Source organism: Rhamphochromis longiceps, linkage group LG16, assembly GCF_057381845.1.
Source record: "Rhamphochromis longiceps isolate RC_006_pf linkage group LG16, R_longiceps_female_GT1.1, whole genome shotgun sequence".
NCBI lineage: Eukaryota > Metazoa > Chordata > Actinopteri > Cichliformes > Cichlidae > Rhamphochromis > Rhamphochromis longiceps.
In genome coordinates this window covers 34,757,704-34,877,280 of record NC_140572.1, presented here as the reverse complement: position 1 = coordinate 34,877,280, position 119,577 = coordinate 34,757,704, and the positions used below count along the sequence as shown (strand labels likewise).

General features: G+C 39.9%; 2 protein-coding genes across 3 annotated transcripts; both read right to left on the bottom strand.

Moving 5' to 3' along the window:
* Positions 1–8,313: 8,313 nt before the first annotated feature.
* On the bottom strand, positions 8,314–37,711 carry calcrla (calcitonin receptor-like a). The gene is made up of 13 exons (XM_085384365.1): positions 37,558–37,711; positions 21,725–21,833; positions 21,043–21,196; positions 20,796–20,906; positions 19,915–20,027; positions 19,381–19,472; positions 19,149–19,275; positions 18,839–18,992; positions 18,691–18,751; positions 18,480–18,546; positions 17,260–17,478; positions 16,601–16,642; positions 8,314–12,384 (listed from the first exon to the last, which is right to left on the bottom strand). The coding sequence occupies exons 2-13, from the start codon at positions 21,797–21,799 to the stop codon at positions 12,163–12,165; spliced, it is 1,437 nt and encodes a 478-aa protein (XP_085240491.1). The 5' UTR covers positions 21,800–21,833; positions 37,558–37,711; the 3' UTR covers positions 8,314–12,162.
* A 1,750-nt stretch (positions 37,712–39,461) lies between these two features.
* Positions 39,462–85,851, bottom strand: tfpia (tissue factor pathway inhibitor a). 2 transcript variants are annotated; one of them, XM_085384405.1, is made up of 7 exons: positions 85,736–85,851; positions 63,966–64,169; positions 48,490–48,666; positions 45,981–46,034; positions 45,186–45,260; positions 41,871–42,038; positions 39,462–41,474 (listed from the first exon to the last, which is right to left on the bottom strand). In XM_085384405.1, exons 1-7 carry the CDS (start codon positions 85,812–85,814, stop codon positions 41,386–41,388), a joined length of 846 nt encoding a protein of 281 aa, XP_085240531.1. In that variant the 5' UTR covers positions 85,815–85,851; the 3' UTR covers positions 39,462–41,385. The 2 variants fall into 2 exon arrangements, with proteins under 2 accessions (XP_085240531.1, XP_085240532.1); XM_085384406.1 differs by lacking the exon at positions 45,186–45,260.
* Positions 85,852–119,577: the final 33,726 nt, after the last annotated feature.

Here is a 119,577-nt window from a genome sequence, read left to right as displayed (position 1 = left end):
TGGTTTCCTTGGTGTGTTTTCTCCCCACCAAACATCACTCAACATAAGTTTGTTGGAGAAACGTAATTATCTTCATGTCTACAAGATAAGAAAATATATGTCCTAAAAGGCAATGTTTTTTTTCTCCTGCACAATTGTCGGAAGACTTGTGGGCTCTCTGTAGTGACCAGCCTGTACAGACATTTCCTCGTGTGATAGAAGAGCTACCATTCTGCAGTCTGTCTTGTTAGCAGATTTCCCGAACAATCGGCTCCACAAACAAGCCACCTCTTCCCCTTTTCTCAGCTTAATTGAGAGGAACTGTGTAAATTGTTGAACATTCCAGCATGGCTTGGTAAATGACTTTGCCTTGACAAAACTTTGTTTTGTCTTCACACAAGAGCAACAAACTACCTGATTGTTAAATAAATACCATTATCACAGATATTTAATTTTTGTGCATTACCACATTAACGTCTGCTAATTTCTACATTTCAGGTATTTGGCTGGTATTTTTGATGAAAAGACATTTGACACAATATAAAACGGGGGGTGCAGATTTGGCATGATGTGGGGAAGCTGACAACAGGGAAAAAACAAGGTCTGCTGAGCATAGAAGGAGAGCAAAGTTAAAACTAGAAATCATTAATCAGTAAGAGAAGATGGCCTTGACATCGCTAACAGAAAGTTCAACAGAGCAATGCAGAGTGGAGTGAGTTGCAGGACTGGGTAATATATACTGCAGCTTGTCGAGTGTTTTATTGAGATCAAGTGTGCCAGCCAAGGAACTGAAACAGGGAGGTGGAAACAATGGAGAAAGAGGGAGAAAAAAGTCTTTGTGCTTACACATTCCTATAATTTAGAATTGTGCGCTTGCTAAATTGCAGCTTTGTGCAGCACGAGACCATGGTTCACATGTCACTGGTGCTTTTTGCATTTTGGATTTCGCTCTCACTTGCTGGATACCTTTTACTGACTTCATTAGGTTTAGGAAAAGATCTTGGGTTAGGTTAAACCCCTATACTTTAGCTCTCTTCCAAAGCAAATGAAGACTTAGGAGTTCCAACTCATCGGGGCAGAGAGACACCTTCAGTACACCTTGAGCAGCTTTAACAGAATGACACTCTGGAAATGAGAATGAGCTGGTGGGACTATGATAAGTCGGAAGATTTAAAGAAAATCCATCTTATTGATACATCACATTTGAATGCAATAGGCCACCTAACCAACAAGTGTGGCTGTGTTTAACAGTATTTATTCGTATTTAACACAACTTCTAACCTTTAACAATAATTTGCATATCACCAGTTTAAGATCTTGAATTATTTCAGTTTGTAAATGTGATCTTGTTTTTGCATCAAACAAACAAAAGAGATCTGCAGAAGATCTTCCACCGGAGGACCAACTGGAACAAGTCCCAATGGTGTTAGTGTCAGCTGGACTGCTGATCTGTTCTGGGTTCCATGCGACAGATTTAGCAAGGAGTTAAATCCATAAACCTCGGGTGTCAAATCCAAGGGCAGAGGAAGTGTGATCATTACAGTACACTCTGAGTGTATTTTTGTTGCTATGGGCACAAATGCAAAACTGGCATGAACTGCAAATCTGCAAAGCGTGCATTTTTTCAGGACTGAATTGAAGACAGAATTACAGTACTTTTGAGTATGGATGTTTGGTAATATATGCATACAGAACTGCATTCGTTCATGACGAAAATATTCTGTAACACACGCCAACAATGCTCACATAGAAAGACACACGGCTCTAATTTCCCACATGCAAAAACTGTCACAGCTTATCCTTCCATTCTCACTTTCTGCAGTGTCCATGCCACTGTTATGATACACCTGTCATTACGCTTCCCATCGTCAGCTGCCAAGCGTCTTTCTGGCTGATGTGCATTAGGACTTCCTGGAAGCTCTACACGCTGGATTTAGACTCACAGACAGAGCATCAGCTAATATGGCTGAAAGCTGCTGACAGAAACTTCTCTTAAACAAAAAGTGTGTACGCTGAGTTGAACACGCTTATCCACAAATAATCGAGATACTTTCTGTTTTTGGGTCAAATTAGCCTCTGACATTTCTATGTAGTTGCAACACAATATTTTGTCTGCAACGGTACAAGTTTGAATAAAACCGCATGCATACAATACAATAATACAGTATGCTCTGCTGGTACTTTATATTAATTTTTTTAGTATATTATTTGTTAAGCTCTAGCTCTGCTGTTTCATCCCATCACTGTACTGTAGTACTATAGTATTTCTTTGTTTGTTTCTTGTGCTTCTGATACTTTAATTTGTGCAAGTTCATTGCCAGTTTTCACCTCAACTTAATTTGAATTTAATATGAATGAAACAGCAACAATTTTTTGAATGTTGAAACCTGAAATAGCTGACTCTAAAGATAAACCAATAGATGTGTGGTGGCACCAACTATTATACAATATAGTTATTTCTCAGTTGATATTTAACTCCTCTCACAAACTCTAACTCACTGACATTAATTATGTCTCTCAAACATTTCCTCCCCTTATACCGTCACAATGTCACGGTGTCCTTGCACACCAAAGTACCCCCTTTGAGTGTTTCCCAAGGAATGTGGAGGCTTGATGAACCCCTCATGTCACATGGCCAGAGAGAGAAGCGACCCCAAGATTCTCAGATATCTGCACCTGTCTATACCGTGAAGCAAAGTAGCCCCAACATGTACGCTGCAGGATATAAAGAGAAGCCTGGGGAGATAATCACAGCACAAGGGAGGAGTGCATGAAGGAAGGGGGTGGGGGGTCAGACAGAGTCAGGCTCAATTTCCTGGTATATTATAGTGCTAAAGTAATAAGTCAGATTTCCCAGATAGTGTCCTATTAAAACCAATTTGACTAGCCACAGGAGGATAAACTCATTTATTAAATACAGTAGGATGAATATTTCCCAACGTGAACTTAAAATGAACCGCAGACTGACTTATCGTTTGAAGCACTAGACAGAATATTTGATCACAATAGCTTTAAGCTAATGTAGCATGCCCATGCCATCATAATAAAATGCTAGAATGCTAAAATGCTGTCAAACACAATACTCACCCTGCCTACCATCTCAGTTTTGCACAAGTGTCTAATAGGAAACAAGTCTACCTGAACCCTGTTTAATGCAAATCTATTCACATTTTAGTCTTCAACAAAGTGACCAATCACCCACACGACTAACATGGCTAAAAGAAATGGTTTAGAATGAATTAGCAAGAATGTAAAGCAGCTAAAATTAGCATGTTGGCATGTTACTGAACTGCTCAATCCAGGAGTCCGAAGTGCAGCTAAGCCTTTAATTGCCTCACTCAGACCATCCTTGAGGCATATTAATTGCTACACTGATGAAATGAAGGTCAAAGATTGACAAACCGAGTAACTGTTTTAAATGCTGCTACTGTACTGATGAACATTTCAGTCTTTATATAGGAAACGGTCTCTTGGGGTTAAAAACTCCATGCATTTATTCCATCATATATCTAAAGGCACGAGTTTCCCATGATTGCTAAAAATATATGGTCACATCATCTGTTTCAATGTGTATTATCTAACCCCATGTCAGACATAAAACGTTCAGATTTGGCTATATGGGATCCCTGTGAAAGCCCCAGAGGGAAGCTGAAGAAAAGGATGTTTAGGCTGTGTCTCTGATCCTCCTTCCCAGGATAAGTGAGTCAAATGACTCCTCCTATAGAGGAATGCATGAATATACGGATGCATGGAAAATTACAAAAGCGATGGATGGATTAAAGGTGAAGCCACAAAACAAAACTAATACAGTTTGTCTTTATTTCTCTTCTTTATTTTTATCTGCATTCCTAAAAGAGTAAATCAAACGAAAGTGTTCTTATTAAAAAATTGTCCTTTCTTTGACATTGATGAATCTCCCTGCATCTCCGTATAAATATTTGAGGAACAATGCAGATCGTGTTGATATATGGTAGGTGTGGGAGTTATCCGTGCTTCTATGACACAGACTCACCCTACACTCAGCCTACATTCTTTAAAATCTCGCCTGTGTGACCTGCAAATATTAAATTGTGAGTTCCCCCTAACGTAAACAAACTTCTTTGGCCTCTTTCCAGTGTCTCTTCTGCTGTGTGTATATACAGCAGCTATCAGTATCAGTCAGGGTAAATGTTTCCATTAAGCCAAAGACCTCCTGTTGTTCCCATTTCCTCTGCTGTCATGAAGGGGTGCATGTTGGGGGGCGATTAGATAGTGACGAGCGCACACATCGGCGCCCCTCCACATCCTTTGCAGTTTTGTCAGTGATGTGCAGTTTCGGGGTGTGGACTGTATTGTTGTGGTGAAATGAATGAAGAGGGTAACTGGTTTTCCTTAATGGGAAGCTCATGTTGTTGCCATTCTTGCTATGCAAAGCCGAAGTACATTTTGGTGTAATGAGGCAACGGCTGTTTCAAAATGAAATTCTCACTCATTTTATGGTTTCAGTTCAGTTTAAACCAAAAGCGTGACAGTGTCATTTTGGTGCAGCGGTGACAGTTATGTATGATGTTGGTGCTGAGTAGGTAGCATATGGTGGATCTTTCAGCTAGCAAAAGCTGTCTTGTGAAAAGAAAGGTTATTGGAGCAGCAACCGGCAAAAGTTGCCAAGAACACCAATAATGTCTAGTTTTTTTAATGTAAAGGAGCAGTAAGAGCACATCTAATTTAAAAACAACCCTTTGCTAACAACATCATTTGTTGTTCAGCTATATCCTATTGAGCTTGTTACAGACTGAATCTGGACTATTTACATTCATCCACTGATTTCAGAATTTACTCCATTTAACAGCCATTCATTTCATTCAGTAAACTTAAACTGAAAGCGAGCCTTTATTGTGGCTGATGACAGGTCTCAACACAAAGCAGAAACACCGTGACTAAACTGAACCTAAACTAAACTGGGAAACAGATACTGATAAACTAAGGAGACTCAGAAAACCATGACGATGATTGTACAGACTGGCCGTGAGGACATGGAGGGTAGGAACACAGACGACATGACACAGACCGTATGAAACACAGAGACTAAATACACATGAGGGATGATCAGGGGAAGTGGCCACACATGGGAGCACAGCTGACACACACGAACCTAACGACAGGACGGGAGAAGTGAAACTGAATAAAATGACATTGAATACAGACTTTCAAAGTAAAACAGGAAACATGGAGATTAGACATGACATGAACTAAACATAACCACGCAGACATGACGCATGAACCAGGGAGACTTAGTACAGGGGGAGATGACATAAACAACTAAGGAACAAAGGACTAAACAGCAATCTCAAAATAAACTAGATGAGCTAAACTAGGGCACAAATTAATACAAAAGATACATAAAACTCAAACACTGGGTCACTCGACCCAGGACCATGACAGTGCAATAACAAGTTTGTACCTACAAACTTCTTGACATCTGTTACGTGTGCTCAGTGGGAACCTTCTCTCATCTGTGAAGTAAATGAGGTGCCAGCAGTGGACCTGCCAGTTTTAATGTTCTCTGGGAAAAGCAAATCACGCTGCACTGTGCTGAGCTTTGAACACAGGTCCCAAGGAAGGACCTCATGTCACCCTGATGGAGGCTGATTCTGACAGTTTGTTCTGAAACACAAAGGAACAGATGCAAGTCCTGTTTGCCGGGTTGATGCTCATCCGTGGCCCTGGTTTATCTCCTCTACAGCATGTATAGATGTATCATTTTAGAGGAACTGGAGTACCAGTGCTATCTCAATGGGCTGCAGGTACCATCTCATGCTAGTATTTGTCTCATACATTAGTAGAAAGTAAAAATAGGAAACAATTAGTCAGGATAAGGAGTGAGCAGGCTACCGACTGCAAATCCATTTCTTTTGATCTTGTCGTTTCCTCTCCAGTGGACAGACATGTTGGTACCTGTTTCTTTTGCACCAAAGGATGTCAAATTGATTCACAATGACTAGTGCTGCCTAACTGGACAGCTTGACATCCCCTGAAGTTTAACAGACTTGTTCCCTAATTTTATTTTTGTTATTTATGCTTTGAGCCATTTATATGAAATATAGCTCATTTGGGCGAAGGTGCAGAAGAAAGTACACAATGTCAAAAAGAAAATAAAAAAAAACACAACTCCCTGTTGTGCACTGTGTGGAGTGTACAGCTGTACCACAGCTTTTGAGGCTAAGTGCAGGTGACAGGAACCTAAAGCAGTCTCTCCCCCTTTTTTCAGCCAGTAGTGTACATAGTTACTTATTCAGGTCACGTAAGAGGGATACAAGCCAGAAGCAGCAAAGAAAAAGACATGCAATGTCTGCTGACATATAACTACAGGAATTGTGTTTCTTAACAATTCTTCACCACTGAGGGAAAATTATATTTTTAAAACTTTTGCCCAGTTGGCATGTTGTGGCTTTGAGCGAACCTGTCTTGCCACATGTTGAGCCAGATAAGGGTCATAAAAAATTCCATATGTCAGCTTGGGCTGTTGTAAGCAGTGGGGCAGTAAATGTGTGGTGCCGGGAGTCTTAATTGGACAAAGCAGGATGCATACTGTAGAAGGCTGGATTTTCTTTACCTTTATAGTGTTTTACAGTTTTGTACTCATTTGAGTAGACAACTTTGTTTAGCAGAATTTAATGCTTAAAAGTATAGTGTGCTGCTAAAGTGCACACTCTCAGTAGCATCAATATAATCTCTCATAGTCTCATAAATAATATTATACCGCTAAATATTCCATTAAGACCTTGCTTATTTGAAATATTTATGAACATTATACCAAGAACAGCATTAGTAGCATTAGGGTTGTATTCAGTGTTAAGCCCTACATTGTCTCGATTTGCATGAACATTAATTCCAAATTAAAGAGTAAATTCACTGAGACGTGGTTTGTCAATGGAGCTTATACACATAAAAACATGCTAAGGTTATGGATGGCTGATGTTTGTAATACATAATCAAGGTAAATATCTGTTAAAAAACTCATATTTTCATATTTTAAAGTATGTATTGCTCAGTTTTCCTAGTCAGTGTTTAAACAGATCAGAGCAACCCATGCTACTGTCATTATACTGATGGTACCGCAGCTTCCAGCTGGATTGACCATCAGCCAGCAGCCATGGACCAAAATCTGTGAGGAAACCTACGCTTAGTTCAGTCGGTGCCATGAAGAATTAAGACAGTTCTAAATGCATAAGACATGACAGGTTATAGATTTGTGAAAAACGTATCAAACTATCAAAGTGCGGGACCATGAATCATTTTTCACTCTATAAAATTCAACTTGTCTGTGCAATGTTAATAAAAAAAAAATATTATTGTACCTCATGGTCTTTCTGTACTTTGCAACACTTTCAAATTTTGTGCACTTAGTCACCTGTTAATATGTTGCTCATAAACTAGGTTAAATTAAGTAATTTGTATTAATATGGTGTTAGTCATAATCTCCCATTATCACATGATTTTTTTAATAGACTCTTCAGAAATTACCCAACGCTTAAGGGATTCGGGAACGGAACAACATAAAAAAAAATGAAGCTTGTTTGTTCGCTTTTACGGTTTCAGTGGGGACTCTTTGGCAACATAGCAGATGTTTCTCATTACAACAGCCCCCACTACAGAGTCCCAGACGTGTCAAACCAACTACACAATTCAGTTACACTGTGTTCTTTTGGGATGTTTCACTTCAACACAAAACTCATAAATCAAGTATATAGTAGATGGGACAAGTGAGAATGATATGAAATGTTACACCGAAGTATTAAATTGAATAGATTTGCTTGAATGGCTGTAGAATGATGCAGGCGAGAGTTTGCAACCTGAACAGGACTTTTTATGGACATTGTACTGCAGTTTGATGCAGGTCTTTAGCTTGGGTATCTTTTGCTAATCATACAGTCAAATTAAGGAAACTGGTGGTTAGAGACTGTGGCACAACCATAATTATTGTTACTGTTGCCTTTGAGAGACAGTGACTAGTCTACAACCACTTGCAGTCAGTTGCTATCTTTGAAGCAACCTCAGTGCATAAAGTCAGTCTGCTTAGTTTGTCATATCTGTTGCCATCTCACAGAAATTCACTGTTTACATTCAGAGTCCAGCCAGAACCTCAACGATTTTAAACAGAAGTTCAGAAATTCCTCCACAAATTCTGATGCAGTTGCTGCAGGACAGCAATTTAACTATTGCAAAGACATTGCATTGTATACTAATATAGTATATTGTGTATCTACATACTGTATTAGTATGTAGATACACACAAGATAGCGACATTGTCTAATTCAGTGAAATAATAAAAAAAGAGACATTGTACGTAAATATATGTGTATATACGTTCTTCACATCCAGAGAATAAAACAAAACCATTTACATTCAAACAGCAGTGTGAAGTCAATGTGTCAAGACTACCAAAGTTAGATACAGTACAGTATAAACAAAACCTACAGACATAGTCCTCAATACTTTTGTCATACTTTACAACATTTTACCAAGTGTCATCGGGGACATCACAAATCCTTTGGAGAGTCATATGAAAACATTTCACACATAAATACACAACTTAAATGATACACAAGATTTACTACATTTACCAAAAGCCTATGGCGTTTCCACAAATCTGAAATTACTTTCATCAATGATTATGAGGCATTACTACACAATAAATGACTATTTATGGATACTTTATAGCTTTCCCATTGTACATGAATCACGTGCTGCAAAGCAGTACAGCGTCAACCATACATGCAGATTGTATTGTTTATGTTTAAATGAAGAAACTGTCCTGCAGATATGATATGATAAAACTACAAACTGTATGTTGGATATTAAAGCCTGATCTCACATAGAATCAATACAGAATGAAAACTGAGAACATATGACGCAAACTGATTGGTTTTGCCTCAAACATTAACCACTTACTAATAATGTTTCTTAAAAATATGCCAATTCATTGTTTAGTGTAGAAATAAGTGCTTTAAGTCACAGCTGTATTAAAGACTGACAATGGAAACATACAACAGTTATCATACATAAATGAATAGCCAGCAATGTAAATGTATTGACCTTTTCATTGCTGGTTATTTCAGATATCCATGAGATTTTTCACAAATGAATCTTATGAAAGAGTTACTACCATTAAAAAAAATAAAACACAGACAGTGGTTGAATGCTTTCATGAGTATACTGTACTCATTTATACTGTATATATAAATCATGCATACGCACACTCACACTTGTCCCCTTTGCAGAAATGTTAGATTTATAAAATATTTACATTGACTGATAGTGACGTGTGTTCCCAGCATTATGGAAAATGTGTTAAAATGATTTACAGTGAAGAGAAAAAAGACAAATAAAAAAAAGAAACAAAAGTTCAAAGAAGGTTCTGTGATGTGAATGAGAACACACATTTCTCAGTAAATGCTTTCAAACTGTTTTATCAGTACACATTTTTACAATTTTTAGTGTTTTGTGGTGTAAAATGTGACAAGTTTATCATGTACACTTCTTAATAAGGCTGTGTGCAGACTAGCATTAGCACTGTGCTAAAGCAGAGGGCTCTTTCCAAAAAATAAAATCATATACCTTAACCCTTAATGTCTTCTTTATACCTCACTCTCGGGGAATAAAATACTTTTAGCCTTTAAATAAATTCCAAAAAGAAGAGTAAATTGTGCGTTTTCATCCCTGGTCACAAAATATTGACATTCTATCAGATGTCACTGGCGTCCCATACAGAAATAATAGTAGTAAATAGTAAAACTACCAGGCATAGGAAGGGACCAAGTTTTAAATTCATAACCCTGCATGTATAAAAAATGCTCTAAACCAGTGTGGTTAAATACAACACCAAGAGCTCCTCTACAAGTGTCAATATGTGATGATTTGGGGACAAGAGACCCCTTAAACTAGGTGTGTTGTAGTACCACAAGCTTGTAAGGATTGGAGACTCCAGAGGCTTTGACAAAACATCAGTATTTCATCCCTGGGAATAAGAGTAGGCTAAATTAATGCATGCATTTTTATCCACTAATCACTATAAAGATTTGGTTCACTGAGGTAAGAAGGGTTTTGCCCCAGGTAGGATTCATATCAAAGTAACTGAGAAAGCACCAGTCAGACCTAAAACAAACAGGCAGTGGAAGTTTTGGAGATTTGTATAATTTGCTCATGCATGAAAATAAGGAACGCTATTCCTTGACACTTCACACAGATCTAATGCTTCTCCTCTTTTGCCATTTTTAGTGTCTTCAGTGTAGCAGGACAGGTTAGTGGACATTAATGTTGCTTGCTTCATTTTGCATCACGATTTTGCCTGCTTCTATTGCACTTTCCATTTTTTATGTGCAAACTGATTATAAGATCACTAAACTCAAACGTTCATACTGGCCTTAAGATATTGTTTCGTAGCATGACTATCCTGTAAAAAGACGGGGACAAAATGCAAAAGTAATCCCACCTATATCAGGATTTAGCGGCCTGAAGTTTCTTACAAATCGGTAAGCTTTTTAGTACAGATAGTACACTTGCTAACATTAAGATACAGATTCAGTTTAGGTAGAAAAGAATAATGTGTACTGGCTTCAAAGAAGATGGAAGTGAATCTACCGTAATTTCTAACGGTTGCACTATAAAGAAACAGAAACATGGCTTTGTTCATTACACAAGAGGAATTAAATCTTTCTCCTCTTTCATGCGAACATTAATAATTGTGGTCTTCTTCAATTTGATTTAATTTTCTTCCTACTACGGTACTGGAAAAAGCAGCACGTCATCCAATTAACTTCCTGTATTCTGTCTGAAAACTGAGTACTGTTGACATCTTAATTATTTTTAAATGCTTTATGAGGGGTAAGGATAAAGACAGCAGTAAAAGTAAATGTGATGTGTGCTTAAAGGAGCCAAGTCTTTAAATAAATGCTGCATTTCATTTGCCTTGGAAGTTGCACATCAGAGTGGGGTGTGATGTCACTCCTGAGCCGGGTGCGTCCTAGCGGCGTTCTGCTCCTTCGCAAGGTAGAGCCATTCACGCATGACTAGCAATATAGCGCTTTGCTTATTTTATAAGCTGGAAAACACCACTGCTGCATGTTCACACACAAAACGTGGTCAATGCTCTGAATATGGCTTATTCAGCAATATAAGCTTTACAGATTACATGCACTGCTATACTGGATTGTAAAATCGTTGTTGGTGGGAATTCTCCAACCTTCCGAATTGGAAGTCAGATTTGAGGGGGGTGTTCCAGTTAAAAAACAAAAAACAAACTTTTGGTTGGGAAAATTCCAAGTTCAAATGAAACACACCATTGGCTGTCAACATTCAAATGTGGCTTCTCTTTGATAATATTCTGTAAACATTGCAACCATGTGGCCTAACTGATGCACACGTTAGTAAGGATCACTTGAGCAGGTGCAAACATCTTGACTAGAAATGAAGAGCGTGAGCTAGTGGTGCGAACCAAAATCGCCTGCATGAACTGCACACACAGGAACAAACACTGAAACAAAGAAAAGTTTTCTGTGCTGCTGGCAAGTTATATCAGTATTTAATTTTGAAAATAAAAAAAACAAACATGTAACATATAAACCTTTCATAAATACTGTATGATATTTAATCCATTTTCATTTAATAAACAAGAATATGTTGATAAATTAAGTTTAACATGTGAAAGATACAGATATGTTTAATACTTCAATATGCACATGTTAGACGTCCTATCTGATTCATTATTGATAATGAAAAAAATAAATGAGGCAGGCAAGATTTCTTGGTTTGGCACTAACTGTGTCAAAAGAATTTACAGTGTAACCAAAGGCCTTTTGTGCACAACATGAACCCGGGAGGATAATCAAGCAGTCAGTAATTATTGATTTAAAAATGATTTAGTCAGGCTGAAAGATCTGAAAGCATCGTAGTCCAAGTAAAGCAGTTCAGATGCAAATTGTAGACAAAGCACAGCGCAGGAGTAGCTGTATCAAGCTCACCGTACAGTACAGTTAAAGGACCTGTGTTGGTGTGGATAAGAAGTCATAATTTCCTTCAGATGCATGACAGCCCGGATGGACAATCCTTTTTCCCCCTCACTCGTTTTCCTCTATGTATCTATGGGAAGTGGCCAGTTTTTAAGGGTGATGGTGGGATGGACAGAGTCTGAGAGCACTGTTTGTGTCAGGCGAAGGGGCTGTCTGACTTGAGTATGGAGGCATCTGAGTCGTGGCAGCCTTTGCCGTTCATGTGTTCCGAGTGACCGTCGATGCTGTAGCAGCCCTGTACCTCAGTGATGGAGGAAGCTGTGTAGGAAGCTGAGCGCAGGGCATCCGAGTGGTTTCCTATGCTGCTGCCAAACTGGATATGATACTGGTTCCAGTGCCGCCTCAGAACAGCTTGGACCTGACCAGAGGGATCATATATCAGATATTAGCTGACAGGAAAGCTTTCAAAGGTGATATAAAGCCTGAGAGTTCAAGTGATAAGCCCAAAGTAATTTTGCATAAGATGGCAGAACAAAATACAAAAATAAATATTTAGATGTTTTTGGGGTTTTTTGCTTCGGTTTTTGGTTTATTTTTTGGCACCAGCTTCTCCATGCACATCCGTGAAAAGTCTAGGGTGACTTTCTGACAATTACACTTTTGTAAAATCTTAGCACAACATTGGTAAACAACAGTTAACAGAATTCTTTTACCCTTCAAGGGCCGGTATCCTGAAACATTTACAGCAGTGTCCCTGCTGCAACACACCTGAATAAAATTTGTAGGTCATTAGCAAGACTTGACTGTTTGCCAAGGTGGCAACCCCCAACCCTACTCAAGTATATTTTAATAAAAGTGTAAGTTTAAAAAAATAATAATTCTAAAACTACTTTTATTGCACAGTGTTCATTCACTCTTAAGCTGCTGTAACACAAATCAGATGGCTGAATTGCCACATCAGCCTATAGTCAAGTTCTATAGAGGTAAGGAACTACTAAATTTTATTCAGGTGTGTTGCAGCACGGACACGTGTAAAGATGTCAGGACACCGGACCTCGAGGACTGGCATTCAACAGCTGTGCTTTAGACAGAGCCAAAGTTAAGGTGAAGTTTTTGTCTTAATGTTTATATAGGCTAAAAGCTTTCTAGCTCCAATTGTGTAAGCATGAAACAACTGATTATCACATAGTCAGTGAAATAGTTTACTCAAAGACAATTAATTGATAAAGCGGTATAAGAAATTCATTGATGAATTTCTTAAATATGAAGATGATGATTGTATATTATCCGAAACTTGAAAAGTTGAAGCAGTGGTAGAAATAAAAATTGGTAAGCATTTTCACATTTTCTGATACTCGGGAAAGAAAATAGGAAAATATTCCCCTGCGAAGGACTGCATTTCTTCTTTTATCTGTGCTGATATGAAACCTTTAAAATGACTCATAGACATGATAACACCACTAAACAATGGACGTTGGATAGACGTTCAGATAATGTCTATATTGGGTCCATTGGTCCATGACCGATTCTGGACATCTATTCTGGATGTCCAAACAAGGTCCACAGTTTTGGCATCTAACCATGACCCAGCCTGGACGTTAATATGATGTTCAACATTTGAACTTTAGACTGGGTAATATTTTTGGAGGTCATGTGGATGTCTATGATAGGTGCAGGAAATTTACATGATTAATAAATTTATTATTTTTTTTATTTACAAATATCAAAATTGTTGTTATCAACATGATACATATAAATATATGGATTACTTGATTACATGATTTATTGTCTCTCTTTTTTTTTGTTTTGCTTGTTATTTTTAAAGTTCCAGTTTTGCTTTAACTGTTTTATTTATTTTAATTAATTGATTATTTTAATTAACTTATTTGTTTGTACTATAAATAATCCATACATGGAAGTCATACGGACATCAACACAAGTATAATGGATGTAGACAAAAGACGTCGCTTGTTGTTACAAAACAACCCCTTCAGCGGACCAAAATTATACGTCCAAAAATGACTTCTAAAAGACGTCACTTTGCGCAGTGGGATATGCCTCTTATCACCTTAATCTATGAGAGAAAGCACATCTGTTTATTTCCCACATTTTAAATGTGATCTTAAAATTACTTCATCCTTTGGGATGTGATAGTCTCAGGAGCATTGTTGGTAAGCAACCAAGAAACAGCAGAGACATGGCTAGCCTAGCTTAAAGCTAGAAGTACCAAGTAACACAAGGGCTTTAGATGCTTTAGTTTTTGCTGGACGAACAACGGCAGGGCATCATGGAAATTTTTTTGCACAACTGTAATAAATTTGAGGGCAATTTGAGAGTCTACCTAACTCTAAAATAGTGTGCTGTTATGCTAACCACAGCATAATATTGATGTCTTCATTTTTTGGATGGTAATTCACTACTTGAGACTATTTGAACAACGTTTCTAGTAGACAATGGCAGATGCAGTAAGCATGTACTGAGGTTGGGGTTTGGCCAAGGCCTTAGGGACTTGGGCGAGGCAGATCTCAGTGCACTAATGAGAGGTGAAAGAATTGAAAAAGAGGGAGGAAGAGAGGGTACGAAAAGGAGAACAAACAGCTTGTGGGTTAGTAGGGCACATATATACACAGAGAACCAGGGGAGGGGTGCTTCTGTTTTCTAGTTCTTCATTAGATTCTTGTGACACAGAGACACTTTATTAGGGACATCAATTCAACTGTTATTTTGTAAAAATGCCTTATTAGTCAAACATATGGCAGCAACAGCATGTAGGCATTCAGACTGACAATCTGCTGAAGGGTCATGATTGTTGGTGCCAGACGGGCTGCAACCTACACAACCATCTCTAGAGTTTACAGAGAATGGTCCAAAAAGAGAAAATATTGACTGAGCAGGTGTTCTCTTGGAGAAAAGGCCTTGTTGATTTCAGATGTCAGAGGACAATGACCAGACTGCTTTCAGCTGATGGCAACAGTCACTCAAATAGCCATTCATTACAGCTAAGGGATGCAGTAGAGTATCTCTAAACGCAAATACTCCGAAACTTGAGGCAGATGGAGTGCAGCAGCACACGACCAGTTTTGGTAGCTAAGAACAGGAAACTGACTATGTTTCACACAGGCTCACAAAAATCAGACAATGGAAGATTGAAAAAGATTGAATAGCATCAATTTCTGCTGCAGCATTCGGATGGTAAGGTCAGAAATTGGTGTAAACAACATGAAAGCATGCAAACAATTCAGGCTGGTGGTGGTGGTCTGAGATATGGAGTGAGATATGCTTTCTTGTCACATTTTGGGCCCCTTGGTGCTAATTTTACAGCCAGACTGTTGTTGCTGATTATCCCCATCCCTCTATTGCCACAGTGTACCGCCTCCTAATGCCTGCTTCTAGCAAAGTAAACATGAGTTCACTGTACTGAAATGGCCTCCACATTGACCAAATCTATGTCTAACAGAGCACCTCTCGGATGTGGCAGGACATGTCACATCATGGATGTGCAGCAACAAGTCTGCAGCAGCTGTGTGATGGTTCCAGCACACTGGTGTATCTATTTCATGAATAGTTGAGGCACTCCTGAAAGCAAAACCTGGAACATGCATGATCCATTTCTTCACATAGCATTGTTTATCTTTCACTGTAAATTCTCTCTGAAGCTCTCTTTGAGAAAAACGTGTTTTGATTAAAGTGTCGTTCTATTGTGCCTTACTGAGTCAGTGTTTCTGAGTACAGAAATAACAATGCCACTTTTTCTTTGAGCGTATAATGAGCACAGGGTTAGGACACACTATGACAGTAAAATCACAAGATAAATATCAAAGGGAAGTTACTTAGTGGATCTTGTAAGCCATTCACTTCAAGTCAAGTTCTCTGCAGACCAATTGCCTGCAAAATTGACAGTAATCAGCATGTAGCTCATGGCTGCTTGCTAGCAGCATAATTTTCAGTCTGTGGAGAGCAATGCTGGAGAAGTAGTCAGACTTTTGTCTTTACCTAACAGCTGTAAGCACAAGCTGATTTTATTTTAAAATGTTTATTGAAAAATTGCTTCTCTGCTGTAATTGACCTTCCTTTAATCTACTGTAAGCTCCATTTTTTAGGTATAACCACAGGGAAAGCAAGTAGAAACAATGCATTTGCAAGGATCCAGAATCATAGGTGTTGATTTATTTTTACCATTTATTACTAAATGCCCAAAGATGATGTCAGCTACTTTAGTAATTCGCTGACCTGGACTGAAGTTTCTTGGGTTGTAGAAAATGAAAGGTAACATTCCTAAACTTTTGCATCACCAGCATTTTCTTTTTTTTTGGTCTGACAAAAAAGTAAGACCTTTGAACAAAGGTGTACTTTGGACAGCCCATTCCAAGAGTTTTTAATTTAACATGCTAGATTATTCTCTAGGGTATCTTTGCTGTAATTTCATTCAGTGTAATCAAGCTGGTAGCCTGAAATGTTATGACTACATATTAGTTTCCCCAACATTGGAAGAGTAGCACCAGGGCAATGACCCTGTCAACGCATGACCCTTCTCAACCATGAGGTCAGCACAAGTGTGGGATAGGGTGTGTACACGTGTTGAAATATCTAAAAAAAAAAAAAAAGAATAATAAAAGGGCATAACCCTGTCTTACTTCTCCATTGAAAAAGCAGAAGATGGTGGCCACAAGCAGACCCTGGAATGAAAAAAAAAAAACACATTAAAAGAGAGATGACATACAGCTTACTAATTGGTCTCAGGAAAGTCATTTGTAGACAACATCTTAGGGTCTAAAGTGCTGTGAAGCAGGGAAACTTAAGAGGTCAAAGTGAATACATTTTGAAAGCTGATTCAGGCTGTTACTCAAGACATTTTCCCTGCACTGCGCACACTGGGACAGCTCAAGATGATCAGATAACGCTTCATCAACATCCAACGGATTTCAGTCTCTTTCAACTCAAATAATTTGTGCCTTACTTCCTGCTGTTCTTGCCTGGGCTAGACAAACAAAGTCTTTTCTCTGGCTAATGAGAATGTTTGACCCTTGTTAAAAGCTAGAAAACAATGAGGTTAATGTCCATTTAACAAATGATTTTATTAAAATACATGTCTCAAGCACCGAAGGAGACAAAGCAATCAATTTTCATAATAAAATAAATATGCATGATAGAATGACAACAGAACTACACAAACAGAACAGTTAAAGACTGCCGTAGATGCCACAGGCAGTCGGCTTTCTATGCTTTATATGAATGTGTAGAAATGACGAGAATCCCCTCAAACCTTCACACTGATTAATAACCGCTGTCTCACCTGGTAATGCATGAGTATGTGCATGATGTAGTCATATATTTCCGAAGAGACCCGTCCCTCTGGCTTGTAGGGAAGCAGGACGTACTGAATTCCAAGCAGAGGGACCAGGATGAGCGTGGCTCTCACGGCTTTCATGTACAGACTTGATTCTGCTTGATGGGTCACCTTCAGTTTGGTGATGAGAACTCGCACGATGTTGAGTAGAAAGAACAAATTAACCTAAAGGGGGAAGTCATATATAAATCAGCATTACAGTCTAGTATTTTGATAGGATGTGAAAACAAGCAATGCCTCAAGTATAAGAGCATAAAGAGCAGTATGGCAATTTCTTATAAGAGGTGAAAATCTTTATTGGTGACATGCTTGTTAGACACTGTTTACTTGCTGTAGGTTATACTTTTTTGTCCTCCTCTTGAGGAGTTTCCTCAGATTTTTTTAAGGGCACAATGCACATCATGCCGATTCCTCTGAAAATAGTCTGGTACAAGGACTGGACTGAAAATGTTGAAAGACGTTCAGCCCGGAGAACTATTGCTTAAGACCACTTCTAAAATATTACAAGTACTTCTAGTTCATTGGAAGCAAATGATAAAGAAATCAAAACTTTTGCACAGTACTGTATTTGAATTATTAAGAGACTACAAAGCTTCTTTTAGGCATCATTTCTTTAAACACGTCAATCCTAACAAGACAAGTGTTAATAAAAAAATCAAAGAGGAATGTTTGCTTTTTCTAATAAGCCGAGAAAGTCTTCAGTTCCGTTACTGCAGTATTATAAGACACCGAGTCTACTTCTGATACACGGTAAAGTTAGGAAACCTACACATAACATTTTAAAGGATGTTGGAGGCTGAACATTTAGTACAGACTGTCCTAAGGGACCAGCGTTCTCTGAAGCATGCTCCAATGTGCTGATTAGGTGAATTCCTAGAAAACAACATAAGCTTGGGGACCAGTGGGTGGATTCTCAAAGGGGAAGATGCATTGATTTCACAAGACAAACACACTTATGCATGTTCTGAGACTGTCCTGCTCACAGGACCCCCCACAGAGTCCACTCAGAGGAGGACAAAAGCAGCTTATTGTACTCTTTGCGCAACAAACAGTGTGGCAAGAGAAACATGAAACAAATCAGCTGGTTTATTCTAGTAAATAGATATATAGTGAATTACTTGTTGAAACTGATTGGAGTTAGGAAAGAAAAGAAGTAGTATTCTTACCAAAAGAGCAGCACAGATGGGGCCGTGGATGATGTAGAGCAGTGATGTTTTTGAGCTAATCCAGCAGCTGCAGAGGAGAGCAGTACAAAAAAGGTTTACACAACAGTAACGTTGCATCACATAACAGCAAATCTATCACAGCAATCTGTGGGTTTCCTTAAAAAAATATTATACAGGAGAACTTCTTGCACAAGCATTGGCGTTAACTCACTTGTCGTTGTAGTAGTAGCTCCGAGCGACGGCATGTATGGTGGCTGGGATAAGAGGAAAGCCTGCAAAACAAAGTGAGCAAGTTAGGTAAAGAAAGACCCTTCAGTTAGAAAAATGTAGTGATTAGCTGACTGATATCCTCTTCTTACCCCATCCTAGGAGATAGTACCACATCAGATGCTGCTTCTCAGCAAACACTGCCACCACGATGAGAGTGTGCAAATATATCCCCTCACACAGCATCCAGAAGTAATTACAGCCAAACAGGTACAGGTGAATAAACTGGGACACTTTACAGCTTGTCTGAGGAAGGAAAAGACATAATAAATGTGGATTTATAGCAAGTGATTTATGTTTAATATTAAACTAGAATGACCGGTGTAATGGTGCACATTAAACTAATAGAGACATTTGTGAGGCTACAGTCAAGTGAATCAATACAAATAATAAGAAACTGACTGGATTCCTCTGCACGAGCTCCTGGTTGTTGGCCACTGCAGTCAGCAAAATGATGGTGATCACAGAGTTCAGAACAAAAGAGAAGAAGAGGTTCTTATGAAGGGTGATCCTTTGACAGCTCAAACTCCTGGAAAAACAGAAAACTGAAGTTATGCCACAACGCTTTTATGTTATGCACAGACTGAGAAGCATCCGTCTATGGAAGTCGCGCATATAAAAGAAGTTGACTCACTTGAAATGGAAAAAAATTGCTAGGGAGATGAGGAGGGAAGTCAGAGACAGCCCATGTCCTATGAGGGCAAGGTAGAAAAGGTTCATTGCAGTCTGAAAAGAAACAACAGATGGAAATTAGGTTATCAGGCTGTAATCTCATTATCTTTCTCCAAATGGCTACTTGACTAAGCATCAACATACATCTCAGCATTTGCACTGAAAGGCTCTTGAAAATGTTCCATTTGTCTTTTAATATTTATAATTTCAAGCTGATGGGTTTTTTTATGAACCAGTTACAGGAAATTATAGTACAGTGCAATTATAATATAGTTTCTCCTTGTGTCCAAAAAAAAAAAAGGGGGGGGGGGGGGGAAATTGGGCCAAAGCAGAACAAATTCCAGCCTGTATTTGGTCACCAAGCAGACATGCTGTGGTGTTCAGAGCATGCAGAGCCCCTCACAACCACATCACATGGCCATCAAAGCCATACTTTTCCTATTGTTGATTATCTAACATTTAAACTCAGTCCTACCTACTGCCATTTTCAACCTACCATTCTGCCTTCTACAGTGTGCTCATTGCAGCGGGTGTAGTTGGTCCATGTCCTGTTGCTCTCCGGATGCAGAAACCATTGACCACTGTCAGTGCAAATCTTTGTGACCATCTCTGCAGAACAAAAAGTGGTAAATAATTTAAATGTATTATTCTGATTTTTCCAGTAGAAGGTAGAGGCAGATGAAAAAGAAAAACACCATTATGGATGGAGCTAATGAAAACGTCAATTAGAAGAATGAAATCTAATTATAAGCCTGCACATCCTGTTGACGGTTGCGGTTGACTGAATGTGGTTAAGAAGTCCCCGGACGCTTAAATCAAATTTACTGTAATAAACAGTGATGTATTTACACCACTCCATACACGCATAAGTTAATAATCACACACACAAAAACCCTGCCTCATTAACAGAAGGAGCTGAAGTCAGTGATTTAATACACATTTAATACACTAAAAATTACAAATCCTGTGTTAATACTGAGAACAGAGCTTTTCTGCTTCATGGCCATTTGCTGTAATTGGTATTTACATTCAGTGTGTGAGCATAGTGTGAGGTATAGTCTTTGCTTTTTTCACTTAGAAAGATTCAAGCTAAAAGGTGAAGCAAATTTATACATGAAGAACAGTCATTAATCATGAAGAGCTCCCCTCAGCCTGCGAAATCTGTTACATAATACCTTTTGTGGTTCTGGAGAGCTTTAACCTTGGTGATATAATAAGTGTTATCTTGGTTTGGGCTTTTGTTTTTTTACTAAAGGCCTTCAAAGTTATGAATGAGGACCTGAAAGCCACAACAAGGAATAATCATCAGAGTAAGTTGTCATCTGTAAATCTGCAGGTGGATGAAGAAAATTGGCTGCTAGAAGCTGCAGATCTCACCTGATGGATCAAAATCCTGGAAGTAGTCCGGGCAGTGCTGCTCGGATGTAACTCCTGCTTTGGTGTCATCCCAGCAAAGCCAGCCATCCCACGTGCGATTGCACACAGGTTCTAAAAACACAGACATCATTTTAAGAGCTTTTTTGCTCTTCACATTTGGAACATTGCAAACTAAGAATTGAAGAATAGATTTATAGAATTTTGAAAGTAGGGTTCTCTTAACCAATTTCAATCAAGACAGCTTTACCTTGTCTGCTGTGGGTATTTTCTTTCATTAACTTTTGATAGCACTCAAACTGGGCTGTGACTATCTTGTTCCTGGTGACCGTAATGTCATTGTAGACACTGGTTGAAGCCTGCTGCTGGGTTTCATTGATCGCCAGACTTGCCTTCACCATAAACTACAAGACAGGTGAGAAAAAATAGAAATCCACTCATTTTTTTAAGCTTTACAAAGTAGAATGAGAGATATGTTATGGTACAGTGCAACAGAAACCAAGTAAAAGAAACAAGTGTATAAATTCTCGCTCAGTGAGAGGGTACAAAAAGTACTGTTGGTTATGTTTAAAATGAGTAAAGATGTCTCTGAGCCATCTTTGGTTATGTACTTGCGAACCCTCTGGTGATGCATTAGTCTAAAACAGTCAACACATACTACCAAATGCAGGAAAAGGGAGTCATACTTAGTGATTCATTAAAGTCAGTTGCGCTGCATGGAAACTATGACATCTATGCCTTAGTATTGGTGCACAGATGTGTCCAAACACCAACCTGAAGCTGCATTTTTTGTCCTTTAAAGGATAACATCAAACATAAACAGCCTAGCAGTACATAACTCTCTGAGGTAGAATTAAAGGTGGTTGCTGTATTTATGAAATTTAGATCAGTAAGAACTAAACTGTGTCTTGTGTGCATTTTGGCTGACCTACCGCTGCTGGATTACACAGCAGTATAAGCGCTACCATCCAAATCTGTCCAAAGCCATCCAACTTCCTGTCAGCCATTTCAGAGCTGGACGATGATTTACAAACTGCAGACCTGCAATGGAAAGCAAATAATTAAACATTAACATTAGATAATCATTAAAATGTAATAAAATGTCCTCATAAAAAAGGCCCTTCTTATATATAAGATGACACTGGAATGACACTGAATAGTCTAAGTGGATAAGAGTGAGTTGACCTTTGCTAAATGTTCATTAAGTTTCTGTTTTTCCAGTTCAGGACATCAGCTGAGTTAGAAAATTTACTGAATCATTAAATACAACAAATTTATTCTGTGACCAAAAGAAACTTTGTAACAAGAACTTGGCCGAATCAGTTTGTTTTAATACCGAGGATTAACTACAGCAAAGCACTGTACAGTATGTTCTCCCAATAAACAGCAATATAACGTGCCCTCACTCTCCATGTTAGGTCAGCTTGGAATTAAAGGCTCCTGTGATGTAGCTTTTTGGCATAGTATTCAAGGGAACGCACAGCTGAAAAAATAAGCAGCTGTAATCAACCCAACAAAGCCGTATCAATCAAAGGAAGTGGTAAAAGTCTTGTAAGCACAGTACAGGCTTAAAATCTCCTGTTCCTACTTCCGCGTGTGTTTTGTAAGCCAAACTTCTTTTGGTTTGCAGTCCATCATAAATTCTGACAGCACTTATAAATCTGTTAGTGGGTGCAAGTTGCACCTCATCAAAGCAGAATCCCATAAGGTTGTTTGCAGCAAAGCTGCTGGCCACTGGGATTTCATGACAAGGCTGTGGAATAGCAGATGAGAGAAAATTCAAATAGAAGCATATCCCTCAGGTTCTACAGATTTGCTTTGCAAAACAGTGGGTTTACTAATGCTCGGGTAGCTTTAGATAGTTTAAGCGGCTTATGTTTGACTTGGAGTTAAACGTCTAAAACCTGTGATGCAAATGTACAAATATATCACAGCATGAGGAAGAAATGCTGTACTGGCACCAAGATAACCTGAGATAAGTTGTTACCATTGCTAACAATTCAAATCAATAGGTTCTTGTGGCAGTGAGGCTTTCGGTGGGTAACAAGCTTGAGAATGGGAGACAGAGAGAGAACCTGATCCCCAGGATAATGATATGGCATGCAGGAATAGGTTAGTGAAATTTAATAACATCCTTCATACCCTAAAGGAACTAAGTCACCTGTAGGTCACTTTTATTTGCAACATCTGAAGTCTGATTAAGTTTGCTGAAATGTTATGAAGCTGCAGACCAACCGGTGCTCTTCTCTTTAACCAGCAAACAAATCCACAATATCCCAAGCAGTAAAGCTCAGCTCCAGATAACTGGGACGATGTTGCTATTTGCATCTAGTGATGTAGTTAGAGGACCATCTCAACCATCACTGCATATATTACAGATGAATGTTTTTAACTTTCTGTGATCAATCGCATGCAGAACAGTCAGGCCTATGTTTAAACTTTTATTGTAGAACATGACATAATCATACCCCGCCTACCCCATTCTCCCTCCAAAGTTGCTTGTCTGCACTTTACATTCTCAAAAGTATCAGAAACAGGTGTGCAGGGTCGCTTTATGTGAACCAGAGCAGTGTTTCCCACAGACTCACATTCCGTTTGTGGGACACACCTATAATGAGTTGTAGACTAATTCCATTTATAAGTTTCTCTTTTGGAAACATTTTAATTACCAATTATACACTCAGCAATATAATCAGCTGCCTTTCCTGTGAGCATCGCATCTGGATGAAGAGCTGCTTAGTTCACTGCTTAGTTACTTGAACCTTACAGTCACAGAAAGAAGAAGAAGAAGAAAAGTGGGGGGAGCAGCACAGACATCAGTCAGTACATTAGAGAGAGATTTGACCCATTTCATTCTCACAACTCTATCTGCAGCTCAGTCACAGAAGATGCTGATGCAGCGTCTCCTCAAGTCTGCTCACATTTAAAAGGAGGCAGAAGAGGGGTTTACTGAAAGTGTTTAACTCTTTGCAACCAATTTCACTCGAGTGACAGTCCAACTTCCAGCAACCTCTCACCAACCAGTTGTGGAATAGTCACTAGTGGGCAGCAGTTTCCAGGGTCTTTGACGGGTCTTTAGACCTGTGTGAATAAGGCTTTAGCAATTGATTCCACGGCGACTGCCAGCAACAACTTTTGGTCAAGTAATATTTATTTTTCTCTTGTAACTGGTAATTATGGTACCAGGTGGTTGCTAATCAGTCTCTGGGCCTGTGTTACTGAGTCTTTAGAAGAATGCCAAACTAGTTTCAATTCAGTTTTCTTTACATAGCATGAAATCACAACAACAGTGGCTTCAAGGCACTTTGCATTGTAAGGTAAAGACCCTACAATAATAAAGAGAAAACGCAACAATCAGACAAATCCATATGAGTAAGTGCTTTGGCGACAGTGGGAAGGAAAAACTCCATTTTAACAGGAGGAAACCTCTAGCAGAACCAGGCTCAGGGAGGTGACTGAAGCAGAAATACTCAATCATGGGAATTCCCCAGCAGCCTACACCTATTGCAGCGTAACTAAGGGAGGACTCGTGGTCACCTGATCCAGCCTTAACCATATGCTTTACCAAAAAGAAAGTTTTAAGCCTAATCTTAAAAGTAGAGATAGTGTCGGTCTCCTGAATCCAAACTAGAAACTGGTTCCACAGAAGTAGGGCCTGAAAACCGAAGGCTCTGCCTCCCATTCTACTTTTAAATACTCTAGGAACAACAACAAGTAAGCCTGCAGTGTGAGAGCAAAGAGCTGTAATGGGGTGATATGGTTCTAGAAGATCATTAAGATCCATACGATACAATGGCTTATCAATACAATAAAAAAGATACAAATTCTCAGCTGTGATGATGTGTGAATAGAATAGTCCCCCTGGGATCCCCCTGCTTTCATATTGATATTTCACTGGCCAGTACACTACACCCATCAATCAGTATTCCAGAGAGAAAACTGACCCTGTTTATTCTCATAGTGGTTTTCACATTTGCCTAACAAGCAAAAGAGCCTTACTTCAATGCTGGAGGTAGACACAAATCCCTTTGGGGTTGGCTCAGAAAGGGCATCCCAGTGCAAAAACACTGCCAAATCAAACATGCAGGCAAGCCCGCAGTGGCGATACCCTTCTGAATAAGGAGCAGGTGAAAGTAGCTTTTATTCCCACACAGGTCCCCACACTGCTCAGTCACCAAAGGGACTGGCTGGCTCAGTGCTCCTCAAGTCTGCTCAGAGTTAAAACAGCATTAAGCTGAGACAGAGGAGGGACTTACTGAAAGTGGGATTGTAAAACATTATGGTGATGTGCAAATTAGAAACAGCCAGGAAAAGATCAGCTGCTCTGTCACGCTCGCACACAGTCAAACACACAGAAATGCACAAACACACACAGACACACAGCCCTACTCTGTCAAGAACCCCAGCTGTTTCTTGGCAAGTTTTTTTTTAATATAAATACAGTGATACAGAGGATGCATCATTTCAGACAACCTGTGCGTGTGTGTGTGAGTGTGTGTGTGCACGCATGTGTGCGTGCATGTACGTTATTGTTTTAAACTGATAATATTGTACCATTTAACTAACAGTACATGTGGTGACTTTCCCGCATGTCACGGTGGAAATTTCACATTTAATATTCACTCTCAAGCCATAACACATAACAAATACCTTTTTATCAGAAGTAGTCTTAAACAAGCTATGACAAGACTTCATAGAAATCTCAGTGATGTCAGAAACTATGCTTACTTGTTGAAATGATTCTGAGAGAGAAAATGTTAATTATGTGTGCTCCAACACAACTAATAAATAAGCAATTGTGAGAAATATGCAACAATGCTACTGAACTTCTGCAGTAAACAGAAAACAGAGCATGATCCACCAGCAGTGCCACATACTGTGTGATCAGAACAGCTGTTCTGTGTAAGCCTACGTGCAGCTCTCACTGTGCTCCCATCACAGCCTGCTTTGTGGACATCATTTCACCTTCAGCTGGTTCAATCCTGTGTGGGGGTTTCTGGAGCAACTTTGGACAGCGGAAATTTTTATTATTGCATTTCCAAATAAAATTAATAAATTCATGACTAGGACAAAAACAAGTGCATTATGCTGCTAACACAACTTTGTGTGTGTTACACAGTGTTCTGTGTAAAATATGTAATACATTATGCACACAGCATGCAATTAATTAGAGTGAACGTGATGTCTTTGATATGCTGTTTAGCAACGGTGGTGATTCTTAAAGCAGAGCCAAAAAAAAAGCCAGGAATTGAATGGAATCCATGAAGTGATATTGATAATGGAATTGGAACCACTATTTTCTTATTAATTCCCATCCCTAATTCTGTGCTTATACACACAGTTTTACACAGACACAAAATAAGCTCTTGGTTAATTAAACAACCCGATCCATTTAACTGTGTACTTAACTACAGAGCCTTGCAGCTAAAACTGTTATTATACTACTAGTATAATAATACCAGTAGTGTCCCTGCTGTTAGCTACAGAGAAAAAAAGGATCCCTCTGATTATCTGCCACGTCTGTCACATAATCCTCTTGATGACTCTCTGTTACATAATCCTTGTGGTTTGTCTGTGTTTACATTCATGTACTTAACTTTTACTATGTCTCTATGTCCTATTAATGCTGCTATTATGGAGGTAATGAGAGCTCAACAGCTGTAGCAGCGGGCTGGCGTTATCGTGACACAGTCCAGGACAGCACTCAGACTTCCCACAAGTCTTTTTAAAGAAAGAATTGTTTTTAGAGTTCTTAAGAAAATGAAAACTTCTCGCTTTTACTTCATCCTAAGACTGAATACTTTTTTTGTTTTCCATATTCGTGTAGATACAAACAAAATGGAAAATTTTGGACATTTGATTTGCAACTATTTCGCAAACTTCATAAACATGTTTCGGCTAATTGCAGCTCAAAACCAGGAGAGCAGCCTCCACAGAGGCACAGCACTTGATTATTGATCTGTTTGGGTCAACTTTATCCAACAGCAGACCAGTGCAAACTGTAGGTGGTCCACTATTATCTGTAGTACCTCAGAGTGTTTCACTGAAGTGGTTAGTCATGTACACTTTACACAAGAGATGACATCACCTACTACATCTGCAAGCAGAAAGTTACCCAGAAAAAACAGCCTATGTATAACATCTGCCGTCTTCTCACCCAGTGCCAGAGCCCAGCCTGCACTTATCAACTCCCACTGTCCCTGCAGAGATGTTATGCTGCACTGTAAACATCCTTTTGTACTCACAGGATGTTTGGCGCCCTGCACACCAAGTTCCATCAAGTTCGGCTCAGTGGCATTCGGAGAACCTTTAGGCTGGTAAAGGCCAGTAACTGCATTACCGTCTCAATCTATAGCATGGATATGGGATTAAACGGAGCGGGAAGCAGGTACTGGGAGCCGATTAAACCTCTGCTTGCAAAAGATGCCGCCAAGATTTATTCCTGTTCTGTCTACGGCAAATTTGATTAAAAAAAAGACGCAATTATGAAACAATTCTTCTTCAAACAATATTTGCACTAGTAGCTGACCATATTTTAAACAATAGTAAGTGAATCAGAGAAAAGAATAATCCATCACAAAAATATTATGTAAAGTGATCAGTTTTACTCTCTGCTGAAAGATGAGCAAAGAAGTGCAAAATGAAAAGATAAATGATGATAATGATGCTGTGCTGTTACACTGCAATGTTTGCAAAACACTGTTATCGGCCTTTGAGAGCTTCGCACAAATCTGGTCACTGGGGTATAGAGGTCTTGAGTGTCCTATGCTTGCTCTGTAAACAAGAGATGAGACAAGATAAACAGCAGAGTTGTGCCTTCTGGAACTAATTCCATATCAGTCATGCCATCATTTACCATGTCAGTACACACAGAGTCAGGGAAGATTTGGTGTGTGGACACACGTTTCAAGCACAGATTCAGTAGTCAATAGCCTATAGTACCAAACGGCCTGGTCGTTTGGTACCATGCCACAAGCTCGGGTGTGAAATGTATGGTTTGCAGGGTTTCTATCATCATTTTTTTTAGCGTTTTTATCATTAACTCGGTTTCCCTGGGTCTTTTCCCGTGTGTTTTTTGAATTTGAAATTCAGTGCACGGCTTTTGTTTAAAAACATGAAGGACTCTCTATTTAAGACCTGAAAACAGGTTGTAGCAAGTACAGAAATAAAAATGATTCTTTTGGTGAGAGCAAACCACTCTCTCTCTAGACACTCATTATCATAGTCTGTATTACAGCAGCACATGTCCTTGGTCTGTGCCTTCATAAGCCAGCGTACACATTTGTTGAGAAAATGAGTACTTCAAGTGCAGTACATCATTCCAAACGAACAACTAGCATACAATTACATACAATAAGAATTACTCATTATGACTGACAATTACTTATAACCCTTCTTTTATCATGTTTGTGCACACTTTGCAGCCACAATCTTCATTTCCTCCGACACAAAATGGATTATTTAAACAGAGCCGTTCTGACAAGGAAGACTTAATGTGTTCAAGGAGTAATGGAAGCGTTCCTACCTGCTTGGTTTTACACCGTTTTACTGCATTATCGCAGGCTGATTATTATTTTAGAGGACAGAGGAGGGTCTGTGAAAGAGGAAATGCTAAGAAAGGAAAAATCTGCATGCCTTTAAATGATGCTGACCACGAATATACGGGAAACAAGAGTGACAAACCCAAAAAACACGAGGATGTGAGAACACGGTTCCTCTGAGAGCTTCCCTTCTGATTAACAGGGCCAAATTTAGCTGTTGGATGTTTTCCACAGGATCAGCTGTACGTGTAGCTTTTATCCATGTGAGTGAACATGCCTGAATAGGAGTTCAGCCTTACAGCAACTGATCTTACCAAGCCTGGGACATGAGAGCAGACTTCCCAGTTGCCAGGGGCATCACCAGATGTCTGGAAAAACAACAGCATTCCCACACTAATGTGAAGGAGGAGTCCTCTTTGTTGCATGAAAAGACTGCTGCAAATCTCCTTCCACCCACCCCGACTAAAGCAATGCAATATTCTTTGCATTAACAGGGCAGGAGGGGGGCTGTGTTCTTGTGGTTTTGAAATAGACAGCAACTCAGATACCAAAACATTCATGTCATTTCATTCATACCCTCACAAGCATGCCAGTGTCCTTAAGGCAAGCACGTGGATCTATTTATGATGGCGGTGTTGAAAAGAGTGAATTCTAAAACTCATCTCCACAACTAAGGAAGGACAGGCTTATGGTTGGATGATGCCAGATGTTGTACAGCAATTAGGGAAGTGTGAAGACTCCGAGCCTGCATAGGGAAATGCATGTGCAACTAAACATCTTGGGGAATTATGACTGTTCAAGGAATTTGAAAGTATGTGTCCTTCTGTTATACCACTATCACTTTGGGGGAGACTATGGCATTGTTATGTTTTTGACAGCAACAGCTGAGCCGGGAACTGTAGGAAAGCATTTACGGGAATGTCATATAGCAAATGGTCTGAGGTCAGGGATTAAACCATGAACTTGCTGCTCAGTGCATCTGGGCCCATGTGTTATGCATCCCAACCATTCTGTTATTGCCACATATAGATACACCTAGTACTTCTGCAGTTTTGCAGAGCAGTAGGGCGATCGTGGCTGAAGAGTTGGGAGTTCGCCTTGTAATCGGAAGGTTGCCGGTTCGAGCCCCGGCTTGGACAGTCTTGGTCATTGTGTCCTTGGGCAAGACACTTCACCCGTTGCCTACTGGTGGTGGTCAGAGGGCCCGGTGGCACCAGTGTCCGGCAGCCTTGCCTCTGTCAGTGCGCCCCAGGGTTGCTGTGGCTACAATGTAGCTACCATCACCAGTGTGTGAATGGGTGGATGACTGGATATGTAAAGCGCTTTGGGGTCTTTAAGGACTAGTAAAGTGCTTTAATAATACGGGCCATTTGCCATTTTACTCTTGGCTACGTTCAGAGGATTACAGGATTTTTCTGTCAGACTTGGATGTTTGCAGTTTTTCGGATGAGCATAGGTGAATCTTTATGAAGTATTGTTTAGTGTTGGTGTTTCTTTGTCTGCTAGGGGAGGTGAAACTAGTTGAAAATACATTCTTGGCATGTGACATAACCTTTAGTGGTGATGATAAAGTTTATGTTAGAAATATTAATAGTCACACAAAGAATACACACAAACATCACAAAAACGCACTTAAACGAAAAGAAAAGTAAAAGGTTACGTGTGACATTTTTTTTTCTGAATGTCAAGTATGTGTTGGCTTTAAAAGAGTCCTGCAAGCAGAGTTTTGAGGCATAGTTCTAATTATGCCAAGTATTCAGTGCCTGTGTGCAGCAGCTGAGCTTTTCCCCTTTGTTCCTACCCTGTAATCAGCTCCTGTCACCCCAAATTTATTGTTGTAACTATGCTAATAAACTATCAAACTGTATAAATGACTTAAAAAAAACTTATGAGTGGGCCAATTACATCAGTAAAATGCTGCTTATGTGCCAGTGATTCAGTATGAATTGAATATTTCAAACACAGGTGAAGGTTTTCTGAAAATTGATTCATTGTATTTTCAAACCTTTTAAATCACAAAGTGACTTAACAACTGAGAAAGCAGGAGTCAACACAGAGGATTCAATTCAATTCACAGCAACTGCCACCTCAAGGACATTTTATCATTAGTTACAGACCTAAAATATTAAACCAAAGCATTCAAGAACCAGGTTAATGTCACAGCACACCACTGTGACCCCTGTGTGACCCTCTCAGGTGTTGCCTGGGTTTAATTGCTGATTGGCTACTCCTGATGAAGTGTGGTGTATGGAGGGCTGAGGCTTTATGCTCACTGGGCTGTAAGTGTTTTAGCCAAGCCTATCAAGTAATTTGAAACAAAAAGGAATGTTTCTTAAAACTCTGATATCAGTCTCCACATCATGTTGTGGGTTTTGAGCCGGGTCGCAACTCATGTAGACAGCACAGCAATACTCTGCAGTACTTTCACACAGTAGCCTTCTTTGAACCCTTTAAAAATACAGCTGAGTACTGTACTACAACTACTACTTAGAACTATTAAATGTTTTCTGTGTGGACAACATAAAATACTAGATTTTTTTTTTTTTTTTTAAAAACACAGATGAGACATGGCCTAACCCGTTAGTGATCTTTGGAGTTACGCTCTAGGGAGGTTACTGATAGGTGATGAAAGAAAAGGGGGAAAAAAAATGGTGACCGTCTTGCTCTGGAGGACCTTTTGCTAGTGTGGTTTGGATCTGCTTGTCCTTTTGAGGTGAGCATCACTGTGTATCATCTTTAGATGACATATGTGGTCTCATTGAGGATGACGTTTGCCCCATCCATAGAATCAGCAGTATTAATACATCAAATGAAATGTTTCTTTCTGAAAAAAATGATGTCCCATCACTTCAACAGAGTTCCAGAAACCTAAAGACTCAAATCCAAGGACTGCCCAATCTATTCTGGCAACACAGTTTTCTTTATTTGCTCAAATAGCAGTATCTTTTAGCCATGTTACATTGTAGCGGTTTTAACCTGTCCCCTGTCTTCACTAAGCTAATCTAACCATCTACATATATTTCTTACAGTTCTACTAATCCTTCTAATCCAGTTCTGCCTACAAAAACAATCACATTTCTTTCCAAAACTCTGAGATTTAAAAAAGAAATGATGAACACGATGCAGCATGCCAACAGACAAGCGTTGAATTGCTGAAGAGATAATACTGGATTTTACTCAAAATGTGAAACTGAATTCGTTTCATTAGCGTGTCCTCATTAATCTTGACAACAACAAAAAATAACAAACACCAAGGCTGTCTTCAGTTACCTTTGCATACTAAAGGTCTTAGCATAGGAAAAGAATCCTGTTCCAGAGGCCACTGGTCTGCGCAAAGGAAAAAATAGTACAAATACCTAGATAAAAATACTCTGGTTAAAAATAAATCAGGCTCTGTCTTGCACTGCATCCATATAGCTGCTCTTGCAGTTGCGATGTAAATGTTTTGAAGTAGCTATACAACCACATGGATAACCTCCTGAGCATGCCCAGTGTGTAACCTGGTGCATACAGCACAGGCTGGTGGGAATGTGTGGTTAATTTCACCCGTTCTCTCCACTGCATAGAGCCACATTTTTACAGGTCACTCGACTTTCTTTGTAAAGTGCTTTAAATGCACTGACAGCTTGACAGATTTATACAATAGCTTAAACTTCCTCAGCAGAATTGTTCCCGCATTTCTGGGTGACATTTCTACATCCTGCTGCTTTTCACCAAATTTATTTCCATAACTGTTTGTTTAGGGGATTCTTGGTCATTAAAATGGCAACCAGCAGAGGATTTTCAGGCCAAACACTGCCTTTGAATCAGTGTTTATGTGTTCTCCCAGTTTCTTTCTTTCTTTCTTTCTTCATTTCTGTGGATTTTATCAATGAAGCCTCCACTCACTTATTGGCTGTTTTTCTTTGTACTGTTGAAATATTATAAACCCAGAAAAATGTCCTTTGGGATCTCTCTCCAAGCGAGTCAAGCACCATTCTTTAATCCCCCCTGTGTTCGATTTCATTTACATAGATCCAACCATTTCCAAAGCTTCATATCACACTCTTATTCTCCATTAAGAAAATGAATTCTTGAATTCCAGAGGGAGCACATAACACCCCCCCCCCCCCCCCCACACACACACACACACACACACACATACACACCACACACACACACTGAATGCAGAAAAGCAGTAAGGTTGTTCTGTGATGCATTATTTAATCTCTGGCTGAAAACCTCTTTTAGCATTTAACAACAGTCAACAGTGAGCACAGGCTGCTCAGGGACCTGTATGAGTGGTTCCCTGTGGGTAGTGCCACGACAAAAATAACACTGGAGCTCAAAATTAACAGCCCAAAGGAAGCCAAGGAATATCCTCTGTATGCTTGCTGTGGGCCCTAGACTTGACCTCTGAAAGTGCTATTCACGTCACTACTAAGCGGTTCAAGTTTCTCTGCGTGCCTTGTGTTTGTGTAACGAAAACATTTTAACAGCTTAGCCCACACATGAGAGCTTCAATAAATATATTTGTTTTTGTGGAGAATATCTGAATAACGGTCATTTACAGTTAGTTTTACATGACATTGTCCCTTATTGCTGTCACAAAGGGTGCAAAGTTATTTTAAATTTATAACGGACCGCTTGTTATCAGTAAAAAAAAAAAAACTTTTACCTGTAAAAAGATTGAGAAAATTAAGTGTTAATCGGAGAAAATAAGACAAACTATTCAAACCACAAAAAATTAACAAGTAAAAGAATTATTGCATGCTACAAGAGGTTGAAGGCAGACAGTGTTTGTTTGGTAAGGCTGAGGAGTAACTAGCATGCAAACCTCCCCAGTAGATGTCTGCTTAGTCACTAGAGAGGTCAGCAAGATAAGGATCCAGAGCAAGACAAGATCCTGTCTGTAAGCTGGACAGTAAAGCAGCATTAGCAGGAAATCTAGTGCATTATACGGTCTGTGGCTCTGTCTGGCTTCAACGCTACGCAGAGCATCAGTCTCATGCATGTCTGATGGTTACATGGATACTGTGTCACTAGTAGTATTGGGTGTAACTTTTTACAAAATAAAATGTTAAGAGTTCTCAGATTACCTTTTTGTTCTAATGTTAATGACAAAAATATACAGTTAAAATGTTACAGCACTTCCTTTCATTGCCACAAAAAAGAAAGCTCAGACACATTTGCAATATTTGGGGCAGTTTTACGGTTGTCAGTGCACATGCTAAGGCTTTTATAAGGTATTTTCCTGTCCTGGGGTGTTAATAATTGCATGTGAGCTGCTAAGAGGCTCTATAATACATTTTGAATCCTAGCTCCATAACAAGGAGGAGAGTCATGTCAGTACTACACCTCCAAATCTAGCTTTGAGATTGGCTAGTCAGTATATTTAGACCATAGGCTGCAAAGGTCTTGAGCCAACCATTGCTCCAGATCACTTAAAAAAATACAACAGTCTGACTCTTTGGAAACAAAATATTTAAAAATGAGAGGTGGCTCAAGACTTTTGTAGAGAATTGTCTTGCAGACCATTTTAACATCCGTAATCTTGTAATGTAATGAATTTTAAATATTACCCTTAGTTGCTTCTAGTCATCCTTCCTGCTAATCTTTCCTAGTGGCCACTCATGGTATTGCAATGCACAAATAATCCCTTACAGCAAACAGAGCTTTTTCCCAGTGGCTATAGTTCCCTATATGTTTAACCAAAGCAACGTTATGATATTGACCATTACACAGACTACAGACAATAACATATTGTGTTTTTCAATGGGGAAACAAGCAATTTGAGACTTTTATTAACCTTGAAAACCAATTAACTACAATAAAATGGAGAGATTTTTGGCACAGCTTACGGCAGCCTGGGCTTGAAAGTAATAATAGTCGTATTTTCACGCTAGAGTAAGTTAGCTAATTGGAAATCCAACAGAAATGGCTGCTGCAGACATTTGCTCAGAGCTGCAGAAAACGCAGGGTGGAAGAGGAATGTGAAGCAGTGTTAAGTGGTTGGAAACAAGCTCTCTCAAACAAGAAATCTCTGCACTTAATGTACCAGATTATTTATTAATGATCTTCCATCAAAGCCCCAAGAATTTATTATGAGTTTATATGGCGAAAAAAACAAACAAAATTGCTCTATACTCATCTGCTAGTACTCCAGGTTCACCTTTGGAAGACAAACATGCAGCTCTTCCCAGGGACCATTTCCTCTATTGTGTATGCCAGAAGCCCCCTCCCACACACTAAATTAAGAAGCTTGTATCACTCAGTTTGTTTAGCTCACACAAACATGGAAGACCCTTAGAAACCATGCAGCCTTTTCCTTCTATCCTTCGCAGAGCGCTGCAGTTCAAAATGCCAATCACTACACAGCAACAAAGCCGTCCTGAAGCTGCTCCCGACGACATTAGGCTGCGACACGTCCCATCAGGCACCTCAATTTAAACTGGAGATGAGAAATACATTTACCCATCATAATGTATGAGTGGAAAAATTACCTCAAAAGGTTTCATATCCCTGAAACTGAATCCAGAAGCTGAGGGGAGTGCTGCATATGTACATCACTGTGCTTTTGTGTAATACGATAGCTTCAGTCTTGAGTGAGCAGGGAAGAAAATATATAATATATAAAAGAGGTGGAGACTCAGTTTGAAACATGATAGGAAATCAATTTAAATACATCTGACAGACAGTGAAAGGTGCTGCAAGAAACCTGTGGTCATGAAGGTTTTTATAGAGGTCTGAGAGGTCTGCAGTGTCCCCAACAGGATGAGGAAGTAAACAGAGGAATCGATCAGGAGCTGTGTCCTGGTGATTTATGAGGGGTGACGCTTTACGAGAAACATCATTACGCTTGTGACTGTGAATCGGATGGCCTTTGCACTCACCAGAGAAGGTCACCTGGAGTTTACAGGATAAATTCTTCACAAAAAGCTCCAGTTTCAACACACGTATTATCACTACAAAAAAGCCACACGAGAGCTTCTTCTAAGGCCTGAAGAAATTTATTTTTCACGGTTCTCCATATGAATCGGCTACACTGCAAATGAGCTGCCACTAGCACAGCTTTCTAAATGCCATGGCTGTAGGAGAAGCTCTGCTATATCATGAAGACTGCAAAGGTTTGGGGAGCTTTGCTGCCAAGATCTTTGTCTCACCCACATTTAATAGTTGCTTTCTAGACGTGGGCAGTAAACACTCAGCATGGGTTAAATGTGATGAGCTGCACGACACTCCCATTGCACAATCGGCTCATGAATTTGGTGTAGGCCTGAGCCGCTGGAAGATGTCAGAGCGAAATGGCCTCAAAGACTCATCAGACAGCCCTGCCAACTGGCAGCTTCGATACGTTCACTGTCCAAAGTGTCTTGACGGCCGACATGCATGGGCAGGAAAGCAGATCCACTGTTTTACTAGGCTTACTTTCTGGCATTTCTCAACGTTATTTTACCTTTCCCATACTTAAGAATAAACATGTGCATATAATGTAAACTTGACCATTTAACATTTAACTAGGTGTGACATTCAGGGTGGAGCACTGCAGTAATGGGCTGTTTTTGTTTTTGAGGTGTGCGTGACAAATCTGAACATCTGTGAGATCATCACAGAGACAGCAAAGCAGAAATTAACTAGTGCTGCTATATTTCTGCTTAATATTTCTCTGATTTTTCTTGAAAACTGTTAAATAATGTTAATATACTTTCGTTAAAGTGATTTCTGACATGCAACTAGTAAAAGAAGCTCCTTCAAAGTTGCTGGTTTTGTACAAAATAATCCAAAGTTAAAGCACTTTTTAGTCATTTTTAATTAGAAATGTCTGTTTCTGTTGTTTATGTTAGCCCTTTTATGAAATATTAATCAGTGTTCATCTTGAAATGAGATCTAAAAATGTGTTTATTCCAAGAAGAAGAAGTTAACTTTGGGCCAAACATGTGCTTTGAAACGAATTTTTCTGCATCTTAAACTTATCACATTTTAAATGATCTGAAGTGACCAAAGCAACTTACTTAATATTTAAATGAATTCTTTTAGTTTTCCAAACATCCTCTTTCATTGGTCGTGGAGAGTTCAAATACTTAAGGCATGAGTTGAAATTGCACGTTTAAAAGCAGAGCAGCAAATAAAAGCGGCACATAAAATCTTTTGGCTCAACCTTTTGAATGAATTCAACTGCTGATATTTCCCAATCACCATAACAAAAGTGCTAAATTAGGCTAAACAACATTTAATAAACACAAGAAGTCATCTGAGAATACTCCACCTCGACATTGCAAAACCCACGGAGTTCAAACATATCTAGAAACTCATCTGTTAAAAACCCAGTCAGCTTCAGATTGGGAGTTACCTCTGCTCTGTCACCTCCCTTGTAATGACTCGAATGCATCTTTCCTCAGCAGAATATAGTCCGCCAATTGTGGCCATCGTCATCACATCCTCCTCCTACACACCACCATCATCACAACCATCATTCATCATCATCATGATCCCTTTCACTGTCCAGCCCACAAACTTCCAACATGTCCAAATCTGCCCCTTATGTAACCATGCAGATGATTTAGCAACCAGTGGCCGTCGCTTACATCAAAGCCTCGGTGCTGAATGGAGCTGATTCTTTTTCTTATTCCGTTTAATTAATGTAAAAAATCTAAACAAACGCCTGACTGCGTCTCATCCCTTCCTATGAGGTATCAGTCATTAGTAGGTGTATAGATTACATGTAAAATCTAAATTGACCATGCATGCATCTTAAAATGTAACCTCTGAATTCATTTACCAACAGTGTTATCATTTCTGCGCGTGTGAAAAGATCCTAAAACCACCTGAAAACGGGACAGGGGTGAGTGCGAATGTCTCATTAGACGGAACTAATATATAAATTTGATACAAATAATCACGCACAACGCGCTTTGTTGGTCTAACGGTGTCCAAAGCGCACAAACAAAGCCGTTTCTTTATTTTCTTCCTACACCTCGACATTTCTTGCATTCAGCTCCTGACAGAGGGACAATGCGGCTCAAGCGGATGCTCATCGTTCAGAGTGGGCTCAGCCATTCTATAAGTGCATGTTCCCCGGCTCCCTCAGTGCACATACAGTTGAAATGCCCTGGATAAAGCAACAGAATGCCCTGTCAACTCTGCGCTAATTGCATTCGACGTGACTGCGGCTCAAATTGCCTACAAAACATGGAAGAGACACAGCGCGTAGACCGCAATTCACACTTCACTGTAGCACGTCCTACCACAGAGTAAAATCCACCCGGAGCGCAGAGGCAGGAACCGCAATAAACTCTCAGAGCAGTCCCCCAAAGCGTCTTTTCCTCCTCGGCTTCAGCGCAGACAACTGGACACGGTGGACCTCCGGCGCTCAATGAGCGCAGCTCAGACGGCTGTCAGGTTGACGTTGGAAGGCAACCCACTACTTCCTGTTACATCACACTGTAGGCTACAGCTGAGGACCTGCGATCTGTGGCGAGCTCGGCACAGTGCAGGATGATGTGCCCCTTTCACTCCTACACGCTAATGCAGGCGTGTATCCACAGTTTGTGTTATCAAAGAGTGTTTTTGCTCACGGGCACTTCACCGGGGAAACTGTTTTGTGCATTCTGAGTGATCTTTTCGTTCCAAGCCTGCAGAAACAATGAAATGGATCATTTTAAACACGGGGACATTTAAAGCATACGTCTAAGCCTCCATTTTTGTTAATTTTCTTCCTTTATGGCTGGGTTAAGACATCGGCTTATATTTTATTTTACTTCTACCCGTGATCTATAATTGTGCATCTAGCCTACCACGCATTCATACATTTCTTATAAATGGATTCTTCGTTATTTGGTGGATGGGTCATTACTGATCACACACAGGTAAAAGCACTTTTTGTAGCTTTTGAATCCCTTTTGCTTCTCTGACCTTCTCTGTTTCAAACCAGCTGCAGTTTCAAACCAAACTGCTGCTATGAAAGTACTGGATGCTTTCTAAAGCCATAAACATATATGCACCGATAAAATGAGTCTACTGCCAGGGGAATGTGTTTTCTTGACAGGCCACATATATACATCGACACTTTCTAGTAAAGTAAGATACAGACAAACATTATTCCACTGTGGGATCTGACATATGATGAGGATTTATTGTATTATAAGCTAGAAATACAGGTAAAAACATAATCTCATTAGCATTTACTTATAGATGTGTTTCTGTAGGAGGCTGCATTTTCTGTAAACTATAAGGAATTGCTCTGTGAGATTATGATTTGAACACGGTGTCAAAGTGGATTTACACACTCAGAATTCAGTTGATATTGAGTGATTTCAGCCACAACGAGGGTTACCGCCAGCTGGTAAAGCACACAAACAGAGGCGTAACAGACTGAAGGAAATATCTGAACCCTTGATCCTGCAATGATGGGATGTTGTGTCTCTGTTATGCTGTTGGACTCACTTAGCTAGCATGATTTGGATCCACTTTTCATTTTAGAGGAAAAAGACTTACAAAGTTCTTGCACCACTCTTATATTTCTATTGTAGATGAGAGCGATATATTCCAGCAGCTTACCAGCTAACTATTAAACGATGATTGTGTATGGGTTCAAGAGTGTTTCTTCACTCAAAACAGGAGAAAGTTCCATCCTATAAAACTAGAACTATATCAGGTGATACGTCTCAGTGGGTTTGTCAGTATAGAGAATGTCTTTCACATGAGATGCATTGATTTGACATTCTGAAATTATTGTCTTGTGCAGCTTTATGAAAGCATTTTCTACAGACTTGAATAAAAATAGCGTAATAAAGTAATCAATAACAAAACAGAGATCAAGTCTTGAAAATTACCCAGATTCCACTGAAAATATGCAGGCTGTGGATTCTGCACTAGCCTACAACAGAGGTAACCTAGAAGGATGCTTAAAAAAATTCACCCCCACCCTGCACAACAATAACGGACTGTTGTGCAGGGTGTAAATTGTCAGCTTTATGTTGTTATAAAGCTGATAGTTCAGTTGACAATTCTTGCAACTCTACACGATTTCTGTTGTCTTATTTAGAGTTCTGAAGGCCATTTTGCTATTCTTTGTTTTCCAGTGTAAAACTCTGGACTTGTCACTCAAACTAAAAGAGATGGAAAGAGAGTAAATAAACACGAAACACAATAGGATTGTTGAAATGTATTATATAAACTTTCAGTCCCATCCATTACAGCCATGTACAGTAAACAGCACTGTTCGTCTGCTGCTCACAAACGTCTTTCTTTACACAACACTGCCCCCTTCTGGCTTTTCTTACCAACAACATTCCAAAGCTTGAAAACATTGATTTAAAGTCATAAAAAAAATCAACAACAAACAACAATACAGTCATTATCCTGTTCACAATGATTTACAGCTGTGATGGTTTCTTGATTGTGGAGTTGCTTAAAAAAAATTCAATTCTGGACGAAGAATTGTGCACAACTTTAATGCTGCCGTTCACACTGAAGAGAAACTATGCCAATACCACAGTAGAATAGCATCAGCTGCTGTACATACACAGTAAATATGCATTAGATGTATTCCCATTAAGGCTATAGTGAGAAGTTTATATCGAAACGATAATATCTGATCGTAAAAATAGAAAGACATAAAATATGTATACATATAATAACTGCAGTGCAAAGCATTAGTGCCCAGAGCATAAACATCAGCCAAACAAATGTTTTTTGTCAATAAGCGATAGAAACAATGCGAATAACAAGTTTAATTCATTAAAAATCAAATTTATGTAATTAAAAAATCATTTTTACACAAGATCTGTTATCCCAAGCCAAGTGTGCTACAGAAGAATATGAGATGCTGCCTGACGTACAACGACACCAACAGAGAGCACCGTCCTCAGCAGCACGGTGTAGCAATTATTTCAAAGTCTGCTTGTACGATGTTATATTTTTTTCCATAAATTCTGATGTAAATCGAAAACACGACTATCCTGCTGCGATATCAAAGCTCATCTGTCTCTGTATGTCACTCAGGCTGTTGCTAAGGTCATAAATTTTAATGTTTTGTAATGAAAGGCAGAAATATTATTCTTTGATACTATGCTTGCCCTTTTCTGAGCAAGTTATTATTGAAAAGACATAAAGACATGATCATCATGTATACGCTATAGCTGTTCAGTATATGTTTCATTCATGTATGGCAGCTCTTTATTAAAGGTCATGGCAGCAGCAGTGTGAGCGGCAAAGGGACGCACACAGACAAGCAAACAGGACAAGGCTCTTTATGATATTTCTCAGTGGCTAACTCTGTTTGTTTTTATGAAGCTTTTTTCTTTTCAAAAAATAAATCCTCTGAAATGTCTGCCCTCATTTGTTTCTTTTCAGGGTCCAATCATTATTCTTCACCTTCATCTAGGACGAAAGGACGTCATCCCTCTTTGGTGTCACTTTTAGCTTCATTTGTCACACTTTTTCCTTCAAAAAGTGACCCCCCCCCCCTTATTTCAAAATGTGTTTCATTTCAGTAAGAAAGAGCCAATCTGTGACATTCCTCTTGTTGATATCCTTGCTTCTCCATCTCCAGCTTCTCCTCTAGTTCCATTACAACATATTGTAATCTACTCCTGCTCCTCCCCATGTCCACCAGTGTGGGTTGTCCTTGAGCTTGATCCAAATTCTCTATCAGCGTCATCATCATCTGCTTATTCTCCTCTACCGCCACCAGTATCTAGACCACAGGGGGATCCCGCAGTCTTTTCTTCTAACGATCTCAGTTAATGAACATCATTTAGATGCAGATTCTAAACAATGACTCCAAACTGCACAGTGCAGCACAGCATTACTTTCATGTGTCTGACCAAAAATAAAATTAACAGAGTTTTTAAATGACATAAAGCTCAAATTATTCCTGAGATGAATAAACATGTTTCAACAAGTCAAGAAAATCATATTGCTATAAACACAGAGGCAGACCAATGATGTCAAGGGGTTGTGGCAGACTTGGCTGCAGAGCAGAAAAAAAAACATGCATAAAGCTAAAAAAAAAAAAAAAGCCCAAACAAAACATATATTGGCATAAATACAGCTGACAGCAGAGTAGAATCTCACGCAGAGTCGAGTGTTCTTCTTGAGTAATTAAGAATGTTGTGTAAGTTTTTCCTCCTTACTCGGATCATCATCCTCTTCCCATGACCTGCAACATAAACCACAAAATGTCTTCATATTAGATTTTTAAAATGGAATAATTAAAGACAACAAATGAAAAAGAAATTAACTGAATGAGCATGCCATGGTACGCCAAACTTTGGAACTGATCAGTTCCAGATTGTCCTGTCTTCCTTGGGTCATCCTGGGTCTTAACCTGGTTTTGCTTGAGGTTTCTTCCTGTTAAAGGGGAGGTTTTCCTTCCCACTGTCACCAAGTACTTGCTCATAGGAGGATGTTTGATTGTTGGGGGTTTTCTTTGTATTATTGTAGGTTTATTACCAACATAAGTGCCTTCAGGTGACTGCTGTTGTGATTTGGCAGTATATAAATCAACTAAACTGAACAGAATTGGATTAAAGTGAATCTCTTAAAATAATCCTACCCTTTCTGATGCATTTGTGGAAGCAGTGTCTCCGGGTTATGAAGTTGTTTTCATTCCCTCCACAGCCGCTGTAGGAAAATGACTGGCATCGCTTTTTTTCTGGAATGTATGCATATCTGCTCTCTGAACCACTACATGTCCCCTTGTCCACAGGTCTGAAGCACAGCTCTGAAAGAGTGAAGTCTGTTAATCACAAGAAACAGCAAACAGCCAACTTTATTTCATTTCATCCTTAAAATGTTACATAATTCTTTGATTAAATTAGATCTATGTTAGTTTTATTAGAGAGCTAAGACATAAGCTGAAGATACCACAAGCCTGAAGGTGAGGAAGATGAATGATTCCTGTTTGTGTACTGTTGCATTAGGCTTCATCCACCTGAAACTGATTTTGACCGGCATATTCAGGCTGAGTCTTGGAGTAACAGATTCTGAGAGTGGAAGTTGCTGTGTAAGCCATCCTCTTTGTTTTTTTCTGTAGTTTTCTGCTGGGTGAGAGTAGGGCCATATTCCATATTCTGACTGGAGACCCATGAGCAATGACTCTTTTTCACTACTGATGCACACTTATTTTCACTGACAAACAGTGACCTTAACAGTTCAGCATTTATCTCAGTATTTAACTTGCTAGGCTCAGCTAAGGTCACCAAAAATAATGTCACACTGCAGAGAAATCCAGGATCAACAACAAAAAGTGATTTTGTTCAGGGTGAAACTACATCGCAAATGAACAAAGCCCAAAATCTGAAATTAAACCGCAGAAGCACAAGAGAGCACAGGAGGGCTTGCAGGAAACAATGACAAAAGACGATAGGACAATATATACACAGGGGCAGGACTATTTATACACACACAGGTGGGGAACAAGGCATAGGTGACACAGTTAACACAGGTGAGAATCCAGGGTCAGGTAAGACAAAAATTAAAATGATCTCAGCGTACAATATTAATAATAATAATAATAATAATATTAATAATAACCTTTAAACCTCAAAGACCTATCCTAAACACAGAGATGAGACTCACATTATGCATGAAGATGGATATAGGAGAACACTACAGGACAAAGGAATAAACAGAAAGACAAGATAGAGGATAAGAATGGCCTGGAATTGCTTACACCGAGAGAATTAAACACACGAAAAAGCAATAATTCTATACAATAAATAATAATAATCAGAGCTAATACTCAAAAATGACTCATTTGATAAAGAAATCAGCCTAACAATAAGAACTTCTGACACTGGGTCTGAAACCCAAACTCAGATATACTGGCTAGGAATTCAAACCCCTAAATCACCACAAAGCCTCAGTCTTTTAGGCAAACAGTTAATATATAAGAATTATTCCACCACTGTGTTAAACTTCCAAACATAATATAGTATGACAAGTTCTCACACATAAATAGATCATGTTGGTAGAACCAGGTCAGGGCATTGTTCATATTGTCCTTTCTCACATGTAGGACACAAAAGATGCTCCTGGGAGTGTGCAAAACACAGCACAAATGACACCCCCGCACTGCCTATGAATCCGTTATCTGCAACAATATGTCCAGATGGGCACAAACACACATCACACAGACTTTGTATTCTGGAGCTGGCAGATTAAAGCTCATTTAAGCTCCCATCAGACCGACTTTTGAGTTCTCATACACAGCTGTGAGGTGCGCAAAGTGTTGTTTCATGCCAGTCATGCCACTGTTTGCATTGCAAATTCTCTTTGATAAAAATAATTAATTAGATAATTCAGTGAGTTCTACAGCTGCTTTTTATAAACATGCTTTGCTGGAAAAACTGTGGTCTTCTGTTACTTGTCATGTCCCGTGTTACAAAAACAGAGAAACTATAACTAGTCACAGCACATAACTGGGTGCAGGCAACCTGGAAAATATATAAAGGGTTTTCATGATGCTATTGTGTTTTATTTTATTTAGCTAAATTTCAAGTTTATATTCCCTTTTTTATTATTGTTATTGATGAGATGATTTTAATGACTTTCTGGGCGGAGGAGCTGCCCAGAACTGTTTCATGCCTGAAAAAGTCTGAGATCCACAGAGCCAAAGTGTGTGCTTCACTGAGCAGCCACAAGATGTCAGTCTTTGATTTGATTTCTTTGATTTCAACATGGCAACATCTGCTTGGCAGACAGACGTCAGCATGCACACCACGTTCTCTCATGCTCATTTCTGGCTTTTGTAACTTTGAGAGTCAAACTCGGTTCATCGTAGTAGTGAACTGTGACATCAAATATCACCAAAACCTATTTTCTAAATCTGTCTTTTAAAGACCTGATTAATGAATTGAAATCAACATTCATACCAACTTTACTTCTCAGAGACACTTTATTACATCAACGAGTTCTTTGGGTTTTTTGTTTTGTTTTTTTTAATCAAAGAATTACCCTCAAAAAGAAAAAGATTGATTCCATGGTGGAACTACAGAGGCTAACTTATCCTGAATCTCTTCTACTCAATATTTTTGACAACAGTGAAATTGAATTCTTAGAATTATAACTCTTTGAATGAGTTGAGGGCGATGGGAGACGAGCCAGGGTCTCCCAGTTCTTTCCTGCAAGCTGTACAAAACAGCCTTGCAACAGGACAGCTGTGATTTATGCTCCCACACTGCGAATACACCGAAAATTAGTGAGTGGGAAAGTAACAAACGAGTTGTGGGAAGAGGACACTGATGCACTCCGTTTCTGCCCTTTGCTTTTCACAACAAAAGCAATTCTGCAAGCTGTCTACCATCTATGCATCACTGCACCTTGACAATTTCTTTTCTTCTTTTTATAACAAAAAAGTTTTTGGCAGCACAAACTGCTCTAGTTAATAAATGGCTTGGAATTGCTTACTTTCAGGTCTGAGCATATTTCAGAATTTAACAATGACTGAGGACAAGATGAGTGATTTAATCATGCCTTGTGACCATTAATCTATCCCACATGTCTAATACTCTGTGTAATAAATGAAAACTACGTGTACTGCTTCTAGCTTTGTGCTTCATTGTCTGACTGTATCTTAGTCGCAGAGCTTTTCAGTTTTCTCACTGATCAAGTTTACTTCATCAATCAGCTACACAGCCGGCTGATTTTATTGATATCACATTCTTGACTCGTGTTACTTGGCTTTATGAGACTAACATTGAGTGAAATCCTGGCTGTTCTCAGAAATGTAGCCTCTGTGTTTATGGAGTTATGAAGAATAGTAACCTAACAACCAATTTGCATGAATAAAATCAAATTAGCCTTAATTCTAAATGCTACATCCAAGATTTCTCATTGAGTTCTCCTTGAAAATGTGGAATTTTCTTACCGTTTGTCTCTGGATTTGTGTCATTCCCTTGCACCAACGGTGCATTTGCAATTTGTTCCCCTGCAATTTGTTCCCCTGAAATGCAACAATATGGGAAGCCATCAATCAGTCAGTGAATAAATTTGCTTCCTTTGTCAGACTCAGTTGTGATCATTAATGCAAATTTTGCACCTGTGCATAAAACAGAGAATTGCGACAGGAAAGTGATTACATAAAGACTGGAATTAGCTTACTTGCGTCTTTATGAAATTAAAAAATTGGTACTCTAAAGCTTTAATTAACTAATGACATGCATATGTAACTACTTATTACTAAATAGCAATTTGTCCATCTGTGCAGTATTTACTGATTTTTGGACATGTTTCCTTCTGCTTCCAGTCATGCCAACATAGGCTGAATGCCTCCATCAATCGCCCATCTCATTCTGGTTTTTACTGTTTTCTTTTTTTTTTTTTTATCCCAGTTGCAAGGGGAATGATGCCATCAGTAATAATTATATTTATCAGTTACTTAAGACACAGAATATTACAGAGAAAGGCAATGTTGAGATGGTTTGAATATATGCGCAGGTGGGAGATAGTGGATATACTGAAGTTGCCAGGCAGGAGGAGAAGAGGAAGACCACAAAGAGGATTCAAGGATGTGGTAAAGGAGGACATGCAGAAGGCTGGTGTGGCAGAGGAGGATGCTAGGGATAGGGTGAGATGGAGGAAGATGACCTGATGTGATGACACTAAAAGGGAACTGGTGAAAGAAGAAGAAGATAGGCAGAGTGCAGTGTACAGTCATCGTTACCAGTCTCGATGATTGGCTGAACATCGTCTTTTCTTGGAGAAGGAGATTCTGGTGCTGTGGTAGGGTTCACCATATTGACACGGACAAAAGAGAAAAGCAACATCTGAGAACATGTGTCTCGACTGCCATCCACAGAACATCAGTCCTGCTGTATTTATCTCGAAAAGTTGATTCTGTTCATCTGGACATGATGTTTCTCCTCCTGAAAACGCTACATCCAGATGAACAGAATCAACCTTTGGGGATTTTTTTTACCTGGATGTTTGAGCATCAAGACCTACTATAGTTGGAACAAATTTAATTACACTGAACAAAAATATAAACGCAACACTTTTGTTTTTGCTCCCATTCCCCATGGGATGGACGTAGAGACCTAAAATTCATTCCAGATACACAATATAACCATCCCTCCCAAACAGTGGTCACAAATCAGTCCAAATGTGTGGTAGTGGGCACATCTGCTATATTGAGATAATCCATCCCACCTCACAGGTGTGCCACATCAGGATGCTGATCTGACATCATGAGTAGTGCACAGGTGTACCTCAGACTGCCCACAACAAAAGGCCACCCTGGAATGTGCAGTTTTGACTCACAGCAAAATGCCACAGATGCCACAAGCAATGAGGGAGCGTGCAATTGGCATGCTGACAGCAGGAATGTCAACCAGATCTGTCGCCCGTGCATTGAATGTTCATTTCTCAACCATAAGCCGTCTCCACAGGCGTTTCAGAGAATATGGCAGCACATCCAACCGGCCTCACAACCACAGACCTCGTGTAACCACACCAGCCCAGGACCTCCACATCCAGCAGGTTCACCTCCAAGATCGTCTGAGACCAGCCACCCAGACAGCTGCTGGAACAATTGGTTTGCACAACCAAACAATTTCTGCACAGACTGTCAGAAACCGTCTCAGGGACGCTCAACTGCATGCCCGTCGTCCTCATCGGGGTCTTGACCTGACTCCAGCTCGTCGCCGTAACAGACTTGTGTGGGCAAATGCTCACATTCGATGGCGTCTGGCACGTTGGAGAGGTGTGCGCTTCACGGATGAATCATGGTTCACATTGTTCAGGGCAGATGGCAGCTGAGAATGTCCCAGTTCTTGCATGGCCAGCATACTCACCGGACATGTCACCCATTGAGCATGTTCGGGATGTGCTTGACCGGCGTATACGACAGCGTGTACCAGTTCCCACGAATATCCAACAACCTCGCACAGCCATTGAAGTGGAGTGGACCAACATTCCACAGGCCACAATTGACAGACTCCATGCGACGATGTGTTGCACTGCATGAGGCAAATGGTGGTCACACCAGATACTGACCGGTTCTGGGTCCCCAGACCCCCAATAGTGCAAAAAACTGCACATTCCAGGGTGGCCTTTTGTTGTGGGCAGTCTGAGGTACACCTGTGCACTACTCATGATGTCAGATCAGCATCCTGATGTGGCACACCTGTGAGGTGGGATGGATTATCTCAATATAGCAGATGTGCCCACTACCACACATTTGGACTGATTTGTGACCACTGTTTGGGAGGGATGGTTATATTGTGTATCTGGAATGAATTTTACGTCTCTACGTCCATCCCATGGGGAATGGGAGCAAAAACAAAAGTGTTGCGTTTATATTTTTGTTCAGTGTATATCCCCCTGATCAATCATAATTAAAGCACGTTTAATTACATTAGCATCAGCTGGGAAAAGGTGTTGTTTTGCAAACATTTTGTCTATAAATGAAACTAAACATTCGTCTGTGTGGAATTAAAATCGATTCTCTCTACAACATGGTCTTTTGGCAGAACTGGTCACAGCCGAGCGACTTGCTCGTTATTTTCCTCAAAATTTCAATATTTAAACGACTTATGCCTAAAGTCTGGTATAATTGAGTATGCTTTGGTCACTTTAAAACCATTTAAATGCTAAATCAAGGTGGAATGTGATTTCACGGTCAGCTAAAAGTCATCACAAAGTTAATTTTCAGAGGTAGAATTATTTTGATTATGTCACCTCACTGAAATGGGTTTTCTGTTGATGCACAGCAACTGGCCATGTTTCCAATAAAAGAAAGCTATTGTGTGTAAAATATACACAAAATCCAAATGATCTACAAGTTATTCAAACCATGTGTTTAATCAAAATCAGTACAAAGACAACATATAACATGCTTAAAATAACGTGCTGATATACAATTTGATGCCAGCGGAACCTTTCAAAAGAAAATGATTGATAAAGTAAGCAAAGAAAATAAAGGATTCTCCACTCTGTGAGGGAGAAAAAATAATGTTTCTTTACATGCAATTTTACAGATTCTAACATTATGAAAAGATTAGAGAACTCTCTGTATACAGAGGATAAAGACCATTAAGCTGTAATGAAAGGCTGTGATCTTTGGGTCCTCATGTAGGACTTCATCAAAAGCAGATATGACTATGGAAGAAATCAGAGAACGCTTCAAAACAACAGTCAGTGAACTGCATTAGTGAATGCAAGTGCATCCCTACCTGGATTTAGACACTTTGCCTGACACTCAGCCATGGTCCTGAAATTGTTGGCATTGCCAAAACATCCTCCATAATAGAACTGCTTGCACTCCTGACTCGAGCTGTCAAAGAAGAAGCGTGACACGAGCCCTCGACAGGGACCGGGAGCCTGGGGTAAATGACATGGGTTCTTCTTATCTAAGAAAGTAAAAGAGGGAAGAGTTACAATAAATTCTCTTGAAACGTGTAATTATTAATTTGCTGCTAAATAGTAATAATAATAGCATATGACTTTAATATGTCGTATGATAGGGTGAGGCAAGGTGTCACAGAGGTTTCACCCAAACCCTCTGGTGTAACGACATACACCTTTTTTCACACCTTGGATCATGTGACAGCACACATGATTAATAGTAGGTCAGCAACCGCCTCTTGACGGACAAACCCCACTAGGGTTTAAATACGTGAGACACCTTTTTTTTCCAAGCTCTTAAAAATGGTTTTGGACATTTCAGTTCATTTTCTGAGTCATGAAAGTCCATAGTTTTGTTCCATATTTGACTCCTATCTGAAATATAAAATGCATGACAATGAAACTTCATTCGTTCATTCTTCATTAAAGAAAGTCCCAAAGAAGAGCCAAACTGTGTTCAGTATTCCACAACATATAGAGCCACCATCACTTTGTTTGGTAGGATCAATGGTACTTCACTTTCTTTCATTTTTATTCAGAACATAAAGCTTCAATGACTCTGAAATTGATTTCCTTAAAAAAAAAAAAAAAAAAAAAAAAAAAAAAGCCAACTGAAACTAAAAAGAAACACAATTAACTTTGCTGCTTCAGTTGGGTTTTCATTTGCTATGAATGTAGTTTAACTGAGTGGCAAATTATTTTCAAAAGTATGCAATACCATCCGATAAAGCCAGTGATGGCTTTTTCCTTATATGCGTACGAAGCAATGCCTTGAGCAGAAAGGTTCAGTGCTATCCAATTAAACATGTCTTTATGAGAATTGCCAAACAGAAAAAAGGAGCAGGAACAACACCAAAGACACAGGGAGGGAAGATAAACCTATTCAAAACAGTACGTGGTACAAGGTGCAGTAAATTGACTGCATGCCATGAAGCACTTTGCAATCACCGGGCAGTCTGTCCCACTTTTTGCCTCCCCAGTGGTACAGTGACATTTCTTCTCCAGTCAAGTTTCAGATACAATCCAACAGAAGGCAAAGAGTCAACATTTCCAGCAAGAACTTCCTTATGTTCCCTTGTCCCTGGTGACCCACATTCCCTCCTCCTGCCAAGGCTCTGCTTTCTTTTCTATCATATCTTTTCTACTTCTTACTTCAGCTCTACCCTTCTCCACTTTTTGTTGCGTATAATATCCCCCTCGAGTGTCGGAGTACTGAGCCCAGGGTCTTACACCTCTGAGCTACAGTTAGATGCTCATCTAAATTCTGAATCTGCTCCGGTGTGTCTTTTTTTACTCACAGTATCTCAGATTTGTTTTATGCTTTATGCCTTTAACTGAAAGCTTATTACTCGGTAATCCAGCTAAGGATGCTTATGCATGCACTCAGCAGTCACCATGTCTTTAATCTGAAATTCCCAACATCTGCAGTATGGACCACTGCAGAGATGGGAGGATGTGGGAACCCTGCTGATTAACTGAATGAGCCGTCACAAAACTTCAAATCATTACAAGCAACAGACTAAAGCTTGATTTCAGTCTGCAATCCAATCATGGCTATACTATGAAATGCACTGCTTGCATTAGACAGGCATTGTCAACTAATACAGGTGCAACTCGACAAGCTGTCAATATACTGATCAGCGTGGCTCTTCACAGAGTAGAACATGTGCCTCTAAGCCCCCTCAGTCATTCAGTCCATGACACACAGTGTGTGTGTGTGATTCACTTATCAAAATACTTCTGCAATTACATCAAATTGTAATGGGATCCTCTAAATGCCTGTCGTGGTGCAAAAGCATAATCATCAAAGTGTAATCATTATCTTTATCCTCACATCTAAAATGACACTTGTGGTGCATTTTATTCAATGAATATTTATTCCAAAGATTGTTAAGGCAGTGAAAGAAATTAAGTAAACATCTTAAGCCTCACATCAGTGGATTGATAAGTGCAAACATCTGCTGTCATCAAACCCACAAATTATTGTTTTACATTCTAGTGGAGATCTCACAGTCTCCAAAAACATACTTAATATGCCAGACTAATTTTCTGAGTAAATTATGCACAAAACAGTCAAATGTGTTCATTACATGGACCGGTGAAGACACTGTTTGAATGGTACTTTAGTCACACACTAGGATGTTCAGATCAGATTTTGTGTTCGTGTTACTTGAATAACAACACGACAACCTGGAGAAGGATTTTAATAGGTTAGAATATGTGAAAAGCAAACTATATTATATTGTTATTAACTTTAAAAAAACCCTGTGCAAAGCTTATCCAAAAGCAGAAATGTAACTGCACTGTCTAAAGAATGGACAAAAAAATGACATGTTTCAGCAAAAGATTGTAAACAAATTTGATCGTGGCACTTTCATTTCAGTTAGTAAACCTCAATTACAAAAACAAGTCAATCCAATCTCTAAGAATTTACATCAAACTGTTTTTCCAGTACGTTTGGTGCAATCTGGGAACCATCAGCCTGCCTGCTTCCTGTGAGTCTAGTAGATAACCAGGCAAGATTTTATCCATGTATGCAGAGACATGTTTGTTTGTTTTAATAATGAAGTTGCAATGATGAACTGCATCAAGGTGGTCTGAGTGGATGGTGGTCACTCAGCTCACAATACCAATCTATGGTTCAGGTTAGGCAACGAAAACACTTTGGAGACTGAAGAAGTCTCTTAGACGAGAAACGTTTTTCCCACGCTACGTCCAGATGAACAGAATCAACTTTGGCTAAGGTTACGAACGGACTGTGGTTTTAAACAAAAGTAAATAACACTTTGTTTCTCAAGTAACGTGAGCATTGTTTGTTTCTCCTCTGGTCTTTCCCTGACCTTAACCAAGCACCCTGATGACCAATCCATAAAGTTATCAGCAGTTATATCGGTGGAAGCACGCCATGTCATCAGCACACTACTGATCCATTAGTATTCAGCTGTATGCTTATAAATGTTTACTTCAAGTGATATTTTAGCTGCGTGGAAACATAATTGCACAGATAAAGTAAAACACACAGTCTGAGCTTAAAAACTTCAGCACTCTTTGAAATAGCTCATCAACAGTTAAATGGACAGACTGAACCATCACTGGTTTCCATCAAGACTGCGACAATTAGCCGCCCAGAGAGTGTGATTTACTGGCTAACAAGCCAAGAAAACACAAAATCAATCACTCTTGTTCGAAGCCAAATGAGAATTCTGCTGGGACTTCTGACCTGTGCGTAAATAAATGCTGCTACCTGTCTAAAGTCACTGTGGTCAAGCATCTGAGGACTAATATGGTTGCCAAGTGATATCTTAAAGCCGCACACTGTCTGTTCGGTTTATCTGTTAAGTCTTTGAATAATCACTCTCCACTGAAGGCTGACTGTGATTAAAAAGCTATCATTGTAACATCTAAATACATTTCATGAGGTGACTTTGACTTAAAAGCTTGGGCAAAGAGTTGTGCCAAAGGGCCAGGCTTGCGTACTCACCAGAGCAAAGCGGCGATGAATAATTCAAATGCACAATTCTCTATTAAAGCCGTGAAGGTGGCAGAGATGATTTGTGTTTTGAGAATTATCGGTCAGCTTTTTATTTTTATTTTTTTTCTCAAATACTGGGTATGAATCATACAGAGCATCCCATCATTCAGCAAAGCACACTTTAATATTTAAGATAGCCGTGAAAGATTCTGAGGGCTGAGCTGGATTACGTGTGGAGAAAAAAAGAAAAACATGTATGTTTTCATATTTTGCCTAAATGTTATCTGCAGAACGAGGAGACAGATGAGATTTTGGAACAATGTACAATGACTCTTTTGATGGGACGAGCTGAATATTTAGACTACCTTTCAGATCAGCCCATCGCTTCTTTATCTCTTCGCTTGCTCATTTACTTTCTTTCTGCTTCTTCCTTCATATTTTTTTTGTCAGTACACGTCACCGTATTTTGAAAGGTCTTTATTGTGCTTACACATTCTCAGTGAAGCCTCATGTGGAAAGAAAAGACAGCTGATCTGTAATGGAAGAGTAAATAAAGAAAAATAAACAAACTCAGGGTGGAAAAATAATTGAAGCCTGTGAATTCCAGTTGATAATGACAGACACAGATCTCAACAGCAACTTTTTCATTTAATATATATTGCGATATGCTGCTGATTAAATTGTCATTATGCTATTTTTGTGATTGAAAAGTAATAAATAAATGCAGCTTCCAGCCTATAAGCACTGATAAAGGTCAGCACTTGCAGGCTGAGCTGCGAGGAGAAGAAAATTATATGAGTGTCTGTCTTATCTCAGCAGAAAAAAAGAATGTCAAAAAACTCAATAATTGGAAGGCCCGAATTACTTTCTAAAATTGCACATGCCTGTTAGTTAAGCAAGAATGCAACTAATTATTATTGAAAACATTTTCTTTTCATTAGCAATTCATCTGCCAGTGACTCAGGCCGACCGACTCAGTGAACAGTGGAAAGGCTCATAACAGTTTCCCATAAGACTAAATGGATGGATTTCAGTGGGGAATTTCCCTCACCAACTGTAAGGCTGCTTCAATATATTAATTCACTGGTATAAAGAAATTAAATAAGAAGCTCTAACTAGAAATTGTTTGGCATTTTTGCTTACTGCATATGTTTTATTTTCCTTAACTCCACATTGAAGCTTCTAATTGAAACATACGAAACCCAAATTAGATGGGAACTAATCACAGTCATGCTCATCGTTGTGGTTACTGGTTCATTGGAAACCCTTCAGATTAGGGAAAACAAAAGACTACTTGTAGAGGTACAGAATCAGGGCAGCTGATGTAACTCTAATACATGAAACTGATATTACATACATCTATTGGGCCACCTAATTGGATGTGCTTTTGCATTTATGCTCCCACAACCTCACCTGTAGTCAGCCTGGAATCCAGAGCCACACCACTGTGCCAGCCTCTCTCTTCACATGGCGCTGTTGCCTCCTGTGAGATTCCTGACACCCCTCCCCCACCCATCACCTTCACTCAATACCAGGTTGAGATGCAAATGAGGAGACTTCACTCGGGCAAGTCTGCTGGACCAGACGGAGTGAGTCCCCTCGTCCTCAAGACCTGTGCCCCCCAGCTGTGTGGAGTCTTTCATAAACTGTTTATGCTGAGTCTGAGTCTGCAGAGGGTCCCAGTGATGTGGAAGACATCACGCCTCGTCCCTGTACCAAAGACGCCACGTCCCAGTGGCCCCCAGGATTACAGGCCCGTGGCACTGACCTCCCACATCATGAAGACCCTGGAAAGGCTCATCCTGGACCAGCTGCGACCCATAGTAAGACCACACCTAGATCCCCTTCAGTTCGCTTATCAGCCTCGTCTCGGAACTGAGGACGCCATCATCTACCTGCTCAATCGTGTCTACACCCATCTGGACCAGCCGGCGAGCACTGTGAGGGTCATGTTTTTTGACTTTTCCAGTGCTTTCAACACCATCAGGCCGACCCTCCTGGGTGATAAGTTAGCAGCAATGCAGGTGGATGCTTCTCTGGTGTCCTGGATTGTTGATTACCTGACAGGAAGACCACAATATGTACGTCTCCCACAGTGTGTGTCTGACAAGGTGATCAGCAACACAGGGGCACCACAGGGGACTGTCCTCTCCCCCTTCCTCTTCACCCTCTACACCACAGACTTCAGCCACTGCACAGAGACCTGCCATCTTCAGAAGTTTTCTGATGACTCTGCGGTGGTTGGATGCATCAGCAGGGATGATGAGACAGAGTACCGGGCTGTGGTCGACTCCTTTGTCACGTGGTGTGAGCAGAATCATCTGCAGCTCAACATGGCAAAAACCAAGGAACTGATCGTGGACTTCAGGAAGACCAGGAAACACTTGACCCCTGTTTCAATCCAGGGGGTCAGTGTTGACATTGTGGAGGACTATAAATACCTTGGAGTACACATTGACAATAAACTGGACTGGGCTAAAAACACCACAGCACTTTACAGGAAGGGCCAGAGTCGTCTCTATTTTTTGAGGCGACTGAGGTCCTTCAACATCTGCCAGAAAACGCTCAGGATTTTCTATGAGTCTGTTGTGGCCAGTGCGATCCTCTATGCTGTTGCATGCTGGGGGAGCAGGCTGAGGGTCGCAGATGCCAACAGACTTAATAAACTGATCCGTAAGGCCAGCAATGTTGTGGGGATGGAGCTGGACTCCCTCAAGGTGGTGTCGGAGAGGCGGATGCTGTCCAAGATAAAGACAATGTTGGATAACACCTCCCACCCACTCCATGACATGTTGGTCAGTCACAGGAGCTCGTTCAGTGAGAGACTGAGATTACCGAAAAGCACCACTGAACGACACAGGAAATCATTCCTGCCTGTGGCCATCTCCCTGTACAACGCATCCACTTAACACACTGTTTACTGCTACAACTACACATGTTTCTTTTACAGCTATTTAATATATATATTATATATATATATATATTAGTGCTATTCTTAGTTAGCGTATTGTCTGTCTTGTCTTAATGTTGGTTTATAATGGAGCACTGTAACAAAAAATAATTTCCCCCAGGGATCAATAAAGTATCCTGATTCTGATTTAAAGTATTGCAAATATTGCCTAATATGTGCTCTAAATAGCTTTCTGCTGCTCTTAAATGTAACATCTGACACAAAATTACATAAACTATAACTGAATTCCAAATTATCCACAGCCTCAGGTACAGTACAGATGAGGTGGTATAAAAATCCTTTAAGAAAATGCTGTTACTAAACGAACTAAACCTTTAACCTGTCAAACATCATTATGTCACAGCCCAAATAACACACCTCTGTACCACTGTGTCCAGCAGCAGTGAGAGGGCAAATCTGGAAATTACAACATTGCCTTTGCTAATTTTCATCTAGCATAATAATGTCACAACATATTTGTAAAACATTAATAAAAACAATACATTTCTATGATTTTGAGATTTCATACATAAACACCGCTGGAGTATGAGGAATAAACAAATCAACAAAAATGATGGATTTCGGGGGTAAGATTATTTACTGGTTTACTTAACCACCTCCAAAACATAATTCAGTCCCCAAATAGTCACTGCAAAACAATGTAAAAACAGCTTACCCTTGTAGAATGATGTTGTTTAGTACACAGGCCTTTTCCACACCCTTAACAAATTTGACATTTCAAAGACCTCCAGCAATATAATACCGTTTGTGTAGTTACAGGTTTGCTGCTATCTCTTTTTTCACTTTGGTGTATAAAAAGCTGTGCTCACACGCTGAATGTAAGGGGTAAGTACAAATAAGCACATCAGTGACAGAGAAACCCTTGTTTGTCTCCCTGACCTCTGCGGGCTTAGCTATAAAAGGCAAAGCAAACTAAAAGAAGAGTTTTGGACCTGGTGATTTTTTGGGGTAAGCCACAATGTTCCTCACATCGGTTTCTGACCTTTACAAGAAGATTCTCAACAAGCTGTCTATGTCTTTGTCATCTGGTGTAACGAAGTTTAGAAGGGACAGGTGGCATAAATCAAATCAGAGTGTGCAGACTTTTTGCCGTGTGCAGTGTTTGTGAGAAATAAAGAGTTGCTGATTTGACAGGCCTGTTGCACAGAATGAGTCAAAACACAGAGGAAGACATTGGATCTTAAAGATCTGATTCCTGAGATTTAGTGATGACATTTTCAAGGTTTCATTGTGAAAAAGTCTAGCTTTGTATTCCTGTTGGCAAAACCATACAGAGTTGCTGAGTGAAGGATTTAATGTGTTCCATCATACAAACAAACATATCCTGTAAAAGGCCAACTGGATAGTGGAGAGCACACTAACAGGTAGTGCTAATGAAATTTTGATGCTAATTTAGGTTAATTTCAAATTAATTTACAAACCCATCAGACTGAATAACACAAATGTGATATTCGTTTTACTAATGTGGACCTGAAAGCAACTTAATTATGTTATGAATGTCTGTGAAGGTTCTCAGTCATCCAGGTCATCGTAGTCAAAGGAGCTTGCAAAGAAAAGCGTCTGGACTTCTTTAAGTTGCTTGAAGACGTTTCACCTCTCATCCGAGAAGCTTCTTCAGTTCTAAGGTCAAATGGTGGAGAGTCCCAGATATAAACCTAGTGGGAGTATCCCCCCACAGAGGGACAAAAGGACCCCCTGATGATCCTCTAATCGTCTGAGCCAAGGTGGAAAACTGGGCGTGGGTCCCAATCAGCCAGAGTTTCGGGTGTGTTCATTGTGAAACCTGGCCCCACCTTATCATGCGAATTCCTGAGATCAGATGGCCCAGGATGTGAGTGGGCGTTAAGGCGTCTGGGGAGGGAACTCAAAACTGGATTATAGATGGCAGAGAGTTGGTGTCGTAAACCACCGCCTCTGTTCAAAGATGGTCGCTCACAGTGGACATAGATGGCTTCTTTCACTCCTCTTTCAAACCATCTGTCCTCTCTGTCCAAAATGTGAACATTGGCATCCTCGAAAGAGTGTCCTTTATCCTTAAGATGCAGATGGACTGCTGAGTCTTGTCCTGTGGAGGTGGCTCTTCTGTGTTGTGCCATGCGCTTGTGAAGTGGCTGTTTGGTCTCTCCAATGTAGAGGTCTGGGCATTCCTCGCTGCACTGTACAGCATACACCACATTGTTAAGTTTGTGTTTTGGCGTTTTGTCTTTCAGGTCTTCAAGCAACTTAAAGAAGTCCAGACGCTTTTCTTTGCAAGCTCCTTTGACTATGTTATGAATGGCTTGAGTTGTTTAAAGCAATCTTACCTATACAGTATGTGAAAGAAATACGTAAGTGAAAAGTATTGAGTTAACATAGTTACCAAGTTAAAGCTCTTGAATGATACATGCACCAGATTCCTTTATATTTGTGTGTGTAAGCATTTAAAGCCTGCTGTGAATCAACACAAATGAAACAGGAACTTGTTGGCTTATTTCCTTTCATTGTAGTTTCGACTTTGAGTTTAAACCAAAGTCATCACCCAGCGCTGGAAAAAAGGATACACTCCTGAAAGTGCGATTCAATTTAGATAAAAGCCACCACTACACGCTGTCCCTTGCTTGTAGTGCGCTCTAACATGTTTTTATTTGTTCAACCAAAAACCAATAAAGGCCGTCCTGGAAGTGCCCTTTAAATGCCATCATACAGATAAGTTACATTTATAGCTGCATTTAATGCAGTGATATTTTCTTTATAACCAAAAGGCTGCAAGTTTCAAACTTGTGTGAGACTTTAGACACAGACCAGTTATCCTGTGGCCTCACGCAATAGTGTGGATCAAATGGAGGCATTTCCTGTATGTAACAATGGTTGGAGGATGCAAATCCATTCATGATCCTCTTGTTTGACTGCATTAAGCATCCCATAACATGCTAAAAGTAAAGGTTTCTTACTGTGAGAGAAACATATTCCACGTTGATCAGACATGCTTCAGTATTAGAAGTGTATTATTTATATGCTATACATTCTGCACGCAGCTCCAGAACCGAGACAAAACTGCTCCTCACCCATTCCCAAATTTGCTTTTGTCGACTTCAAGTGTTTTTCACAACACATACTTCAGATTTCACCTGAAGTGCTTCTGGAGTGAGGCGCTGCGGCACAACCTGACTGTGGATAAATTGAACTTCCAATTGTGAACGGGTCTAATTATCGCGGCTTTGATTGCTTTTCAAGTGCGACAGTTTTATGATATATTACCCTCGTCCCACTTAACAAAAGCTAAGTGCAGTGCAATGAGTGGCAGGATGTATTGCTGTGCTGTCAAGGCTGCACTTAGCAGGTGTCACGGTGCTTTCACCGTCACCAATTGATTTGGGAGGATACAGCATGGATCAATGAAGGGGTCCTGTCACTCCTTTTATTTAGTCCATCTTTACTCATAGTTACACACACACACACACACACACACACACACACACACACACACACACACACACACACACACACACACTCAGAGTGGCCTTTCTACCTTTACTTTTAGTACACTCAGGATTTAGTTCTGAGCTTTTTTTGTATGTGCGTGTGTGTATATCCGTTAAGCCCAGTCACGCCACACTACAGAAAAACAGCTACCGCATAACGTGTTTGAACTTGCGTCTTGCAGCGTGGAGGTTAAGCGAAGTTTAGCAATAATGAAGATTATAAAATTTTCCATCTCATCAAGAAAAAAGGGAGTTGAAAAAAAGCAACTCATCTCGACTTGTCTGTTTTGCAATCTGACAGTTGGCGCACAATAGCAGGTGTGCTTTATGGCAACACTGATTGCATGCTATCAACAGCCTAATGGGAATTTATAGAAGTATCTGCAATCTTCTCTATATGCAGCAGGCATCTCACACAATGTTTCAGGGAGGAGTGAGAGAGAAATAGCCGCAGCAGTGTTATAAATATCCACAATTTTACATCTGCATTTTGATTTTACCTGGGAACGCTACCATAGAGAAAATCTTCCCTCCTAGTCAGAACCCAGTGGGACAAAAAGTATTTTTAGCTAGATTGTTGATTTCACTCTAATTGAGCCAGAAAAAGTCATCCCAAATCTTTTACGGCAAGACGGAGGTGAATCTGTACCCATCTTAAAATTATTCGAGCAACTCAGACAGATAAACAAGCACTGCCTATGTGCACACTGCTTGCCTTGAGGCGACTTATGTTGTGATTTGGCGCTATATAAATAAAATTGAATTGAATTGAATTATAAAAGCCATTCCTTCTTGCCCTCTTCCTTCTGTACAATCTTGATTGCTGTATATATGGTTGATGCATGCGTTTCCCAGTAATAGTTTTTATCTAATCTAAATGCAATTTAAAATGACTATATTGCCTCTGACGAACCTATTACCGGCAGTTTGTGGTGCGTGACTGCATGATGTAAGCAGATTCCTGTTTGCTTTCACTTTTAGATGTTGAACACAGCTTTGGCAGTTTGGGGAATTAAACTATTTTTGGGCTTAGAAACCTTAACTATGTACACGAGGCCTGTAAGGCTTTAAAGTGCTCCAGAGATTTCAGAGGTGTGGCTCTGGAATATTATTTCCAGACAGCAGGGATATAAAGAGGATAAAAAAATGGGTGTTTGTCTGTTGAAATGCAAACTTGTGACACCAGCATAGGGGACTAACTAGCTTTGTGTCTACAGGTAACTGGTAATCCCGAGCTCCAGCATAAGACAAACAGCTATCCTGCAGGCTCACAGGCCATTCAAGACTAAAACAACTAAAAGTGGCTTCTTGCAACAGCAGGAAGCCACTATTTTATTCCACAAGATCCTTTTGTGGTCTCATAAGGAAATGTCAGTAAACACTTTTACTTACTATTCAGGAGCACAATTTAAAGGTACTTTACTTGAGTGTTCCCATGTTGCTTTCTAGCTTAAGGTTAAATTATACACTGCATTTATTTTTATAGAAATAACTGTTTAGTGTGACAGAGAGTTGTTTTTGAACACTAATATTTTGCACTGAAAGAATCAATATGCAACAACATCAGGAAGAAGGAACACAAGAAGCTGGAGAAATACCAAGGGCTCAGCGAAGAGCTTTAGAAGATGTGGAGGGTGAAGGTAAGAGCGCAGTCCTAGGAACAGCTAAGATATTGCGCAGGACCCTTAAGATCCCAGGCCTCGGGTAGAGGACCCGAGCTTGAAGGATAGACAGATTCTTATATAGTCTGTTAGCTTTCCCTCAATACATTTTTTGCATCACATCCTGAATGCAAAAGTGAAATATGGCACATATATTTCAGCATTGATAATAACGAATACTTTAGAGATTTCTGTGGCTGGCACAAGTACCGATACCTTAGCACCCATGGAGCTAAATACCTTGCTAATCCTAGTCATGTTTCTTGCTATAATCCTTGGAAAAACAAGCACAGTTTTTAGTTTCTAAAGCCAAGAACAATGCTGCTCCTTCATTTTCATGTCCTTTACACACAATAGACAGGCTAATGATGCAAATTCATGCTTCAGCATGTGAATAATAGCACATTTGGAGTTATTAAATGCATACTGACTAATATTTTGCAGCTCTCTCAATTTGAAAAAAAAAATAAAAATCTGATTTTCTGTTATTAATGTAATTACCATTTAGTGATAAAAGCTACTTGCAAGGTAGCTTTGTCTCCTGCCTAAAAATTACAACCAATTTCAAATGTCATATCTGACGAGGATATCAGTGTACCATGCTAAAATTTTCTAAGGAGCCGTTTCCTTGTTTGGCTTCAGTCTCTCGCCTGTTTTTAAGATTAGGTTTAAAACCCAACCAGTCGCAGCAGATGGCCCCGCCCCTCCCTGAGTCTGGTTCTGCCGGAGGTTTCTTCCTGTTAAAAGGGAGTTTTTCCTTCCCACTGTCACCAAAGTGCTTGCTCATAGGGGGTCATATGATTGTTGGGTTTTTCTCTGTATCTATGAAGCGCCTTGAGGCGACTTTTGTTGTGATTTGGCGCTATATAAATAAAATTGAATTGAATTCTGTTCTTTTTGATAAAGCTTATAGTTCGGGCTGGGCCACGTGACTTTGAGCCCTCCTTGATTATGCTACTACAGACTTTGCTTTGCTGGACTTCCCATGACCCACTAAAATCACATCTTTCCACTACCTCTGTGTGTCACAGTGTTTTTATCAATAATGGTTGTCGGTGATTTTCTGATTTATTCGGTTAACTAGTTCCTGGATCATGATTACGCTTAGTTATGCCTCATTCCCCACCTGTCTCCACCTTCCTTATCAACCCCAGTGTGTATAAACAGCCATGTCTACGGGTCTTATTTTACTCCTCCTAAATGTTTTTAATGTTTTTTTGTTTGTTTTTTGGACTGAGCCATACTTTGTTTATGCTGGGTATTGTTTGTTATTAAAATTCACCCAAATAGTCTTGTTTTGTTGTGTTTTATTTTTTCTAGTTTGTATGCAGGCTTGTGCAGCATTTGGGTCATCCTCTATACACTTCAGCATTAACAGTATCTTCATATAGTAATTCTGAATGTCATTACATTTTATGTTTTCCCAAGACCTCCCAGCTGGCTTCAGGCCCTTCCTGAGCCTGGCTCTGCTGGAGGTCTCTTCTTGTTAAAAGGAAGTTCTTCCTTCCCACCATCCCCGAGCAGTCACCCATAGTAATTTGACTGTTGGGGATTTCTCTCAAATATCTGTAAGATCTTTACCCTCTAGTAAAAAAGGTGACAGTTGTGAATTTTTTAAGTGACCTTTTCAGGGTCAAGCTGGGTAGTTTTCATTAAAAAAGGTCAAATTATACATAATTATGACCCAGAAACTTCCAAGTTTTCTTTTATACATTAAGCAGATGGCTTCTGCAAAACTGTTCAGAATTAATGTGCTGGCAATGTTCCGTGTTAGCAACATAACAACAGAATGACTTTATAATAGGATTTTATGCCCAAGGAGGCAATAAAGCCTAATGAGGAACAGCAGTCCTTGAAAACAAAAATGATCCTTTGCTAACAACAACAGTGCCACGATCCTCGGTCTGAGCGTGCTCACTATGAAAAATTATCTGTGTGTCATAGGTGTCCTTTTTTTCTGCTCTTGCTCTTGACGAAGGCGGTCGCACTTTTCTCCTCCTCCTCTTCTCCCTTAGCTTCCCTCCTTAGACTCTTGTGTCCTTGTCTAGTCTCGTGTTTTTTATATTACTTTTCCCTGGAACACTCTCTCACAGTCTGTTCTCTAAAACCTAAAAGAGGAATTATGGATTTGATCATCTGGTCCCTAAATGCAACTGACACCCTTTTCTCAATGAGAAGTTTGGGCTTGGGTGAGCCTGAGTGCTGAAGATATCTACCTATTCGGAACCATGGTAACAGGGTTCTCAGGAATTCGCATGATAAGGTGGGGCCAGGTTTCACAATGAACACACCCGAAACTCTGGCTGATTGGGACCCACACCCAGTTTCACACCTTGGCTCAGGCGATTAGAGGATCATCAGGGGGTCCTTTTGTCCCTCTGTGGGGGGATACTCCCACTAGGTTTATATCTGGGACTCTCCACCATTTGACCTTAGAACTGAAGAAGCTTCTCGGATGAGAGGTGAAACGTCTTCAAGTAACTTAAAGAAGTCCAGACGCTTTTCTTTGCAAGCTCCTTTGACTACGATGACCTGGATGACTGAGAACCTTCACAGACATAACAGGGTTCTTGCTGATCGGAGCTGGCTTGGCCCTGACTTATCGAAGAATTAAGGAAGCGGAACTGGCTGTTCAAACCCCCACAAGGCTGCCCGCTGGGATTGAAACGATGGGACAAGGTATGAGTTTCTCAAAATGGGCTCATTGAGCGCAGCACAGAGAAGATCTTGGAGAACGCACGGCTGCCATGAATACTCAGAATAAGACCTCTGAGTGCAAACTGTATCACATCTTGGAGCAGCTCACTGTGGTCGTGAGTTCTCAGAATCGGCTCTTTGAGCACAAGAATGACAACATCACGGAGCGCAAGTTTGATAACATCATGGAGAAGCTCACGGCTCTCCAACGGGAGATTGAGAGACCAGTGTTGGACTGTTAGAACAGCTTTGAAATTTATATGAGCTGTTCGCACTAAAGTAAAAAGCACCATCACTTCATGCGGATACCCTTTCGGTGCCAGCTGCGGTCGCAAGGCTGGAGCCGAACAAAAACTCCCTGATAACGATGGGCTAGTCTGTTCCTTCCAATTCCATGCAAGGCCACCTAGGTTGGCTGGAAGACTGTTTACTTAGCCTAGCAGGGCGAAGGACATTGTCTCAGCTGAACTCTGGACACGCACACACATGCATATACACTGATATGCACACACGCATCACCCCTCCCTTTCCGAACGCCTTCGATGCTTGTTCCCTCCTGGGAACACGGCGGGTCTGAGCCCGTGCTGGAATGGTAGCGCTGGGCAGGATGGCTGCTGTGTTTGCTTCGGATTACTCCTCACCCCCCACCCAACCCTGTGGCTTGTCACGTGTTCCATAATGTTGTGCTTTGGACATTTATGTGCTTTTTTGTGCAGAGGAGTTTTTTTGTTTCCTGTTCTCATGCTGTCCTCCCAGGAGCCCAGCATGAGTAGAGGTCTCTTTTTTCCTCTTGTACTTTCCCATTGTAGTGTATATTTCAGTGTTTTTCTGTAACGCTACCAATCTCCGACCTGTATCCCCATGTGATGTCTGTGTTGTGTGTGTAAGGTCGGGGGAGGGGTGGGGGTCCCATTTCACTGCAGGGCAACCTGCACGTGGTGAATAAAGCCTTGATTGATTGATTGATGTGTTCACTGCTCAAGTGAGTTTTCAAAAAAACGTCAAAAAAAATCATTTAGTCAGCCAAAAAAGTTAGACTCACCCGAGACGAGGCATGTTTCCTCGCATTCTTCCAAAGTCTCAAAATTGTTCTGGTTTCCCCCACAGCCTCCATATTCGAAGAGTTCACAGCGTCCGGAGTCGACATTGAAGAAGTATCTGTCCTTTATGGCCCTGCACGGCCCCGGCTCGTCCTTCAGGGCACATAACTCACTGAAGATGACGGGTTCAGCTGGCACTCCATGTGCTGTGGTGGGACAAGAACACAACTTTTAGTGCTCAGCTTCTTTTGGCATCCAGTAAAATGGATTTTTTTTTTTTTTTGTGAGGAAAGAAATTAGGTCACAGCATCAAACTCTAACCTCAGGCTTTGAGATAAGGTAAAGTTGCATGGCAGTATAATTTTTAAAAGACTTTCGTGTAAACGGCTGACAGTCAGCTTTCAGCCGTTTACACTTTAGACACAAGAACAGCACGCCGTGTGACCTGACAAAATAATTAGAAATATGCAAATATTTAGTCAGAAAAGCTACTCACATATTTTATTTTTATGCAATAACTTAAAAGAAAACTTCTACTTTTGGCATACTTCTTTTTTGGACTTGCACTGAAAATAAGGAAGCACCAGCAACCAGCAAAACTCCCCTGCGACATAAAAGCAGATCAGATCCAGGTAGGTGGCAGCTGGAAGGAAAAGACTGAGTGAAGGCAGCACAAATTTCCCAGCATGCTGCACACAGCGATGGCTTGGACTGCAGCACATCAAATTATTTATTGCACAAACTGCGAGACCGGATCATTAGAGTGTTAAATAACCGGGCCTGTTGAGGTGAACTTTCTTGATCACTAGGCGGTTGAGGTCACAACTTTTAAGATCAGTGGACAATGGAGCTTTGCACAGACAGCGTTCTCTAATGTCATTAATATTTATAAAAGCTGGCTTTGTCAGATCCATGAAAAAAAAAGGTGACACGAAACCCTCTGAGCTCTACTAACCACCGTTGTGAATGTTAAATCACTGTCTCTGTGTGCTGCTGGGAAATAGCTTTCTATGTCCTCATCCCTGCTGTTTTTAGGTCAGGTCTCTGTTATGCTCGCCTGCAGCAGTGCAGTTACTTCAAAACCCACTGAGATCTCTTTGGTTTGTTGGATATCTGTCCAAAAGGGGTTTACAGAGCTTGAACCACAGCATTTAAAAATGTCTTTATGGATTCTGCGCATGCTAATGTAATAAATAAATCGATGTGTTGCAATCTCTCACTCAGTGTTTCCTACCTTCCCTGCTTTTTTCACGTACGAGCACAGAGAGGAGTGACTTTTGAAACCTGGGAGTGTGAATCAATACTCGCGCAATCCTGCACAATGAAAAAAATATAATAACACAAATGCACACGGACACAAAAATTGATTGCTTTTGCTATGGATCCCCATTAAGTGGTGGTGCTCAACTGTCTTCAACCAAGATGGCGCCGCGTATGGTCGCCCTGGTGCTTCAGTGCGTTACTTTTGTTTTGTTTTTGTACGCTGTGTTCACTGCATCATTCCATGATTGGCACTGACCACCACCTGCACTCATGTATATATCTTTCAACGTAGCACTCTTAATTCTTATTCTCATGTATATATCTTTCAACGTAGCACTCTTAATTCTTATTCTCATGTATATATCTCATGTATAGCTCATGCACATATCTTTCTACGTAGCACTTTTAATTCTTATCCCTACTTTTATTTTTTCATGTCTATTTAAGTGCTATTTATGACACTATGTTTGCACTGAAGCACCGCAGCAATTTCCTAATGTTGTAAACCTGCTCAACATTTGGCAATAAACCCCTTTCTGATTCTGATTCTGATTCATAAAGAATGCATGACAATTTCCACCTATGCTGCCTATTCTGCAGAGAAGGTCTGAGGTAAATATAGCCACGTTTGTCACTCTTTGTTATTTTCACTGTCACTCTCAGGACTTGTCCTAGATCTGATTAGCAAGTCACATTGTGAGGCAAAAATTCCAAGAATACTGGTTAAGTTCTGAGCTCTCTAGAGACATTTTCACACATGCAATGCAACCCAAAACTATTTCCTGCTGGAGCTGCATGTGAGCACTCAAAATTTCCAGTGCCTATGCCATTTTCACTTCTGCCTCTGCTTCTGGGGTAAAGTCCCAGTCTTCCTCCATTTACTCAGATGCTTAAGGCAACCACTGTATTAATGGCTTACTTAAAATAAGACAAAAGGAAATCCTAAGTAAAGTGAAGACAAGTGTTAAAACAACCAAAAATGCACAAGACAGATCAATTTGTTTTACAGCTTATCAAACTGAGGGCCATCTCCTGCGGGCTGCAGGCAAAGAGGCATGGTAGAAGCAGGATAGATCACCGGTCCATCACAGGAAGAACACAGTCAGACAACTACAAATTCACCAGATAACTTAACAAGCAAATGGGGGGGGGGGGGTGGAATCAGAGTGGAATTATAGAAAGGCCTCTCCTGGCTGGAGGGCTTAAACCAGGAACCTTCTTCCAGTAAAGTGACACTGTTAACTCCTGCATTACCGTACCAGCATACACAAGGAACAGAACTGAATTAACAAGATTTCAAGGCTATATAATGTATCTAGTAATATATATATTGATGTTTTAAAAATCACCCACTTTAGATTTTTGCAGCTGGGATGAAAAAACAAGGTTTGTTTTCTGAAAGCTACAGAGTTTCATCAAAACAGGTCCTCTAATGGGACCTACCCTAACCCCTCTCCTATCAGCACAGCAGTCAACAAACAGTCACTCTGCCAGGAAAGGTAATGAGGGCAGCAGCTCATCCTTTCAGCCTGTCCTCCTCCTTTACCTGTCCAATTCTAGCTTGCAACCAGCCATTGGGGATACCAATCAGATATTCCCAATCTCCTTCTTTCCAGCCGACCTGTGTTACTACTAATGCATGTGGTGAGGCCAGCAGAGTTTCCCTGAAGAGTCTTGTGGTATTTTTGTTCATGCTCCTCTTGCCGAGGCTGATAAGCAGTAGCAGACAGGGAGGAATTTCACATTGACATAGGTGAAGTGAGTCTGTCTGGTACCCCACACAGCCTATGTGGACGCACCTTAGTGCTGAAACACACTGAACAAACTTTAAAGAGAAAGATGGCAAGTCACAATTGTTTGCTCTCTTCTTTGAGATCGAATGCCTCGGGCTACCATGGTTACAGCACAAAAAATTCTTTAAAAATAAAAGTGCAGACATGGTGCAGACTGGGCTTTGTGTTACACAGTGTCTTGCAAATAGGAATGGTCAATAAGCCAGAATTTGACTTTCCAAGGAGACGGAAAGGAAACAGGTTCCTCCTATTGATTTCTGCTCCTCCTGTCTAAGCCAGACCAAAGCAATAAGGACTCTTTTCTTCTATCACTCATGTTCATTATTCAGACAGAAGCATTGGGAGGCAGTGTAAAAGAAACACAACTGAAGACATTTTCTCTGCAGGGAAACCAAAAAATTCCAGCCACTTCCATGTGGTGACTCAAAACTTCCTTTAAAGAATTTGTTTGGATTCAGGAGACAGACACCTTCTGTTTTTAATTTCAGGCTTAAAGCTTTCCTTTTTGATAAAGCAAATAGTTACGGCTTCAGGTGACCCTGAACCTTCAAGTAATTACACTGTCCTAGGCTGCTGGGGACTTCCCATGATGAGTGTTTCTTCCTCACGTGCCTCATTTCCCTTTCTATGTGTTCATACACCATTTTCTATTTATTCATCAGTAATTATTTATCTCTGGCTCTCTTCCACAGCATGTCTTTTTTCTATCTCCCTCCCCTCACCCTAAACTGATCGCAGCAGATGGCCACCCCTCCCTGAGCCTTCCTTCCCACTGTTGACAAGTGCTTGCTCAGAGTGGGTCATCTGATTGTTGGGGTTTTCTCTCTATTATTGCAGCATCTTTACCTTATACCTTGAGGTGACTGTTATAAATAAATCTAATAATTAAACCTTACATGAGATGCCAGCCAACAGCGGTTCCTTTGATTTGAAGCCTGACCCCTGCCCAATCCTGCATTTTCATTTAATGTTTTGGTTTTGTTTTGTTTTGTTGTTTTTTTTTGTTTTGTTTTGTTTTTTTTAAATTGGAAAAAATGACCAGACCTGCAACGATCAGATTTTTTTCTTGATAGGTTCAGAATAAAGTTAGAATAAAGATCATTTCCAAAGCATTCCTTTTATGGATGCAGATAATGAGTCATGTCAGGTATTCCCAGTAGCTTTTCCTCTGAACAATGGTAGGCTAGCATAAATGAAATTTGCCACTGCCTCCAGTATTTTACAATTAAGAAGTCCTCCTTTATTTTTTTATGCACCCTTTTAATGGAAAACCCATCAGTGCAATCAAGTACAATCAGGAGCGCCGCAAAGAAGAAAAGGCTGAAATTAATTACATAGATGGCATTAAAGAAAGAAATGCTGAGAGTTTTTGAGTGGTTGGCGTGACATGAGCAATCTTCTAGTCACCCTCATTCCAGCTCAGGTTTTCTTGAGCAGCATCATAGAACTGCAGCTAAATGCCAAAGAGATTCAACATTAAATAATTCTGAATGAACAGCAATAATATTGTTTTTATTTTTGTCAATCCCAAGCTGTTTTTCTTGGTGGAAAATTATATATTATGATCAAAAAATTTATAAATGTATGTAAAAAGCTATAAGCTGTATTTTACATGATGCAATTTGCAAACTAAAATTAAATCTTTAAAGTATGCCGGGGTAAAATTCAATAAAAAACACACACTTTCACACACACCCCTGAGCAATCTACAAATCCATCCAAAGCTCTGGATCTGTCATTAGGAATCCTCTACAGAGTTGAACAGAGGGTAAGTAAATATTGTTCACAAAAGGCATCAGAAAAATCCTTGGACCTATTAGCATGCTTCTTGAAATATGAAATATGGAGCGTAATGAATCAGGAAGCAGATTTCAGGCACGTCAGATTTCTATTGATGGCTACTCTTCTGAATACTGCTGACAAGTTCAGCTTGGCCAAGATTTGTACGTACACATATGGACGGATAAAGATCTGAGTTGCTCAACATGTGCGCTGTGCTGAGCACCTCTGTAATTCCCTGGGCAGGTTGAGTCTGATTGAAACCCAGTCCCAGCTTGTTCGGTGTAACAGAAGATTATCCCGTGTCTTCATTTCTAGGGCCCTTTGCAAAGAGGATTGAATTACCACAAAGCAGCAAACAAAAACAGGCAACCCATGAAAGAGTCGAAGAGAAAATACGAAAGAGCACGCACCATCATCAGGATGACAGTTAAACATGATGTGCTAAAAGACAAGCTTGGGAAAGTGAGACAAATAAAGATGGAAAACAAAGATAAAGAGCAGAGTAATGCCACAGTTTTGACAGCTCCCAGTGCATTTGTCATCTATAGCATCAACTGTATGAATGTTCGCTGCAGGAAGGGAAATAGTCTGGTTTTAACATTTCCCCATGCGTTGAGATTTGAAAAGAAACAGCAGAAAGAGAACATTTACTCACTAAGCTGAATAAATGACCACAGTATCAACACAATATGAAATGCCTCCAGTGCACTGAAAACAACACTTATCAGGCACATATACTAAACAACACAATGTCTGATTTTATTAGTGCCAAGCTAAGTAGCACTGACATCATGGCGCGTGCTGATAAAGAGTCCGCCTTCTACTGGCTGAAGAGGCTTTCATATTCCTATGTAGCCAACATCGTGCTCAGTCTATATGTTTTAAGTTCTTTATCTTATTTCACGCACGAGTGCAAGACGTCTGCACTAATCCACGCTCAGCTATTTGACAACTGTGTGCACACAGTTCAGGTATTCATAGAGTACTCCATGTGTTTACTTACTTATGCACTCAAAACAGTACGTCAAACTGTGGAAGTAATGATTTAGGAAACATCCCTGACAGTCTTCATAGAAAGCCTGACAAACTACAGATTCACTCATGTCTCTGTTCACTGCCCGAGGACCCAATCTGCAATCAGTGACATGATCCACGAGTTTAAAGGAGGTTTTTTTTTTATGTCCATTCCTTTAAGGCTTGATGAGATAAAATAATCATTACTTAGTTGGTGAGTTTATTTAAGACAGGAAAAAAATGGTGAACATTGCTTGAAAAAGCTGCTTATGGAAAATTCATTTCTTTACTAACTCGTCTCAGTAAATATTTAACAAGTGCAAATTCCAATAAATAAAACTGATATTGGATTGCAACACTTGGGTCAATATGCTTAAACATTTATGAAGAAATCAAAAGGATGCATCAGCGTGCCAGTGTAGATAGGCCCGAGACTTAAGAAATGCTGTGTGTTTATCAGAGCCCTGCCCTGAGGCCAGTGGACAAAGGGCTGAGGGCGAGTCAGTGAGTCACAGTGTGTCCCAAGATTTTACAGCTGACCTCAGAGCAAATAAGGCCACCCTCACTGCATATGCGTTTCTGCCTCTGTGTGTGCGCACGTACATACACACTTCCAAACATGCATTTGTTTTGTAACTTGGTTTCAGGAGAGTTTCGTTCTCTTTTTAGAGCACAGAAGGATACATCTCTGCTCCCTGAATGCTTTGGCATCAACACACGAGGTCTTTAACAGTCTTTGTCAGCTCTGGCAAAAAGGGACAAATCAGGGAAGGACATCTAGTTGACACACACCCGCATTGCTTTTTTTGCAGACTCAAACTGGTGGATTTGGTGGTTCTGCAGATGATGTCATTTTGAATTACACTCTCACAAACAGGTTTGAACCATTGTTTTCGGTTAATCTATTAACAGAGCAGAGCTCACTTTAGCAAGTGTACACAATTAATGCTTAGTGTGGTTGAGGCTACAAACGGCAGGATACTGGGTGGGTCAGCAAAAAAAAAAAAAAAAAAAAAAAAAAAAAAGAGGGTTGCACAGGAAAAATCATCCTGCACATCATTCCACATTCAGCTCATTAAAGCAACAGACCTGGGTCTTTGCCACAGAAAGATGACCTGATTCCTGCATCAATCGTGGAAGCAGGAGGAAGTTCCTCCAATGGCTCTTCATGCTGAGAGATCAAAGATGGCCTCAAGCACCTTTTAAAGTATTTTCGCCAGCAGATCAAAGGAATCCCCCTGAAACACTGACACGTTCATGCCTCCAGGGCAAATATGTTGCCATTTCTACAAACAATAAAAGCTTTGAAAGTTCAGGTTGTGTGGTCGGGAAACAAACCGGGGGCTACCCTGAAGCCAGAGTGAGTAGTGAACCAGTTCATGTTTGGGCAGCCATGGGTTGGGTCCCTGTATCGCTCAGTTCACAGAGAATAGACAAAACCCTGCCACAACTGGTGGCTTGACTGCTGCTGGAGATACCCAAGTTAAAACTTACAAAACCGCCAAACTTACACCAAAGTTATCATGCAGAGCTCTGTTTATCTCGGTGTATAGTATGTTTTATCTGGTGTTGCTAAAAAAGATTGCAACAGAGCTTTGTTTTAGGCTGCAAGAAAACCTGCTTAATTATCCAAAAGGCTTGTGGGATCCATGCATTTTTAATCAGAACCTCTGTAATGGCGTGGCAGGTGGGGAGGGAGGAGAGATGAAATGAGCAAGATAATTGTTGCTCCACAACTCGATAGCTTTTGTGGACTCATTTGTCCATGCCAAGCCAGATTTAACACTTATCTCCACTTACCTTGTTTTTTTGTTGTTTTTTTTAACCCAGGGCCACTTTTTCTTTGTTAGCTTGTTCTTCTCTTTCTCTGAGAGCCTGGTGAGATAAACCCAAAAACTTTGTCTGCCTTTTCTTTATGATTTTAACTCTTTTTCATATATCTTGCAAACCTGAAGAGACTTTTTCTCCTATTTCAGTTCAGTGGTGGAAATCACTCCACGTTGCAAAGGCATTATCTATTCCTGGCAATATCTAAATTGAGCCTCTGTTTCCCACTTGGTCTTGATAATAAAACAATAGTGGGAACCACAAATCCCTCTCGCTTCAGTGATTCTTCCAATTCCGTGCTGTGACATTTGCAAAGCCAAAACACTGCCGACCCCAAAAAAATCCCACTCAGTGCCAATTAGAGTCTGGTTCAGCCGGTCCTCAGCCAATCAACCGGACAAACCAGGTTTCCTGGATGCCACTTTAATAGGATGTGTGTGATTAGCTGAACCGCAGGTTAGTGACAGTTATCTGCACACCTGTGTGTGCCACTGCAAGAAATTAAGTTTACATCGGTACGAGCAAAATTATAGTCTGGTCCCTTTAATTCGAGAGAAGACTGTGACTTCTCAGTCCAGAAGGAGCATATGGCAGACAATGATGCAGGCATAAGTTCGACATAAGTTGCAAAAGCCGCTGGGGGAGAAAATACAACAGCACCATCTGCCATAGTGAGGAAGTCCCAGCTACAAAAAGACTCACAATTATTCATCACGTCACTGGCAATGACAACCAAATCATTCTCAGAAATGGCAGCGTTGAGACCAGTAATGGAAAACTTTCATTACAAGGCACGCTGATATAACACATTCGGATTGGATTAAAACTTGTAACTGCTGTCTTTAACCAATTAGAACTATATATCTGAATAAATCAGTTCATTTATTTATTTCAGGGTAACACAAAAAAAAAAAAAAAAAAAAAAAAAAAAAAACAACACCTGATTATCTCAGAGTGCATACAATGAAAGCCAGGCATATTTTACAGGGTAGTGTCAGTGCATCAAGAGCCCCCAAATGCAGATGTCTTTGCTAATATCAAAGCTGAACCAGAGGCAACATCAGATGACTCTAACATAGGTTAAAGAGAAAAAGAGGTACAGAGGCTTCGCTACAGGATTTGTTGGTTCATAGCTATAAGCCCTGATCACGCTCACATCCATCATTCAAGAAGGTAAAATTTCATAAATGTCATATTTGGTACAAGTGAAATATTTACATTTTTTAATATGAGGATTTATTGTTCTAAAGAAAGATAAAAACAGCTCATAATTTAGACAGGACAACCCATAGCTGCTGAAGGTGTAAATGACTGAAGAAAAACAATGCTGGCCTGCATATCACAATCATGACGCAGGTTCACAGTTTGCTATACTGGCTGTTTTAAGTAACTTAGCTAAAAGTTTTTGTTTTGTTTTTTTCCAGATGCATCAATATTCCAGGTACAATGAAGCACTGAAAAGAACCTGAAGGATTCTAAGGACTACGGTCATTAATGTTTTTGGCTTTGATGTGGTTGTGATGGTGCAGCTGAATCAATGGGTCAGAGAGAAAGTGGCTCATTCCCCATCTGTGCAAATGCCATCCTCAACCGATTGTACAGTAGATACACTCATTAGATTAGGAGATCAATACAGCAGCCTTTTTCTACAGTGCAGGTTATAATTCAGACAAACAGATGAGAGAAAAGGAAGTCCTTCTTCTATTGCCGATTGGAGAGCCAAAGTGAGACTAAAAGTTAAGTTTGAAAGCATGCTCTCATATGAAGGATTATGCCTGCTGCTCCTGCACTGACACCTGAGGGTAATGCAGCCGAATGGCACTGAAAGTTCACTTTTGTTTTATTTCCACTTTGTTCACATCAGCAGCAACCATTTCAATCCACGGTTTCATGGTCACCGCCATTATGTTATCAACTGAAAAGATTAGCAAGATGGATGGCAGCATGGGCAGACCAGTTTTATAGAAAATAAAATATAACCAGTACAAAGAGACATTTTAAGCTTGAAAAATGAGATCATTTACTAATTTATTTTTTAATCTCTTCACAGCCAGCTGGTCTCCATTGACCTGTATGTTTAGGTTCACATCTATCCAAACTGTCCCCTTTGTGAAACACTATTATTCCATTACATCAGCGGTCCCCAACCTTTTTTGCGCCACGGACCGGTTTATGCCCGACAAGATTTTCACGGACCGGCCTTTAAGGTGTTGCGGACAAAATAAAACTAGTACCGGTACTGAAAAAAAAGAAGATTTATTCATAACACACGGGAAAAGACCCAGGAAAACAGAGTTAACGATAAAAACGATAACAAAATAACGCTGAAAACCAATAAAAACCCTGAAAACCACACATTTCACACCTGAGCCTCAACTCTCGCGGCCCGGTACCAAACGACTCATTGACCGGTACCGGTCCGAGGCCCGGGGGTTGGGGACTGCTGCATTACATGATTTGGGTTTGGTTAAGTCTCTCTAACAGTAATCAAAATTAACACATGCTTGGTTAGCAGGTGGCTGAAATGCAACCTGAACCCAACTTTGCACCTAAGTGGTTTGGTCATGACCTGGAGGTTAACAAATGACATGTCGTCTTTTTAAAGCTCCACAGAAAAAACTGTGACAGAATTTCTTTTTTTATTCAAATATGTTGAATACAGCGAACTGAGTGCATAAGGTTAGGATAACTGGTTATTCTATAATTACAATGAGTGTGAATGTGAGCAATGGTTGCATGTCTCCGTGTTCGCCCTGTGACAGGCTGATGACCTGTCCAGGGTGTAACTAGCCTCTCACCCTGTGACAGTTAGGCTCCAATGAATCAGCTTTATGACTTTCAAGGGCAACACAATACAAACATTACAGCGAATTCAATTTAACTTCAGTTTCTATGTGAACACACCTTGAGATTATACAGCATTGCAAGCTACTTAGCACGGTACTGTTTTGCATGGAAGTCTGTTTACGCCACTAAGGAAAAAAGCAAAAAAAAAAACAAAAAAAAAAAAAAAAACACCACAATCCATAACTCATTATCTTTCTCGAAATTTCGACCTATTAACTCAAAATTTTGAGAAAAGTAACTCGAAATTTCAAGTTAGCTCTGCTAATCAGTAATCTACGATAATGACGTCATTTTCTTGTTACCCGGAAGGATATGGCGCAGAGGAATGCGCACTCAAAACCGGGTTGGCAACAATTTGGCGCTTTTGAAAGTACATTTGCTGATAGTAACGCCACGATAGTAACGATTCAGCTAATAACACAAGGATTTCGTCATTTGTGAAGCCATGCTGAAAATACTCAGCAATTTGTGCATTCATGACTGGCTGTAATACTGGTTAGCTGTAGCAATTGTAGCGGAGGGTAACTTCTACTTCTGGGTAACAAGGAAATGATGTCATTCACATAGATAACTGATTGGCAGCACTAACTCGAAATTTCGAGTTATGGATAATTGTTTTTTTTTCTTTTGGTGGTGGAAATGGACTTTCATAGTTGTCACCATAGTTAACGTATAAAGTATTTTTTTTCCTATTCAAGTATTATTATCTCTAAACATCATTACAGCTGCAAGAATTCGCCATAAATATGATGCAAGACATGAAAAAGTCCACCAAAGACACAAATTGAATGAAAATGTAGCTCACTGAACATTTTCTGGTGCTGTTTTGCCTCGAACCCCTGCGCAGTGCCAGTGATGCTAGTCGCTTTTACATGTTTAATCTGTGGCTATGATGCTTTGTCAGCTGTGACTGTTCAATGATTTCTAAACCTAGTGGAGTTTTCATCAGTTGAAATGACTATTTATGTATTTGCATCATTGTTAAACCACAATAATTCAGTTTTGTTTGCAAATAATTTACTCACAAAATCAACTAGAAAATCAAAACTCAAAACAATGGTGAGACTGCAGGTGGAAAAATAAATAAATAATGCAATCGTGGGAACAACCAAGACGACAATGAAATGTTTCAGTCCGGAGCGCCCAGCAGGCTGACCCGGTCATGGCTTTGCCATGACTAAAACCGAATAACAAAACCACAAACAAGAGAAATAAACAATGTTTTGTTCCTCAAAATTGAGCAGTACCAATCTGTTCACATTACAGTGCATGGAAAAGAAAGAAGCTGTAGGGAATAAGTCAGAGGTGTTACAAATACAAAGGAAAAACTGATTGTGTCTGACTTTGCACTATGCGTAAAATGGAAAACTCATTTTTTAGAGAAATGGCAGACAGAAAGACACAGTGGGAGGCTTAAGAAACAGTGTGTTCAGATACAACTTGATAATTTATTATTTGTTATATTTCAATATGCTCAGAAGCCCAGAAATACCAATATCCTGCTGTTCATCTGAGCACATATTCACAAATCTCAGTGTGGAGTTATAAATACCACATTTCTCATAATAAAACATTGCCTTTTATTGCATGTTTTTAACTCTCCCAGTTCATACATTCAACAATGTTTGAAATATCAACGAGTAGCAGTATCGAGATTTGTTACAGTTTGCTTGTGTTTTTGTGTAAAGATTTTGCACTTGATTTGAAAGTACCACTGGGGCAAAGCCAAGATCGCAGGTGGCATTTAAAGACGGTGTACTCGTGCAGAGTGTGCTGTGTTTTCATTTTTGTGATGGACTTGCATTTGACGGACTTGCTCTGAACCTGACACTGCTCTGCGTGTTGATATGTGTGCAATATTTAAGTTAAAGGTTGCACGGCTGAAGGTAAACAAAAACAGACCCAACTGCAGCCCGGAGCCCGGACAGGTGACGCCTTCGTTTGCCTTAAACGTTGGTATAAGCTCAACCTCACTCTGTTGTTTTTCACATTTCATTCGGGTCTTTCATTTGAGTTGTTTCAGTAGATCAGATCAGTCTGAGCAGCATGGGACTGCGAAAGAGGCGTAAGCTCAATTTCAGTGACTATCAACCTCAAGCAGTCAAAAACAAGAAACCCATCATCCACATGTGCCTTGTCTGAACTGGTACAAACCAGAAGAAGTGATTGGCCTTTCATCAGACATTCTGCTTGACTGCTCCTCCAACAGGTTCAGACTTGGTTCACTTCTGTCTTTTATTCCCCAAACCTTTTGTCCACTCTGCTGATATTTGCTGCTATGCTAGAGCACAGTTAAGTCAGCACACCTTCTTAAGAAAAGAGATTCTTCTTCTTTTTTCTTTTTTCCCCCAGCAACATAAATCCAACATACACAAATACAGCATTTATATATAAAACGAAATAATGCAAGCGATCATGGCTCAAGAGTTAAGAGTTCGCCTTGTAATCGGAAGGTTGCCGGTTCGAGCCCCGGCTTGGACAGTCTCAGTCGTTGTGTCCTTGGGCAAGACACTTCACCCATTGCCTACTGATGGTGGTCAGAGGGCCCGGTGGCGCCAGTGTCCGGCAGCCTTGCCTCTGTCAGTGCGCCCCAGGGTGGCTGTGGCTACAATGTGGCTTGCCCTCACCTGTGTGTGAATGGGTGGATGACTGGATATGTAAAGCGCTTTGGGGTCCTTAGGGACTAGTAAAGCGCTATATAAATACAGGCCATTTACCATAATGCAATAGCACAAGTTATTTACCACCATTCTCATATCTCAAGCCATATTTCCACTTCCATTATCTCCCACAAGTTCAGCATCCTGTGAGATGCATAACTTCCTGAAACACTCCCCCTTAAACAAACCTTACATTTATTGTCAGTTCCACCAACAGGAAATGCTACCATAGCCTTATCCACTTGCAGACAGCCAGTTGAGCTCGGCTACAAAAACTTTCCAGAGTCAAGGAAAAAGGATAGCACTATCTTTTTCAGCAAACAAATGTGAGTCATTCACGAAGGCATAAGGCTACAGACCTAATTAGTTCCCATGTCGGTGTCATTCACCCCCTGTGCAAAATGGCAATTATGACTCAACATTTGCGAGATTAAAGCTTCCTGCAAGCTACAGCAACGTTAATAATGTTGCTACTGCTTGCAGGAAGCTCCGTCAGCCGCAGACTCCTTCAAGATAGAGCGCACTGTGCAGGGACAGATAAAGGGACGAAAAGCTTTGAACAAAAGGCCAGCTTTGTTTGGTTTTGTACCTGGAATGACACAACACCATCAACAACACAAAAGGCAGAAATTAAACATGTCTTGTTAAAAAAAAAAAAAAAAGGCACAAATGGGCCTCTTTTAACAACCTACGTAACTACAGATGGTCTTTATTCATCAGAGTGACACCAGTGGAATTCGGAGCTGTGATGTTACGTCACGTCATTATAGGAGCGTCAGCCAGGAGGACAAAACAAAGCTTTTTCTCCAACGTGTTCCAGTTATTTTTATCAGGTTTGCCAGATGGTTGTTAAATCCAGGCCAGTAACAACTTGCTACTCTGTCTGTTCACAAATAATAGCAGACAGTCAGTTTTGATCATTTCGACTGAAATGATTTGTTTTGATTCAAATTCACGTCATCAACCTACTGAGTACAGCGACCCTAAGTAAGGTTAGCTAATTAGGACGCTCTTTTTTTTAAATTATTATTAATATATTATTAAAATATTAATATCCTTTTTTTGTCTTTCACATCCCAAAACTACAAAATTATTAGTATAACCAAGTCCATGTTCCAGATAAATATCTGTACTTTTGCACACATTTTTCCCTTCATGTCTCTGTGCCAGTCACTGAAAATTATGAATAGCAACAGGTCTTTTTTTAAGGAATCTGACCCAGGTTGAGAATATTATCCCAGTCTTCAGAGTCAATTTAAGACCTAAATTTTTGCTTGTTGTTTACCATAAAGACATTACGAATTCCTTTTTTCAGGTAGTGAATATTCAGTAATGGAAAAAAGACTTTCTGACTTTGAGTCTCTTTACAAACCTTTTCTGGGTGGCCCTAAAATTACTTAACAACACAGTTTTAAATAAAAAGTACATCCATGTGTTCACTGACGCCTATAATGGGAAGCTAGTACACTGAAAGTAATGTTTCTATCCCTTGGTGAGCCACTTTTTCCTCCTATTGAGCAATTGGTACATGCATTTCCAGATGTTCTGGCTATGCCTCTGTAGCTGTGAAAGAACACACTAGCGAAATATTGTCAGGTGAGTTGAGAAATGATTATAGAGACAGCATCTTCCCTCTAAATACAGAGCCAAGGTAGTGTAGTTTGCCAGCTTCTACAGGTGACAGTGCACAGGACTCACCGATTAACCTGCGCTGGATGCTCCTTAGAGTACATTTATCATCTCCCCCCAGCTCTGTCAAACTGGAGTGGACAGGTATTTTCTCTCAAAGGACACGTATATTCACCAAACGCACTGCAGTCAGCTTTTTATCTGAAAATAGGGTAATAGCGGCACAACGATCTGATGCCCAGAACAACTTTGCACTGGAATGTTTCTGGGTTTCCAAGTATCTGTATTTTGCACATCATAAATCAAAAGTGGAAATGTTGTGTTACTGTTACTTACTCTTAGTGTACGGAAAATTTATTGGAGTTCGGTGTTTAAATAAAGCTACTTCAAGAGAACCATCAAAACCACTTTTTATCAAATTAAATATTCTCAAATTTAAAGATTTGGTTGACCTCAGAACTGCGCGAACAATGTACAAGGCTGCGAATAAATCTTTGCCCCACAACATCCAGAACTTGTTCCAAATAAGACCAAATACTCATGACCTGAGAGGAATCCTTATGTTCAGCAAGCCAGTAGTAAGTACAAATGTAAAATATCATAGCATTACAGTCAGAGGAGTTAGTGTGTGGAACACCTGCACAGATGAAATCAAGACAAGTACATCAATACAAAAATTCAAACGATTGTTCAAAAATAATAAATTGCATGGATATATGAAATCTTCCTCAGTGACTGAGTTGTCTCATTGTGTCCTCATTTTTTAGAGATCAAGGCCTAAGTAACCCAACCTTAAGTGTTCATTAAGGTGTTTGTCACATAGATATAAAATAAGCTCAGAGATTAAGCGGGTGTTATATAGGCTCTCGACTAGCGTTCCTGCTGCTCTGATGTAGGCTGAGGTGTTTTATATTCTGCAGCAGATGAATCAGCAAGGACCTTTGAACTCTGAAATTTCTGACTTTCTAAAGTTCATGAGGTCAAATAAAATAAGAAGCTGTTCCCAGCCAATTAAATTATGTAACTGTGTATCACAATGAGTTTATGGTTCCCGCTCAAGCAGGTGTGTAGGCTACAATTACACATGCTATATTTCTTAGCGATATGCACTGTATATTCACAGAAAAAGATGAGGCACACATTTTAATTAGTCAACCAGCAAAGCTAGAGGCATTACCTCAAGCAGAATTTTAACACTCTGTCTAACTTAAAGTGATACTGTGGTGGGCGAAAGCTGAAAATGTAGGCCACATAAAACAATCGTATTTAATTAAATATGCTTCCACTTCAGAACATTGTCACATATTTATGTTTTTGGTGTCGCACAGGGCAGCAACGCTCAGAAAGCTGAAGTAACAAAACCGGAAAGACACTCAAGGGCTGCGAATAATGGGCTCGAAATTATCTTGTTACAGCACAACTTCCAGTTATTATGACTCACACAGCTTATTCCACTAATGACCATTATTATTTAAACCACACGCCCTACAGAAAGCACCACAAAAGCAAATTTATTTAAATATTTTACCACAATAACAGATGTGCTGGAACAATTTAATGTGTTATGGAAATATGGCAGACAACATGCCTCAACCCTGTCTTCAAGAAATTCAAGTTGTAGCTGATTTAAATCTTTTGGCTCATTTTCAAGCCTTGTAGCAGGTCTTTTAGAACCCAGCCACAGGGGGTCACACACCAATGCACTACTGCTGGTCTCAAGATGGGATAAATGGAGAGGCTCCCATCAGAAAGGACATTTGGTGTAAAATTGTTGTGCATAACTTTTGCATAAAATTGATGATCTGGATGAATGCATCCTCCTGATGTTGACCATCAGTTTGATGGTTAAAGTTGTTGGGCAAAGCCAGAGGAAGTAGAAAGAGGAAGGCATGTTTAGAGGCAGCAAGAATGAGGGAAAAGTAAGACAATGGAAGTGAGAGCGGGGACTTTAAATCTAGGGGCTAAGAATACTAAAGGAGAGATTAACTCTTCCCAACTCTTCTTGCTCATAGGGGGCTGTCTGATTGTATGATTGTTACTCTGTGTATTGTAGGGCTACTATTACCTTATAGTAAAAACCACCTTGAGGCGATTGTTGTTTGTATTTGACGCTATATCAATCAAACTGACTTGAACTGAACAGATGTAGTGAAGGAGGACATGTAACGGGTTGGTGTGACAGAGGAGGATGCTCGGGATAAGCTGAGATGGAGGCAAATGACCCGCCGCCGTGATGCCTAACAGGAGCAACTGAAAGAAGTCTCAGGTTGCAGTCATATCTCAAAGCATGTTCAAGAGAAAGTTTCAGGTCTTTAGACTAGTTCAACTCCATCCAAAGGTCTTTTACATGACGTTCAAATTGTGTTATAGAAAGTAAATCCATGTCAGGTCAGGACAGAGTACAATCGTGAATGTTTTTCAGTTTAAGAGCCTAATACTCCCTCTCAATGATGAAAAGGCTTTAAAACAGCAGTACTGGGTGTCTTTTGTAGTGTTGTGTAGGTATCACTAAAGTTACGAACTCAACAAAACGTAGATACAGTCAATGCACTAGATACCTGAAAAATTTCCTCAGAGACTGGATTAAGAGACTTTGAGCCCATCGCTGACCTCTTTATCATCTGACCAGCCAGGCAGAGGATGCAGTCCAAAAATCCCTGCAGGCAGTGTGATCGACCCAGAAAGAGAGGGATAAGAATTAAGCTAAGTCAGCTTGGACCTAAAGCTGTTCCTCTGCCCAGCCTACAGGAAACATCACAGGAAAATAAAATGGATGAAATAAGACCCAGACACAGGAAATCAGAGTCTGTTGTGCCCACATCTTTATGGAGACTTGGCTCTATTATAGAATGTGCCTTTAGGTTATCAGTAAGCCTGGAAAAGTGCTATATAAATGTCCTTCCATAAAGTTTTTACAGTGCATCCTCAGAGTGCTAAGCTTTCCAAATCTGAACTTTTAAGCTCTATCTTTTTTTTTTCTGTTGGTGATGCAGTTCCATGTTTTTAGGAGGCAATTTAGATGTTCTTAAAGTCCCATTTATGTTATTAAATATTCATGCCTTGCAGCAATTTCCAAGTTAACAAAAGTTTGCAATGCCTTTCTTCACTACCTGCAGGTCTACAAGAAATGTTCCCTTTAGGATTTTCACTTTTTGGCTTCAGTTACATCTGTAAAAACATCTAAAACCTGTGTGAATAATTTGTGCATTAAAAACATTTTTCAGACTCACCTTTCTTAATGCAGCCACACATACCAACCACATAATTTCACTGGACGAATTTGCGGCATTTTAGAATTTTTAGAAACACGGTTGATTTTTTTGGATCTGCACAAAAAGATCTAACCAATCAGACCACTACATTTGGCATCAAGCACATTCGTAACTCAAATCGCACACCAGTACTAAATATACAGTGATTTGGAAATAGTAAAACAATAATGTTTTACCTCAAACACAAAGCTAGACCAAGCTCCGGGTCAACTGGCTCTCTGAAATCATTTTTCTACCTCCTAAGATCTGCTCCCAAATCTGCCAACAAGACCTCAAATTGCTTGACTGACATTCTGAAAACGTATAAAAGTGGTCGTGATACAGCTTCAACATGGATCAAACCATGAAATTCTTCCTGCTGCTGCTTTCTCATGAGAACTGAATGTACCCAGAATCTCACGTTCTTACAGGACCAGCTAATCATGTCTTGATGCCAACTTCACTTTTTTCTTTTCACAGTGTGTTTTTTGAGGCCAAATTTCCTGCAAAAATACAACACATACAGTGTGCACATACAGTACACGGCAAGTTCGGATGCAGAAAATTTGTAAGTTTGTTTACTTTTTCCATTATGCATTTGGTATGTGGGGACATTGAAGACCACAAGGGTCAGTTATGAAGAAGAAATAACGAAGTCTGCATGGCAAAGTGAAATTACATAAAAGTTAGGCATAAAAAAACAGAACAAAAAATTCTCTCTCGAAAGTATAAAGTTTTAAAAACTAGGAGTTGGTACATCCACAAATGGAGAACAGAGGCAGAACAATGAATTACGTCACTGAGAGAGATTTCGTGCCTCTTGCATTTTAATGCTTATATGACCCTGAGGAAAGGCTGCTGGTTATGTTGCAGTGCAGCCACTTTTTGGTGAGCTTCATGTCGAGACAAAACTAACATTCCTTATTAAAGAAACTGCCAGCATGAAACATTAGTCTGTAGCTAATAATAGTCAGTGCAGAGAAGACTTTCCAGTTATAGGTGAAATGATCTTGTGGTAAAATGTTTTTAGTGACATTCTAAGGCTCGTAGTTTTCTCAAGTCTGCTCCTTACTGCAGACGCTAATTAAGATGGCACATGCTACAGTGTTTTCTTTCTATGGCCTGAGGCTCTCTAATAAAAGGGCCACTTCAAACAGCTAGCGAGCTTCTAATTAAATTCCTCCACAAATTAATGAGACAGTGTTTACGCCTTCATGAGACGATTAGTGATACGACCAGAACTGTGCTCCAATGATACCGATGTTTAGTCCCAAACTGGCTCAGTGAATCCCTTATTGCATTACCTCTCAAGAGCACCTAAATGATATGCAAATAGTAAAAGCTAACGTTCTTCTGTGAGCAAAACATTGAAGGCCACTATAGGGCAATAGACACAAATTGTCTCTCTGTATTTACTGAAGATTTTCTTTCTCATACTACTGGGTGGCTAAAAAATAAAAAATGCCCCTGGTCGTGTTTGCTATAACAATATCTGTATGGCTTTAAGAAAACATTTAGTATTTTTAAAGTTTTTGCCTTAAGGTTAAAAAGACCTGTATGTTTACAATGTTAATCATCAATAAATAGAAAATGATGGTTTAGGGAAAATAATGTCTCTTAGATGCTTAAAAAAAAAAAGTCATGGGTACTGATATAGGACGCTTGGATAAGCAGGTGACCTATATGCTGAAAGCTACTGGAGTGACTGGTTTGAGCCAACCCAAGACCATTTCCTTTGTGGCAATGCCAAACACTCTCTCCCCGTTTTTCTGAAAACTTTCTTTACTATCCAGTCCAGTAAACGCTAAAATGTCAAAAGTATATCTGAAAAATAAGAAGTCTTGCTTCCACAATATTCTTCTGTACAAGTGAAATTAGTTTCTCAATTACCATTGGAGGGAAATGTATTCTCTCGCAGCTTATATTGGAAAGATTATGTTTTGGGTCACTCGGGAACATATCAGTGGTGTTTTGCTCTGATTATATCATTACAGAGGTTATGATTCTGGTGTTTTGTCAACTCTGGAGTTTTAAAACGTGTCTAAATCTGCCCCTCTGCAATGTAATTTAAAGTTGTTTTCCATTTATATGCAGATGATACATGACTGTATTTCTCATTCAAACCCACAGGGAGTGGCAACCGAGTTCCACTCTATATCCCACAGACCTAAAAAATTGAAGGCTGACAAAATAAATTACTGGGCTTTAACACATTTCCAACTAAATAAAGTCCAGTCAGTCAAAATTTTCTCCTTCCTCAGTTTGTTTTGTAATTATTTGTAGTCGAGCTACAGACCCACTACATATTCATCAGCCTCAATAACAAAGTATTTTTCACAGATTACAGCACATCTCATGAATACAGTCTTGAGAGTGTACAGGGCTTTTTATAATACCAACATTGAGTGTAAGTTAATAAACTATATTGCAGGAATAGGACTTAGTTTCTGGTTACGGAATAGAACAATGCATTCTTCCATGTATGTGCATTTTAAGTGGCAACTTTCTAGTCCTTTGAATCACCTCTGGACAAAGGACTAGAAAGTTGCCACCCATTAAGAGCAGTTTTTAAGTTTGTTGTTATTCAATCTTTACAAAGAAAAATTTTATCGTAGTCTATTTGCAATTAAGGTCTATCAACTTTGCTGGCAGTCCCTCATCTTCAAACTGTTCCATGGGTTTCACTAAAATGTAAATCTTACAAGAAGCCAGGAAAATGCTTGGATATTAAATGTACACGTGTATTTATCAGGGGAAATATCAAGTTTGTCAACATAACAAAGTGTCTGGCTTACAAATTCTAACTATAGCTTTAAAATGTCCCTTCCATGCTTGGAAATGATGCAAAAAGGAGCTGTGTGTCTTTGAGAGATAGGAAGAAAGCAGACACTGACATTAAAGATATACAGTGAATGTTACAGTTCACCCAAACCGGTATTTGCTTTCAGGAAAGGAGAAGTGAAAGCAGAATATTAGGCTACATTTTCTTCACCACTTTGGACCAGACCTGCCACAACTCAGACCTTTCACAGCTTGTTGGGTATCTGACATCCAATCCCATCGGTCTCATTACAGCTCGCAAGGCTGTTGTTGCGACGTGACAGAACGAGAGGAGGTGCCAAGCGGTTCAGGTGTGGGTCGTGGCCAGTATGAGAACTGCATTTGTTCTGGACTTTGGCCTCTCCAGACGCCACATCTCGACTTTAAAAGGTCACACACAGCAAAACAAACGTTGTTGCCAGGACCTCAGTAAAGACATTGATTAAAGTATGGGGTCACGTCTCAACATTTTCTGGATTTTTACACGTAATACTTCTTAAGCAAAAAAGTAAATAAAAAAAATGACAATAGTTTCTATTGAGTACATTTGAACATTTACGCGTAATTTCTAAAATGTTTTTTGTTGCAATCTTTACGAATATATGAATATAGGACAGGACTGTACTGCTGTACACAATAACACGCATTAATGCCTAACACATCCATGCAGTATTTCAACAGGAATAAAACTTAAGTGATAAATATAAGAAAGTGAATATGTATAAACCCTGAGCGTAGTCGTATTTTACGCACGAGGTTCGCGAGGAGAACTTTCTCCTAAAGCACGGTCGTGTAGCAACAAAAACAAGTTGCGAACTAACTAAAGCCAGTTTAAAAAAGAACCCGCATGCATATACACATACAAACTTTGTCTTATTCGTCTTACCTTTTCTGCAAGACCCAAAACGGACCAGGCAGGAGAGCAAAACTGCGCACAAAATCCACCACTTGTTGGAGAGAGGCATGCTGCTGAACGGGGGGCAGGTCCGCGCGGAATGTAAAGTTCAGGGGGAAACTTCAACAAGTTGAAGTGCTGTAGCGCGCGCTCACGATTGTGCACGTGTATGGGAGGGTGAGTACTTCCGTTTGATAACACTGAGACCGTAGACACTGCCTACGTCACTGAAACTCCCAATAATTTCCTGGGATATATCGATAGAAGGGAATAAACTCTGACTCATAACACTTACAAAGAATTGAAATGGATTGTATGAAGATGGGAATATTTGATTATGTCTCTTATCATGTTTTTCAAGTAAATAATGTTACATAAATGTAATCATAACAAGAGTAATAAGAGGGTTGGCCAGAAACTTTACAGCGGGAGAAAATCCATCTCTCACACACGCTCGGGAATCATGAACTTGCATCAAGCCGGTTGCATCTTTGCAGCTCCTCAAGGGCTGCAAAGATGCGACACATATTCATCTCCCTGTGATGAGAAATTTTCATCTGAAGTGCATTACAGAGCCTCAGCTGTCTGCTTCATGCAGAAAATGTGTACCTGAGCCTTTGGAAAGATTCTGAAACACTTCTTTTTCCAGCGCCTCCAGGCCTCTTCTGGTGACACAAGCTGTAATTGAGCTTTGAGTTGGCTCATATAGCCTGAAATTACAGTCTGCAAGCCTCTTTTCCCCACAAATGTTCATAACTTGGATGGATTCATTACACTGCATTAAATACCCCAGTGGATTTATGTACAAAGCACACTTTGTTAAATGCAGGTGGCTGCACTGCTGCCAAGGCTGAGGATTTGAGTCACAGTTGGGGGGTCAACAACAATAAAAAAATCAGTGCTTTGACTGTCACATAGAACACTTTGGTGGAGATGTTCTTTATCTGTCAGAGATTAAAGGTGTTTGCCCCGTGCTGTGAACACTTAAGATGCTATGTTGTTTTAGGATCCATCCATTCTCTTCAGCTTATCCTTATCAGGGTTGCAGGGGGGCTGGAGCGTATCCCAGCTACTATAGGGAGACAGTACAGCACTGTACTGTACAACTAACGCAGAGAGACAGGCAACCATTCACACTTATGCCCAATTTAAAATCACCAGTTAACACGTTGACATGTGTCTAGCATGTCTTTGGACTGTGGGAGGAAGCCGGAGTCCTCAGAGAGAACCCACACAAACACAGGGAGAACACACAAACCCCACACAGAAAGGCTCGGGCCAAAAGGAGAGTCGAACTCTGCTGCACACCACATCTCATCTGCTGTAAACTGGAAACATTTCTTTTAAGCTATGGAATATTCTTTTCAGGTTTAAAAATATTTTTTCTGCAGACATTAGTTTGTTTAATGTCTTTTGTTAAAATATTCCCTTTACTCTTCCATCCTTTCACAGGGCATAGCTCAGAGTAGCACAGGAACAGAAATAGCCAAAAACAAGAATTTTTTATTTTTTTTTAACTAATTCTCAAGTAAAGTGAATAATGTTGTGTTTTTATGTCTTGGTGTTTTCTGGAATGCTATTATGTTTTTCCTTTTTGTTGTTATAGTTTACACCCTCAGGGCCATTATAGATAAGCACAAGGTGTTCTTTGGTATTGGTGCCTTAATGCACCACTCATGGCGATACTGGTTACAGAGAAATGGTCTTCTCTAAAGAGGTGATAAAATCCACATTAGGGTTGACAGAGAGGTGACAGCAGAGTGTATTTGTCAGCCAGGAGATTACACTTTGTATCCTGTTTATGAGTTTTATGTTTGCTTTTTTATTTTGCTTTGTTGTGACTTTTTGATTCACTGATAAGTGTCACTTGAAGGTGGTTGTCAACTCTGTAAGTTAACACACATGAATGGGGAGGTGCCAGCAGTGTCTGACCAGTCACAATTATAGGCAACTGTATCGGCGACGGCACAAAGGAAGATAAAACTATTTCATGGGGGGCGGGGGTGAAGAGGTTAAGCACATAATGCAGACTGAAAGCACCACAGCAGCTGCAGTCAAGGTAGCTACAAGAGTGTGTGTGTTTGTGTGTGTGTAAGAGGAAAAGCACTGCAGTTTAGTATAAAAAGTGCTGTATGAATGTGTGTTTGCTTTAAGCTCTTAAGACTGAAAAAGAGCTAGTGTCATAAGAAAGTTTGTCCTATTTCAGAACCTGATCTATCATCACCCATTACTCTATCACCCATTATTAAAATTAATTTTTAAATGTACATAAGACAGTTTTATTTTTGCTTCCTTCAGCTGGAGCCTCTGTGGCGCTCTGTGGTTTGAGAGCAAAGAATAAATATATCAATAAATGCAGGCTTACAACAGGCCATGCGCAAATTAGCCTAGCCACAAATAGCCTACAAGTAGGTGCCCTGTTTTGTATTAATGCTTATAGCTCAATGAAAATGCTGTAGAACAGTTTTCAGCAAACAGGACAATAAAAAAAAATTATGCTCATTGAGGAAACACAGAGACTTTAGACAATATTTCAAAAACAGACACTGAGGGATCATCCAGGCGTGGTGATACTATTTTCATGGTTAGTGAGTTGATGGTGATTTCATACCTGCTGATCTCTAATCTGGAATATAACCTGTTCAAAAAAGAGGTTAGTTTTGCAGCATGTTACCATGGCAATGTAACCTTATAAGTAGTGCACCACCTTCTTTATACAAAAGCCAAGGTTAATCCTAAAGTTACCTGGATAAGTCGATATTCAGATTACAGACCTCAGGTCTATCCAACCTTGATTATATCAGCAATAGTTGTTTCACAGAAGAATATCCACAAACCAACTATACACAACAACCAGCAACAATAGCAGACAGATCAAGTGAGGAACTAGCTAGTGAACCAAATGTAGAGCCCAATGTTCATCTGCTGGTCTGCACAACAGTAAAAAAAAATGTAAATACTGATTATTTATTTATTTATTTTGGCACAGCACGTGAACCAACCACACTAAAAGAGTGTGTATAATATATTTCAGTTGCGTATATGCAACAGGAATGTTGCAATCACACCAGATCTTTATGTCATACTTGGCTGGTTTACAAGACATACCAGCATGTGCCTGTGAAAGCTGCCAGCTGTTCATTCACACAGAAATCGGTGCCAGTGAGATAGTATCAGTAAACTGGGCTTCAAACGTTGTGCGTAAGCGGCCTCCCTGTCTGCTCCAGTTGTACATTGGGATACACTGAGTAGATCTGTTAGTTAGGATATATGAAATAAATCCCAACTTTAAAGTTAAAAAATTAATAAATAAATTAATAAATAATAATTATATATATATATATATATATATATATATATATATATATATATATATATATATATATATATATTTCGATAGATAGATACAAATCATACAAATCATAAGGCCCAACACAAGTTCATTACCATGGCTGCACCAAGAGCCACTGAAGGTAGGAAAAAAGGGGCGGGGCATGAAGGGCTATAAAATGTTTAAGAAAAACTCATCCAAGGATGTTGCGGGTCTCGAGTCATTCCTGGCAAATTTGTCATCTTTCTTATAAATTTGCCACTCTATTGTAAAAAAATGGACACATGAATGACTACATGGATGCGTACCTTGTTGCAAATCTACCAAAAACAAAACATTTCTAACTTCTCTGATTCAAACTTTTTATACCCAGTTTTAAGGTGGCACACTGAACTTCTCTGAGAAATAAATCAGGCATAACATTCAAAAACTAAAACTTCTTTTTTTTGTTCAGGAAAAAAAATCCAGCTTTTTAATGAAACAGAATTAGAAAATTAACGATAACAGCAATAATAATAGTAAGCCTCGCCTCTGTCAGTGCGCCCCAGGGCGGCTGTGGCTACAATGTGGCTTGGCATCACCAGTGTGTGAATGTGTGTGTGAATGGGTGGATGACTGAATGTGTAAAGCGCTTTGGGGTCCATTTTAGCATTAAAATTTCATTTTGATTAAAGAGCTTAGACATACCGGTGGATTAACCATTACAGAAACATGAACAAATCATTTTGGTAATGCTGTGGCATAAATTTACTCTGCAAATATATTCCTATTTGCATATTAACGTAGTTAAACTGCTAATCTGACATTTTATGGGTGGTTAAATTATAAAACTTCAAGCTACTTTGACCATAAAAAATCTTTAATGTTTTGCAATTGATTCTCTTTTGTAATTGAAACATCTTTGACCAACTCCACCCCTTGTTTTCTTTCGTCCTAATTGTTGTGAAGGCATGTCCATGCAGTGTGCTAATCAGACAGCTATCACCACCATCACTTGACCTTTATTAACAAATGTTCAGAGAAGTTGTTGCACGCTGTTTTAGAAGTTGCCTGGCTGAGTAATCCCATATGGAGCAATATACCCGCCTCTACTCTTGTTTCAGATCGGTTGATGGAAATTGATTACAAAACCAAAGCTAAAGCTGCATTTTCCCATGAAAAGTGGGGTTTCAATTTCAGTTTTCCCAGTGGACAGAGTTGCTGACGTCCAGTTTCTTCCAGTCAGAAAGACCGGGAAACTATATTTACACTTCTGTGCTTTCAAAATAGTTTCCCCAGTGATGAATGACTCGCATGGTTCCATGTCTGTTGAATGATATTCCAGCCACAATGCCACATCATTTCCTTAAACTTTTTTTTTATCATTTCTGTTTTCATTTCTGCAATCAACATGTGCCAGTGCAGTATTTTGCACATATATAAGTTTTAAAACATATTATAATGTCAGTACTATTATTAAAGCCTCGTATTTCAGAAGAACTACATATATTCAATGTTTTGTTACAGTTTAGCCGTATCTCCTAACCTACAGTAGACAATTCTTTACTGTCAGAAATACGATACATTTGTTGACTTACTTTGGAGACCACACAAACAAACAGTCGGATTTATTGTAGTGAAGATGCAATAAAGAGACGCCCATTCAGTCTTGATGATGATATTCACTTCTAAGGTTCCCGAAACAAAAGAAACCACACTGGGAAAATAAAAGGCGAGTTATCTTAAGCCATTGGCAGATACACTCTTGTTTTTAGAAAATGAGCCCTGAAGGCAGAAAAACCCGAGTGAACAGTCCACAGTCTTGGTACCTAGCCAGTGTGGTGGTTGCTTTGTGCATTTGTTCACATGTGTGGGATGTCAGTGGACAAGAATGTGCCTGTCTCTGAGACTAATCATGCAGAGCCATTACTCACTCTGTTCGGGGAAGCAATGTCTCTGTAGTCCCCCACGTTCTGTGTGGAAAGTTTAAGAATGAAAGAAAGTAAAAGTCACATGGTCAAATCTGGAGGAAAGCTCTGATGGAATTTTCTTTATGCTAATTTTCCCACGATATCATGACCTCAATATTTCTCACTTGGAACAATGTGTCAAAGAAGAACTCTGACATTAGCAGATGAAAGGATGAAAGGCTGACATTGTGCTTTGTTCTCAAGGACTGTCTGGATATCTGTCTGAAGATGAATATAATTTCAGGATTTCACATTTTTTATACTTTGTTTAGAGTATATTTACAAAAGGAATTAAGTGATGAAGTAACATTTTACAAAAATTAAATGTACAGTTGTTTATTTTGCTGTATCTGTCTGCATAATAAGAATAAACTTTATTCACCAAGTATATGAATACAGAAATGACCCTCAATGTACTTAACAGAATAGACAGATACTATAAACAATAACAGCATGTATAGCATGTTTCCAGATTGTTTAATAGTGTAGACAACAAGATGCTGGAATAATTATGGAATAAATAAGGGATGGATAACAATGTTAAAGTATTTATATGAGAACTTAACAAACATAAATCTTTAATGTGGCTCATGTAAAAGTACGGAAAGTAACAAAGTCGAAAACACGAAGTAAAAGTGGATACAAAAAGAAGAAAATAAAAGGAGCAAAATTAGACAACTCAACAGGAAAAAAGGAAACACAGGACCTGAAATAAAACAAATCCTCAAAGAAATCAGGAAATAACTAAAGGAGACATGAATACAGAGCATACATAACAAGTACAAGACAAGAAAATAAAAGGAGACCAAGATGCAAATACCGGAGAGGCAGGTCCTGCTAAATACTAAAAATAGTCATGAACCAGAACACAAATACTAAAACTCATAACTAGAAACTATAAAGTAAAACAGCAGGAGGCACAGCAGGGAAAAGGGTAACACCACCTGGGTCTGGGTGCAGTTCCCCCTCCAGGGGCAAGGGTACCTAGACCCGGTTTGTAGAGTACGCTTGGGGAGTGTGATCGTGTGTACAGCGTCTCTTTATGTCTGTCTCCACGTTGGTTGAGTGTGGAGTAAGTGCATATGAGAGCATGAGGGTGGGAATGGATGTTTGTATCTGTGTGTGCCTGTATGTCTGTGTCTATATGTCAGGTTGGGTATCAGACGCCACCTCTCTGGGGACATCTCAGGCCCTCCAAGGTTTGGAGGTCTATCTCCCCCCTCTCGGCCTGGGGCTCAGTCACTCAGGCACAGCTGGCTGCCGGCAGAACTCACGTGCGCGTCACTGAAACTCCCCCTGGCTTCTGCTCCGCGGCTGCTGAGTGAGCCCTCATCTGGGGCTCTCCTCAGCTCTTTCTGGGACAGTGGCGCGGCTGCCCCTCTGTTGGTCTTCCTTGGTCTCTTGTGTTCTGGGGGCCTCTGGATGTCTGGAGTTTTGATCTCCTCCATACCTGCTTCATGCCCTGGAGGACGGGGCTGTGGCCCCCCCACACCCTCTAGCAGATCATTACATGAAAAAACAAACAAACAAGCGCGTCCATGCTCACAGGTGTACACACGGGTGATCACACCCACAAACTACACCCTTTTTGGCTCCTACCTCAAAGCACACTGTGTTCTGTTGATCTCATGTGCTGCACAATAATGTTTAATATTTAGTATTTACTGTCATATTCCCATATATTATTGTGATGTTGTTTATTCTATTACTCTTGTTCTCTTCTGCTTGTTTTCTTTTTTCTTTCTCAGCAGGTGATCCAGGTGATTGATATATGCATTTTTTTTCTTTTCTTTTTTTTTTTTTCCCTGCCCATTCTGTTGGTTTTTGTTTTTTGCCCTTCTCCCCCGTCCCTCTTCTCAGCTGTTTCTCTTTCCCTCTTTCTTTCTCCCCTTCTTTCCTCCAGTCAAGTCTGTCCCGTATTCAGCAAGTGAAAATAAAAGAAACAATAAAAGGTGAATCAAATGGACCATTATGGCAAGGCTGGGATGGTCAATTTGGTAAAGTAAATCCGTTGGGCATCTTTCTTTGCCTTTAGACAATAATTCTGATGGCAAAAGAGCCAAACGGGACAGGCAAAAAAAAAAAAAAAAAAAAGGAGGCACAGTATAACCAGAGCTTTGACTACAGTAACAGAAAAGTCAAATCAGGAATCCAAACATTACAATGAACACAAAAACCGAAACTTTACACAGAGGAGTGACAGGAAAACCCAAATAGTAACTCCTATATTAACTAAGGATTCAAAACAGGAAACAAGGTTTTAAACCATGGCCATGACACTGCTGGCTTTCTTTGCTAGACCGCCCGACCGCCTGCGTATGACCTCAACTTTAAGACTTGGATTTTGAACTCTTACTCACCCTCTTTTGTCCTGCTTTTGGTTCCTCTTCCCACTGGATTGCTGAAGTTAGCTAAAAGATGATTCATGGTATAAAACACAAGGCACAGCTTTACAGCAACCACTGCAGCTGTCATAATTTTTTACTCATACGGTTTTGTCATCCTTTAGAATACAACTTCCCAGACAGGAGGTTGAAAATCAAGGTCCATATGATATATCTGAGGGGCTGCTCGTAAAAAAACATTTTGCAGACTTAATGAGGAGTGAGTAGAATTAAAGTACCCAGAAGTGACAGATTTTGTATAAAGTTAAATCTTTTATTTAAATTATTCATGTCTACATTAAGTTCTTAAATCTGCCTCAACTAGGATTTTTTTATACTGATACACATACCATTCCATCCCAGTTCCTTGTGTAGCTATGTATGATATTTCAGGTACAATGTACAGTGGTTGAGTCTAACATCATTAGCCATTTCCAGTCCAAACTCTTCTTCGATTCCCAAACTCAAACAAACACTGTGGTATCACTGAGAGTTAAAATCTCCAATAAAATAATCAGAGTGGCCGCTCTCCCAGGTATTACAATCCTGCTTAACATCCAGGCATCCATGAAAAAGACAGACAAAGATGTAGCAGGAAGTTAGCGTTCTAGTTTCTGTCTAAAGATGATACACCATGTTCTGACTCAGGGATTTCTTAGGAACCAGGACGTACGGTTCTGCTATCTGCTTTTTGGACATAAATGAAGAGAGAAAACTAAATAGCAGCGATGTTTGTAGGGTCACTGAAGTTGGGCTAGCTAGCATATAATGGCGTGCTAACTGGTGGCTACCAATGATTAGGATAATGTATAAACAGATGAGGGAAGATGGAGGATAAACATAATTGTTTCCCCTCAATAAAAATGTGAGGACAGGGATTAAAGCAATCATTGGCAGGAAAAAGATACTGCAAATGGACCAAACTTCAGTGAGAAAACCCCTGAGATGATTCATTTATTACACGAGGTTAGTCATTAATACGCTGCCCTCTGGCTTCGATGACTCGCTATAAAAAAAGTCCTGAACAGTGCACCCGCTGAATTTGTTTGTATAGTTAGTCCCGGAGTGATTCTTTTCTGAAGCATTCAAATATATGGCGTCTGGAAAAAGGTGAGCCCATGAACTATAGTTAAATTGTAAGCTTTTAAAAACTTGCTGCACATGACTAGTGCTAATAAAAGTATTATAAAACTACAATAAAACACAATAGGAGCCGTAGGTTGGTTGATGTCATCAGTTCTGCCTGATTTCTCTCCTATGGTCAGCAGGAGGTTATTCCTGTAATCCAAAATGGAAAGAAAAGAATAAAAATCAATTTAAAAAAAATGTCTCCACTGCTTTCTCGTAGAGTTCATGGCCACTACTTTCAAGTCTTATTTATTATGAAGACTTCCATTTAGTATAGCCAAAAAGCATATTCTTTAATGCCTCGACTGAAAAGTCATTATGGCAATGACCTCAGCTTGAGGTTTCACAGCAGGAAACTAGAAACAACATAGATAAATGGATAATGTCACGGGTGGATATGTGTATTTTTTAATATATTTTATTATGTATTGCCGAAATACTGAAGCACCTTCCCCTGAAGACACTTTGTATGCTTCTAAACATTAAGCGTGTGCGTTTGGGTTAGAGGATGTGATACATATAGTTAACCAACATGTTTGCTCAGCATCTGTGGGTGTTCAGTGGGCTGAAGTCTGAGTTTTTAAAACCATCATTCCTTTTCATTTTCTTGCTGCCATTCTCTGCAGAGGACTTGGATAAAGGCTTACTCAAAACCACTTCATTCTGTCAGATCCAGTTTGGATCAAAGTTCAGCTCAGGTGGGATTTTTTCTGCTGGATTCAAACGTCACGAGTTCTCGAGTTTGTGACCTAAAAAATGTAACTTAGGTAATGACAGTTCAGGATGGGTGATTTAGCAAATAATAAAGCTTTGATCTGGTCAAATATTCATTAAAGTGTTATTATATTTGCTTCAATACCACACTATGCCCACAAAGTTCAGCTAAAAGCAGCCAACAATTTACATCGTATCCACGCTGAGTTAACTCTGAGATCAATAATTAATTTTATGAGTTAGTAGAAGTCATCATTTGACAAAGGAAGGCCCTGTTGGCGGTGAATAAGAGAGGACAGAACTGCTGTAAGCACAGACTTAGATGGACTGAAATATGTGGTCACTCATCGAAGTACAGAGTATGAGTCAAAGCTACAGAACCTGCTGGCTTTGATGTGAAGCCCCCTCCACAGGATACTGTAACCACCTGGTGCACTTCATTCTTTCTCAGTATAGGGGCCAAAGAAAAAGAAGGTCTCTTTGTTGTAAAAGGGCTTTAGGATTCCATCCATCCATTCACTTCCGCTTTTCCTTTTCAGGGTCACGGGGGGCGCTGGAGCCTATCCCAGCTGTCATAGGGCGAGAGGCGGGGTACACCCTGGACAGGTCACCAGTCTGTCGCAAGGCGGCTTTAGGATTATTAAAAAAAAATAAAAATCACCCCCAGCAGCATGAGAAAATATCTGACCCACCTACTGATATGTGTGAAACTATGAAATGGTTGTCAGCACTGATACAGGGGGGTATGAAATAGCTTCCTTACCTGGGGCTGAAATACAAGCTTCTGTTTATTGTATGTCAAAAGGAAATAACACATCATCGTATTGTATATTACTGTTTATAGCCTAGTATATCTGTTCCCTGAGTACCATCTAAACCCAGGTCACACCTCAAGTCTCAGCTAAAAATGCGGGGTACTTTAATTGCACCTCCAGGAGTTGATGAGTCATTTTGCAACAAGTGAGAGACATTTGAAAAAACAAACGCAGGAAAAACTGTTGCTTCATTTTTTTTTGACATAGATATCAAGTTAGGGCAGTAATAGATTAAAGCGTATTAATGGATAAATGCATTTTAATTAGATTTTCTTTCCTGTCTATAAATATAATTGAAGTTATACAAGTGTAACAAGAACAATTCACTAAGCATACCATCCCCACTGCCACCACAAAACCCAGTCTCATTGTTGCGAAAGAGCGTTATTGAAATGCTTGTTGCAAAGGCTTATTGGACTTGAAGGCAAAAACAAATAGTCAGCATGGAGACTCTTTTGGATGTAGTTTCGCTATTATATTCTTACTGCTGAGTGACAGTTTTACTCCAAATTATAACTCATTTTATACTACACAGCTAAATTGATTGATTGATCATACTTTATTCATCCCGAGGGAAATTGGGTTAAGGCTGCCAGCCGTGCCAGCGCCATTATATGTTTCAAAACTAAAAGGTTTAATATATGTGGTACGATCACAACAGACATATTTGAGAGATCAGTTTATGCGATTCAGGTTGGCTGAGGTGCTGCTCGTATGGGTCAAGAAACACTGTGTGTCTTAAAGTTTTGCAGATCTGAACGTAGGACTAAATAAAAAAGATCACATATCTCAGGGTACACAAATTGAGGGCACACAAAAAAAAGATCAGGTCCGAGGCAAGGGAAGTAAAAGTAATTACAAATTGTTGCATACATCACTGTCAGAATAAAACAGGAAGCAAGTTAACACGGAAACAACACAGAAATGGAGAATTGACAGTAAAACACAATGGAACACTATGGAAGTTAAACTGAAACAAAGAATGAACCAGATGCAAATAAATAAATAAAGGATACAAAAACTCAAAACATTTGATCAAAGAACATTGTATCGAGTGACATTCACTCGTCACTCAATGGGGCCTTAATCATGTATCCACACATGGTTTTTCTATTGTCCCAAACATCGGACAAGATAGTTTGCTAGGTCTGCCTGTTCTCCAAACTACACCCTTCATTTAAAAGTGAAGAGAAGACTTTTGGAAGTATTGTTATGTTAAGCTATTTTAGTAGTTTTTGCAGCACAGGGTCCTCTGCATGCCTTACAGAATTATTCTGTTCAACACTTTAACTTGAGCTGATGTTAAAGAAGAAGACTTGAAATCCAAGTGAACCAAACCAAGTAAATCTATTCAAGTGAGCCTCACACTTAACTGTACCTGAGCACTGCGCATGTTCACTAAAATGTACAGGTCAGAATCTTTCTGTCAGATTTTGTAAAAGGTGATGAAAGTAGTAAATGTTCAAATTCAGTGTGTGATGAAACACATTTTTTTTTTTGTGTAATCATCAGAATCAGTAGTTTTCAATCTCAAGTATCCCCTTAGTCATGTATATGTTAAACACTTGTATTGCAGTGAAGGTGATGTGAAGCGGTCAACTTTCACTCGTATTTCCTGCCAAACAAAAGACACAAAACAATGTTGGAAATGGAAGCTCAAAACTGCATGTGCCACACACACAGGTTACAGTTAAAACACACAAATACACATGATTATCTATTTTTAATTAATCGTTTTCCGTTAGTTGAACTTTTCCAATTTCCTTGTGCTGTGTGGCGACTGCGGAAGTTACCCTGAAAACATCACTGCTCTAATTGTAGTTCCTACAAATGATATCTTTTGTTGTATCTGAAAGGAGTTCAAAGAAGGACTCTTTCTTTTTTTTTTCTTTTTTTTTTTTTTTTGGCCTGTCCCATTTGGCTCTTTTGCCATCAGAATTGTTGTCTAAAGGCAAAGAAAGATGCCCAACGGATTTACTTTACCAAACTGACCATCCCAGCCTTGCCGTAATGGTCCATTTGATTCACCTTTTATTGTTTATTTTATTTTCACTTGCTGAATACGGGACAGACTTGACTGGGGGAAAGAAAGGGAGAAAGAAAGAGGGAAAGAGAAACAGCTGAGAAGAGGGACGGGGGAGAAGGGCAAAAAACAAAAACCAACAGAATGGGCAGGGAAAAAAAAAAAAAGAAAAGAAAAAAAATGCATATATCAATCACCTGGATCACCTGCTGAGAAAGAAAAAAGAAAGCAAGCAGAAGAGAACAAGAGTAATAGAATAAACAACATCACAATGATATATGGGAATATGACAGTAAATACTAAATGTTAAACATTATTGTGCAGCACATAAGATCAACAGAACACAGTGTGCTTTGAGGTAGGAGCCAAAAAGGGTGTAGTTTGTGGGTGTGATCACCCGTGTGTACACCTGTGAGCATGGACGCGCTTGTTTTTTGTTTTTTTAAAAGGTTCCTTCATGTAATAATCTGCTAGAGGGTGTGGGGGGGCCACAGCCCCGTCCTCCAGGGCGTGAAGCAGGTGTGGAGGAGATCAAAACTCCAGACATCCAGAGGCCCCCAGAACACAAGAGACCAAGGAAGACCAACAGAGGGGCAGCTGCGCCACTGTCCCGGAAAGAGCTGAGGAGAGTCCCAGATGAGGGCTCACTCAGCAGCCGCGGAGCAGAAGCCAGGGGGAGTTGCAGTGACGCGCCCGTGAGCTCCGCCGGCAGCCAGCTGCGCCTGAGTGACTGAGCCCCAGGCCGAGAGGCCGGGGACACCCCACCTCCGAAGTGGCCCGAGCGAGCCCCAGGCTCCAGGCCCCGATAAGCGGCCGCCAAGGAGTGAGCCGGTGTGTACCTGGACGCCCATCCCAGGACACAAAGAACCACCAACGCACCGATGTCTGAGGGGGTCCGCCACTGGCAGGGGAAGTGGTGGTAGGGGGAGATAGGCCTCCAAACCTTGGAGGGCCTGAGATGTCCCCAGAGAGGTGGCGCCTGACACCCAACCTGACATATAGACACAGACATACAGGCACACACAGATACAAACATCCATTCCCACCCTCATGCTCTCATATGCACTCACTCCACACTCAACCAACGTGGAGACAGACATAAAGAGACGTTGTACACACGATCACACTCCCCAAGCGTACTCTACAAACCGGGTCTAGGTGCCCCCGCCCCTGGAGGGGGGAACTGCACCCAGACCCAGGTGGTGTTTCCCTTTTCCCTGCAGTGGGGGGAGGCAGACCGCCCCGACTCCGCAGCAGCAGGAAGGCTCCACACTCCAGACCGCAGTCGGACGGCCAACTCCTCCTCCTAGTCCTAGCCCCCCTGCTCCAGCAGGTCGCAGAGAACGGGGGTGAGAGAAGACTCCGAACCTCCCTCCACCCGCTCATTGTAATGTTGATGCATGTGTGTTCTAAGGTGCATTTAAAACCCAGGAGGGCTTGGAGCTACCTGCCAGAGAGCAGCAGGTAAGCGCATGGTCCCTCCTGCTAGCCCTCAATGTCTACGTGTATTTAAAATTGAGAGGTGGGCAACGATGCCAGGGGTGGGGTGTACACCCTGATGGTACTTTGGACTCCGTGTATCGTGCCCACCCCCAAGATCCTATATGTATGTGTAATGAGAGTGTGAGTAATGTGAATGTCTAAGTTGTGGGATAAAATTGAGGCAGAGGCAGCCAGAAGGGGACGGGGGGGGGTAGCCTCCTCTGCACCCTGGTGACATACCCCTACTCCAAGGCCCTGCATGTGTGGGTGGTTGTGGTGGAGCGGGAAGAGGGAGGCAGCTGGAGATGGGGAGGGAAGGAAGGGAGGGGCAGGTGACCCCTCCCTGGGGCCAGCTCCCCCGCTGACCCCAGTAGGCACCCCCATACTCCGCGACCCGCCAGGGAAAGGGGGCCCAGGCCCATCCAGACCGGGCCCAGTGCAGCAGCGCCGCCCGGCCCCACAGAGCCCGGGACAGTCCACCCAACCCCACCACAGAGAAAACTGCACCCACCCCACCATCCACTCATCTTCCAGACTACATAAGACGGTAAACGCCCAGGCTGAGATCTTCCTCCACCTCTCCTGTATCTCCCCCTCCTGCAGAGGCAGCTCCTGAGGAGAGGAAAGCTCCTGCAAGATGTGACAATCTCCCCCACCAGTTGAAGAGCCCCCCAGGTGGCTCGACGCACCGGCGGCACCCTGCTCCAGGGCTGGGCCCCCATGCACCCACCCGCCCACAACCCCGGCAACACACCAACCAGGACCCAAGCCCCCGAGGCCCGGTCCGGGTCCCAGCCCAGAGACGGAGCGCCCCCAGAACCTCACGCCCATCCCGGACCCACCCAGGGGCAGCCAGGCTACCAGGTCAGTAACCCACGTCCGTCAGCACAGACCCTCCCCTAGCCCCGCTGCACGCAGCCGCGAGGAAACAGTCACCTGAGAGCCAACAGAGCCCCTAACCGGACATGACCGCTACCCCGGGTTGAGCCCCCCAAGGAAGATGCCTCCGGGGAACCCCCCGACGCCCTAAGCCTGTCCCTACCCCCACACCAATCACAACAGTGAAGGCGGGACCAAACTATGACCCCCCACCCCCACTAGGTGATGGAGCTGATCAAAGGAGCCCAGAGCAATTGATCTGATGTGGTGGCAGAGGCTGTATCAAGACTAATGTAATCTAATAGATAATTTCTATATTGGTTAGAATTAAGATTATTTTTATTTTTCCAGTTCATGAGGACTGTTTTCTTGGCTATGCATAGGGCAGTGAAAACCATATGGGCGATATTCTTTTCTGAAGTGACATTATCTAAGCTGCCCAACAAACACACTAAGGGGGAAGTTGGAATGTTACATTTCAGACACTTCGATAAGTCTTCACATATCTCGCGCCAAAACTTCTGAACTGGTGGACAGAACCAAAGAGCGTGGATATAATTGTCCGGTGAATTGGTTTGGCAGTGTGAGCAGTTGTTGGTAGATGTAAAGCCCATCTTGAACATCCGATGACCTGTATAGTGCACTCTATGTAATATTTTGTATTGAATTAATTGAAGACTGGGATTTCTAATTAGATGAAAGGTTTTTAAGCAAATCTGAGACCAGAAGTTTAGGTCTAAGTTAACTGATAAATCCGCTTCCCATTTTGCAATAGGAAGTGATATTGATTCATCTGTTTTAGAAAGCATTCTGTATATTTTGGATAGTAATTTGGGGGGTTTAAGAGTAAGAAATTGAACCACACTTGGTGGTGTTTGTAGTTCAACTTGACCCGGTTTAAATTTCTTTTTTACTATGGATTTAATTTGTTGATATTCTAAAAATCTTTTCTTGTTGATCCCATATTGTGTAACTAGTCCGTCAAATGAAATAAATTCTGTTCCTTCTAGTATATGTTCTAAATATTTGATTCCTTTATCACTCCAATCTGAAAAGTTTATCATATTATTGTTTTGTAATATGTCAGGGTTGTTCCAGATAGGTGTACGTTTGCATGGGATTAATGAAGACGCCGTCAATTTTAGAAACTCCCACCATGCTGTCAGAGAAGAGCTGATGTTGATGCTTTTAAAGCATTCATGTCGTTGGATGTTTGAGCTGATAAATGGTAGGTCTGAGATCTCTAGATTATTGCAGAGTGCTTGTTCTACATCTAGCCAAGGTTCATCTAAGAGGGTGTGTTTTAGCCATCCTGAGATAAACTGAAGCCTGTTGGCTAAGAAGTAGTGCTGAAAGTTAGGCAGTTCTAGTCCTCCTTTATCCTTGGTCTTTTGTAGTGTTTTTAAGCTTATACGTGGGGGTTTATTTTTCCAAAGGAATTTGGACATACATGAATCTAGAGATCTGAACCAATCTTGTGGCGGTTTAGTTGGGATCATTGAGAATAAATAATTTATTTTTGGTAAGACCATCATTTTTATAGCGGCAACCCTTCCCATGAGTGATATGGGTAGACATTTCCATCTAGCCAGATCATCTTCTACCTTCTTTAAAAGTGGGATATGGTTTAATTTAGTTAGATCTGCAAGCTTGGGAGAAACATTAATACCTAAATATTTTATATTTCCCGATTGCAGTGGTGTAGAAGAGGAATTATGGAAGGAGCAATTAATCGGTAGGACTGTAGATTTTGACCAGTTAATTGAGTAATCTGATATTCTTGCAAAAGAGTTTATCAATTCAATCACCCCAGAGATATTGGTTTGTGAATTTTGGAGAAAGAGTAACACATCATCCGCATAAAGGCTGATTTTATGTTCCACGTTCTTGCATTTTATGCCCTTAATTACTGAATTCTGTCTAATTGCTGCTGCTAGTGGTTCAATAAAAATTGCAAATAGTGAAGGGGAGAGTGGGCATCCCTGCCTGGTGCCCCTCAAGAGACAGAAGCTGGAGGATGTCTGTTCATTTGTTCTAACACAAGCTGTTGGGGAATTATATAATATTTTTAACCAGTTTATGAAAGAGGATCCAAAACCAAATTTGTGTAAAGTTGCAAATAGAAATTTCCAGTTAACTCTGTCAAATGCTTTTTCTGCGTCTAAAGAGAATATTGTAGTTTCTAGGTTTTTACTGTATGAGTAGTCTATCAAATTAAGTAATCTCCGTGTATTTGTTGATGAGTGCCTACCTTTTATGAAACCAGTTTGGTCAGGATGAATTAAGAGGGGGGTTATTTTTTCCAGTCTCTTTGAGAGAGCTTTGCAGATTATTTTAAGGTCTACATTTATAAGGGATATTGGACGATAGCTTGAGGGATATACAGGGTCTTTGCCTGGTTTTAGCAGGAGATTAATGTTTGCAGAATTCATATTTGATGGAAGTCTGCCCTTTTCTTTAATTTCCAACAACGTTCTGTAGAAAACTGGTGCTAGAATCGACCAGAATTCTTTGTAGAATTCTGCAGGAAAGCCATCTGGACCTGGAGCCTTATTATTGTGCATACTTATCAGGGCTTCCTGGAGTTCACCTGGTGTCAGTGGTGAATCCAGTGCCATTGCTTGAGTGTCCAATAATTTTGGAAGAGTTATGTTGTCCAAAAACTGATCAATTTCTTTTTTAGATGGGTTTATTTGTGGTGAATACAACGTTTTATAGAAATCCCTGAAAATGTTGTTTATTTGTATCGGTTCATATATTGTGTTCCCAGATGAATCTTGAACAGCACCTATAGTTGTTTTTTCTTTATTTATTTTTAGCTGGTTTGCTAGAAATTGACCGGATTTATTACCATGTTCATAATTTTGTAGGCATAGTCTTTGTACTAAGAATTTTGTTTTTTTATCAATTATCTCATTTAATTCTAGTTTTGTTTTGCGTATTTTGTTCAATGTTTCCTGATCTTGGTGGGACGCGTAGGCTTCTTCTAGTGATTTGATGTTTTTTTCTAATTCCTGAATATTTTTGTTTTCTTTTTTCTTTTTATGTGATGAGAAAGAAATTATTTTACCTCTCATCACAGCTTTCCCTGCTTCCCATAGAACAGAAGCTGATGTTTCGGGAGTGTCATTATAGTTCAAATATGAAGTCCACTCTTTTTTAAAATATTTAATAAAGTCTTCATCTTTAAGTAGTGATATATTAAATCTCCAGTTTTTTCTTGGCGTAGTATTATTCTTGTGCATTAGTGTTAAAGATACAGGACCATGATCGCTGACAGCTATAGGGTGAATCTCAGTGTCTGAAATGTCGTTCAGCAGTGAGCTGCTGACCAAAAAATAATCCAGACGAGAGTAGGAGTGATGGACATGTGAGAAAAAAGTATATTCCTTACTGGTGGGGTGAAGGGAGCGCCATGCATCGCAAAGACCAAAGTCGCTCATATACTGTTTGATTATATTTGTGGACTGCCAATTACGCTGAGTTCCCGCTGTATTGAGCCTATCCATGTCTTCATTTAGTCCAAGGTTGAGGTCACCTCCAAGAACAAGTGTGCCAGAAGGACTCTTTCACTTCGTGAAGAAAAATATATTTCTCTCAGCATGAACATTTTAGATTGCACACTCACATTAAAGCAAGAGCCCACGGGAACTTGATTAAAATGGATTTACGTACTAGGCTAATGTCAAACAAAGGACCCTACGGGAATTTCAAGCTCATGCAATTACTTCATAAAGAAATAGGTCTACAAAGGCTTTGCTGCACAATTAAGGTCCTTGTTCTGTCCCAAGTTATGAGTATCTGATTGTGGTTACAGGGCAAAAGAAAAAGCAGCAGACTGAATATGAGACATGACAGAAGCATTCATAAAGTCAGTAATTTTAATGCTTATTCTGGCTTTTCAGATGATGCAGCAGGCTCACTTTGAAGAAACTCTAATATCCAAAGCACAGCTTCCAAGCTAGATGCAGAAAATTTCCCACGCACGCATCAATGTTTCTGTTTTACTTGCAGGCATCTGTTCTTGAGAAGAATTCTCTTTTTGTTTTTTTTACCTGGGAGACTGAGGAACTTTCATGTGTGTACCCGCTCAAGATCAATCATACTTGCACAAAATGAACTTAAACTGCAGGTTTTTCTCACACTCTGCTCACCCAGAACTGATAATTAAGCACATTTTACCCCCCAAAAGATACACTTAATTCCATATTTGATACAATCATTACAGGCCTGCAGACCAAAGCGCACTACAAGCTCAGTGACTAATAATAATGCCTGTCTGTTTAAAACTGAAGAGAACATTTTTATGTCTGCTCTCTGGAAACATGGGAAACATTTTCTATGAACACCTGTTTCCACTTGAGAGGTTTCTTAAATTTTTAATAATTCATAATTTTTTATTCTGCAAGGCTAAAACGATAACATTTTTGAAGGACACTCTCAGTGCTGAGAGTATTGAGCGTGTCACGGTAACAGGTTATGTTCTTTTTCCATATTTCTCAAGGAATAAACATAAATTTGAGAAAATTTCATCAAATATTCAATTAACAGCATTGCTGTACATGTAATAACATAATTTTCAGTAAAAGAAGAACAGAAAGAAAAGCTAAATGGAAAAGAAAAAAGAACAACAGCAAATTGGACAGCATATATAATTAAAAGTGACAAAGAGTCACCTTAAAGCTGTAATGATCACAGACTGGAACTGAAGAGATACACGAGAAGTTTCTGGATTTCCACATTTGTGTTTTGTGTAGAACTGTATAAGACCAAATAATAATATGCAGAAACATGGGTATGTGTAATGTATATGGGTTTGGCGTAGCTGTTTGTAGTTATGTATATTCCTGTCTCAGAGTGACACTGAAAAACTAGTTCATGCATTTATTACTTGGCTGGACTTCATTATTATCAGGATGTCCTAAAAACTCCCCGAAAAGCCTTCAGTTGATCCAAAATACTGCAGCAAGAGTCCTGACAGGGACTAGATTCTGGGCTGAATCCAGAATTGAATTTAAAATCCTGCTCCTCACATACAAGGTCTTGAATAATCAGGACCCATCTTATCTTAATGACCTTATAGTACCATATCGACCCATTAGAGCACTTTGCTCTCAGACTTCGGCCTTACTTGTGGTTCGTATTAGTTCCCTTGGTTCCCTTTTTAGAATGGGAGGCAGAGCCTTCGGTGTTCAGGCCTCTGTTCTGTGGAACCAGCTCCCAGTTTGGATTCAGGACACAGACACTACCCCTACTTTTCAAATAATTGTGAACCAATCCTGAATGTTGCTTCAATTAAGGTTTGCAGGCATTTATTTATATGTGCAGTTCTCCTGAGGTCCTACCACAGCATTTCAGTCAGGGTGAGGTCCAGACTTTGAGAGGGTCATTGCAACAAATTGATTCCTGCTTTGTAGGTAACCACACTTGAATGCAATGTTTCTGTTTTGTAGACGTGCTCACACTAAACAATGAACATTGAGTAAATAACAACACTTGGCTTCTACTTCCTGTCGAAGTGGGGTGTAGTTACAGTATCTTTCCACGGGACTGCATAGAGTCTAGTCACTCGGTGCATGGCGGTGGGGGTACAACAAGCATGTAGATGAGATAGAGCCAACACAGACACAGAGAAATACTGAGAGCACACACACACACACACACACACACACACACACACACACACACACACACACACACACACACACACACACACACACACACACACACACACACAATAATGAACTTAAAATAAGAACTGGCACTCAATAAAAAACAGAATTCGAAATCTCAGACACTACATCAGTACAGTAATGCAAACTGACACCAAAACTCAAACTAATGAGTTAAAACTACAACTCAAAAAAATACAAGAAAGAAAACTTTGCATTACTAGATAAATATAATTAATATGTCATATAGAAATAATATGAATATTATTCATAGATGTAAATATTAATTCAAAACAAAGCCTCAAATAAAACACACTGGCCTTTGACCGTGACAGTATTTTATATCAGCCTCATATCTTTATGGGAGACGTTTGCTGTTGATAGCAACTGCCAAGCTTTGATTACACACAGAGTGTGTCACTGTGTGACACACCATGCAAAGATATTTTTTTCATTATAATGCTTCCTACAGTACTTAAGACATCAAGAATCATGAAATAACTCATGTAGAATAATGCACAGTAAGCAAAAGTTGTGTTTTTAACATTTCCAGTTTCTAAAAGTTACTGTTTACAGGAATGCCTCTTTCAGTAATGCATTGAATGGATTAAATTAAGTGCATAATGGCAAAACCCACTAAACCTCCCAGTTAAGCAAAGACTAGCTGAGGTAGGTCCATCACTACTGTAAAACATGAAGGCCAATCCCTCCAAAAAGTTTCAAGAACTTTGATCATTTCTTTAAAACTGGACTTGAAGAAACTTTCAAACATTATGATGAAACTGGCTCTAATGAGGACTGCCCCAGGAAAGTAAGAGCAAGAGTTCCCTCTGCTGCAGAAGAAAAGTTCAACAGAGTCACCAGCACCAGTGATTGGCAGCACCTGAGATTAGAGCCGTGTGAAGGCCCCAGGCGAGCTGGCTCTCTGTTTTCTGTTATAGGTGCTGTGCCCGACACATGCTGTGCTGATCCCGTTCTTTTGGCTCGCTGGGCCAGCTTCCAGTTTGCTGTGAGGTAATGCCTTGATTGGTGTCTGTTTTTTTGTTTTGTTTTGTTTTTTTACCTGAGAGGATGAGCGTGAAACCCAGGCTTTCTCAGTTTGTTTCTCTCTCTCCCTGCAACTCTGGCACAGTGCATCCTCTTTTTTTCATTATGTCTTTTCCTTCCTCTTTGAACCTCATACATTTTGCATACATATGGCTCTGAACAGACAATGTGAGATTTACTCACTAAATTAAAGAGCTGATTTAGTGTGCAGGTACACTCCGCCTGTTTGTGCTCAGTGGGAAAAAAACATGTTTTTCAAAAAGACAGCGACTGGAAACATTCCTCCAGGCTCTGAAAAGTGTTTTTGACCAAGACACAGAGAGATGGAATGCTGCATCAGATCAGCTTGCCTCAACCAAGCTGACGTGGTTTGAGATGATTATGGTCAGAGAGTGAAGAGAAACACCTAAGTGCTCATCACAGTGCTTAAATGTGCTGAGGAAACAGATAGGTGCATCCAAACGTTTATGGGAGTCACAAAACCTTAAGTACTCCTTCAGAATTCTTTAGTTTGTTGCACTAGTTTTGCTTCCCTTTCAGCCACTACCTACTGTTTCCTAGAGGTTTGCAGATCGATCCAAATATCAAACAATATTAATGCTGGTATTAGTATCAGAACTATAGACAGGCACATCTACATCTCAGGACTCAAAAAACCCAGATTCAAAATAAACGAAAAGTTCTAAAGAGTGTTTTTTTGTGTTGACTAATTATTTTGGAAAGTAAGAATTCAGCTCATAAGTAATGACACACTGCTTTCCCCTCCATAAGGTGCCTTTATAGGTTTCAGTATTTATACTGTTATCAGCAAAACTTCCCCTGTACATGCTTGGTATCAGATCGATGCCAAATAAATAATTATAGCACAGCACTACTTTTTCCTTCCTCACTTGTTTTATATATTTGATATCTTCAGTGTAAAAGGTTAATATTATGCATATTATATTAAGAATTTGACACAAATGAAGTGCAGTTCTTTTTGGAAAATAGTTTAAAAGGACCCAAACCTGAGCATAAACAGTTTGGGGAACTTCACTTATCCTGGTAAGTACAGTTTGTTTGTACAGTTCCTTGTTTTCACTAATCTCATATAACTTTATGTTCACAGATAATTGGGTAATATTGTCTCCCTTATGTCTGTGAAGGTTCTCAGTCATCCAGGTCAACGTAGTCTAAGGAGCTTGGAAAGAAAAGCGTCTGGACTTCTTTAAGTTGCTTGAAGACATTTCACTTCTCATCTAAGAAGCTTCTTCAGGACAATGGACAATGGACCCCCTGATGATCCTCTACCTAATCATATGAGCCAAGGTGTAAAAACAGGTGTAGGTCACAATCAGCCAAGGTTTCGGGTGAGCTCATTGTGAAACCTGGCCCCACCCTATCATGTGGTTTCCTGAGGTCAGATAGCCCAGGGTGTGAGTGGGTGTTAAGGTGTCTGGGAAGGATCTCGAAACTGGATTATAGATGGCAGACAGTTGGTGTCGTAAACCACCGCCTCTGTTCACAGTGGGCATAAATGGCTTCTTTTACTGCTCTTTCAAACTGTCTGTCTTCTCTGTCCAAAATGTGAACATTGGCATCCTTGAAAGAGTGACCTTTGACCTTTAGATGCAGATGGACCGCTGAGTCTTTTCCCGTGGAGGTGGCTCTTCTATGTTGTGCCGTGTGTTTATGAAGTGGCTTTTTGGTCTCTCTGATGTAGAGGTCTGGGCATTCCTCGCTACACTGTACAGATTACACTACATTGTCTCCCTTAAATGCTTTTGAAAAAATCCTGTCTGTGTCCGGTAATTCTCTGATCACAGCTCATAAACTGAAATATTAGAAATGCATTCACCAGTGTCTCTTTGGAAGAAAAAGTTGTTTTCTGTACAAATCAAATGTGGGGAAAGGAAAAGAAAAAACTTGAAAGATTCTGATGGCTAAACAAACCATTTACGAACCTGCTAAAAAGATCCTAAAACATTCTTGCACATTCCTTCAATAAAGGATTCAAACCTGAAGCCAGGCAGCTCACGCAGAAATGCCAAGAGGGAACATTAACCAGTCTGCCTTTGAGCCGGGGAGGACGTGCCGATAAGGCTGTGCTGAAATAATTACATTACAGGCTGAAATTAGGAGCCATTCCCTCGACAAATTTTGCCAAATGGCAGCGATTTCCCTCTACCAGCTATTCTGCTCCACTGCACAAATAATAGGCTTCCTTTGAGGTGATGCAATCACATCAGGCAATGCAAATCCACCACTAAGCCCGTTTTAATCATCTCCATCTTGGCCCTCTAAGCTCTGTCTACACGGACAAAGTAAGAGGAGGAAGTGGCATGCAACCTATCTGCTAAAGTGAGATTTGCAGCTTAAATTAAAAGTTCAGTGTCGATATGTTTGCTGTATCTATCAGTGACAGCGCAGATTTGTGCCACCGATGGCTGCACATGCTGCACCTCAAATTATGGAAGACTGTGCATCACACCTTGCCAATTAGAGTCTGTAAGCCATAAATAGTGTTGCCATAACAGACTCTGAGCTCTTGAAACCCAGAGGTGTTTTGAAAGTCAGTAATGGGGACATTCCAGTCTGACAAAACTCTAAAATAGCTGAAGAAACCAGTGAGCCAAACAAACAGCACCTCACAGAGGGACAAACAAGTTCCCACTGTCTTCCTCTGCTTCTGGACAAAATTCAATAGACAACATCTTAAAATCTTTTTATTTTTTAAAAAAAGCAAAAAATGGACGAGAAATACTGGACATGTGGAAGCACATTTTATTTTATTTGAAAACACACTTATGGCACAAAGAGCTTTCCAGCCGTACCTGCAGTTAGCTGTAATGCCACAGCAAGGGAATAACTCAGTGTTCGCTGGAAACACATTTATCACTCATGTGTAATAATTATATTGCCTTGAATAACTTAGAATTACAGCAACTCAGGGATGAATGTTTAGCAATAAGTACAGTTTTTACTAAGTTAACATTAAACAGAAGCATAGTTAGAAATGTCACTGTCAACACTGAATATAAGAGATGAGTTGTTTTTTTTTATAATAGAGGTGCTGCTGTGCAGCCTCTCACAGCACAGAGACAACAGAGGCTTTATTTAACCCACATAAAGTTCTTATTTCAGAGGCTGTTCTGTTCCATCCTTCAGAAAGCTGTGCAGCTTCATGTAGCAGCAACCTCTGGGGTCTAAAAATGAAGCCAGCACATATGTGTAAAAAAAAAAAAAGAGTTCTTCTGTGGCCTGTTGAGCATCGCTGCAAACGCAAGTCAGTCCCCATGGACTCCAGTGTAAAAACTCCAAAACAAACAGCACCAAAAGCATGTTTACAGCCTGGTGTGATGGGATAGTTTCTCCCTTCATAACAACTGTAGGGGGTGACTTTAAATTTTTTATTCTTTCAAATGTTTGGATACTGGGAAAGCTTAAAGTTAGGGCCTTGGCTGCTTTCATCGGCACAGGGACTTGTAGATTAACTCCAGTGAAAGTGTTAACTATGTCTAATCAGCAGGTATCTGTGCTTTTGCATTCGACAAAATGCTTCAAAATGCAAAACCACTGGACAAAATCACAGTGGCTAAATCCATGTTTTATATACAGACTGAGAGCTAGATTTGGCATTCCTCTAAAGTAAGCATGGCATATATTTTTAGCTCTGGTTTGGGATTGCCTCGAAATGCCCTGTGGTGCATCTGCTGGAACTTTCATACATTGCAAGCTCTGCATCAGAGCTGGAATGTAACCATACCTGGTGCAAGTCAGGGTTTTTCTGGGCATGCATACTTCTGTGAAAAGATACAGTCTACACTGCTTATATCTTTCAACTAAGACCTTCTTTAAAAGTGCAATTTGTAAAATGGTTACTGCAAAATCTTGTAAAACTCAAAGAGAATTTGACGTAGTAACAGCTATAATGTATTTTATAAGCTAACCAGTCAGCACTGGTCACATTCAAATAATTCCTGTATTAACATGAGATAGACACTGAGTCTGTGTGTCAGAAGGAAGTGCTGCTCAGAGATTTTGTTTCTATTTTATGTATGTTATGATTCGGATTTCTGTTTAATCCTGTTCTGCTCTCCCAGCAGATCATTATGCTAAGTTGGTGCTTTATTAAAGGGTGACTGTAAATGAGGCATGCAATTTGGGTGCTTAGGTAAAAGTGCTATATGCTAACCAGTCAATTTCTTTGCTGTGATCTAGACTAATCCATATGTGCCACATAAGTAAAGGGCAGCTGAGGTACTTTGGATCCAAAATGACTGTTGTGAGGGGAAAAAACAGCTAGCCTTCTAGATTAAGCTTTAAAATCATGTTGCATTTCAAAGCTAAATTTAATGTCCACTGTGTGCAATAAACAAGTGTAAAAAGTAAAGTGTCAGATTATGCACCATGTAAAGATGTTATGGCTTTTAATGACACATGATGGTGACTTGGTGTTATTAATGTATCTTCAAAGTAAAATGTACCCATCGTCTGTCTGCTGTTTGCTGCTGTGTGGACAGAATGAGAGCTTTCTCACTAAAAGCAGCAGCCTGCTTCAGGTGCCTGTTAAAATGAGTTAATGGTAACACTGAGAACTGATGAGTTAAAGAGATTAAATGATGGACTTAAAGGTGAGTGCTTTTCAAAACATGAAATAGAGTTTTGGCACGCTGACTTTTTCTGAGTATCAGCAACCTGTCAAGTTGCACTTTTTGATAAATACCTTTCTCTTGTATTGCTTTGGAAAGAAGTACTGCATGTTAAGAGAATCAATCAAACATTTTTCTACCTCCAGTTTCACACATGACCTTACTCAGGGGGAAAAAAAACCCTCTTATATTGCATGGAGAGTGCTCAGACTTGTCATATATTAATAACGCCTTTCTCAAGAGGCCGCCAGTGGTCAAGAAGAAACACGACTCGCTTCAGTCCTGGGGAATTGGACGCCTGCGAGGACTATCTTTTATTAAATCAAACAAGACATTCAATAGCTTGTTCTGACATCGCTACACTAAGTAATCTCATGATAAGCTAGAAATAATAACTGCTGCTCCCTGCTGCCTGAATCAGGGTACAGTTAATACCAGCGGGACACAGAAAACAAATCTCACACACACAAAATGTGGAGAGGAAATGTTCTCCAGGGATGACAGAATTTACGGAAATTGCAAAAACTGACACCATGTTGGAACAAGAAGACAACACAACAAGAAAACTTGAGCAAGAACTTTTTACTTAACATTATTAGCTATCACTTACAGCTGCAAAATACTCGTCATGTTCATGTAGTCACAATAAATGATGTATATCTGCCTGGGGCTAAATCCTCTTTTCATTTTAATATTTTTCTTCTTTTTGCTCTCAGAGCTTCCTGGTGGGACCTGTGCATGCATGCTGTCAATACTCTGCTGCGTCTCTCATTTGCTACCTGTCACAGGCTTCAGCAACATGACGAATGAAGTAAATAAATAAATCTCTCTCATCCCCTTTTAAACTCTTTCTGCCCTTCCCCTCCTCCATGTCCTTTCAACTTGATGAAACGCTGCTCAGCCGCTGTGAGATCTATTTTGAGGTTACATTTCCTTGATACAGCTGCCAAGCTTCATCAAGACGCATTAGCAAGGAAACGAAGTGCTAGAGAGGAAGAGACAAAATTCCAGAATAATCAATGTAGGACATGCAATGCAACTCGCTTTTAGGACAAACTGTGGTTAAACATTAATACGGCAGCCATAACAAACCCAATCCAGGCTGAGCCAGCCATGGAGGAAGCATCCTTATCACACTGTATGCGATTTAGTGATTCATTCAAAGCTTTGATTTAATGTTAATGCAACTCAAATCTGAACCCCCACTCAAATTATGCAATGCACATTCTGGCTCTGATTGGGACAATGAAACCAGTGTTACTAAGCAGTCTTTTAATTGTTCACATCATGTTATTGAACTAACTACGGAGAACATGACCTCGCACAATGGCAGAGGAATGCACAGAAAAGCAATAATAATATCTTTATTATTGCTTTTCTGTGCATTCCTCTGCCATTCTGACATCTATTAACTTGCTTCCTCTAATGCGGAGGGCTCAAACTCGTGGCCCGGGGACCACTTGTGGCCCACGTCACCCCTGCTTGTGGCCAGTATAGTGATGTGAAGAAATATAATGCAATTTGGCCTTTGAAGTTACTTTTTTTGTTAGAGAGGATTTGTTTGTTGTTGAGTGCACTGTTGAAATAAATTCTTTAAAAAGCAAAAAACGATGTAATATTAAGAAAAGATGAGCAGAGAGTATAAACATGTTGAGGAACTGGCTGTGTTAGCTCAGTGAGAGATTCAAAAACTAATGTGTTCGCTTATATCTGCATTTTTACTTTGTTAAATACAAACAAAGTTATAGCAGAAGTGCTGCCACGTGTCTGGCCAGAATGAGAGTACCAGTGTGTTTATTTGGTAGTTCAATAAAAGGCTTCAGTTAGTTAAAAGTGAGAAAAAAAATGTATGTTTACATTTGCAGTTTTGTCTTGTTATACAATATTTAAAATAAAAAAAAATAAAAAAAAACTAACAAAACACTACATTTTCAGAAATATTTGTGAGTGTTTTCTTGTTTTTTTGGTTGTTTTTTTTTTTTTTTATACTACTTGAACACTTAAGTGGCCCTCCAATGAGATGACAGTGGCAGCAGTGGCTCACAGCTCTAATGTCACCAAAAACAGCACTAATAATTTGCGGCATGTACACCAGGCCTCTGAAGGTGTCCTGTGGTGTTAGGCTTCTGTGGTTAGGGTTTGTCCCAGTCCTATATTTTTATGTACTCTATGTCATACTCTGGTGTGACTGACAGTATAGTTAGTTTCCTGCAAAATATCAGCAAACATAAGTCAGTCACAAAGCTGACACAGAGAGAAAAACCCACTCACATCCACACCTTCAGATAATTTAGCCAGTAATTTCACCTAATCACCACATGGTGTGGTAAACAGAACAACAGGACATCCACACTGGTAAACACACAAAAGAGGACAACAGCTGATGAAGAAGGCATTTGGTGTTATGTAGCCTTTGCTACTACCTACAGTATCTCTGTCAAAGAATCTGGCTTATGAAATAAAAACATGCTAGAAGCAATCGCGCTTCTTAGTTTTCTGTTGAAACTAAACATGTGTTTATACAGTATATGTGTTCATTGTCCCTGGAATAATCTGGACATCTCTATGGAACGTGATGAATGGCTGAGTGCTAATGGCTCTAAATTGTTCTTCTGAGAACTCTTGATTCCAGTGAAGTTACTACATGTATCCTACTACATGCATTTTTTGTACTTTTAACGGCATATTTATATTTTCATACATTTTGTTTATATAGAACATTTAAAACTGAAGATTCTTGTTACAGAAAAATAAAAGACTTACTTGAAATCCATCCCATACACAGTCACACTGTTTACATGATTTAAAGACAGTCAGAGTTTATGCATTTCAGAGGTCACCTGGGAGATCTTTCTAATCTTGGTGCAATAAGCTCTCACCGTGGGATGATCCATAAGCAGGAGCAAGACCATTTAAGGTTTTATCTAAAGGTTTTGAAAAGCTGTTTATATTAATTATTGTGGGGTTTTTTTTTTTTAATAAACTTAAGACTATGTGCAGTGCAGATTGTCACGACCAATATGGAATTATGTCTTCATTTTAAATTGGATGGTAGATTTAGTACAAAAAGTTTGGGTATATTGCTACAGGCAGGGGATATTAGCGTTCCCAGCATGATTAGCATATTTGATGGAGAGGTCCAATTAAGGTGCAAATAAGGAATATCTTCAAAGTGACCACTTTGGCTGATTTATGAAGGTAGACAGCATGCGTGTGCCCTGGAGAAGAACAATGTATTTTTACACTAAGGACAAAATCACAGAGTGACTTTGAAAACTGCTGCAGAATTCTGTGGAAACAATAGCCGGTAGAAAATAATGAGATCATGATAAAAACACTTTTTGTTTTGTTTTTTTAAATTGCAAAATTATAACACCCAAACAAGCTGTTAAGAAAAATTAAACAAATCCCTTAAAATGCTAATCGTTGTTATTATATTAAAAAGAAGGCAAAGTGTGATTATGAATAGTAAATAAATGCTCTGGACAAATATCCACTTGTATTTGTACCCAAATTTACATTTATAACAATTCCTTAATATTGCAAATATTTGGGGATGGTAGTCTTATAAACTGTTTAATAACTGAAAATGAAAAAAAAAATATCTCCAAACCATCACTAGATAAGATACAAAATAAAGCAAAATATCCAGCTTACTTTTTTGAGTTTGGCTTTTGGCTTCACCTTCTATGCACTATGGATGGGACTGAACCCAGAGTCAAAATGAAAGAGGCACATTTCCATTTCAGATAGGTTTGTTCTTTATAAGGAGTATGACGTGACGAGCACACCAGGACCGTCAAGTAAGAACATCAAAGAGCTGTTGAAAATGGGAAGTTGATTGGATAGTTTTTTTGTTCTTGCTAATTAGCTGCCTGGGCTTTGCTATATTATCACACTTATTCACATTTCATGGCATCGTGAGAATGTGATGCAAAGCACCATTTCATTTCTTTTTACACTTTTTTTTTTCAGTCAGCTTTTGCAAACATGTTTAACTGAAAGCAATTTCTCATTTGCAACAGAATTCTTTTCATCTTTCTAATACGGTGGTATCTCCAGGGACAGAACACTTAATGTTTCATACTTTTCCTTCATCGCGTGCATGTGTTTGTCTGTTTCCCACAAAGACTGAAATACACACAGAGAGACAGAACTGGGATCAGTGCCTGCTGGTCGGTGGCCGTGCACAACTTGGAACAGAGAGTTGATATGCTGCTCATGGGGCCAGTTGTTGGCATCCAGTATGAGATGCAGACGGCCTGCAGTTTGCTGGCTAACACCCACTTCACACTCTCCCAGTGGCACTAAGGATTAACCCAAGCCCTTTGGCTTTCCTTCAGCCAAGCTGCTATCCAGTGGGAAAACAAAACCAGGTCGACACCAGGTTGAAGGAAAAAATATTTTTACATTCAGGGTACATTCAAAAAACCCTTTTGACTTCTTTGTTTTATTTTCTTGACCATGACTCACTTTGTGCCTTTAATAATGTGGAGTTTTCTCTTAAAATGAATATTTCTGTCATTGTTGATGTGTGCAGGAACAGCCTGACATGCAGCTTCTTTTTAGCTGATGCTTTTTGTCTGATATGTTGAATAGGGATTTTCCTCCTCCAGTAAACAAGCTATTAGTAAAAGCTTTTATCAAGGCTTAAAGTTCAAAAACATCTAAAGAACTGGTAAATAAGAGCAATGAGGTCCATGAAACATATAGTGTGCTCTGGCCTTGTTACTTTAAGATTATCTGACCATGACACCCTGGAAGCCAGATGGAAATTTTGTAATGTGTGTAACATTGTAAAGTTGTGTATTTTACACTAAACCGTAACTTGGTTGTGGTTTAGCACAAGAAAAGCTACTGTTTTACAAAGTTAAAAATTACTGTGACCTTGTGCAATGAACCTGTAATCGTTTTGCCTCTGAAATGGTAGCTTACAGGTAGAGCTGTGCAATATGACGAGATATATCGGAGCACAATGTTAAAAAATCTGTCATTAATTTTATGCTGTTGCTAAACACACTTTTTACTGCAGTATTTTTTCATGGCTCTAGATAACAGTTTGCAGTAGTCACCACAGAAGGACCATCTCGTTTAGCAACAAGGAGCTTGTTGCTAAATGAGGGGCTACTTTACATCTGTAGCATGGACATGGAAACTGTTCTGTGCAAACAACACATATAAAACGATACAGACTTGTTTATATTATGAATGTTGGGCCAAAGTAATGAAAGAAATCTGCAAGTTAGAAACAGATATGTGAATGAGCCAAACAATACATCCCTGTATGAGCTTAACGGGCACTTCATTAGAAACCGGACACACTGCAGTCGATGTTTTCAGACAGGCTATTTTCCTGACAACTATACAGGAGCAGTAATGACAGCCTCAGGGAAGCTGTTGAGTCATGGGGACTGGATGAAGCCATCTAGAACATGTCACTATGGATAACACCATGTAACAGCCAGGTTTACTTCTTTTTCAGTTATTTAATTTAAATATATAAATTAACCACAATACATACACAGAAATTCACTGGCATTTGGTAACATTATAGAGAGATAAGCAGAGATGATGCCACCTCCACTATTTAACAAGACAAATTGAAGTTAGCCTGCTGGTAGCCTCTTGCTGCATAATGTTTCCTCTTCATCTTTATTCATCCTTTACTATTTACTGGCTGAATAATTGTAAAATGTTATTGCTTCTACAGTTATCATCTAAATATTTACCATTAGCTTACAATGTGCTGCAGGGGTTTGTCAGAGCCATTTCTTTAGCAAAAGAAGCAATGAAACACTGTGAAAGTATCTTGGTGCACATAAAACTGTATTACTGGAAATTATACATAAATTATCCAAAGAAAACGTACCCTTTCTGCTGCAGATGTTTAAGGCAGAGCTCACTTTAAATACTTTATACACTGTTTAAACTACAGATATGTATTGTATTCTATAAAATATGTTTTGCAGTGATTGTCCTGTGAGGAACACAAATTTTTAAATAAAAAACTCGGGTTCATCCTGTTGCTGAACTGCACATCCAGATGTCTGTGGCCCCCTAACGCTTGCTTGAATGAGTTTAGAACACTTTTGTGTGTAAAGTAAAATATTTACCAGCCTACTCAGAAAGGTGGACCACAGTGTTGTGGGGCCATCCAGACTCTACCTTGCCTCTCTGTGGGATAGGCTCCAGTTGCCCTGTGAACCTAAGCTGGGTAAGCAGCTAAGGAAATAGACATATGAATGTGAGCTGCTGTCAGAGGCATGCATGACTCACATTATATAGAGTGCATTTAGTTTGCTGACACTATTCTGTGAGGTTATGTTAGAGAAAATGCTATGAGTGCACAGCATTCAAACATTTGTAATATCGAAAAGGAAAAAGCAGCATTATTTGGCTAGTTCTTGTGTAATTTATAGCATATTTTAGCATATATATTTCCATGCCTTGTTTCTATCCACCAGCTTAAAAGGGAGATTTGCAGTGGTTTATCTTCTAATGAATTTGCATTACTAATTAAATAGTTTACATTTAAGTTTTATGTAGATGGTAAATGGAAAGGCCATGTGATGTGGCTTCATTTAAGCTGGGCAAAGCTCACACAAAGGCAAACTGTACTTTATTAATATTGTAAAAAAGTAAAAATTATTCCAAAATGACAGACATGTCAGAGGGAATCGAGTTTGTCTCAGTATATTTACATCTTCCCACAGTAATGAATTATTCATCTGAGTTAATAGTATTAAAATGACAACTAATAATAAAAACCTCATTCATCATTTGGATTACACTGAGGCAATAATTTTAATTTAATGACACTGTGCCAACTAATATACCCACAATGGTGCACACATTATTAGCTATCCGACAGTGATAGCTCTCGAGCAGGCAGATCCCTCTCTGCTTCTCATTGCCAAAGGAGAGGAAAATTTCAACTTCAATGAGCTGACGAGTTCATGTATCAGTGACGCCACGAGGCAGGATGCTGATGTGTCGTCCTGTAACTCAATTAAGGCAGGATTGGCCGCAAACTGGAGCTGCGGAATCAATTTCTGCCTCGGCCCGGTTTTAATCGGCAGCAGTGGATTCTGCAGTGTCAGTGGGTAGGCGTCGTTACTCACAACACCTGAGGGAAGTGACAGTGAAGGTAATGAGATTCTCAGTGCTCTGTCTCACATACACACCAGCAGCGCTAAATAGCATGAAGTGAGCAGGGGATTATGTTTATAAATGTTCTTCGCATGGCAGCCTGTGGATGATAGGCCCTTTAAAAAGGGGTCGATCTGTCTTACAGCAATTTTTTTTCTTGGTATTTGATTAACATGATTAAAAACATGCCCTATAAAGAGTGCTTTGTAAGAGTTTTGGTACTAAATGAAATAGAAAAATTTATTCAGAGAGTACTACTGTCTTTTGTGCATGAATGTAACAAGACTGCATACTTTTCCCTTCCCCCCCCCGATTTTCTCTCCTGGGAGCAGGCTGACAGACTGTTCTTGTTGAAAAGGTCATTGCTAGAGCGCTTATGGGTTTAACCTTCATAAGAAGCTCTAGAAGTTTGCCACATACAGGTCCTGTCAACTCTAATTCCAAAAGGAAAAAAATATATAAGAAAAATAACTCATTTACACACTCCACTGATTTTTACTTGATTTATAGTGGGTTTAAGTTGTGATTATTAAAAAATATAGATATACTAGAGAAGTAGGCAACCTCTACCTGTCAATAGAAGCAACACAGTGCAACCATGCATGGAACCCTATGTCTATCCTATGGTG

What these genes read in the sequence shown, in the direction of transcription:
- calcrla (XM_085384365.1), bottom strand. Translation starts at nt 21,799, where the DNA reads ATGGCTGACAGGAAGTTGGATGGCTTTGGACAGATTTGGATGGTAGCG. An exon ending in ACACTGTAGAAGGCAGAATG is followed by an intron (nt 19,473 to 19,914) that starts GTAGGTTGAAAA and finishes GTTTCTTTTCAG; the next exon opens with ACTGCAATGAACCTTTTCTA. An exon ending in GTACTATCTCCTAGGATGGG is followed by an intron (nt 18,752 to 18,838) that starts GTAAGAAGAGGA and finishes TTTGTTTTGCAG; the next exon opens with GCTTTCCTCTTATCCCAGCC.
- tfpia (XM_085384405.1), bottom strand. Translation starts at nt 85,814, where the DNA reads ATGCCTCTCTCCAACAAGTGGTGGATTTTGTGCGCAGTTTTGCTCTCC. An exon ending in TTTTGGGTCTTGCAGAAAAG is followed by an intron (nt 64,170 to 85,735) that starts GTAAGACGAATA and finishes GTCCCACCACAG; the next exon opens with CACATGGAGTGCCAGCTGAA. An exon ending in TCAGCCAATCATCGAGACTG is followed by an intron (nt 45,261 to 45,980) that starts GTAACGATGACT and finishes GTTGCATTTCAG; the next exon opens with GGGAACAAATTGCAGGGGAA.